At 38.7% G+C, this 144179-nt stretch overlaps 1 protein-coding gene, 1 long non-coding RNA gene and 1 other non-coding gene across 5 annotated transcripts; all 3 read left to right on the top strand.

The window, feature by feature from the left end:
• The first annotated feature begins 53134 nt into the window (after positions 1-53134).
• On the top strand, positions 53135-105333 carry Neil3 (nei like 3 (E. coli)). Of its 2 annotated transcripts, none has more exons than NM_146208.2 (10): positions 53135-53444; positions 68458-68582; positions 82662-82796; positions 83272-83485; positions 84798-84872; positions 86401-86567; positions 91080-91249; positions 92681-93101; positions 103101-103275; positions 104873-105333. In NM_146208.2, the coding sequence occupies exons 1-10, from the start codon at positions 53289-53291 to the stop codon at positions 105053-105055; spliced, it is 1821 nt and encodes a 606-aa protein (NP_666320.1). In that variant the 5' UTR covers positions 53135-53288; the 3' UTR covers positions 105056-105333. The 2 variants fall into 2 exon arrangements, 1 of the variants encoding a protein (NP_666320.1); XR_870387.1 differs by lacking the exon at positions 104873-105333 and adding an exon at positions 96787-96892 and having other exon boundaries at positions 53140-53444; positions 103101-103190.
• Positions 65230-65288, top strand: LOC115487036. Its single transcript, XR_003947671.1, has one exon. It is a non-coding gene; the product is annotated as a U7 small nuclear RNA (small nuclear RNA).
• Positions 105334-107825: 2492 nt separating the features above from the next.
• Gm39181 lies at positions 107826-126605 on the top strand. Of its 2 annotated transcripts, XR_870434.2 has the most exons (4): positions 107826-115409; positions 120524-120753; positions 123651-123804; positions 126435-126605. It is a non-coding gene; the product is annotated as a predicted gene, 39181 (long non-coding RNA). The 2 variants fall into 2 exon arrangements; XR_001778556.2 differs by lacking the exons at positions 123651-123804; positions 126435-126605 and having other exon boundaries at positions 120524-121273.
• The last annotated feature ends 17574 nt before the right edge of the window (positions 126606-144179 follow it).

Raw genomic sequence — 144179 nt, 5'->3', positions numbered from 1 at the left:
CATCATAGAGATTAATCAGGAGATTTGACATACAGTATGAAATCCAGAGATGTTTGTATATTGTTATAAGTCACTTAACCAAGACAGATAGAAAATATCACATGAAAATAATTAAATTTAGAAATCCTGACTTAACCTTTTAGTGTGTTTCATGGTCTACCAAATGACCAAATTAGATTATTTGATACAAAAATATTCTCTTTTTTATGAATTCATGAGAAGGATAATTGATGAATGATATCCAATGCAAGTTATACTTTTAGAGTAAGTTATCAAATAAGAGGAGATAGATGACTCCTAGGCCGAGAGTACAGCTTAGCTATGACTAGCTCACCTCTTTGCTGCTGTTAAAAATTTGTTGGTTTTACGGGTTCACTGTGTGCACAGTAGGTAGACAGCATCACCTATAAAATAAATAAAGCTATGGATTTTTATAATTATAGCTCAATCAGGGATACATTACAGACAATCAGGGGATTAAATATGTCCATTTCACACCCCATGCTCTGACCTTCTGCTGCCCAGCCTAGAAGCATCCATGAAGCAATAAGAAGCAAATTTGCCAGTCAGATCATGTGAGCACAATCAGGATAGATAGGATATGGAAGAACAATCAATCAGGAGATAGCCATCAAAGAATGTAACAGAAACAACAAATTAAATTTGTTTGATTAAGATGCCCAAATCAATGACAACATTATATTAAAAGTAAAAAAAAAAAAATTGTTTTTAAAAAATGTGAATCTTTTAAAATTGATAAAAATGAAATGTCTGATTAAGGAAACTAGCCATCAAATGCAAGTACAACTAAAATAAATATGAGGGAGGGGTGCTGAAGAGATGGCTCACAAATTAAGAGCACTGACTAGTCTTCCTAGAGGTCCTGAGTTCAATTCCCAGCAACTAGATGATGGCTCATAGCCATCTGTAATGAGATCCATTAACCTCTTCTGGTGTGCCTGAAGATAGCTCATATAAATAAAATAAATAAATCTTTAAAACAAATAAAACAGAAAAGCTTATATTTGAAAATTAAAAATAAAACAATAATATAAAAATGCTGAAAATAGAAAAATTCATAAGAAAATCCTTACATCTGAAGATATTAGACAACTACCATTTTTATTAATTGAAGCATCATAAATTCACATAGATTAAAACCCAGAAAGAAAAAGATTAAAAATGTTAGCCCAAATAAGAGATGCAAAAGATGGATTACAAAGAACTAACATGTATATAATTAGATTTTCAGAAAAATATTAGCTATGATGGCAAAGGACTCAACAATAATTCAAAATGTTGTGAGAAAAAAAAACATGAGATTAATAACAGTAATGACAAAACTAAAGCACAATAATAAAATATATTCTAAAATAGGGACAAAAATTTGATTCTTAAATACTACTTAAATATTAATTAAAATCAAGCTCTTGAGAATAACAAATAAAGCATGCATGAGGCTCTTCTATAACTGAGAACAACATTATTGGGAAAAATTAGGGAAATCCAAATAAAGGAAGAGCCCAGAATTGTGTTCCATGTGTTGTTGCAATTGTATGCAAAAGACATCACCAGTGCTCAGGAATCAGAGGGACCAGCAGGCATCTAATGACGTTTGCTCAGAGGACACTGAGTGAGATGTGTTCTGGCCTGGACTGGCATGTGTAGGCTGGCTGTTACAAGCTGGAATTTGCTCCTCTGGATGTGAATAGGCTGTCAGCTGGGATGGGCCTTCTCTGCCCTAGCAATTCTTTGATCCCTTCTCTGAATTGTCTTGCATGAGTTTTCATGGCAACAGAGTAAGAGTAAAGAGAAGATGTGATGCTTTCCAATCTGCTGCAAGCTGTCAGTCAAGAAGGCAATGTCCATAGGCATTAATCACCCTGTGATGCCCAAGGACTACAGTCATATGATAATGTATGGCTATGGGGACAGGTGAGGAGTTGGAGCCAGGAATATAATTATAGTGGGACAGCTGTGTTTGTGAAGCAGAGTAGTCAACCTGTAAACCACATCAATTCTCCATTGCTCGTTTGGCTCCAGGATCCACTTATTTTCCATGTTCCACTCTAGAATCCGTCATGCCTCTAAGAAAACCTGACAGGTTGTGAACATTCTTTTAAAATTTGCATTACGTGTATAGTTATACCTGTAATATTGAACAAGTTTCAAAACATAACCGGTGCTAATCTATCCAATAGAATGACTACAAAATATTTTCTACTATACACACATTTGAATGTGAATTTTCAGATATACATAATAAATGCCAATAATGTCTTTTTACACTACACTACTGTGATTTTCATTATCTATAAAATAAAACTTTGAAGTTGCAGATTTATTGAACATATTTGATTTCAAGGATGCCAAGAACTTTAATGAAATTGGTTTTAAACTATATTTTGTTCTAAAATCCAAGTCTGGGTTCATGCAGAGATGGGTCAGTAGCTAAAAGTGAGTACTGCTATTTCACATAACATGAATTTGCTTCCCAGTACCTACTTAGAGTGGCTTACAATTGACTGTATGTAACAAGAGCCTCAGGGGGAACTGATGTCTCTGGCCTCTGTGGCACCTGCCCTCATATGCTACTCTCAATGTACACACATACTGTCTTGGTCACTGTTCTATTGCTGTGAAGAGACACCATGACCATGGCAACTCTTATAAAAACAACAACAACAAACATTTAATTGGGTCTTGATTACATTTTCAGAGGTTTAGTCCATTGCCATCATGATGGGGAACATGGTAGAATGCAGGTGTGCAGGTGAACATGGCCTGGGAGAGTAGGCTAGAGTTCTACATCCAGATAGGCAGCATAAAGGGTGACGCTGAGCCTGGCTTGGAGTTTTGATATCTTAAAGCACACCTCCAGTGACACACTCCAAAAAGCCACATCCTAATCTGTCTCAAGAAGTGCCACTTCCTAATGACCAAGCATGAAAATATGCATGCCTATTGAAGCCATTCTGACACAAACCACCACACATACACACAAAATTTAAAATAATAAATGTAAATGCTTAAAATACAAGCTTGAGAGTAGACCAGACATATGTTTTAACAAATGTCAAATCAGTTCCATTTATTTGCCTGCGAAATTCATGACGCCCTTCTTTTTTTCATAGCTGAATAGTATTCTATTGTGTAAATACTATTACCTTTCCTGCATCCATCTTTAGTTGAGGGACATCTGGGTTGCTTCCAGTTTCTGGCTATCACAGATAAAGCTGCTATAAACACAGTAGAACATGCATCCTTGTGGTGTAGTGGAGCATCTTTTGGGTATATGCCCAAAAGCATTTTATTTGAGTCTTCAGGTATTTCCAATTTTCTGAGAAACCACTAGATTGATTTTCAAAGTAATTTTACACATTTGCAATCCCACCAGCAATGGAGGAGTATTCCCCTTTCTCCTCATCTTTGCATGTACTGTCACTTGGGTTTTTTATCTTAACTACTCTGATGTAAAGTGGCGTAGGGTGGAATCTCAGGGACATCATGAACATTTTAAGCAAATGGATGGAACTAGAAAATATCATCCTCAGTGAAGTAACCCAGACCCCAAAGGACATGCATGGTATGCTGATTTGGTATTATCCCAAAAGCTCAGAATACCCATGATACATCCCACAGACCCAAATAAGTTAAACAAGAAGAAAGAGGACCCAAATGAGGATGCTTGAATCCCACTTAGAAGTGGGAAGGAATAAAATACTCATGATCAGAGGCAGAGGGGAGGAGAGCCCTAGGTGAGAAAGGCAGACTGGGGAATGGTGGGGTATGGTCAGACATGCAGAGAAACAGAATGAATTGAAATAGTCAGCTGGGGCAGGGGTTCTAGGAAGTCCCAGAGACCTGGGATGAAAGAGGCCCACAGGAGTCAATGCAGATAACCTTAGCAGAAATGCCCAACAGTGGGGATGTGGAACCTGAAGAGACCACCTCCAGTCGCCAGTCAGGACCCCAACTGGAGAGATGGAGACACCAACAAATGTCAAATTAAAGAAAATTTTATCTAACTCTCCTAATAAATAACAAATGTAATAGATATCACAATGAGATGATTAATAATAAAAACACAGATCTGAATATGTACCAGAAAACTATGATTGTTGATGAAACATAGCTACAAGATTATTAAAATATAATTATTTCCAAAATGATTCATAATTGTATTTTGATTCCAGTCAGAATTTTAATAAATGCTTTCAAAGAACTTACGAGCGTATCCTGACTATAAGAGAGGTAAACAATGCCACACAATGAGATTTTATAAATAAGAAAGAACAGGCTAAGTAAAAGACAGCTCCATGTATCTTCTGTGAAGTGGGTGCCACATGAGCTTGTCCTGGCTCTGTATGTCTTGTCCTAACAGATGCCAGGCTTTCTTACACAAGAGGAAACTGCACCATTGCAGAAGAATCAAGAAGAAAAAAACACATGTGTGGCTGACTATTTGAAACCCTCACACATAACAAAGATGTCATAAAAAATAAGCAAACAACATATGCATGTACGAACAGGTTTTACTTTACCAATAAAGGTAAATTTAGAAATATACCTTATGATCCACTTTAAGTGGTTGAAAGATCTAATCTCTACATATCTGAACAGAAAGTACAGAATGTCTTTTTTTTTTTAAATCTCCTTACTGGTTCTTTCAAATCACTGGGCTCTTCACATCATGCCCCGCAATCCCATTCATCTCCCTCTTCTCTCTACCCACCCTCAACCCTAGAAGCCTCCCCACTCCCAACAGAGAAAAATATCTTGTAGAAGGTATAATGTGCCACAGTGTGTCCCACAGTCTACCCTTTTGTCCACAACCCTTTGCATACAAATATTCACTACAATTGGTCTGGTACAAGGCCTTTGGCTTCTCCTACTCTAAAAATACTGGATCCTCATTAAGACTCCTCTTGGATATCCTGCTGTTGCCCTGAGTCATAGAGATCCTGTAGCACCAGCCCCTTCAAGTATTCCAGCATTTCATTGATGAGGTAAATGCTGGGGTCGGCCAAATCAAAGACCTGGATCTTGTCTGAGATACGTATCTGAGCTGGTCAGCACCTGGGCTCTTCTACTCTCATGCCCTCAGCGCATACTCACCCAAAGCCCCCACATCCAGGACCAACATTTCTGCGCTGCCCAGGCAAAGTTCAGGTTCCTGAGTGCTGCTGGTGGTGAGACACAGGGCCAGTTCTGCTCTCATGACCTTAGGGCCAGCTCTTCCACCTGCTGCAGGGAATTAGGGGTGAAGCAGGGAGGAGGGTATCACTTCCGCATCCATTTCACCTAGAGACAAGTGGTAGGGCTAGCTCGCCCCTACTCCATCTTCTGGCCGGCTCACCGGCAGCTCCTGCAACATGTGGACCTACTTTCTCCTGAGTATAGCAGCTGGCTAGGGACATGGTCAGCTTTCTTGTTCTCATGCCTTCAGGGCCAACTCTCCCATGATGCCCAGGTGTACTAGCGGCTCCAGGGACAAGCAAGCCAGTTGCTGCGGGAGCTAGCTGGAGAGAGTTGCTCGTGGCAGAGGGAGCATGGGCCCATAGTCTGGCTCTGCAGAGAGTTGGTGGGTTCATTTTTTAATATTTCTTGCAGCAAGAAATAAAGCAAGTTATATAGTGGTATTATTACACATGCATATATTTATAAGCATTAAGATATAAAAAATACAACATATTTAAGGATAAAATATGCACCAATATGAATATAAACATGAAGTGAAATTAATAAGTAGTCTAATAACAATAGTGAATGAAGCAAGATCAGACAGGTGAAGAAAGACAAGATTCTGTAGTTTCTTCTGTCATGTTTCCTGTCTTTGAAATATATGAATGTATCAAATTCTTAAGGATTTGGCAACATTTTCTGGTATGGTAATGATATTGTTTCTACAGACTTCTGAAGTTTTAAAAAAAAAAGTTCTCGAAAGAGAGAGGTTTTAAAACCATATTTATTATACAAATATTTAAAAAATGTTTCTGGGATAGAGAAAAACAGATTCAAGGAAGAATAGTGAAAGCTGTATCAAGAGTGACGGCAAGCAGACAACTTTCTTCCTCCATAAGTGCAAAATGTCATCTTCGATTATTTTTAATGATGCATGAATATAGCATACATTTGCCTTTTAATAATTGGCAAAGGAGTAAATCAAGGCATTTTCATTGAGTGTTTATCTTTCCTAGAAATGAAAAGATTATTGTTTGCAACAACAACAACCTGGGTATTAAATAGCTGATGGCCTGTGAGTCAAACACAAAGGTTTGAAAGAGACTCGTGTGGAATCTGTAAATTCAGATATATGTATAATGTTGTAAATTCTTGTCTAAGTAAAACCCTAAAAGCCATTTTGAAATGAGAATAGAACTTTTAAAATGAGGTATTTGTCCTCTGGTGTCGCTCATTGCAGGACACATATTGAGTAGGCATGAAGCACTGGTTTTGATTTGCCACAAAGGAAAAATATCAATTTACATATGTAAAGCATGTTAGTGTTTGGCAAGCTATTTAAGATAATATTTTTAATCATTTAAATGTCGAGACCACAGGGATTTCAATTTACTAAAAATCATTCATTTTACAAGTGATTGTGGCCATTTCCCCTAGTCTTTTGATTAGACTGTTTGTTCTCATACTAGCTAGTACCTACATTCCCTGTTAGCCAGATCTCGGGCACCCCATTGCCATTTCACAGAATGGATACCCATTTGTAAACAAAATGGTGATACATTATGATAGCCAAAGGCCAAAGCTTTACCTGGAAAGAGATTCATCACTTCTTAATGCAACACAGCTTGATGCTTGCAATATCATCAAGCATTCTGAAAGCTCCTTGCCAGAGATTGATGACCTAAACAATCACACAGACCTAATAATAGCATCAACAACTGCTGGTTAATATTTTACATAGATAGAATACGACTTTTTTTTCCCTGTGGTAAAGTTCCATCCCACAGTTTGGTTTTGGGTGTGTGAGGCAAGCCCTATATAGCCAGCTACATGCCTAAGATACTATGTTTGTCCTTGTTTAAATGGTGAATTGAATTATAGCAAGAGTTTGACTACATAAAATGTTAAAGAAAGATATAATACCATTATTCCACATTACTAAGCCATGAGTCTCAGAGACTGTTTAGCAAATTCATTAGAAATAATTTTCTTGCAAAGCTCCAATATATTTCATACCACGGTCATTGATAGGGGTTTCGATACAGCATTGTGTTGGCTAAGTGACTCATGGAAAGCATAAAATGGAGTCCTAGGTGAAAAATAATGGGATGCAAATTAACGGGTTTTAATATTGAATACATCCAAAAAGTGTGTGACATTTCATGCACACCACTTGTGATGTATCTTTTATACAACTCTGTTAGAGAGGATAGTTTTTGTGCTTTTCTTCTCCTTGGCTTTTCCAGAAAACACTTTAATTCCTGCTTACATTTCTTACTGTAGCAATATTATACACACACACACACACACACACACACACACACACACACACACACACATTCTCAACAGTAGTGTCAGTGTGGTTCTGTTACCCACTTCAACATTCTAGGTTCCGGAATGAAAGAAACACACATCGCCTTATCTTTTGATACGCCTTGAACAGTGCAAGAGGTGGACCACGTTTTAACTTCCATGTGGTTAATCTGCCTCCTGCCAATAATCCTGAGTCATTACTAAATTCTATATTCTACCTTGGCTGCCCTGGACCCAGCGGGCTGCCCAACTGAGCCACATTCTCCTGGCTCCTTCATATGCCACTGTGCCTCCCTGCCTTCCACTCTTCTCAGGCATGGCATCTGTCCTTCTCCTCCCACTTCCCCCTACTCTTCCCCCTCCCCCTCTTCCTCCAGCAATGGTGGATCTCCTCCTCTCCCTTTTCTCCATCCCACACCCATGAATCCTACAAGTCCCACCTCTGTCTCCCCTGCCCAGCCATTGGCTGCTGGTATCTTTATTAACCAATCAGAACCAAAAGGGCAGGATCACTCAGTGTCTTCCATGGGGACATTGTGTAACCAATTTGGGGAACCCAAATTAACATTGTAATACAAGCAGCATTAGGCCAGGCCACTACATCTTACATTGCTTACATTTTCTTTACTGTGACAAAACGCCTGGCAGAAACAACTTAAAAGGGGGAAGGGTTTATTTTAGCTCATGTTCTCAGAGGGATCTGCTAGCATTTTTGCAAAGGTGAGGTAGTTTATATTGATTTTCAACTTGACAGGATCAAGAATGTCCTTAAATGCCTCTACGCTCATAAGTGATAACGTTTCCAGATTAGGTTAAATGAGGATGGAAGACCTACATTAAATCTGAGTGGCACTTTCCCATGACTCGAAGCTCTAAACAGAAGAAAAGGCAGAGCAAGTGAGACCCCGGGTATAATCTGGCCTTGTAATTAACATAATCAATTAAAATAGAAAGACGCTGAAGAATGGAGGTAGTGCAGATCATGATGGCAAGAGCAGGAATAGGTGGTCATATGATGGTAGACAGGAAGCATAGAGCTAGGGCAGGAACCACGGGCAGGGTAGATGCAGCCTTCAAAGGACAATTGTTAGTAAACTCCCCCCCCCCACTGTCTACTTCAAGCTTCCCAAACAATAGCCTATGGGGGACACTTCAGGTTCAAAATCACAATAACTGATTGTCAGTTTGATAGTTCCATAAAGTATGTGCTTCTCTGGAGGTCATCTTTACTGGGATTTAAAATAATTGTCAATAGGAGTGAAATGTTAAATATGATTTTGTGATTACTGTGAACCAAGCATTGAAAGGTAAGCAAGCATACAGCTCTTGGAATTTCCAAAGGTGTCATGGGTAGGTTCACACTCGTTTCCCCTCTTACTATGTCTCTCCTTTCCAGAAATCTCTGTAAGCACGTAGAACCCAAGAAAACAACTGAATAAAATATGAGCTAGCAAGTCACTTGCTTATTTGAATTTCATAGGGGGCATTATTAACAAAGGCAGCCCATTGGAAGGCTTGTTTCTTTACTGGTGAATTAACGATAGGAAGACACCTAATGTAAACTAGTCTGCAGACAAGCCAATAATGAAAGCATAGCTAAAGCTGTAAAGCTTGCCAACTCCTGATGAGACTCCGGAGAAATTCCTTAACAGATGTTTCCCCGAGCAAATATATACTTTTCCTACTTTGATTACGACGGCCTTGAGAATTCGTGATTTGATTCAACACTCGGCTACTCTTCAGCAGCCTCATAAAAATATGATTCGTACAAAGAGTATATTCTACATTTACACTTGCCTTTCTTTAAAAACCAATACCTAGCATATTTATCATTCTCGGTCCCATATGGTGAAGCAATGGTCCAACTTCACTGTTTATAAAACTATAATTAAAGCGGTATCAGCGTTTTATTGTGAACAAAAGGAGACAAAGCCTTTCCTGCCCCCGTGTCCGAAGCATCCTTCAGCTGAGTACCCACTGACTGCAGGAATGTGTTCTGACCACCCATTTGCCTCCTGCTAAGAATCTCTGGTGTCTTGCTGTTGTCTGAATAGAATACAAACAGCTTATAACACACACACACAACTTTTTAAAGACTGCATATAAGTTTGTCTCTGAAACAACTTAGCCTTTCAGGTTCAAGTGTAATCAGTGAAAAATTGGGAGGAGACAAAGGCTGCTGATTCACAATAGTAAAGCAAAGAGAGGCAAGGACCACAACTACTGTGTTCTATCACAATGCTTATCACTCCCATCTCTGGAAGTCCCTATTGCCTATTTTTATGTGTCAAAGTCTTAATACTTTTAGCTATTTCTTTCTAAATCTCTTCCAGTGTCTACTTTTTAAAGTGAGTGAGATATACCAAAACACATAGTCTTACGTGAGTGACCTGGGCAATTGCACCTTGGCCTCGGGTCTCCTGAGATCAAATGTGAATAATACCTGCTCCCTGTGACATGAGGTTGCATTGGAATCCTGTGTAATGGAAGATGAGTGTCACCTAACAATGGTCCACATCACTGTTCTTATTCACCACTGCTCCATCAGATCCCTTTATTCTGCAGCTGTCTGACTCAATATGCACACACTTAATTTTCTATCCAAACGTTTAAACAACCTAGACCACTTTTCTCCTTATTCTAAAGCTAGCTGAAAACTAACCACAACCAGTTACTGCTGTGAAATTAAAAATTTATCCTCCAAGCTCTATGAAGGGAAAAGACCTGGTCTCTTTTATCAAAGTAGAGCCTTTTACTTGGCATTAAGGCATGTGCTTCATAAAACATTAGTCTTCGGGGCTACTAGCTACTTACAATATGTGAAAATAACTCATCTTCAGGGCTATGAATTCAAATGCTCATGTGGCTTGTAAGTCAAAAAAGACAACCTTCTGAAACTATATCGGATTTGTCATTAATCACAACTTGATTAATATCAACTCACACTTCAACGACTGGCTTTGGGCTAACACTGTCAAACATGCTCTGTGACTACAATGGTGCACCAATTAAGTGGCCTAAAAACCTCGAAGGGCAGGAAATCAGAACCCTCAGAGAAGGAAGAATTCAGGAGTCCTCTTTGCATCCCCATGACTGAGAATCTGATCATACCTACTATCTTATGTTGCTAAAGCAATATCGTCCCTGATGCTTCCTTGACTCTGAATTAACAATCTGTACATTTTATTGACACCCCTGGGATAATTTTGGCTGTACCCCGAATTTATCAGAGAAAATTTCATCATCACAGTGTCTTTTCGTTCTCAATCATAAACCAGACATGTGGCAGTTTCAGTAGCATGGCTTTATAAAACCGGCATTACAGAACAGTTACCATGGAATCTAAATATTTAGGTGTGTGTCCTGGATACTCAAATCTGAAATTTTTTTTCCTATTAGGAAGAGATAAATCACACTTGCTTCCTTTTGCTTTCTTCTCTAGTTTTATGTGACATTCTTAGTGGTCAAAACTATTTGGGGCCACTAGAAGCCTCCAAATTATACATCTCTTACCGGCCAGCCGGCCTGCCTGTATCCTGCACACTTGCCTTGCCTCACCCACTCTTTCCTGAACAGTCTCTGGGTTTGCGACTCCTCTCCTCGCATTGCTGCAGCAGCCTGTGAGCCTGCTATTTCTGCCATCGCCCTCCTGGGAGCGCTGCTGGACCGTGAGCCGCCTCTCGCTGTTTCGAGCTGCACTCTACCAAGCTCCAGCTGGCCTGAAAAATGAAAAATTCTTTGTTATAGCAAAGATGCATGCTCTTTAAGCGGAGCTACAGGCCAACGGCTTTTTTTTACTTCTGATTCCAAAAGACAACTTGTTTATATCAATGAGGTAGGAACAATGGCCACCCACTTTAAGGTAGCCAAATTGTTTTTCTAGCATCAAAGAATCTTTTATTTTTAGTGTTTGATCATACAAGATCATCTAAGGCTTTTCCTTTCTGATTTCGTTAAAATAATTTTTTTTGCATCTTGGCTTACAATATTTAAAATATGGTTGAAATAATTAAAAAATCAGGTTATTAATCATACCACAGTTTTATGTACTAGTAAACCTCCTTGTGTTTTGCTGTAGCTATGCAAGTTACAGTAAATATACCTTAAACACTTCAACGTGTTAATATTATTCAATAGTTACACACCAAATAGTTTTAGAAATCTCTAAAAGTAACTTACAGTCATTTTGTAAACTGAACTTTTAGGAACTTAACAGTGTCTCAGTAACATATCCTTAGATGTAAAATTCAGTATAAAATGTAAAGATTTCATAAACTTAATTTTTATAGGTATCACATTTATTTGTTAAGATATGCATTTAATGTATGTGGGTTCTGTATTCCTAACTTCCGTGGGCTATTTCTGATACAAATGAACTAGCTAAAGAAGTGAAGAAAACACCCAATAAAAACAAATGGGTTTTTGTTGTTGTTGTGATGGTGATTTTAGAAATGTTCTGTTTAGCATCATGATTCTTACCATGAAAGTACAAACTCAAACTTGAGTTCATAAACCATGGGACCACATCACATCCCTCCTAAAGTCTTACACTGAGATAAGAGTGAACTACCCAATTTGTACAGTGCACATAGTCAATACCCTGTGCCTCTCCTCTCTAACCTCTGCTTCCAGTGTCTGACATCCCTCTGCTCTGGCCTACTGATACAGGTTGGTCTCCATGAAATACTAGCTCTTAACATGCCAGCCAGTATCAACCCTTGCATACAATTTCTGGTTTCTAGAAGTGTCTTCCCTCCTCTGATCTGCTTTAAGATATTACCTTCAAGGTCATTGTCTCAGACATCTAACTAACCCAGACACTCTCCCATAACTTCTATGTTGCTTCCATGAGACTTGCAATATTTGCAACTTTTAGCAGGCAATTGTGTGAACAAGTGTCCTTCATTGCTATTGTAGTGAGACTATGAGCCATGGTTTAGTGAATAAAACTGGCTACTAAATGATGGCTAATTATCACCATAATTCCCAACTTTGACAACTGTTAGCTTTATGTTCTCTCTCATATATTAAATGTGATAAGTGCTCACTGGGCATAAATGTGTATCTCAGATATAGTCATATATATATTATATATAGTACAGCTTTGAAATAGTTACTTTTATTAATGTAAAATGTTTAAAGATGTCTATCACAAGTGTTTTTACAGGAAACATATATTATATATAACTTATGAATGATTTAAAGTAATTAATATGTGGGAGCTTTGTGGGATTTTATTTACTAAAGTATTCTGCCACGTATCGGTGTATCAGTCAATAGCAGATTAGATATATGACTATGGTTCCATAAAGTTATAACAAAGGTTAAAAATACCTATTGCTTACTGACATTATAGCCACTGGAGCAACACAGCACAGGGCATTACTTATATGTTGTGATGATCCCACTGAACAGAGAGTCCTGTGTAAGTATTGAACATACAGTTCTACTGAGTATACAATATTGATAATATATAATAAAACACTTCATAAATTATATACCTACCATGTTAACTTTTCTTGTATCCTAGAATATGTTCCCTATGAAATGTATGCTATAACACACAATGTTATGTTACGTTATTAGAATCTTTGTACATCCCATATTCAATTTCTTTCTCTTTTTCTCCCTCTCTCTCTTTCTTTCATTTGACAAGACATTTCCCTAGGTTTCTTTGGTTGCCCTCCTGGACCAAAGTGTTCTTGTGGATACAGGCATGTACTATCATGTCTACCATCATACCTGATTTATCATATTTCTCTCTATTTTTAAAATATTTTGTCTTAAGTATATATGTATATAGATTACTATATATCTAAGAAATAAAGTATATTTGCTTTGTTCTTAATCTTTAAATATATATATATACATATATATATAGAACATACAATTCTATCAAGTATACAATATTTGATAATAAAATAATTCCTAAAGTGTAGCCTATGTTAATTTTTCTTGTTTTCTAGAATATATCCCCTAGAAAATATTTGCTATAAGGTACAATGTTATATTATGCTATTAGAATCTTATCGAATATTTACAAGATTCCTTGTAGCTCCATGGAATCTAATGTATATTTTAGGAATATATAAATGTGTGTGTGTAGATATAGATATAGATATAGATATAGATATAGATATATACATATGTGTGTGTGTGTGTGTGTGCATCTGTTCAGTGGAATCGTCACAACACATAAGTAATGCCCTGTGCTGTGTTACTCCAATGGCTATAATATCAGTATATCAATATATCAATATGTCAATATATATATATATATATATATATATATATATATATATATATGATTCCTTGGAATTACCGTTACAGAAGTTCGTGAACTGTCCAGCATTAATGTGGGCAACCAAGCCTGGATTCACTGCAAAAACAGTAGGCTTTCTTGACTACTATGCCATGTCCCCATTCCCTTACCATGTCTCTTAATTGCATCAAGAGATGATGTGGAGCCATGTGGATTTACATATGTATACTCTATGATTCTGACACACAACGAAAGAAAATTTATTTAAGAACATATTTATCAAAATACTTCTACTATAGAAGTATTTTAAAAGTATTCATTATCTCAATGCATGAATTAAAATGTTTTCCATATCTGCATAGAAAACATGTTAATGAAGGGATTGTTTTAGTCCTGGTGGACTTGTATCTTACCTTTCTTAAGAATTCAGGCATAAGAATGATGGTGAGAAAAAAGAGGGAAAGGTAATTTAAATGACAGAAGTTTGAAATCACTTTTCATTCTACTTTGCCATTCCAATAACCTATACTTTAACATTTAAAACAAATCAAGTATAGTACATTTCTTAATGATGGTTAAAAGAGAGGTATTGAATTCCATTATTTGCTTATTTTTTCGTACATCCACTATCTTCTAGACATTGTTCTAATGGTCAAGGATATAGATGGAAGAAAGCAAATCAATATCTTTGGACTCACATTCAGTAATAGTGGGAATCAAATGGGGTACATTTGTCTTGTTCACAGTTCTGGAGATTTTCTGAGTAAATGTCGGATGGTATCTTGAAAATCCCATCTGTAAAAATTCCGGACTTATTTTTTAAAGATCGCTAAGGGATTCTGGACCTTCACAGGTGATTGGTCATCTAGAAGTATAATCATGTAGAAGCTACCTAAATCAAGGAAGCATCCCCTGTGTATGCCGTTGTAATGTGAGTTACTCAAAATGCACATTTTATGAACAAATGTGCATGCACAAAGGACAATGGTTATAAAAGCATTTTTTGTTACTGGTATAGTGGCTTTTGTTCTTTCCTATGTTTCATTTTTAGTTTAATCCAATACCCCCTCATTAGCATAGTTGTTTAAATAGCAAATTAGTCTTTTCCTACTGAGTGTACTTGCTCAAGTTACTAAACCTTTTTCTGTTTTTGTTTCCATACCTGCAAAATGGGGATAATAACAGCCTTTTACTCAGGAAATCATTGAGAACTAAGTAAATCAATACCTGCAAATTGTTGGCTATAGAATTTGGCACACAGCAAGCACTTAATAAAGGCTAATTGTGTTCTTAAGTTTATTATATGTGTCCTGATTACACCAAGAAAGACTTTATTCCAGAAATTGATTTCTATCAGATGTACTTGGGAAATTAACACATTAAAAATGCTGAGAAAGCCAATGAAGTTCATGCTGGGAATGGCAGTGATGGAGCTTCAGGTCAGCAGCCTGGTTCACACAGCCCTTCTGAAAGAGAAACAATAGTGGAGAAGCAGCCATCCTTATGCCAGGGGACTGTGGAGGCCGTTTCAGTGACTTTATAATCCTGTGATAACATGGGCATCCTTGACATCATGATAAAGTGCTTTTCCACACTACCATGGCAAGTGATGGAACACACCACATTTAGGAAGACCTCTCCCAACACCAACGAGACCTGCTCCATTTTCTCTAAAAAGTTTATGAAAATAAAACTGAAAAGTATAGATAGAATTTTCATAGAGAATGCCACTAATTCCTAAGCTGGCACTGCATCTAAATGTCATTTACAACAATTGTCCTCTTATCCACTTCCCAAGACATTTTAAATATCTTATACCCTAATTTTCACTGTCAGTTGACTCATCTTTTACTTGTGCTTGAGAAATATTATTAAGCAATAATTAATAAAGTTAATATAAATGCCTAAAAGATGTTAAAATAATTTTCTTTAAAAGTAATGTCTTTTCCCCCCTTTTGTTGAATTTTTTTTTCAATTGAAGATATGGGTATTGTTAGAAGAGGTGAACAAATATCATAAAACACAAAGGATGTTAGCTTCTGTGTTTTCAGCTTTAGATCAGACAACATTGAAGACAATGGAACTTCCTCCCATGGCTGTGTGGGGCTGATACTTCTCAGGTTGTTTATGCACAGTGAACTTTCAGATGACTCTCAATTTGATTGACATCGGAAAGCAATTGTTGCACAAGACTATTGACAACATTTCTCATGGTCCAACAGTGGGCTCAAAATAAGATGAATGCCCATAAACTTCAAAGCAAATTAACCTACAGTAACAGTTTCCATCTGGTTATCACTAATTTCTTCTTAGATGAGATCCAATATTTTAAAATATATCAATTTAGATATCCTTTTAATTAGTAGTCAAAATACTATATCACATTAATATATGTGGTATATATAGTATTTGATCCAGTTTCAAAGGAAATAAAATTTTCTTGGCTTAGGTGGATAGGATGTTTAATAGCATACTGTTAAAGATTAGGTTCTTCGGAGTGTACCTCGACCTCCTTCATAGTCTCAGTCATTTAACTCATTTCTCTTCTCTTCTCTTCTCTTCTCTTCTCTTCTCTTCTCTTCTCTTCTCTTCTCTTCTCTCTCTTCTTTCTCTCTTCTCTTTGTCTGTGTCTCTCTTTCTCTCCTCTCTCTCAACTGAGGATGAATCACAGAACTTTGTATACTTTACCACCTTACTTCTTCCCACTCCCTGTCCCCTCCTGCCTAAAATGCAAATATATAAATGAGTAATATGTAATTACTAAGTCACAACTTCATATAACAAGTGCTCATTAGAAAACAAAATTGCATCACCATTAAATATAAGACTGAATGTCAAGTATCACTTTAGTTACAAGCTAGATACTGTATAGTCTCATGGTAAGGGGATAACATTTGAAATGTAAATAGAGAAAATTCCTAATAAAAAAGACTATTAATAAAGTGAGAATAAATGTCATAAATAGTTCTGAGGTAGTCAGCATTGGGTATTTAAGAGTTGTCTGGGATAGGATTTCTAAGTAACACAATATGAAAATTGAGTCAAATATTCACTGCTTACAGACATCATTTAAAAGACATTGGGTTAGAGTGTGACTGAATCTGTCTGTGTGGCACTGCTTACTGTTGGTCCATGGGAAACCTTGTCAACTATTTTACTCAAGCTGTATTGCTGACAGCTTTGTCCTCTCAGGCTTGGGATTCAGGATGCAATTGAGATTCTTCATATTAATTGTACTTGGGTGAAATTTAGAAGGTCAGCATAAAACCCAGACTATTTTCTTGTCTCTTTTCTGGTGGTTCTTCTAATGGTCACATAGAAATGTGTTGTTTAATTGCTTCATCTGTGAGCTTTCATCTTCACCGTTTCATTAATTTTCATAAGGAACTGTCAGCAACAGTGGGGGAATGACTCCTTTATCCTGGAGGCTTAGGCAGGAAATAGGAGATCAGATGTCCAGGAGGAGAAAGAATTCTGCGATAGAGCCTAGTGGGAGATCAGCCTGGAAAGATGTGAGGAGACTGATGCATGGTGCCTGAGCACAGGTAATCAGCTACATAGTAGAATTTAGATTTAAAAAATTGGTTATCTTAAGTTATGATTCTAGGCATCAAAGAGCCTAGCTTTATGGCCAAGGTATATACAAATATATTTTGAGTCTGAGTCTTATTTCTGGAAGCAAGGGGCTAAGAGGAAGAGTCAGTCCCCAACTTCAACACATCCCCAGTGGTTCAACTAATCATTATCTCCTAATAGAAGGGATATTTTCTATTTTTCTATTTAATCTCTTTCTTCAAGAATATTTATACTAAACTTTATTTTTACATTGAGTTCTGACCTATATTAAGACTAGCAGTAGTTAATAAACAAACAAACAAAAAAAACATCTTCACAGATGGGAACTAGAGAATGATTGCAAAATCCATTTTTTTTAAAACAAGGATGATCCCAATGCCATTAAAAAATGGAAAACACGTAGCCCATAGCACACAGTTACTCATATTATCACCTTCAGTCACTTGAAATAAACTGCCTGTCCAAGGAAAGGTTTTGACAGATGAAATGACTCCTGTGATAGACCATTATGGAGGGAATGAAGAATACAGAACTCTGGCTATTTCTCATTATACGAGAAGTTTAAAAAGAAAGAAGAACGGCAGGGGGAGGGCAGGAAAGGACCAGTTTGGAGTTTTAAATTCTCAGCTCAAGGCATGAGTAGAAGATTACAGAACATCTATTATGATCTCTCGCAGCCACAAACTGACAGCCAGATATCAGATACAGAGTCTGTTCCTAGATTTGTTAAATGACAACATAAATTGAATGCAAACCTTGCCATGCCTCACATGTCATGGAATATGTCCCAGAAGAAAGTGGAAACCTGACTGAAGACGTTTTGGTGGAATTCAGATGAGTCTGAGCATTTCACAACCCTTGAGCCCAGAGTAAACATTTCACCATATAAAATAAACTCTAATTTATTTAGAATGCTACCTTCCAAAGAAAAGACAGCATTACTACTCTATCTCCTGGGCTCTCTATCTGTGAAAAATCCAAGGTTGCTCTAAGGGAAGAGATCCTGGGTCTAACGTGGGTTATATTTCATAGCCAATAAATTCACAACTTGGCTGATCTAGATATTGACAGAAGGCTGGAATTTTGGGGCAATAATAGGTTTTAATATAGTAAGATAAAGTTGAAATTAATGTATGTATCAGGCCAAATATATCAATGTATGTATATCCACCAGAAATGATATACTCAAGGTGCTGGCTTGGTGAACTGATTGCATTATGGAATTCTGCAAGAAATGAAGGCTAGACTCCTAGTATTAGTTATAGGAAAACAGGAGAGAGAACTTGAATTTCAGACAGACAAAAATGAAAAGGGTTTATTTGATGTCCCCTCTATGCTCAATCTAAAAGTAGGCTTCCTACAGAGAGTCAGAGTGCTATCGAAGCAGAGCAGGGCCCATCTGCTAATATTTGCAGGTTCTTATGCCCCGGTACAATAACTTACTCTGAGGTAGATAACTATATATTTAAAGTTAGCTTACTATGAGAGACAAAATGCCATTCCTGAGGGTGTGAGGGAGCTAGAGACATCAGAACACAGATGCTCAAAAGACCCCTCACTATCTGATTTTTGATCCTTTGTAGGTCATTGACATATTTGCCTTCTCCAGAAGCCTTCTGCTTGCTCTAACATGAAGCTCTAATGGGGGGAAGTTTTCAGTCTTTCTACCAGCTGGCTTCTTTTATGTCAATCTTCATGCCTGTACTGTTTTGACACAAGATGTTCCTCTATTTCATGGGCAATTTGGAAATCAACTGATAAAGGTAGGAGAGGGTAGGCAGATGATTCAGCAGCTAAGAGCACATACAATTCTTTCAGAAAACCAGAGTTCAATCCCCAGCACCTACATACATATGTATAAAATAATAAAATGAAATAATAAAAAACAAAATTAACAAACAGGGGTGTGGGGCTGCCTGTTTTAGATGTCAAAGTTGACTAGAGAAAGTGGAGCGTCTGCAGAAGTTGGAAGGAATCCATCAAACTGCAGTCACTGTGATACAGATTAGTCTGGAGAGAAACTATCAACACATGATGATATTCAGATAACAAGCCTGAGAAAGATCACAGCATCGTGATCTTAGGAACCATCAACTGATGCTGATATTTAGATGATACATCTGAGAAGGAGCAAGCATCATGATCTTAGAAACCATCAACTGATGCTGATATTTAGATGATACGTCTGAGAAAGAACCCGGCAGCATTATCTCAATCTGTTCCTCTACAGATGGCTTATTAATTGAAATGTCCAAAAACAAGTATTAGCCCTTGGGTTTATATTTGCACTTATACCTTCCAAGGTGCTGCCCTCAGTGACACCTTTAAATGCAAGAAGACAGCCTCAACTTGGTTGCAATGAAAATTGAGATGTGGTCTAATGAAGGTGAGCAAGTAAGTCATCTCTTGATAGTGCCTTGGTTATGCAAGCCTCACTGCAAGGTTTCAGAGCCTATTCTCTTCCTGGGCAGAGATTGAGCTGCTGGAGTGGACACCTAAGTCCATGTAAAATGTGATAGTCTTAGAGCCCCAATTTATGGTATGTAACAGTCCATCTCCAACACTTTGGTGGCTTATTAACATAAATACTTGGATGAAGCTTCAAGGGAGAAATCAAAGATACTCTCATCCAATATGACTGGGACTCTGTTGAAAGCCAACCTTGTCACTATAAATCCAAAAGTTTTGAGGTCCTGGTGCTCTCTACCAGAAATTAAAGCAATAAACTCATCATGGTATCAAGGTTTGTCTTTAAAATAAAAAAATCATAAGATTTTAATATAAGTGAAAACATGTAGCGAATTAATACCAAAAACACCCTGACTGGTTCCTAATAACAAATACAGGCACTGCAGAAATGGCTCAGTTGGTAAGTATCTGACATAAAAATAAGCAATAATCCAATGTAGCTTTTTAAATCATGCATTCTTGGATGAGAGCCTATCACTGGAATGTGGGAAACTTCACAGGACTTACACTCTCAAAAAAAAAAAAAAAACAAACAAACAAACAAACAACAACAACAGCAACAAAATCAGTCTTCTCCATGCAGCTAACAATTGTCATTGGCTCTTAGGCTAGGGGTGGAACCTTATACCATCCTGCCTTCTCATTCTGGGAGTTAGCCTGACCTGAGCTTTTATTAGTATTTTGCATGCTGTCACAACTGTTGTAGTTAATATGTGTGTTGATCGTGTTGTGTTTAGATGACTGTTCAGTTTGCCTCACCTATGTCTAAAAAACACTGTTTTCTTATAGCCATCCATCATCTTTGGCTCTCATACTCTTTCCACTTCCTCTTCCACAATTGTTCCTGAGCCCTGAGAGCAAAGAATATGACATAGATGGCCCATTTATGGAGAGTATTGCATATTCTCTTATTATCTACCCATTGATCAGCTGTGGGTCTCTATATTCATTGCCATTTCCTACAAATAGAAACTTCTCTAATGAGGGCTGAGAGATCCACTGACCTGTGAGTCAAATGAAGAGTGACTGGAACTCAGGTTAATTCTATAACTGTTTAGCAGAATAATAAATGTAGGTTTTCTGTCAGGAACTACAATCTACCTAAGGCAATGATGCCAGTGATGAGTCTCACTTTGTGAACTGGGACTTAAATCCAATCAGAAAATGGTTGGTTACTCCTGCAATGTTTTATACCACTGTTCTACCAGTGAGCATGGTAGGTCACTACCTTTGCTTGTAGGGTTCACAGCTAGATAAGGTGGATGACTACGTTTCTTCTCCAGCAGTGTGCACAGCACTTTCCATCGATGTGAAAATAATCCTGTAGGGATGAAGTTTATAGGTCAGTACCAGTTTGTGATCTCCATGTTCTATAACTCAAATATGCAGAGCCTTCAGCAATAGGGTCTTAACCATCAAGTTCTGGAAGATAACCAACAGCACTCGCATTAGTCTATAATATCTGTGGATCTATAGGAGCTCATTGGCCAACAACTCCATAACTACTGAGCCATCGATCCAGTCTTCAGATTTACTTCCTAACAAGTTATTCTATATGCTTTGTCATTTGAGTGGTTCCAACAGCTGATAATAAGTTATATAACATTCTGGTCCTTTGCCAGCAAATAACAAGCCTGTGGGCCTGAGTTTGGCTCCCTACACCCTATGCAAAAGGTGAGTGTTGTAGTATAGATCTGTAACCCCAGCATTAAGGACAGAGAGACAATCCCTGGAGGCCATTGGCCAAGCAGTCTAGCCAATTTCTTGAGCTTCAGAGCTTCCATCTGTACATGTAGACACCCATGCATAGCCATATACATAATTAATTTAAAATAAACAGATATGGGTACCATGGGGCTTTTGATTTGATACCTGTAGAGCAATACTCAGTCATACCATCCCTTATGTAATATCCTGGGAAGGACAACATCTATACCCAGTCATGAATAAACAAACTTAAAATAAGAAACAATCTATTCTGATTCTTATTCTGTTTCTTAAATGATAGGGGTTATAACTGGCATAAGTATTAATATAATAGCAGTGCAATTTAAGTGAACAAACAATTGAGACCACTAAGTGTTAGACTTGCCAAAGGACAATCAAACTCAGTAAAGGGCAACACTGGATGAAATGATGAAACATGGTGTGGACTAGAGATTACATACATAATGAATTCATGTTAAATTTACAGGAGATGCTAACTCAACAGAAGAGGACATATGAATTTCTTAGGAAATAGTTATTTAGTGGTGCAAGACCAGGTGGTTATACAACTTATTATTAAATGCTCAGTGAGGTAAGATGAAAAAGTCTATGAATATTTAGAAAAAGTCTGAATCAAGGCATTGCAATGTTATATTTTTTATTTTTGTGTCTGTCCTATAAGTTTTAAGTTATTTCTAACCAAAAACTTTAAAATGTTTATAAAATGGTTTAGAAAATGTTCATATGGAATCTTGCAAGGTGCTGCTTTTATACCAGGTAGGAAGCTAAAATAGGCCATCTCTGTATAGTCATAGGAGTTTAGTGAAGATAATGGAGCCCAGTGTGGGAAAGGCTAAATGGCAACACTGCACCACAAAAACAAGGTGTTGATCATCACAAAGACCGGCAGCTGGAACACTGAGATAATCAGAATGATGTGTCCCATCGGGATCTTTTCAAATGGCTAATTAATGGCAATGTCTCTGATTAGGCTGCAAGTAGGGTCCTACTTGATCTGAATAAACAAAGATCCTTGTGCTGTGTGCAAGACAGATTTGTATAGCACAGGGAAGGACAAGACAGCTTGTCTAATTCTTAGTCATAAACCATGTCTGGGAAAGTGAGATACCTTCACTAATGAGTAAAATAGCTTTCCCAAGGGAAGGACCTTATGAATTGCCCACTATTTCTTGATTGTCTCCAAACGAGATAGAAAAATGTTCCATGGGACTAAAGAGAACACCCTCAGACCTTTAGGGAATAATTGAGAATCTTCCAATCCATAGAGTGTTAAAAATTCCCAAAGAGTATATGTCCATCTCACCATCTGGAATTCAGGGTCAACTGCTATTTAGACACATCTCAAAAGCAGATTAAAAATACATTTTAAATCCAATAAATACTAGAAAAAAATTGTCAGGTATGGTCAAGTAGGTTAGTAACATGCCACTCATCTCTAATCACTATAGAAATATTTGAGATAAATCATAACCTCCACTCCAGTATGTATAATATATGAGAATGCCTTAATCCACATCTTGGTTTGAAGCTATTACTTCAGTTGTATAAAATTCTGAAAGTAAATTGGACATTTTATGCCTTGCCTGGCCATTTGAACCTTTATTTATGAACCATTGAATAGACAAATGACCAGGACACAGCACTGCAGCCATGTGAATCAGCCCTTCCATGAAAAAGGAACTTGAAGTCTTGAGGCGAAAGCCACCCCGAGAAGAACTATTTACTTCGAAAGGTTTAAAATTCTGTCACTTTCAGACTGCAGCCATGAATCATGTTAACGATATAAAGGGATTACTGATAATGAAAGATTTTCGTCAACCTGATAGCTATGCAGAAAAATTTTCTTAATAATGATTACATTTAATTGCCTAAAGAGTGGTAAAGTCTCTTTTATTTTATCTCCATAATGAAGCTTTGATTCCGAGGCTAATCCCGGGTCTTCTCGCCAAGGCCAGCATGTGAGTAACACTGAATTCAATTCCAAGTCTTAGCTGTCCTTAGAGGATAGAACAAGAATAACTTTTCACATACATTACAGAGATGAAAAAACGTTACCTTGGGGCATGATTTCTTTAATGTACTCTAAGGAACATATTGGTAGATTAATAGCAGCACAGAAAGAAAAACAAATTAGCCCCTGAGTAGTTTCTAGAGTTAACTGCAACACCATTCAATAAAATTAAAGAATATAAAAGAAAGTCCTCATTAAAAAAAAAAATACTACTTCGTTAAATATCCTACTGTATACACTTATTCGAGACTTAGCCATGGCTCCCGACAGCTTACAAGATCACTGGTTTTATGAAAATAATTAGGGAGCCCACTCTGCTTTGTAAACCAGAGCCCTGAGGTTAATTAAAATGGAATGAAGGCTATGCATATGTGTACCACCAAGAAAGCATGACAGTCAGGTGTGCAGAATCCTGCCATCTGCAGAGAATACAGGTGAAGAAAGACAGCCCTGCTATGTCAATAGACTTCGGACTTGTCTACACACTGAAAAATCACAGCATTCATACACCTCCCAAATGACTTCTATGAAGTTTATAATATTTGATAAATGTTTTTCTACGTGTTTTAAGGCGAGAACTTGATGCAGACACTTTTGAAATTGGTCAGAGACTTTGGTGAAGACAAACATCAGCTGGAATAACTGGCTCTTCAGGTTCACAGACTTCCATGAGATGTCAGATATAAGTCAGATTATCTGGCTAGACCTGACAAATTCTATTTAGAAAAATTGCTTATCTCTAAAGTCATTATTAATAACAATACCAAAAAAGTCAAATGTCCTACATCTGGGAAGGATTTATTGTCAAGAAACCTGAGTTTAGACCTAGAATCTGCATTCTCAAAGGAAAGTGACATGGCTTGCCTCTGAACTTTCAAAGCTCTCATTTTCAAGTATAAAATGGATATTCAAAGCAATAATTTATAAATGACATGGAGAAAACAGGCAACCAAACTAAATGAATGTGCACCTGTGGCAGACTTTTAATAGCTATCATATCCAAACTAATACTAACAGCAGCATAAGGAGGATTAATTTCAAATTAAGAGCGCTGGGGAGTTTCCAATAGAGAAGAGGAAAACATAGTTTATCAGTAACTAAAAGAAGTAGGTAAAACAATATTACAATAACTTAGCATCCCTTTCCGTTCTGAAACACACACCATGGGTTAAAAGAGAAGATTCCTAGTAAAATTCAAGGGTATAAGTTTTAGAGTTGAGATGAAAAATATCATTACCGAGAGGCTAAAGAAATCCTCTCCCTAGTGTAACATATTCTGAACAACATCTAGTTAAATGCATGAAATCCACATTTGTACAAAATATAGACCCAAACGCATAAACATGTGCACATCTTTCATGAGAAAATTATTTTTTCATTGTTGAAACCACCCTGCTTTCCTTTCTTATACAAAATAAAACTCAATTGGCTGTTCCCAAGATTATGCTGGGCTAAGTCACATTAATCCCCATCTGGATGACACTACAACTTCACTCACAATTTCTGTTGTTTGAGAGAACTCCTTTCTCCAAACAAAACTTCAGAATCTTAATTGGGCTCATTGTTAGGGCCGACTTAAAATAATGAATTGATCAATTTGAATTTTTGGCAGCAAATGTCAGACTACAGAATTAACAGTGGCCCAAATGGGAAAAGGATGCTGCCTTACTGCATAGAAGCAGGCTAAAGGCACAGAGTGGTTCTGGGGTCAGTCCGATTGTGCCACAGTGATCGATGCTGGGTCAGCCACACGCTGATCTTATCCCTTCTTATATACTCATAAGATGACTGCAAAGACACAGACCATGTCCACACATAAAAGTCCCAATCAGGAAGCAATGGAGTGGGGAAAAAAAGGTCCAAATTTCTTTCTGTTTGTATTTAAAAGAATACAACGTGTCTTGCCCATTTCTCTTATTTCTCTTTTGTTGCATCTTCTAGGAGTGAGTCTCATGCTTTTCCCCATTATAACACTAGAGAAGAAGCAAGCAAATAACAAAACTGGCCTTGATCTACCATGCTTCACCCCACCACAGTGTCAACTAAACATGTCAGAATTTCTTAGCCGGGCAGTGGTGGCGCAGGCCATTAATCCCATCACTTGGTAGGCAGAGGCAGGCAGATTTCTGAGTTCAAGTCCAGCCTGGTCTACAGAGTGAGTTCCAGGACAGCCAGGGCTACACAGAGCAACCCTGTCTCGAAAAACAAAAAACAAAACAAAACAAAACCAAAAAAAAAAAAAATTCTCTTGATAGGAGAGGAAGGGTAGGCAAGTTACAGGATTAACAACCTAGATAACATCAGATGAAAGAATTTATATTTCAAAATAGAAATAGATTGGAAAAATTTTTCTATAAAGAGTCATATTATAAATATATAAATATTTCCTAAATATAAATAGGACCATATTATAAATATTTAGCCATATTATAAATTATGAATAATCCTTGTAATCTTCTCATAGATTTTTCTCAGTTAAATTTTCTAACCATTAAAATGTAAATTATTGTTCATTTACAGGGTATACAAAAGCTGGATATAGATTAGACCTAACTTTTGTATGAGTGGACAAGAGATTTAATAGTGTTTGGTGTCTTTGCTTTGACTTGGTTAGTATTCAAGTGGATGTCAGAGTGGAGGCCTCAGAAAAACTCACAGTAAAGGGGGTACCCATCAAAAGCTAACTCTAAACATGTGTGTCTTCATTTTCATACAGTGAACATTCTAAAATCTTTTAATTTTGAAGCTTTAGTATATAAATTGGTGATAGTATTGATTATCAACAAAATCTGCAGTTGTCTACAAGACCAACCTCAAGGCCCAACTGTAGGAGAATTTTGGATTACTTTAACTGAGATGGGAGGACGAACCAGTCCCTGAGTTTGGATCCAAGACTCCATAAAAGTAGAAACTAAACTACACAGCAGCATTCATTTCTGTCTGCTCCTTGAGAGTGGACACAAATTTACCAGACATCACAAGTCCCTGCTGCTTCGATTTCCCTGCCATGGTGAATTATCCCTTAGAACAATGAGCCAAGAAAAACCCTGGGAACTTGAGGAGGGAAGGGTTTATTTGGCTTACACTTCCACATCCCTGTTCATTATCAAAATAAGTCAGTACAGGAACCCAAACAGGGCAGGGACCTAGAGGCAGAGGCTGATGCAGAAACAATGGAAGGGTGCTGCTTATGTCTTGCTCATCCTCCTTTCCTATAGAACCCAGGACCAGCCCAGAAGTGGCCTCACTCACAATGGGCTGGACCCTCCCCCATCAATCATTAATTAAGAAAATGCCCTACAGGTTTGCCGGCTTACCCCATCTTCTAGAGGCGTTTTCTGAATTGATGTTCCCTCCTCTCAGATGAGTCTAACTTGTTTCGTGTTGACAGAAAACTAACCACACCTCTCTGTGGTATTATCTGCCAATAAAGTCAAAGCAAGCTGAATATATTATAAAATAGCCAGCCATAGTGGCACTCACCTTTAATCTCAGCACTGAGGAAACGAGGAAGGTGGGTCTTTCTGAGTCTGAGGTCAGCCTATTTCACATAGTGAGTTCCAGGCCAGCCAGGGCTACATAGTGAGACCTTGTCTCAAAATTATAAAATGAACTTAATACATCTAAAGTATGGAGCATCAGAACTCAGGAGCACATTTGCCATCCTAACAATGTAGCCAACAAAGAATTTCTTGTGGCTTGTCTCTGCTCACCAACAGACTGCGATATGCAGTAGCTAGTCCAGGAAACGCTCCAAATGCAACATTTAAAGCATCAAGAGCTTTAAATGTCTTCCCATCCCCATGAAACGGGAGAATTTTATGTAGACTCAGGGCCAGCTTAGGAAACATCTGTACTAATGTCCTAAGATACCAAAGCACTTGCTGCTCTGAGTAATAGATTCCTAATATTTGTGAAGATTCTTCATCGAGAACTAAGCTAACTAAAAATCCTCCTAAAAGTCAGGTTCAGTAGCAAGGTTTACCTGTAGGTTCAGCTTCTCAGGAGACCAAGTAAAGAGAATTTGCTTGTACTTTAGAGTTCAAGATCAGCCTAGGCAACATGGCAAGCAAGATTCCCCATCTCAAAGGAACAGATACTTCAACATGCCCATCAAATAGCATGAGCTCGGGAGACATAGTTAACAATTTCAGAAGCAGTAGCTATCTAAGAGAAGACACACATATGCTAAATAATAGAAGTCAAAGCTCCTTCTTATAAAGAGATTAAATCTCATTCTTAATACCAGAGACTATCATTTCATCATTTCATCATTTCATCATTTCATCAATGACATTTCGGGACTTCCCAAGGAAATTTTAAAAATCAGTATGGAAAATAAATATTCTCCAGGCCAAAATAAAAAATAATTCATCAGTCTGTCTGACTGAGGTCAGTGCTTAATTTTATGAAACGGACTCTTAAAATTCTTTCTCAATGTTAATTAACCACTCCCTGCTTGTTCACCAGAAGTGTCTCCAGTCTGTTGCCCAGGGCCACCAGAGGGCGCTTCAGTTTCCTGTTCTTTTCTTTTGCATGCCCACTGAAAAAAGCACACCAGAAAGCTCTCCTAAACAAAACAGAGCCAAGAAAACATAATCACCAAGGCATTTTCGCAAAAGAATAAAACTGTCCCTCAGAAAACTGAAATCACGTTTGGGAACTGTGTCTTTCTGTCTTTAAATGCAGTCAACAAAATTGTTCCTTTCTTGGAAATGGTTTGTTTGTGATAAGTGAGCCTTCATTCTGCAGACAAAGGTCTCAGAGAGTTTCTATCATTGGTGTTTCCTTTCGCTGGACTCTAGAAATTCATTTATAAACTCATTTATAGCCAACACACTTGCTCAGCAGCACAGAAATGGGCTAACTCCATGGAACTTCTGTTAAACTTTAGGAAACAGCATCTCCTCGCGCTTCTCGTGGAGTATCGGGGATTGTTTAGTGGGGTGGTGATACTGTACAGAGGCCCAGTCATTTTGATGTGGTAGATTTCTCAATGGGATTTCTGCAGCTTTTGTGCTAAGTTTAAGTCTCTTTGGAGGTCCTAAACATTACACTAGTGCCAGAGATAAGTATAAAGAAAAGGCTTTCATCGGACATGTCTAAACACTGGCATAGATTTTAATAACAGCCAGAGCATGGAAGTATTGGAAAGACAAAGGCTCTCAACTCAGGAAACCTAGTTTGGCTCGAGGTTATTTCTTATAAACTCTATTGCTTCTTAAAGATTCTTTAATTAATTTGTCTGGATCTTTTCTTGTCTGAAGAGAAGAAAACTTAGGAACACCGAATATGAAATCGCTTGTAGTCATTTTTGGATTTAGTGACTATTTATTGAATCAGACTACAAATTAAACAAGAACACAATTGTAAGAAGACATCAAAACATTGTTTTGTAAGTAGACATATGTGAGAAACCTATGAAGCAAAAGTCTCATATTTGCAAAAGAAAGGTTTTTTTTTGTTCATCTTCATCTGTTTGTTTTGAGAGCCGGGGGCGGCACAGAGGGATGGAGACAGACAGGAAGAACATGAAGTTGAGTAGGATGGAGACAGACAGGAAGAACATGAAGTTGAGTAGGTATGGAGGTGGGGAGGCTGTGAGGGGAGTTGGAGGAAGGAAAGGAATGTGATCAAAACACACTGCATGAAAAAAATTAATAAATATAATTAAAAGGAGAAAACGGTATTAATGTGTTTGAGGTACACAGCAAAGATATACATCAGGGTTTCTGTTAGCAGTTAACAAATAAGAACTGTGATTCAGCATCAGTACATTAGAGGAAAATGCATATACATATCAATTTCGAGGTTTTCCTTAATATACATGATTGCACATATAAAGCAGAATCGCATCCAGCAACAGAAAACCTGATGGAAACAGGATACAGAAAGTGCAGGTGGGGCACAATCTCAATGCTTAATAGTTCTGAGGATGTCCCTGCAGGAGGCAGGAGGCAGGAGGCAGGAGGCAGGAGGCAGGAGGCAGGAGGCAGGAGGCAGGAGGCAGGAGGCAGGAGGCAGGAGGCAGGAGGCAGGAGGCAGGAGGCAGGAGGCAGGAGGCAGGAGGCAGGAGGCAGGAGGCAGGAGGCAGGAGGTAGGAGGCAGAATTCCATTTCATTTCCTTGGTACAGCTCCTAAATGAGCACCTACCTCTGCCTGGCCTCATGTTTCCGAAGACCCGACTAAAACTGAGAGGAGAAACCTGGACCCCTTGTAGTGAGATTTGCTTGACTATTCAGTTCATTCTTTTCCTTATGCCTCACCCGTGTCTGCCACTTGGGTGTTTAACATTCCCACAATGGTTGTGCTGTATTTTGGGGGACCCTTACTACTACCTAAAAGCCTCTCTCAATCTCTCTCTCTCTCTCTCTCTCTCTCTCTCTCTCTCTCTCTCTCTCTCTCTCTCTCCCTCTCTCTCTCTTTCATACCTATGTATCTTTTATAAACTTCCTTTAACACTCACCCTCTGTGGTCCATAGATTCTATGCATCGAATTTGTAAGACAAGAACCTGAAAATCAGCTTAGGGATAGGGTGGCTTTGGAGGCCATCTAGTTGTCTGGGAACATAGATTCCCACGCCAGGTTCCCCAAGATCCAAGAAAACCTTCATCACTCTCAAAAACACCCTAATAGAGCCTGGAGAGATGGCTCAGTGGTTAAGAGCACTTGCTTTTCTTGCAGACAGAAAACCCAGGTGTAGTTCTGAGTGTCTACAAGATGGCTCATGGCCCTCTGTGGCCCCATTTCTGGGGTTTATTTGCAGTCTTCTCACTTAGCACCAGGCATGCATGTTGTGCATATACATACATGCAGCCAAACCCTCTTACAGATAAGATTATATAAACAAACCTGTTTATAAAACCTCAATATTTCTATATCAGAACTGATTCCTCTCCCCACACACCAATCAGTTCTATCCTGTTTCAGTTACTGTCTAAGCCACTGCATAAACACAGTTGAGACACTGTTCTTGCTGGCAGTGCAATCTGGATATGGTTTACAAAGCTGGCTACAGCAGTTCAGCCATGCGTAAAATTAGATTACTGATAAGCCATATCAAAAAACATTCAAGGAAACAGTTCAGTCAAATGTATTAATCAAACACCAAATACGTTTAAAGTTATTCCTATCAAAAATAAAGGAACATTCATGTGCTAATGAAAGAGTTGAGCTATCCTCAAAATGTAAGTTAAATATTACCAATTAGTATTCGGTCTCATTGAATAACTAAAAATACATAACTCAAAATAATTCAGTGTTGCTATTTTACACTCTCTGTTTTCTACTTCAAGGCAAATCCATTAGTGCATTCATAGATTACAGTAAATGTGGCTTTGTGATGAGACTGAGATCAATAAAGACAGCTGGCTCTGTGTGGCCATCTGATGCCCTCTGCCATATTTCCCCATGGTATGATGCAGCAGGAAACCCTAACCATCTGCTTTTGAGTCCCTCAGCACTATGAGCTAAATAAACCTACAGTCTCTGTAAACACAGCCCAGGACATTCAGTTACAGCTTTTATGGCCCGGTCCTTATCTTACTTATTAGAAGGTTGGCAGGACTGAACATCTGGTTCAGCATCTTCTCAGTGCTCTGTTGCCAGTGGTTCCAGTGGTCTCTGTTAGGGGAGGTGGGTATATTTATTTATGTATGTAAATGTTGGACCTGTATATATGTATGCATGTCCGGTACCCACAGAGACCCAAAGAGAGCATCCCATCCCCTATAACTGGGGTTCCCAATAGTTTTCAGTCACTATGTGGGTGTTGGGAATCAAACCCAGGTTCTCTGCAAGAAAAACAGACACTGAATCATCTCTCTCTCTCTGATCTTAGTTTTTGTGGAAATTTGGGAAAAGCTATAGCATGATTATGAGATGTAAAAAATATACGAAGGTAGGATGGTGTTTGTGGATTAGCACACATGAAGACAGAAGTTCAATTCCCAGTAATCCCAGTAATACACCAACTCTCACACATACATACATATACATACACACATACACACAAATATACACATGCATATACATGCCACATACACACATACTTACATGCAAACACATACACAAAAACATATACACACATACATATACACATTCATACATATACATCACTCAAACATATACATACATATACACATACACATATATACACACCACACACAAGCATACACACAAATACACATACACACACATACACGCATACACACAAAACATACATATATACACATATACACATGTATACTCACCATTTACATCCTTACACACATATTGCAAACAAATGTTGCTATTAAAAACATGGGTTTCTATTTCAAAGCAAGCCCACTTTCCTTGCTGATCTATTTATTTATAAAGCACTTTTAGACCTGCTTTTATTTTGTTTCAGCCTTTAAGAGATTATGCTATACAGCTGGTACTTTTCCTCCTAACTATATAATCATAGAAAAGTCCATGTGCCAGAAACAAACACTTGCTCTTGCAAAAGTCAATGTCTAGGTGTCAAGAAAGTACATAGCTAATGAATAAAGCCATGAATATCTATAAACACAGAGTGCACCTCATGCCACCAGGTGGGAAATGGGGGTTAAAGGTTAGAGAATGTGCGATAAAAAACAGCTGAGATTAATGAAGCAGATTGTGCTTTAGTTTTTAGCATAAATACTTATAATTCCTGAGAACAGTCAGAGGAGAAAGGACCCAAGTCCTTCACATAAAATTCTGTGAAGAAAGACAACAAACAGAAATGATATCCTGATTCCTGTTTAATATTATATTTTCAAATCATTATAAATGGAATTATAAGGTATAATGAAAATTACATCCCCTATGAAATAGAAGCAACGCATACCCCATAATGATGACAGTGTCTGGGGTGAGTTATCATTTACCAGAGCAGGAACAGAAGCAGAAGCAGCAAGTTCTAACAAGCATGTGTCAGAAAGGCTAGACTCCAAAACATATTCACCAAAAAAAAAAAAAAGAAAAGAAAAAAAATGAGCAGTTATTAGTACTTAGACACAATGCAGGCAAACAGTGAATTGGAGTGCATTAGTACAAAATCGTGAAAGCACTTGAGTAAGACAAAGAAAACATGTGTCAAATACAGCCATGTATTACCACCTACCACTGAAACAAGTGTTAAGAGCAAGAGAATGCTATTAGCAAAACTCTCCTTCTGAGGGAGGATTCACTTATAATGTAAGCAAGCCAAACAAAGATGTAGACATTTCACCATATTGACCATAAATATAATATGATTTTACTTTCACTATATTATTGATAATATGGTTAAACTTTTGCTACACTAAAAGAACATTGAGCACAATGTACTTTGAAGTAAACAAGTTTGTGATTTTTCTAAGTACCTACATTAACCTGAGAAAGCATCTTAGCTTTCTTGAACAATGGCCATTGTCTATAGAAGCTATGAATCCATTTAGAATGCTTCAGATTCACAAGTTACGTTTGTGATCTCATCGGGAAATTAACATTATTTGAGTCATAATTAAGTTAGGACCCAGATTTCTTTACAGTTTTAAATTTTACTACTTGTGTGACTTTCTCTTTCCCTCCTCCTCCCCCTCCCCCTCCCCCTCCTCCTCCTCCCCCTCCTCTTCCTCCTCCTCTTACTCCTTTGCTCCCTCCCTGTTTTCATCTGCTCTTTCATAGCTTTGTCTAGAGGATGTTTGCACTGATTATTCCTTCAGAGGGATAGCCAAAAAGTTAGATAGAAAACATTTAGTAGTATTCTCAGATCAGATAATCATCGGTGCCTGCTTTTTCTTTCAAATCCTGAAGGTTCTGGCAAACTTTTACTTCAGCAATGTCACCATTGAACTACACAATGGGAAAAAAATAGTACTTAGTATGAGTGGGGTAAATGTATTAATGATGAAAAAACATGTTAAAAGGGGTAGCATCAGGTTCCTTCAGGGAATGCCCACAGTATGAAATGCTTTAACTCGAGTTGGCTGACTGCAGCGGACAGTGTTGCTTGCAATCAGAGATAAACGCAGTGGGAACAAAACATCTAATGATTGGGAACAGAAATAGGACAGTAAACATTATGCAGAATACAGTGCTGGGCCCCCTGTGGGCACGCAAAAATATAATTCATGGTGATTATGACAATGATGAACAGGACCAGGCCCTGCAATCAGTGTCTAGTGCCATTAAGGAAAAGCCATACCCTTGGGAAGAGGAGGATCTCGCCTCCCTGACACTAGCTGAGGACGGTCTTCCACAAGGGGTTACAGGGCAGTGATTTGAAGAGAACAGGGCTTTGAGAAGACAGGAAATAGCCTGTTTTATGACCCAGATACAATTCTGACAGTTTGTCATGAAGCCATTTTCAATGCTGCCCTAAAACCTTATTTACATTTTTTTTTCTTAAAAGCTCCATTTTAGGGATACTAAATTCTCCAAAGTGATGGGGTGTTTTCTGCAAGTTGTTCATATCAGTTAGCTTGAAAGAATTTGTACTGGCTATCTATTTTCAAATATGAACCAGAAGAAACGAGAAGACATGATACATTAAAGAATGAAGTGAAAAGAATCGAAGGACATTTCCTTTCTTTCCTGCCTTTTTTCTACAGTAAGCCTACAGCAGAAACCACTTGCCACTAAATGAGTTTCTATTTTATTGGGGGGTGAGTATCCATGTTCCTAGCCTAATGCATAAATATATTCACGTCCTCCTGTAAAGAGTTGTTGAAGAGTGATACCAGGGACTCAAATAGTATGTAAAAGCAAAGAGTGTTTTATTCTGCAGAAGTCCAGCATGCTGGGTTCTTCCCATTTCCAAGATAAAGAGACACCCAAGTGAGCTTGCAGGCCTGATTTAAAGCACATTAGGGAATTTGGGGAGTAGGTGACCTCTATGTTAATCTGTTGGGTCCATCTCTACTGACATTCCATTCCTGGGGTGTAGGGCTGGAGACTTGCTGGGGAGGTCTGGGAACTGTTACTGAGGAAGTCTGAAAACTGCTGCTGACCCATTGTCCTTGCTTCAGGCCAGGTGGCTGGGACATTCCATTACCTGGGGGTGAAGGCTGGAGCCTGGGGTTTTTAACTGACCTTCCTGGGTTTGCTTGGACATGCTCAGTTTTGAGGTCTAGTCTCCTTCCTTAACTGCCAATTTGAAGTCTGTCATGGACTCAGCCTAGCCTCTCCAATTCCCTTACCCAGTCTAGCCAATACCATATAACCAGACATGCCAGGGGCCAGCCTCCCTTCCCAGAAAAGTCAAAAAGACTCAATTTCTCTCTTCCTTCCTGACCAGTATGGGAATGGAATACCTGTCAGGAAACATATATAGGGCCCTAGTGTGTGGTTTAGACCCAAGAGAAGCACAAGTTCGGGGAGAGACTACGGAGTCTCAGCATCAGTGTTAGGAAATATAATGTGGCGAGGAGATACCTGTTAGGGCCATGCCAAGGTGTCCTCCTAAGAAATCACGCCACGCCGTGCAACAAATCTGATATAAAGGAGCTTTATTTGGGGGAAGAGAGGGGAGTGAGAACCTGGAGAAGGAGTAGAGGCAGACGAAAGGACATGTAGACACGCCGACAGAAGGGAGCCGAGGATGAGGACAGAGAAGAGTATGGGACACAGAAAAGCAAACAGAGAGAGAGACAGCCATCAGCTGGGAATACGTAAGAACACACAGAGAGAACTGGGGTGGCAAACAATCCTTTTATATGTGGCCCACACCTGGCCGTTGTGAGATCCCTGGGAGGAGCCTAGTGGAATCGCCAGTAAGCTAACAATACCGAGACAGGAAGCATCCATCCTATAAATATAGGCATCATCTTCAACTCTTTGGGTTGCTGTAGCAAATACCTTCTTCTGGATAATGTATAAGCAAGAGGAATTCATTGCACAGGGATCTGGAGGCTGAAAATGGAAGGTTCAGGATCAATCAGACATTATATTTCCTAAGAGTTGGTTTTTCAGAGATGAAATCTCCTGTGTGGTCCTCTTACAGCAGAGGAAGCAAGCTCTTTGGAATCTTATTTATAGGCATAATAGTCCCAGCCAGGCCACAATCACTTCCAAAGGTTTCGTCTGTTAAAAACAACATATAGATCATGATGCACTGGCAACGAAGTTTCTGCATGTGACTTTGTAGGAGGAGATATTCCAACTAGCAAACACAAGGACTACATGGTATGATTGCAGGGAAGGGGCACAGGAGTTTTTCCTGACTTCATGTCCTGGACTGTACTCTCTACAAGTGGTTGTTAGCATTTCTTCTAGGCCCCACCCAACAGTTACTTAGCAACAGCCAGGTATTAGCCTGGCTTGCTATAAAAGGATCTCTGTCTGTCTGTCTGTCTGTCTGTCTGTCTGTCTGTCTCTGTCTCTGTCTCCCTCTCTCTCTCTCTCCCTCTTCCTCCCTCCGCCCTTCTTCTCTCTCACCTCTTTCTCACCTTGGCCTCTTTCCTTCTTTCTCTCTCCTCTTTCTTTCTGTCCCCTTCCTTTCCCACACTGCTGTTCTTATGCCTGAAATATACTTCATTTTATATCAGACCCTTCATACGGCTGGGACCTCGGCAGGAGTGGAGGTGTCTCCGCATAGGCCCACGAAGGCACCCTCTCCTGGTGCATCATGCCTCCACATTGCATAACATATCAATGGTATTTTTATTAAAAAAAAAACCTAATCGCTATTTTTGTTTAAGCCACTCCCCGTGGCTGGGACATAAACATGATTCCGTATACCTAGAGAAAATGCTATCGGTATGATGTTTAAGTCGAAAAACCAAGAGACTTGAAAACGAGATTGGACAGACAGGCACAGAGTTGTCGTTTTTACTTTGTCAAAATTCAGGGAGAAGGAGACTGTCCACGAAAAAACAGACGGGGAGATGTCTGAGAACTTCAAAAACACATCTTTAATTATTAAACCTTCAACCCCAAATCCTCCTACTGCTATACAACCATACAGATGGGCTTGCAAATGTATGTTTCTTCATTTGTTTGTTCATTTCTCTGGCTGAGAACAATGTCTGGTTTGTTAGTCCCAAGCTAGCCTGAAACTGATTATGCAGCCCAGGGTCACCTCATACCCATGGAGATCTTACCTGTTCTCTGCCTCTCAAGTGGTCGTCTTGTTTTCTAAAGGAAAATAAATAAATAAAATTCTGCTTGGACCTACCAGAGAGAACCAGAGGAGCACTTACTTGCTTTATATCCTAGCAGAGTGAGACTCAGATCATCCTTATGGAGGGATACTGAGTCCCCAGTTTGCTAGCAGGACATACTGTTTGGAGTCTAGACTCATTTGAATGAACTTAAACCCTACCTTATGTACTCAACTTGTCTGCACTTAGCCTACACTTTTAGGAAACATAATTTCATTAGAATCTTTTTCAGGTTGTCTTCATTTGTTGGTTTGTTTGTTTTCCCAGTAACCCACTAGATATTTAGAAGGGAACTCTTTAATTTTCTAATGTTTGGGCATTTCTAGATGTTATAGATTTCTAATTTATTTCTGTTGCTACCAGTTAGCAATTTACAACATAAAGCAAAGTAAATGTATTGAACATTTCGCGACAGATGATTAATCTTGGAGAGTGTGCCATACATATGCACTTGATGAAAAAGTTTAAATCACCATTGCATTATTTGCTTCTTTTCCATTATAGCTACTAGTTTTGCTCTGGATATTTTCAGGACCAGTATATTTAGAATGCAACTCTCAAAGACATAGGAAGACTACCATAGGATTTGGTCTTGATTCCTTATCCAGTAATACTAATACAACGTTACTAATTTTTAGCCTTTCTGTATGTGTGAGCAACTGGGCTTTTGTTGTTGTTTCCGGGGACTTTGAAGGAATAACCTATTCAGCACAAGCTTTTAGGATATGATTATTCTCTGAGGACTTGAACTTTGTGCATTAAAGCTACTTTTCAGTCTATTTTTACTCAAGTAAAATTTGAATACGAGTGTGTAACTTACTAGATACCTACCAATCAAATGTCACTGGAAGATGCCAAAAATTCAGAATAGACACTGGTAAACCTTTTGAAGGTCATATAGCTGTCTGCCCAATGTCTACTCTCTTGTTTTCTTTATTTAAAGAGCTCCCATTTATTTGTAGTAGCAAAGCAACTGAAAATGAACATCCACACCTCAGGATTTCTTAAAGCAATGATAATCTACAAGCCTTGTTTTGGTCAGGGAGATTAGCTGGGGATTCTTCTGTAGTTCTGCATTCCTGACCCAGGCACCTGACATTTCTTGGAACTGAGAAGGGAGACAGGCAGAGAAGAGTAAGTATTTCACAACTCTGCGGAATCATGAGGATGAAGGAGAGAATGCAGAAAGCAACTTCAGCCCATGATGCCTACAACAGAAAGCCACTATAGCACCCTTGCCTATCCATGCCTATATAAGAAAAGACCATCACTGTTGTGTTTCTAATACATTCAGGTGAATATAATCCTATCTGATACAAAAAGAGAAAGTCCAAGGAAATTTCTGAGTCCCTTAGAAGCCAGATCCATACTTCTGCCTGACAGCTATGCATGCACATTTTCAACTCTACAATAGTTTCCATAAAGAACAAACTTTCAAAGTTTCTGTGTAATCATGCTGAGAACTCAGTGTGAACTTTTCTCTATTATGCGTCATCTTGGTAATCAGAAATCCTTCCAAGTGGTGTTTTTTTTCCTCTCTCTCTCTCTCTCTCTCTCTCTCTCTTTGAAATATCACTATATTTTTTTTTCTAAAATGAAACATTAACTCTGGCCTATATTGAGAAAGATTGTTGACTGCCCTTCTGTAAAACAATTCAGCTTCCTACAGAATTTGAAAGGCATTTCCAAGGTGAAATTTGTATGAAATTATTTTCATATCTAGAATCCTCCCAAACGTGTTTCTGTAACTGCTTGGCCTTTCTGAGTTGGTGTTATACGAAACCCTTTTCTCAGAGGGAGCTTTGAATTCCCAGCATACAGTGCTAATCCTTTTCACCTCAGGACCCACTCGGAAGCAAAATCTAACATTCATCTGCTGAGACATTAATCATCTATTTATAATCAAGCTGTCAGATAAATGCCTACTAAGGAAAAACTTCCCCATCTAAGGTAGACTACAAATCCACGCAGCATTCTAGGCTATGGCTCTGGGTGCCCTCGTTGAAAGCACAGGAAGTGGACACAGTGTTTCTCAGTTTGAACAACATAAATTAGAATGTGTGCTTGTTCCAGAAGGAGCCTAAGTTGCATGCATATTTACATGCATACCTGTGCACAATTGGGTGCATATGTGAACACACAAATGTGTATACACACACACACACACACACACACACACACACACACACGAATGCACACACCCCTTAGTAGCTTCTAATGAAATCATTAGAACACAAAAGCAAAAAAAGAAGCAAATGTTAGTGTTAAATAAGTAAGGAAAATGTTTGGAATTTTAAAATGCTGGAGGGGTTTGATCCTGATAAACCTTTCAATTCCAAGATGTTAATAATGGAAAATACAGCCTACTCTGTGTTGGTCACTTGTTCAATTAGTGTCAAAGCCAATAACAATTTGATCAGAAATGTCACGGAACCCTTGTTGAAGATGTGAACAAGAGCCTGTGAACTCAGCCCACCCTACATAAGATGAAACTTTTTTTTTTTTTTTAGGTTTTTTTGAGACAGGGTTTCAAAACCTTGGAACTCAATTTGTAGACCAGGCTGGCCTTGAACTCAGAAATCTGCCTGCCTCTGCCTCCTAAGTGCTAGGATTAAAGGTGTGCACCACCACTGCCCAGCCACTTCTTCCTTTGTAATGGATGTTAAGAGATCTACAAATCACATGACTGACTTGTTCTGTTGACTTTGGCAGTTGATTAAAATTGCAGGTCTGGTACATGAGCAGTGAGTGATCTTTTATTTGGGTGCTGAAACTGACTGCTCTGTTTTAGTAAGATTATCAGCCCATTTTACTGCATTATAGTAATTGAGTTCACTTTAAGACATTATAAACAAGAGATTGGGCAAAATTGCCTCTGAAGATTTCTATGGCTGCCACTGCATAAGTAGAGAAGGCTATATGTATAGCTGATAAGTTATCCCTCAGGTTTATACATGTGATTGAGAAAACTATCAAATGCCCAGCTATTAAACTGCTCACTACATTTGAATATGACCTTTAGTTAATGATATAAACTGTTTCTATATGGTCTGTCAAGCTCAGGATGGAGCATTTCTGCCTAAACTTCACCCCTCTTTGAGTGCTTCATGCTAGCAAGAGCCATCTGTTGCTGTCATTTCACAGCTATCAATTTCATTGTTATCTTGCTCCAAATCACACATCAATATGATCAAGCTGAGCTTGAAATGTCCACAGGCTGGATAATGTGGCATAATGACACAGCTCAGGCCTTCTGTTTTTAAAACTCCAGATCCATTCTTAGACCTGTGCTCCCTTGGCCTCTCTCTCTCTCTCTCTCTCTCTCTCTCTGCCTCTTTCTCTCTCCTTTCTAGCATCCAGGACTTCAACTTAACTTTAGTTTCTGTGAGGCATCATCTCCTATCCTACCCTTCACTTCTAAGTCTCCAATGACCTCCTGCTTCTAAAAACAGGCACTAAGTTTGCTTGTATCTTCATAGTTTTCAAGCTATTCATTACTGGATATCATAAATCTTCAAAAATAGTTATGGTTCTGTCTGAAAAAAACTCTCAAACTTCATATACTCTGGTCCTTGGTTTAAGTGACTTAAATTTCTGCCTCAAATACTGGAACAAAGTCTTTCAGCTTTTACTCAGGGAGAAGCCCCTCATTTGTCTCTCCCCTTCATAGTTAACTCAATTAGGACAGATAAGAGTTGTTCCTTCATCTCCTATGGGATTCTGGTTTCAAAGAGCAATTACTCTTGTATCTTCTGACTGGAACAAGAGGAGTCCCCATCAGGAATCTAATTCCTATGGTGATTCCTGCCTTCTGAGACTTGACGCTTTTTGTCTTACAACTCTCAACTCCATCCAACATAGCTTATAGTGACACAGCTGTTCTAATTGCTTGCCTTAGAAATCTGGGAGGATTGTGGAGGGAAAGAATAGTTTGGAAAATGATTGGCAAGAGTTATGAGAACTGCAAAGGAGGCATTTGCACAAAAGCACCAGTGTCCCCAACCTTTTCCAAATTTGCCACGTACTGTGGATTTTTAAGTTCGGTTGGTGAAATTTTAAAACTCAATTAAAACTCATCTTTCAACCAACTGTACAAAATTGTTAAATGATTTAGGCAACTTTCTCTTGAAAAATGACTTTTATTAATTTAATACCCAACCCTGACCTGGAATAAAATCCTTGAAAGGTTGACAAGTGAAACTTTAAGAGGTATAAAATTTTAACTGGTTGGAAGCTCTTCAAAAGACAAAGGAAGGAATAAAGAAAGGAACAAAAGAATGAACAAAAAAGAAAGGAAGAAAAAAGTGAGGAAAAAGAAAGGAAAAGGAAGAAAAGGAGAAGAAAGAGAGTGAGGGAGAGAAGAAGGGAGGGGGAGGGAGGAGGGGGAAGGGGAAAGGAATAAAGGAAGAAAAAAGAAAGGGGAAGAAGGATGGAAAAAGGAAGGAAGAAAAAGGGAGGAATAGAAAAAGGAAGGGATGAAAGAAGGAAAAAGGAAAGAAGGGGGAGGGTGAAAAGAAAGAAAAGAGACAAGACTACACAAATCATTTTATAAGCCTAGTACCTTGCAATTAAATTTGGATAAGAACACTATAAAAAAAAGAGAGAGGGAAGAAAGGAAAATGTAGTCTTAGGCTGTTTTTAAAATTCAGATGGAAAAATACTAAAGAAATTATTAGCCAAATAAATCTTAATCCGTTAAGACTAGTATAATGTGAATATGTAAAGATTATTTTAAAAAATGATTTATTGACCAAAACACAATCAATGTAATTCATATGAGCTACCTGAGGAAAAAAATAACTTCAATAGATGTAAAACTAAATGCTTTTAATAAGAGTTTTCACTCAATGACAAAACAGAAGAAATGTGACAAAATATGGAAGTAAATGAGACATCTTTGTCTTATGATCTGTTTCTGTCATAGTGTGGCACAAGACATTTGGTTTTGTTGATGTTGTTCATTTGTTTGCTAGTTTGTTTATTTTTCTTTTCTTTTTCCCCTTTCACCTATTGTCTAAGTCTCTGGATGCCAACTGGATGCTCAAAAATTCAGTTCAGTTCTTACCATAACTATAAGTTAGTGCAGTGAACACGGCTTAGAGGCTTCATCCTAAAAGACTGCCATCCGGACTGATCCTGCAAGTCCCTGATTACCTCTAATTTTGACAGTTCTCATGTGGAACTTCCATGACCTGGTGTTTGATATTAGCTAGGAAGACTCACAGAACTCAACAAGACAGTCTCTTCACACATTTTGGCTTACTACAAAAGGAACACATTAGGAACAGCTGAGGAGGTGATTTAGGACAAGGCCCAAGAAAGAAGACAGTCAGGTTCTGTGCCTTTCTTAGAATCAAACAAGATGTCCTCCAAACATCGGCTCAAAGGTTTTGGTGAGTCAAATATTCAGTCTCATTTAGTTCCATTCCCCTAAGGTTCATGAGTAGAGTCAAATGCTCCCATCTTCTAATGATTTGCTCGTAATAGTGGCCAGCTCCATAAGAATCTATCTGAAGAGTCCCTATTCTAACCTGCCCTATTAATATAAACTTAGGCATGTATGGAAGGAGCTTACTATGAATAACAACTAGTATCCCATTGCTCAGGAAATAACAGTTTTTATAAGATGCAAAATCATACTTTGTTTTACTATAGTACAGAAAATATGTCCTTTAGGAGTTAGTGAGATTGTCCCTATTGAAAAAAAAATTAAACTCAACAAGATAAAGATACTCTTTACCAATATTGCTGTTCAATATAGTGCTGAAGTAGTAGCCAATAAAACATGACAAGGAAAATTATTATCAATGACAGTAACTGGGAAGGAAAAGATAAAAGTATTGTAGTCCATAGATAATAAAATGATCTTCAAAGAATAACCAGGAGAATGACCAAATCAGTGCATTGCAAAAGCAGGGTAAATGAAATCAATAGACATAAGATAAAGTTTAAAAATATCATGGGACCAGAAGATACCATGTTCACTTATAAAGCGGTTCAGCAATCAACAGTCCTACCAGCTTTGACATCTGTGAACCACATCAGTGACCAGCATAGCACAACAGATAACCTTGTGGGTGTAGTAGTCACATGCATACTTTGGCGGTAATCAACAGCTTTCTAGTTGGACTTAAAAACCTACTCAACAAGAGGGATACCACGCATGGTATTGGAAACATAGCTAACTACTTAGTCCTAGTGAAATCATGGTTATTGGAGGAGAATAGAACTCCTTACAGCACTGGCCTTAAAATAATAGTTTCTCTAAAAGTTGGCAAATTTTATATATATATATATATATATATATATATATATATATATATATATCCAATTAATAAAATGGAACTATTTTATTTACTTATTTATAAATTACAGCTATGTGCTTTGTAAGCCTCACAATATAGAGGCTAAGAAGAGAAATGCCTAAGCTCAAGTTGTCATAGTACCACTCACTATCTATGTGAATTTATATACCAGTTACACTCAACATATATTTAAACCACCACTGTATGTTCGTTTATAATTATTTAACCCTACTACACTAGTTTGAACTAATATGCCTCCACCAAAGGGCATATTAAAGGCCTAATCCTAAATTTGATAAAATTGGATGATAATGGTAATTTGAAGAAAAAGGACCTAAAGGTTTTTGTTTGTTTGTTTGTTTGTTTGTTTGTTTGTTTTTAAACTACTAGGGTGTATGACCTTGAATGAGTTATGTCCCTCTAGTCCCTCTTTTTGATGGCAATTCCCTTAAGGAATAAAAAATAAGTATTTAGACAGAGAACGGAACGTTGGTGGTTAAGAGCACTGACTTCTTTCAAAGGACCAGGGTTCAATTCCAGCAGCCTGCAGAGGGTGGTTTTGATGCATCTTTGTTTACGGACACTGAAGGTCCTTGCCCCCAATAGGATTGTGATCTATCGATAAAGATGCCAATAGCCAATGGGTGAGCATGGGGTGGGACATACATTGCAGGGGTAAGATGCAGGGAGAGAATCAGAAGACTGGGGAAGAGAAGAGGGACGAAGTAGTGGAGGAGATAAAGCCAATCAGCCTTGTGATTGTCTGGGTGAGTCACCTCTGGCCACTTCCCCAACTGGGCCTAGGGTAGCAAGGGAAGAGTTAGGAGTGCCCAGTCATTGAGCCAGCCAGGGCATTTCAAGATTAACTGTTTTGTGTGTGTGTTTTCTATTCACCGATCCGAGAGCTCCTGGGTGGTGTGATCCTGCAACACATTGGGAAGACAAAGCAGTAGACAAAACTACATGCTACAACAGCCCCCATGGTGCGAACAACTATCTGTAACTCCGGTTCTAGAGAGTCCAGTTCCCTCTTCCCGGCCTCTGTGGGTACTGCACACACGTGGTGTCCTGACATATATGCAACACCCATACATGTAAATTAAAAACAAATGCATTTTAAAAGATAAGTCCATATAGAAGTGCTAATATTTTCTTATTTTCCTCAATTATATGTATGCATTTCACCATGCAGTTCAGTGCCTAGTTAAAAAATTGCTAAAATTCTAATAGAAAATAATATGCTACTCAAAATGTCAGTCGAAACCACAGAATAAGAACGAACTAAGCCAGTAAAAAAAGCACACTGTATTCACAGAGAAACATAAATTTTTGAAGTTAATCAAATGAAACTTAATAAAAGGAGACACATTAATGTGGAAAAGCTATTAATTTTTTCCAAATTTATCTAGAAATTTAATGTATTTATAATTAAAGTCGCATCAGAATTCAGTAGGAACTTGAAGTGATTCTAAATATAACTTGAAAGTTTAAATAGTCATGGAAAGCTAAGCAATTTCAAGAAGAAAGACTTAAAGTGGAAACTCACTTTAAAAGATATCAAGACATACTCTAAAGCTTCAGTAAGACAAAAAAATAAATAAATAAAAGCATAGATTAAGCTGGATATGGTAGACCAGGCCTGGAGTCCAAACTTCTAAGGAGGCTGAGGTCACAGCCTCACTTGTACCCACAAGCTCCAGATAGCTTGCTTAAGATAACCAGACTCCCTGCCTGCTCCCAGATGAAATGAACTAAATGAATAAATATCACGAAGTTGGGTCCGGGGTAGATAAAGCTAATGAAACAAAAGAAAGCACCTGAATATATCACACATATATATTTTCTATCTATGATGCTGTTGTCTATCTATGTGTACCATAGAACTGGGAAAGGGGCAGGTAAATCTAATGAAATAAAATAAAGCAACTCAATGCCAGGCAGTAGTGGTGTACACCTTTAATCCCAGCACTTTGGAGGCAGACGCAGGTGGATTTCTGAGTTTGAGGCCAGCCTGGTCTACAGAGTGAGTTCCAGGACAGCTGGGACTACACAGAGAAACCCTATCATGAAACAAACAAACAAACAAACAAAAAAGCAACTCAATATATCATATATACTTTTTATCTATGATTCTCTCTCTCTCTCTTTCTCGTGTGTGTGTATGTGTGTGTGATCATAGATAAAAAGTCTAAACGTAGACATAAGTATGTTGATTATATCTTCTTAGATTATGTTATATTAATGACCCATCTTAAAGTCTCAGTGGCTTTTGACAATAAACATGATTTCTCAATCACAAATCAATGCTCTGTTCTGACAACTCACAAGTTCTGTCCCACTTGATGAAGAGATGATGACAACAAAGTTACCACTTCTGAGAAAAAGCTACCTTTACTTAAAGTGTTTAAAATTGAGTTGGAAAGATAGAAAACAATCCTTCTTAGAAGACTTTGGCAGCCCCAGCTAGACTGAAAGTACCAAGTACCACTAACAAAGACAACACAATTTGATGGAAAAACTAGACATTTCAAAAGAGTTTTATGTATTTGGGGGGGGGGGAAGACGATAAAGTTGAATTAGCAATTTTGATGTTGACTTTGCAAATTGATAACCACCACCTAAGCACCTATTGTCTCTTTGGGATACCAAAATCAACTCATCTGCTTTTTCACAATATTGGGAGTTTGTGTTAAACAAGGAAAGTATCCAAATGTTTTTGTTTGTTTGTTACTATTCATTTTTCTGCTTTTCTTTTAGTCTAATGTTAAAAGTTTCTCTTAATGTTTAGAAGTTGGAGTCTTTCCAGTAAATATCCCTGCATATAATGCTCACTGATGACAATGTTCTTGTTTTAGGCATGAAACTAAGAGGGTTTGAGAAGGAATGGATATTATGCACTTGGAAATATATTCAAGTGAATTATGTAAAAGGCATTTCCCCCATGCTATTCTGTAGTTATTCTGGTTAGAAGTTTCCTCAAAGACCTTGAAAAGTTTCATAATCTGAAATATGTCAGAACATACGTTGAAGGTGGGATGGTTTAGATGAAAATGCCCTCCATAGGCTCCTATGTTTAAATGCTTGGCCCCTAGTTGATGGAACTGTTTTGGGAACGATTAGGAGGTGTGGTCTTGTTAGAGGAGATGTGTCATTGGGGATGGACTTTCCGGTTTCATAAGCCCACCGGGCCCAGGCTATTCTCTCTATCTCCAACTTAGAGAGAGGATGTAAGCTATTCACTGCCATGTCCTGCTGTCTGCTCCCATACTACCTGCCATGATGATCATTGACTTATGCTATGAAACAGTAAGAAAGCCAGCAATTAGATGCTAATCAAAGTCACAGTCTACCATGACAGGATAGCTCCTTTGAGCTTGGTGCAAAATGGAAAACTCGTTTTACCAGAAGGGCTTGCTTCTCTCTAACCATGCCTGGGGAGTCAGATCTCTGACACCCACCACCCGTGGAAGATCAAGTAGTCCTTGACAGATCTACAAGTCCAACTTTCTCTTCCCTCAACCCCACTTTAAAAAACCGGCTATTGGATGGATCACATGGCCCCCAATGAAGGAGCTAGAGAAAGTACCAAAGAAGCTAAAGGGATCTGCAACCCTATAGGTGGAACAACATTATGAACTAACCAGTACCCCGGAGCTCTTGACTCTAGCTGCATATGCATCAAAAGATGGCCTAGTCGGCCATCACTGGAAAGAGAGGCCCATTGGACACGCAAACTTTATATGCCCCAGTACAGGGGAACGCCAGGGCCATAAAAGGGGAGTGGGTGGGTAGGGGAGAGGGGGTGGGTGGCTATGGGGGACTTTTGGTATAGCATTGCAAATGTAAATGAGCGAAATACCTAATAAAAAATGGAAAAAAAAAAAAGAAGAAACAAGAATAAGAAAAAAAAAAAAAAAAAAAACCTGTCTAGCAAGCACCCAGCATTCCTGGAGTTCCTCTTCAACCAAATGTGTCATTCCTAGTTCTTTAAACTCTAGCCAATGATTTTTCATTTACCCTGAAAACGCTTTCACACTTTCCAAGGTCCATATATACCCCTGATTCACCCCAAGTAAAGTGTTTGTGTACAAGCCTACCCTGAATAAAGCTATGCACACGAGCTAAGATTATCTACTATTATCTAAGAGAGCTGTTTTATTGAAGACCACTGGAGAAGGCCTTTTTCCAGACTCTGATTCACTCTTCCAGCCTGGTGTGCCATGGTGTTTGGACATCCTGAAAGGGAAGAGGTGGAGTCTGCAGAACCACAGCTGTACCTCAAAACGCATAGCACATTCCTCGTGGTGTTAAGGGCAATTAAGGGCAGTAGAAAAGTCATGAAGACAGAATTTTTTAGGTTGCCCTTAATTTCCATGAGAGGCTGACTAAAGATTTTCTTCTTTCCCAACAGACAAATTGAGTTTTTGATAAAAACATTTGTTTTTGAACCAGTATAGTATAATTGATATTGCTGAGACTACCTGGTTGACTACAGCTTGCCTGATCCATCCCAACTCTATAACCTCGAATGACTTAGGTGGCCTTTGTGCCTCCCATTCCCATTTCCTTCACTTGTAAATGACACTAACAGTTTAGACTATGGGAATTACACGTATGTTGAATGGAAAGTAGGTGTGGAACTATTGCCTGGCTCTAGGATCAATAAGCATATTGATAATATTAGGAGATATGTATTAAGGTCATTATTAGGAGAAAATGGTGACATTTTGTATTATAAATTCTTCAAACCACTATGTATCCAGCATCACGTGTCACTCAGAACTATCCTTAAGACAGAATAAGAATATTCATATCCACACTGTAGGTTCAGTTCACCTCACAGCAGAGCGTTGTTCTGGATTTAAATTTTGTAAATTTAATAAGTCAGTATTTCAGTAAAATTCTGAGAATTCGTGAGTTAAGGACTACTGGACCTGCTCAAAAGCTTCATGGATTGTCTATTACCCCGAGAAAAATGAGTATCAACTTTCTTTTTAATTTTTAAAAAATTTTTTATTAGATATTTTCTTTATTTACATTTCAAATGCTATCCTGAAAGTTCCCCATCTTATCCTATATACTCTATAATAAACTTGCTAGTAATCTTTCCAATGTGATCCATCTTTCCCCTGCTTGACATTATTGTTTTAATCACCGTGGCTCAAACACAGCACATCATTTCCCACTTTAGCCTTGTTATGAATTCCCTTATCTGACCTTTCTACTTGCCTGGGGCTCCCATTTCTTAAGGCCACAGAATTCCCAGATCTTTTAGAGTATTTCCTTTTAATGGATGCTCATTGATTGTCTATTACCCAGAGAAAATGAAAATAACTTTTCTTATCCTTTTTCTACATCCATTTTTGTACATAAACTGACATGGGATCTCTTCTTCCTTTCATTGCATTTTCAAAATGTCACTATCTCTAACCAGAATATAATATTTTTACATGCAAGGATTCAACTATGGAGTTGTTTACCTTGGGAGTATGGTTTCATTCCTCGGAGAGAACACATTTATTTGCCCGGTTTTTGATTGTTTGTTTGGGGGTTGTTGTTTGTTTATTGATTGTTGTTTTTTATGTTGTTGTTTGAGATAAGGAGTTTCTATGTAATCCAGACCTGCTTCAAACTTATTGTGTAGCTCAGACTAGCCTTTGGCCTTGAATTCACAATCCTCCTACCTTGGTTCCTCTAGTCCTCGGATTATAGCCACGTGTCACCACCTCCAGGGTCAAACACACATGCATTTTTTTTATGAATAGAGGAAGTAATTAAACACTCCAAATAAATTTGTTATTTGTGTTTGGCTTTCATCTATCTCATTTTAGCAAATTCTTATGCTATTTAAGAATGATTTAAACCAGTACTGCACAGCTAATGTATACTGACCTGGGGCCATAAAACAAGCTATCTTTCCTCATATGTTAGATATTGTTATTTGACCAATGAATATTCTTTAAGTGAAATAATTCTGGTTTAAAAAATAATCAGAAAGTTCAATTTCTGTTTCTGTATTTGTCCCTGTATGCATTAGTTACATTTTGTGTAGGCAGGATACATACCTGACAAAACACTTGGGAGATGGTGAATTTGTTTTGGCTCATAGTTTAAAGTTATTAAATAAGTTTATTCATTTTATCATATGTGTATGAGTGTTTTACCTGCATGTATGCATGTACAAGGTATGAATGCCTGCTGCCCAAGGAGGTCGGAAAGGAGGATCATATCTGGAAGTAGGGTTATGTGAGCTTCCATGTGGGTGCTGGGAAACAGAGCTGGGTCTTCCACAAGAGCAACAATTTCTCTTAAGCACTGAACCGTTTCTCAAGCCTTCCATTCTCTTTGCTTTAAAGTGTCCAAATCCATGGTTGCTTGACCTCGTGCTTGAACAGAAAGAACATCATGGTAGCAATAGTGTGTGGAAGAGGCATGTTAGATGATATCACAAGAAGCGGTATGGAGCCAAGAGCTGACCAGAGCAAGACATACCTTGGAAGACAAACTCTCTGTGACTTACTACCTACTACTCTTTAATCAGACCCTACTTTATATAGCTCCATCACTTCCTGATAGTCTATTAAATTTTGAATGTAATAATGAATTAAGCTATTGATTATATCAGTGTCCCAGGATCAGGAAGTAGCCCTCACAGACATATTTAGACATGAATGTTCCTAATCTCTTAGGCAATTCTTAATCCAATGAAATGAACAATCAAAATTAATCATCATAATCAATTTCCTAATGTGTAAAATACTAATGATACCTATTCTGATTATGTTACAAGGTTATTGTGAAGATGGAATAAGCCAACATTACTAGTTTGCTACCTTAATAAGGCAAGTATATTAAAGAATAATTTTATGTATTATCTAATTCCAATAACAGTTATATTAGAAATAGCTTCTGAAAATATTAAAATTCCCTTCAAACAAATAATATTAAATACATTAAAATATATGTAGCTAACAGAAAAGGTACTTAGGGAAATAAATCCAAATGGTTTTAAATTTCATATTAGTTGAATGTCTATTTTGTGCCAAAGAGTATCCTAGGGCTATGACAAACAAAAGTATGAACAGGATATTCACTTGTCAATCAAGGGATGAGAATCTATTCTTATGAACGTCCACTGTATATACAAATATATATAAAGATGTTTTGGTGAATCCTTGGAAGGACCAACTACATAACACAAGAGACATTCTAACTATATCTGGAAAGATTTCAAGAAGAGAGCATTTAACTATTTTTTAAAATTCAAGGGGGGTTTCATTGAACTATGATGGAAAGGAAGGTTTTAAAACAGTAAAAAGGAAACCATTAGAGTATTCCCAGGCATTTATGGTGAATGAATGTAACACTAAAGAGGACTTAAGGCAGCATCATTAACAGACTGGGGCCAATCTGGGCGATATATTACAGTCCCATTTCAGAAAAATAGATGGTTACTATTGTCAGCTTGACAAGATTTAGAGTGGCCCATGAGATAAGCCTTTTGAAATACCTGGTGATTTTTTTTTCTTTCAATTAGGTTTTTTGACCATACATGTACACAATATCTTCCAGTGGCCCAGATATAGGAAAGTCCAAGAGACAAGCTTTTGCTTGTTTACAGCTTGCTTTTAGGTCTTGTTCATCTACTAAAACACTGTCATTGCCACTGCTGCTGCTGAAGTGACATTATCTTCATTGACATCAGAACCCAGCTTCTTTGGGCTCTGAATTCAGACTCTAAACCAGTGACTCTCTCCAGGTCTTCAGTGTCAGATTAGGACTGCTGAAATATCTGGCCTCATGTGGTCTGAGAAACTAAAGGGCTCTTGGTCTCTCCAGTGTGAAGGCAGCTATTGCTGGATTACAATAGGGGGAGGGGGGTGTTTCATTCTGAATTGTGTAAGCCAATTTAATCAATTCGCTTTTGATATAGGTGCACTATTGGTTCTAGTCCTCTGACTAGATAGATAGGTAGGTAGGTAGATAGATAGATAGATAGATAGATAGATAGTTGATAGATAGACATATAGGTGGATAAAACTTTGGAATTACTACAAAAAAGAAGACACAGGAAGCAAAAAGTCTATTCTAGGAAAAGAAAATGGAACTAAATTCCTGGAATTTACAGAGTTTTTCCAAAATTCAGAATAATAAGCAATATTTATACAAAAGCATCTCCATCAATTTTTTTGGAAGCAAAATACAAAATATGTAGGACTAGATATTTATAAAGAATCTTAAACTTACCTGACACTTCTGGGGGTATAGACCAGATGACTATATCAAGTGAGGGATTCCTTCTATATCGTAACACAAATGATGAGATTACATATTTGACACATATAAAGGTAGGAAGAAAAATTTAGTAAAGATATCAGGCTCAATGATAATAATTAGTATTCTAATATCTTCTAAACCTACTTTGTGTGTGTGTGTGTGTGTGTGTGTGTGTGTATGTGTGTATCTGAGGACTAGTTTGTTCCACAGTGCAACAGTCACATGTGCAGATCAGAGGACACCTTATAGGAGTTGATTTTCCTAGGTAGGTTTGAGGCATGGAATTGAGGTCAGCAGGCTTGGTGGCAAGTGCCTTTACTCTCTGAGACATCATGTTGAGCCAATGTCTTAGGGTTTTATTGCTGTGAAAATGCACGACAGAGGCAACTCTTACAAGGGAAAATGTTTAATTGGAGCAGGCTTACAGTTTCAGAGGTTCAGTCCATGATGATTCATATCGGGAAGCATGGCAGGTGTGCAAGCATATATAGTGTCGGAGGAGCCAAGAGTTCTAAATCTTGATCTGAAGGCAGTCAAGTAGGAGACTGGATGTGTTTCACACCGGGCGTAGGTTGAGCATTTGAAACCTCTAAACGCCTACTCCACAGTGACAGACTTTCTCCAGTAAGACTACATCTCCTCCATCAAGGCCATACCTCCTAATAATGCTACTCCATCCAGGACTATGGGAGATGTTTTTATCGAAAACATCACAAAATCCCAGTCATTTAAATGTTGCAAGTAGATTTTAGAGCGGGCAGTGGTGGCACATGCCTTTAATCCCAGCACTTGGGAGACAGAGGCAGGCAGATTTCTGAGTTCAAGGCCAGTCTGGTCTACAGAGTGAGTTCCAGGACAGTCAGGTCTATACAGAGAAACCGTCTCCAAAAAAAAAAAAAAAAAAAAAAAAGCCAAACAAACAAACAAAGAATTACTGCAAGAATTACTGTTCACACGGAAGTTGTTACTACTTAACAGTAATTACTGTTATGAATTATAATGTAAATATTTGTGTTTTCCAATGATCTTAAGTGACCCCTGTGAAAGCATCATTTGACTCCCGCAAAGGGATTGTAACTCACAGGTTACAACAGCTGCTAGGTAATAAGTTGTATTGCAATTGTGTTCTTCCTCTGGTGTGATCTGCAATCACACCTAGAGCACAGCTAAGCAGGTCTATGGCCAGAACTATAAGACCTCTTGCTACCAGCCCATGTAAATGAACCTCTTGAAAGAGGATCCCCTAGCTACAACCAAACCTACCTTGTAACTTTTAGAGAACTGGGGAGCCAGAACCACCCAGCTGGACTTTGCCAACTTCTAACTCACAGAAATTTCTAAATAATAAATGATGTCATTCTTTAGATAGCAATAAACAATACAGAGGTGAAAGGGAAAGGGCTATTTCAGACTTTTCTCCATCAAAGGACAGAGATCAGAAATGAATTTTAGTTAACAGAATATAGAGTCCAGACAGTCCCGAGTCTGATGTAGACAAATGTAACCATTCATCATCCTACACTGGAAAGCCAACTAGACAAATCTCCACATTTAGTTTTCCACTTTTACTTCAGTACAGTGCTGGGCTTTTATGAAACCGCAAACTTGACGTTGTTTTAATGTGATCGATTTCAGCTCAAAAAGTATGGGCTGAGTAGTTCGAACGTAGTTTTTAGTCTTCAACTCCCAGTTTCCTGAGTTTTTACACTGAGCCGGGTTCTGTGACTCCTTTCACTGTGCACTGGCTCAGGAAATACCGATGACACAAGTGTGAGACCTGCAGAGCCCTGAGTTCTGTGGGCTGCCTGGATCCCAGAGCAGAGTCCGCACCACCTAGGCGTGGCCTGGCCGCAGATGGGCGGGGTTTGCTGGTGGGCAAGCCTAGGCTGGGCGGGGCGGGGCGCGCGGGAGATTTGAACTTCCCGCCCAGTGTGGGTCAGCAGGAAAGTGAAGTTGCCTGGTTGTTTTCCAGTCAGGCCTTGCAACTAGCAGGGGTTCCGGGCGGGCTACAGAGATGGTGGAAGGGCCAGGGTGTACACTGAATGGAGAGAAGATCCGGGCACGAGTGCTACCGGGGCAGGCGGTGACTGGTGTGCGGGGCACAGCTCTGCAGAGCCTCCTGGGCCCTGCCATGTCCCCTGCCGCCTCCCTGGCTGATGTCGCTACCTCGGTAAGTCAGTCCTGTGTCCTGCTTGGAAGCTGCAGCGGGAAGTGGAGTAAAAACACCACCCAGGTTCTGGGATCCCCAATCTACTCTGGTTCCCAAGACCTAGAGCCTGTGTTTCCCGACATTTATTTAACCTGAGAAGTGAGTCTTAGCTCTAGCAGCTGTCTAACAGTGCCAGTGCTAGATCCACCGAAGGCGTTTTGTTCCAACCCTGTTAACAGGCAGTCAGCAAAAGATGCTTTCTGCTGTTTACCGTCTACATTCACTGACGTTATCATCGGATTTGTGCGAAGTCTGGTATGTTTTTCTTTCCACGTTGTAAGACTGAACTCGTAACATAGACTTTTAGCCCTTTTCCAGCCCCAAATTCTGCAGTTGATCAGTAGTATATAATTCTAACGTTGCACATGGAAAATTTAGCACGAACATCTCACTCAGCTGAATATTGCCATCTAATGAAGGGGCAGTAAAAGCTAGTTCTGGTTTCCTTAAGTGAATTTATTTCTTTTGAAAGCAAATCGTAGCACAGTTTGCCACTCAGGCATACATTGCTGATGGCTGGATAGTCATTTGGTAAGAACTTAGAACTATACTAAAAATATTCTGATTAAACGACCAGGCTTTTAAGGCCCTTTAGATGTGTGGTTAATTGTATTTCATGGATACATGCAATATTGTGCTGTTCTTCAATTTCTCCTGCAAAGCTCCCTCATAGCCTTTGGTCTAGGAAAGAAGTTGTCTGTTATGCAATTAGCATATGCTCCCAACTTGAAAGAAACAAGGAAGATGTATTTTCAAGCTGAGGGAGGAAAAAAAAAAAGGTTTGGATCTTTTAACAGTTATGCTTTTATTTATTTTGACTTGGTGTGTCAACAAGTGCTCTGTACTTTTTAAAAAATTATGTTTCTCGAAATTATTTCAGAGTACTATAGAGATCTATGCTAATGGTTTCTCTAAAGTATTAGTTTTGACGAAGATCACTCATTCAGCAAAATTTTGCATACTCTCAAAGTACAGGAGGGTGAAAATACATTTGTCTTTATGTTGTAGCTGGGAAAATACATGGCCATTCAGTAAAGGGTAACACAGTGAAGTACAAAGTGGTAAGTTCTCAGAAGTGTGTGGTTCTCTCTTAGGACATACAGAGAGGCCAGGGAAGTCTCCCTATGGTGGTAACAGAGCTGATGTGTAAAGGGGGCATAAGAGATTCAGAGTTCCTGAGATGAAAGTGGCCCATATAGGCAGAAGAATGGTGTTCAAGGGCCTGAAAAATAAACCAGTGTGTATGTAAAGGAAGGAGATCCGAAGATGGCCTGATATTAAAGCTGATGGGAAGATTGTAAAGAACTCCATATACCACAATTGGGACTTTTCAGAGCTGGGTTTTATTTTTGTGCGTATTGTTGTGTGACTGAATGTTGTTGTGTGTGTTACAGCACATGTGAAAGTCAGGACAACTTTTTCTTCTACTCTGTGTGGGTTCCAGGGACCCATATCTTCCGCCTTAGTGTCAAGTGCCTTTGCCTGCTGAGTCGTCTCCAATGGGTCACCTTCCAGGCTTTATCTTGGGCATCATTAGAAACCTTGAATGGTAGTCAAGATTTATTTACAGTTTGGCTAGAACACTGCATATCAAAGAAGAAAACATGAGAGGAAATCTCAAGAAGGTATTGCAGTGACCCAGGTGAGGAGCTTAGGCTCAGCTGCTGGTGGTAGAAATCAGGTGAAGTCAGCCTGCCACTATTTTAGAAATAAATGCTATTGTACTGAGCACTGCGTAAGATCTGAACATCCTCATTGATGCCATGATTTATGTCATTCAACAGTAATGTTGTGTGATAAACACTTTGCTGGTTACTGGTAAAATAAAACCTGTTTTATCTATAAAAGTTTATTCATGGAAAGTTACTATTTATAAAAATAAGATTCCCGTTGCAAGAAACCAAGATTATGTTTTACATAGTCACCTTATTGGCATTTAGAGAAAATAGTATTAATCATTCATTTTAAATTTATTTTAATTATTTTGTGACAAAACGTGAAGTACAGTTAGTCATGAGAAAGAATAATTCCACAATAAAGATCAACCTAATGCTACCAGAAAAGGAGCGTTGGGCTCAAGGTGAATTTAAATCAGTTGAGCACTGTCGCTTGTAGTAAGGTGTTGGGCCAAGGTTTGATCTCCCTTCAGACTTTTATGTATCTGATAGCTACTCTAAAAGTAATAAAAGATTCAGTAATGGAGTGGTTACTGCTTTGTATACCATAAGCCCTATATGTGATAGCGATCCTTATTAACTAAAGAAGTATGACCTTGGGTTTTGGCGGTGTCCTCCACCATTTAAATTTTGTTCACTACAGTCAATTATCTGCTCTGATAATTCTCTTCATTTCTGTGTTCAGATGGCACCAAAGAGTGCATCTAGATAGCCTCATGTAAGTGCTTTATTAATGGTTGAGCAATGATTAGATTCACTTGGCAACACTATACTCACTAAGCTATATTCCACAAATAAATAGCCCTGCATCTAAAGCTATTATGGATAATGCCTTAATAGAAGGAGGAACTAATTATTGGAATAGAGCTGTGTGATTAGAAGGAAGGATCTGCTTCCATTGACATTGGATTGAAAATCAATATGGCATTAATAATGTGGCTTTCAGTAGAATTCTAAATACTCTGTTGTGGCTTGATTTTCTGGGCCTTTGATCTAAAAAGCATAATAATAACCCTTATAAATACCAACAGCCTTTTGCCTTTGAGAGCAATGTTGGATCCATATTAAATTTCATTAAAATATGGACCATTGTCACAAACTTCTGGCAAGATCATTATTGTAACAGATGATCCCTGGTTTCTTAGGCATATTTGCCAAAGAACTAAAGCTATTTAATGTTTCTACTACTGGCTTGAAATGATTAGTTTTCTCAAAGCAGCATTTAAAAATAATTGCATACTGTATTCTTTACAGTGTAATAAATATGAAAAATAACAAAGGAGAGCTAAAGAAATATTAAGTGGCCACTTAAAATAAAAGATTCAAACTTCAGATAATCATTATTCCAAAAACCAACATAAAATATCTTACCTCGGGAGCTACTGGCAGAGTGAACTACTTAGTCTGTTTATCATATGGCATTTCTCTTTGTTCTAGTTTAGAGCCCATAGAAAAGTCACTAATTTCCCCCTCCCTTTTGTGACAACTGATTCTTATTTGGAAGACTGCTCTCTGTAGAAGAATTTGGCATCTGCCAGTCACCTGCACACTTCTCTAAGTTGTGGCCCACTGTCTTGTCGGCTTAAAACCAAACAACTGTGTAAGCACACTGCATCAAACTCTGCTGGAGCTTATGGGACCGTATGATAAGAAACAATATCAGAATGCAAATGAACGTGTCTGCCTAATGAGCTTTGAGGAGTCAATCTACCAATTGTAATTGTTGGGTGCTTATGATGTTTTAGTGAAATCAGTGTGTAATCTGGACGTATTTTTTAATCCCCTCCCACAAAAATGAAACAGTCTATTTATAAGCATTGATCAATTTGAAACATGCACTAATTATTCTGATGATTCTATAAGATTTCATGCATGTATGTAATATGTTACCTACACTTAATCATCTATATTATCCTTTAGAGTATCAGGAACAAACTAGGCATTTAAATATAAATTGAATGGATGGAGAAAAGCAAACTTTGGATAATGTAAAATGGCTCAGAATTTTTTTAAGAGTCTAACTGGCATGTCTTATTAGGACTATATGAACCTTTAGTTGTACGTATCATTTGAAGATATCTACTATGCTATGTCAAAGTACAGATGACCCACATTAAAAGTTTCCCCTCATAAAAATTTAAATAAAAATTCCCACACATATCTTTCTTGCCTTTTATTTGAATGAATGAGTTAATTAACTATCTAAATGGGTTTCCTATATGTTTTATAGAGCATGCATCATCTCCTTTGCCTTTTAAGTGGATACTGATAATGACTTTCGTGGAGATGCAAGGTCATTACTAGCACCCACTGGACTCAGGAAATGAAGGGTAATGAAGTAATTCTATTTTTTTTTTCTTCAGATGAGAGTCATCAGTGTCTGTGACTGTTGTAACTTTGATCCAACACTACTCCAGATGCTGTAAAGAACATCTGCTCATCTTTACTTTTGCTCCATCCTCATCTGGAGATGCTTATACTCACATCTTACTTTATTTGATCCAGGTTAAGTTAGAGGACCTGAAAGCTCCTAGCTTAGTAGTTAGCAAAATAAACATTCTTGTGATTGCACCCCACCCCATTTCTTTTTCCTGGAGCAGAGCTTTCTCAGCAGACCCAGTTTTGTTAGAGTATGTTAGAATGCCCTCTTTTATGAGGTGTGTTTGCTCCTTTCTATCATCAGGTGAAGCACAGCGGATTTAGACTTCACAAAAGTCCCCAAGGGTATAGAACACATTTTCATGCATGGTCCTAAAGACACTATTATGGATCCTAGGAACTATTTTTGAAATTAGGGGTTTGGAGGATTTAGATTGATAGACAAGTGACCTATAATTTAAAAACATATATTACTGAGACGATGAAAGTGAATAGGCCATTCTCTGTGGCAACAATATGCAACTAAATGAGCGTCGAGACATTTGTCTAGGAAAAAGTCTTATTCTGCTCTGAAAAGTTCATCTTCCCAGTTCACCCATGGATAGGCAAGATAAATGGTAATCAGCGCGATAAATCATGTGCTGTCTCTGAAAATATATGTTGTTTTAAAGATTTCATATTATTAAGCCACTTGAAAATGGGAAGGTGAACCCTACTCAATCATACTTAAAATTGCGGCAACGGAGATTTTCATCTCTATTTCAGACAAAGAAAGAAAAGGTTCAAATGTTCAAATAACACAGTAACAGGATTATAAGGGGTCAACATGAGAAAGTCAAGTACGTATTGGACAATTGCGTATAGTTATAGCAAAGATAATAGCCTTCTGGAAATTAATCTTTGAATTTGTCTGGGCAGTAGAAGCTTATAGGAAGAGGTGATAACCTTAGATTCCACAGCAGGACAAGAGAATATCTTGTAAATGTCTTAGGTTTATTGCAAAAGTCTTGCCCAGTCTGTACGCAGAAGCTCATAAAATGAGATGGTGCCGAAGAAGCCGTAAAACTGCTTGTGATACATACTCAAGCATAAGTGACATTTTATCCTGTCCTGAGTGTTGATTCCTTAAAAATGACAGTGTCTTGAGAAAAGCACCTGTATAACAGATAACCCAAATTTAAAAAACGATCTTTACATATAATTTTCCTTCAAAAATGGAATACCTCAGTCCTTTTAAAAGTCATTATACAATTTGTACAAGCCATCGAATGCCAAATGGACTTGTCAGAAGCTAAAGGCCCAGTGCGATGGGGTTCTTTGGGATTGGTTGCTAACCATGAGCCAATCTGATTGGGAAAGAACCTATGGAGTATAAAATTCTCTCCTTTATGGGGAACGTGAGGGAGTGGGCATAGATGTTAGCTTCCATATAGCATTTGATATTAGTGAGAATTGTGTTGTCTACTGCACATAATTAGAAAATAAAAGATTTCCTCCTCTTCCTCCTCCTCCTCCTCCTCCTCCTTCTTCTTCTACTTCTTTTTGGCAAGAAATTTTGGTTATGGTAATTGTAGAAAGGGCATGGTGGTGGAGACAGAAGTCCTATATTTTCAATCCAGTCCTGGTTTTAGGAGGAAAGTGACAATGGGCCTATTTAATTCCACAAATGTTACAAATATCCCCAGACATTGTGGAAAGCCCTTGGGGATATTAGCTAAACAGAGTCACTGTCCCCAGGGAACTTGTATAGATAGGGGAGAAATCAAGTCACAGATACATAATAATTCAGCATAATAAGTGCATGGCAGTGGCTAAGAAAACCTCTGTTAAGTGTGGCCAGCAGAAAGCCTCAAGATGGTTCAGATCCCCAGGTAGGCAAAAAGGAGAATGTGAGAGCCAGAAAAGTTTACAGGCTGTGTACACACACACACACACACACACACACACACACACACACACACACACACTCACACACAGGGAAGGGAGGTTTACAGACTATGTATATATGGAAGGACCCATATCTACATTTTACTTTAATTCCCAAATACCTCATCAGGTTAAAAAGAAAAAGCCAATTCTTTAAAACATATTCAAGCTAAGGTCACAGCATTGATGACTGGGTGACTTTTTGCTGTGCTGAAGTCATTTGATAGATTCAGGTCAATGCTTTTCCATAAATAAATATTTCCCCATCTCTGTCATCCCTTGGCCTGCCCTTCTGCTACCACCTACATTATCCTGTTGATGTTCATTGGGCTGTAAACTTTTTTTTTAACCTGGTAGAACCTTTAATTTCATAACTGTGTTCAATTTTTCTTTGATGTCATAATGTATATTGTTTTGGGCTATGGAGAATGGGATAAAATACCAGTAGAGCAAGCAAGACATGTATTATACCTTTAAGGATTTTCTTTGAGGCTTTCTGAGGCTCTCTCAGCCACAACAACATATTTCACTTCACACTGACAGCTGTGTGAAGATATATAATGGTCTCATGCATTTTAAGCATATTGGCCTTTATATTTTTGGATTCCTCCTCCTAGGCACAACAGAATTGATTTGCAAGGGCATATGGTCCGAGTCGTTAATAAGGATGTAGTCCAGTGTTCATAAAGGTTTGAAGGACAATCCAGCAAGCCTTGGCTTTATAATACTAAATGGTCAAAATTTTCATGTTCAGATCTTTCTACAATTTCTAATAGTTAAAAGTAGATGCACTGATTGAAGCTCTAGGACAACCTTTGCTGCCTTGAGTTGTTATTATACTGTGTGTGTGTGTGTGTGTATGCTGGTGTGTGTGTATGTGTGTGTGTTTAGGAGTACAAGGCGTAAGAATTTGTTGAAATAACCCCCCAAGAGTGATATTTTAGGTGCTCTTTATAGAGTATACATATTGTCCACTTTGTATGTTCTGTATAGCTACCCAGCACATGGTTAGAAGTTATCTGGAAAAAATCATCAGTGTGCAGACAGTTGGATCTGTCCCTAACAGGGTAGTATTGGAGCCCTGGGTATTGGGGTAAAATGTTTAGACTTCTGTTAAAACTCATACTTGCCCTTTTATTTTCTATAGGTTCCTTTTGAAATATGTATATCATATCGTGGTTTAGCATTAAAAGATACCAAAATTAGATGTGCATTTTACTAATAAATATTTTGGTTCTTCAATTAAAACAATAAACAGTGGCACATTAAAGAGCTGAATTAAAGAGTTCTGACAGTGGGACAGTTGTCCTCATAAGCTGTAAAACCTCTGTCAGAGACTAGCCAAGTTTTCAGAATCTACATGATCAAAAAAAAAAAATGGGGAGAGTTTAATTCGGGTAAGCACAAGTTGCTAGATAAGTGACTTACCTAGTTAAATCAGAGCATTTTCTTTCAGTGCCATTAGGACTATTAAGTAATGAGATTTAGTTAGGATAAGGAGGAGTGCCTTATGTGCTATCCAGTGGGATTTCCATGCCATGTCTTTTTATAGATGCCTTTTGGCAGATTTCAGATGATAGGATGGAGTGGGGTGGCACACTGTTTGTACGAGGACAGTGGCTTCAACATGAGAACGATGAGTTGCAGTAACATTTTCACATCCTTCATGTAATTGGTGAGGGTCCACATCCCTGGGGCCCGCATTTCCCTTAGTGGATGATCTTATTTCCTAGTTTACTCAGAGAATGTAGTCAATCAGTCGATAAACAGCAATGTATGACTTCATACTGACTCCCATTTATACCTGTATCCTCTGCCCTCCATCCTGATATTAAACTGCGTGTGACCTTGAACCTTCTTACTTGCTTTCTTAAAAAAATAGTGCTGCAGCTGCTCTGCGATCACTTTCCATTACAGTCTTTGCCAGCCATAGACAGACATGAGTCATCTCAAAACAAGCACAAAGGTGTCTGTCTCCCTTTCCTCTCATGTTCCCCATGTCTGTATTTTATACGCTTTGTGAATTTGCTCTGCCTTCTGCAGCCAGTGCTGTTCTCTAGGATCCCTCAGTCCTCCTACTCTAATCAGGCTTTTGCCATCCTTCCATCCCTAAAACTCTTGCTTGGATTTCTCTTGCGTGACTGAGTCCAGGGTCGAAGCTCAGACTCTGTCTTACTGGATTTCTCGACAGCCTTTGGCATGTCCTCTTCCTTGAAATGCATTTGCGAGGTGCTCCTGGGATGCCTCACTTGCTGTGTTTTGCTCTTGCCTTGCTAGCTGCCCACTTGCTCCTATATTGTTTTCTGGTACTCTTTTCCTGACATCAGAAGCCATGGCCAGTTCTGCCTCCTCCCAACCGCTGGACTCTGGAGGCCCCTAGACCTCGTGCTTGCGCTGTTTATCTGTACAGAGTCCCTTCTATCTCATCTAACATCACTGGTTTAGACAGTTTCTCTGCAGAACACTAAACGAAATTTATATCTTCAAGCTCAGTTATCTCCCAAACCCCAGAATCCCATATTTATCTTCTTGATGTTTTCCTAAGAGATACCTCAACTTTAACATGCCTTAAAACCAAACCTGCTTTTCCTTTCGTCTCTGCTTCCCTCAGGTTTCTCTGTAACTTTTCTTCCTTATTATTCAGGCCCCAAACTCATCATCTTGGATCTCTGACTCTCTCCTGTTCCTCCTTCAGTTTGTCTGCAAATACTTGTCTGACTTTCAAAAAATCTGTTTTAAAATGTGTCCATTTTCAGTACTGCTACATCTTATTGGTCCAGATCCTTGTGTTTCTCAGCTAGATCTTTGCAGATGTCTCATAAGTAATATTCAGGCTTTTACCTTGAACTCCTTCAGCCAAGATTCTATCTAGCAGCTACTGAGTGCATTTAAAATACTAATGTAGCTCATATTATTGTTCTACTCCATTACGGAGAAAAAGCCACTCTTTAAATTGGTCCTCGGGCCACACAATCTGATTGCTTTTATATGTCAAATCTCACTTATCTCATCTCATCCCACTGGTCCTTGTGCTGTGGCCACCCCAGCCTGTGACACAAGAAAGGCATTGCGTTGTCACTGCATTTTCTAAAGTCATGGATCACTCTCTTATGTTGTTTAAAACTTGTTCCAATGCCAATTCCCCAGTGAGATTATGGTACCTCCCCCCTTAAAAGTGCTATCTGCTGCACCCTCTGCCCCCAAAATTGTTCTTCCACTCCTTCCATTGTCTTTTCCTCTGCTAGAGTATAAACTCTACAGTGTGGAGTAATCTAATTTGTTTTACATAACATATATTTGCCCAGCCTCTAGAACACAGCCTGAAGTATACAAGGAAGTCAATAAACTTTTCTGAAATGAACTATTCCAATTAAACAGCCATGAATCGGCGATTTATAATAGAAAGGGTTGTCTTTCTAGATGTCATGTACCACTTTGGTTGTCAGAGGATGTCAGTTGTAGACAGAGCAAAGAGAATAACATGAACTGTCATAGCCGTTGGCTTGTACAGTTTTTATGTAAATGATGTAAGTTCTTGTCAAAGCTGTTAATTTAGCAATTTGAGGAGACTTCACATGAGACAATTAGGACTCATTGACTATTTTATTTGGCATTGTGACAGCATTTGAGCCTTTGCCAAGAGCCATTATAAACCTTGGTGAAGTCAGAACTGGGTGAAGGAAAGAAGGAAAGAAGTCTGGGCAGAGAGTAGATGGGTAGTGGGAACCATCCTGTTATGTGTGTTCCCAGGTAGGGATGGGAACACGGGCAATGTGCTGTAGTACACTAAGGTAAAAAGCAGCAATGTGATAGCTTATGAAAGGATTTGTAATTGGTCAGATATTGGTTAGATGGTAAGTATGATATTTAGCTTGTAAAAACATTGGGCCAGATGAGCTCAAAGCACAAGTAGCTATTTTTCTTTGAATCAAGTACAGGGGAAATCTGACAGACTTAAGTGTGGGTAGTATGTGTGCATTCATGTGTATATATTTGTATATGTGTATGTGTGTGCGCATATGTGTGTATTAAATGGGATATTATTCACCATTGACACTTTGCTGGAAGCTCTAAGAGAATATTTCAGAGGGTATCTATGGTTAAAACCAGATACTAATAAAGAAGTTATAAGACTGGATAAGAGGTAATTGACATTGGAATGGTGGAAAAACAAGGTTCTGACCCATTAATTTATAAGTGAAAATTATAAGTGAAAAATTAAAACTAAAGTTAGACCTTTAATTTGGGATCCTGAAAATATGGCCTAGTCTATACTTATATAGAAGTTACTCATAATAGATCTATGTCTGCTCTGTATTTCATCATCTTAAAAGGGTCCTGGCTAGCTTAAAAAACTTTGTACCTACTAGTTGGTTGCTATAGGAACCTACCTTGAAATCTGCTACTGTAGTCTATTCTTGGCTTGAAGTCTATGTAAGTGGCTATGAGACTCCAGGACACAAAAGTAAGACTCTTCTTGTTTATCAATTTAGCACACTTACATAGTCATTTATAAAAACAAAGCTGATGTGAATGAATATTTTCCCTTCACTTAGTACTCTAGTCTGCCTTGCTAGTACTTGAAAATCAATCATTCATAAGTCCTTGAGTTCATTTTTTTGTGCAGAGTCTGGCATGGCTTTAGTGGGGGTGGAATGAAATGGCTCCCGTCCCTGGGACAGGGCCAACAGGGGAACATGGGCCTCCACAAGTACTGATGGCTGCTAAGGGTGTAACACTTATTTGCATAATAATGTATATATTTCACATTCCTCTGAGGAGCGTCCTCCCTGTTAATGTTAACGACTCCATTAAAATAGAGAGAGCACTGTCCAGGAGTCTAGTATGTGTCTATGTCTCAGCAAAATAGGAAGCCCTGGGACCTTCAGTACCCTTAAGGCTGTAGGAAAGAACTCAAAAAACATGAGTTAGGAAATATGTAATTTCTCAATTATGCAAAAACCTAAGGATGCAGTATAAATTGTATAAGGAGTTTCACAGACCTAAAAAGAACAAAGGCAGTCATACTATGAGCCAGCTTGTCAGAAAGATACAGAAACAGGCAGATATAAATGCAGGCAGATTCCTGAGTTCCAGGTCAGCCTAGGATAGAACAATTTAGGTCCAGACAAGGTTGGAATGGTAATTCCAGGATGGAGTTCCCCCTTGACCCCCCAGCTAGCTTATTGTCTGTGTTTAACCGAGGAAGGCAGATCTCTGAATTCTTTTGCATTTTTTTTTTATTTTTTTTAAGAGCTGGGCAGTGGTGGCATGTGCCTTTAATCCCAGCACTTTGGAGGCAGAGGCAGGTGGATTTCTGAGTTCAAGGCCAGCCTGGGCTACACAGAGAAACCCTGTCTTGAAAAACAAAAACAAAAACAAAACCCAAAAAACAAAACAAAACAAGAAGAAAGAGCTTGCTGTCTCCTAAGAATCAAGCAGCTGAGGTCACAGGATGCTCATCCATAGGATAATCAAAAGGGAACCTGGAATGAATAATGACTGAGTTGAGTTGATATGTAATTAAAATCTGTGCTCTTGGTCTACATGCGATGAGCTAACAGAAAGTGATAGCAGTTTTTCTCTAGAACGTTCTCAAGCAGAAGCTGAGCTATCTGGAGATCTCTAGAGAGGGAACCAAGTTTTAAGTGCTCCTGTGCTTCGAGATTTTTTTTTTTCCTAACAGGATTTCTGAGGTCAGAAATCTCAAGAATTACTTAGAGAGCTGAAACAGGTCTTTTAGAGTGTTTTCCAGCAGCTATCAAGAATGGACACAGCTCTTTTAGAATTTTTCTGGCTTTCTGATTTTGATTAGAAAACTCAAGAACTAATTTTAGAAATTTTCTAAAAGAATTTCTGACTTGGTCAGAAAATCCAACAATTTTTTTTTTTAATAGCAGCTTTTCTAACTTTGGTTAGAAAAGGTTTTTCTAAAAGCAGAGAGCTTTTTGAATTTTTACTAACATTGAGAGCTGTCTAAACCAGAGTGTTTTTTAGAATAGGAAGAAAATAAAATTGTCTAGAGCAGAACAGAACACACACACACACACACACACACACACACAGAGAGAGAGAGAGAGAGAGAGAGAGAGAGAGAGAGAGAGAGAGAGAGAGAGAGAGAGAGAAAGAGCAGTCCACAAAGCTGCGTCTAGCAGACTGCAGAGCAATGAGCTAGCTATCTACAGAGATACAAAGAACAACCTGGAAAGCCATCTCAGCAGGCCATAGACCGCCACATTGGATCCACGACTTGATTTCAAGTCATTTTTTTTCTCTGCTCTCAAACACCCCTTCTCTCAGAACCCCTCTCCAAGCTGAGACTGGTCCTTGGCATTTCTGAAACAGAACAGACTTCGGAAGCAGAAGTTCTAAGAACATGGTAACAACCGGACCAGTGATTCCCGATGAGGAACCTCCAAGGTTCTTTCCCTGCTTTATGAAGAATTTGAGTGCTTTTGCTTTTATTATTGTTTGTATGTGCTTCTCAGTCATTTTGAGCCTGAAACCAATTCCCCGGTACTTACCACAAATGATAGGAAACCTGTTGTAGTGGCACAGACCTTTAATAACCAGCTCTTGGAAGGATGAGACAGGAGGATTTTTGTGAAATTGACAGCAGACTGGTCTTCATAGTATATTCCAGATAGCCAAGGCTACATAATGAGACCCTATCTCATAAAACAAACAAGCAAACAAAACAACAACAACAACAAAACAAAAGGCCAAAAGGAAAAGAATAGGTAAAGACAAAAGACAGGCTTAAAATCCTTCTAAAGTTCCTTGGACTGTAGGCAGTGGAAAATTCTGCCCCATTCATGTCTACTGCAACCTCGAATAGTGGTAGAATGGCTACACAGCTCCTTACACATCTGCTTACTATTTTCAAATAGAAATACTAGAGTTTCTTTCCTTTAAAAAAAAAAGGTCAACTTCATAAAATAAAGAGTAGAAACATTACAACTAAGCAGTTAGAATAACACGTAATCATAAGCTAGAAGTTTGAAAATTGTGGGATAATATTCCTTCACCTGAAACTGAAGACAAGAGATGTTTTTCCCTGCTATTCAAAGTCTTCTGAACAACCATTAGCCCTTTGAGAAGAAAGAAAAGGAAATTAGAAGGGAATGAGAGATTATCCAAGATTAAAAGTTAAGGTATACTAATGTGTAGTGTGTATGTGTATATGTGTGTGTGTGTGTGTGTGTGTGTGTAGTTGTGGTTCAGAAAGACGGAGCTAGAGCTGTTTAGAGCATTTGGTGCAAAACGAGGAGGACCGAAACTGAGATCTCAGCACCCACCTGGTTGAGCGTCCCTTCAAGTGCCTGCAGGCCAGCCATGAGGAGGCAAAGACAGGGACATCTTTGGGGTTTGCTGGTTCCCAACCTAGCTGAACAAACTCAAGCCTTGGGTTCAGGGAAAGACTCTTGACTCAGAGGAAAAGCAGACAGAATGAGGGAAAGGATACCAGAGGCCCTCTTCTGACCTCAGTGCATTTGTATGCAATAGTGAATCTGCACGTGTCTAAACTCATATAGATGGGCATAAATACAATTTCAAAAATTCAAAACCTATAGATTAGGGCTTGGAGAGAAGCCCTCACAATGAAGAACACTTTACTGCTCTTACAGGGACCTGAGTATGATTTCAGTACCCACACCGGGTGCCTAATCAATGTGTAAACGTGTATAATTCTAGCTCCAAAGGATCAATAATCTCTTTGGCCTTGACCACCACCCCACCCCACCACCACTCCACCCACACTAAAAAGAACATTAAAAGTCTTTAAAATGTGTGGTTTTCATCTGTGCCTGTTTTATCGTTTGTAAAAATGCATTTATTTTTATTTTCTATGTATGAGTGTCTTACCTATGTTATGAATATGCACCTTGTGTGTGTCATATGCTCACACAGAACAGAAAAAAAGTATAGGATCCTCTAGAATTGATTAGTTATGAGTTCGTTTTTAGGTGCTGGGAGCCTATCTCAATGTGTGTGTGTGTGTGTGTGTGTGTGTGTGTGTGTGTGTGTGTGTGTGTGTGTGTTTAATATTTTTATTTTATTTTGAGTTCATTAAATGATGCCTATGAATCATTTCTAAACAATAAAGCATGATATAAGGAACTCTATACATACTGCCAAGTTTAAGAAAACAAACATTATCAGTGTCTAAAGCAAACCCCCTTCCTTACCTTCCCCCACAAAGAATCTGTATTTTGTATTTATGTTTCACTTTATGATTACGGGAGTTGCGATTCTAACTATATTGTTTGGTTTGGGAAGGCTGAGGAGAAAGTGAATTTCCTTTTTTTTTGTGTTAACATTGTGTTCATAATATTAACATTATGGGACAGATCTTGAATTAGACTCCCTACTCTGGATGCCAGACTAATTCTCATCTTCCACAAACCATTGGAAGAGGAGGTATTACTCATTAGCTTTCCTAAATGTTCATGTGCCGCAAGCTGGCTTTGCCGTCTCTCTCTCTCTTTTATTGTGGGTTTTGGACTTATCTATTCTTTACTTGCCTAAACCTTCACCAGTAGTGTTAAAGTTTCTGTTTTCATAATTTAGCCATCAGTTTTAGCATTCCAATCTGAACACCCTTTCAAGGAACTTGATTCTCTATAGTTTCACAAGTAGAAGGCTTTATAGTCTTAGCTGTTAGCTTTACAATTCTCATGGCTTTCCTGTACTTTCATGCGTGCACACATACATAATATAGTCTTGGAAAGGGTCATCTCAATTATTTACAGTGACTTTTATTTTTCAATTAAAAAATGGCCATGCTCCTTTCCGGTGACTGCATAGCAGTCGGACAAAATATATGTAAATAGATGATTGTATTATTTGACTTGTTAGAGGTCATTTTTCTTTTGCGAATGAACCTGGTCGAGGAGTCATAGAACTGGATTTAAGAATTGCATTGTAATTGAGTTTAGAGTTTGTATATGTGAGTTTGTATGTGTGTTAAATATGTATCTATTTTCTACTAGGCTGCTCCAATGAATGCTAAGGATTCTGGCTGGAAACTCTTGAGACTGTTTAATGGATATGTTTACAGTGGCGTGGAAACCTTAGGGAAGGAGCTGTTTATGTACTTTGGCCCCAGAGCTTTACGGTAAGATAAAACTGTCCAGTGCACCATGCTGCTCCATGTGTTGATGTGGGTGGAAGGGTTTGCTAACAGTTTTCCAGGTTTCACATCTAATCATGTAAAAAGTGTTCCAGAGTTAAGAGCGCTCCAATATGAAAGACTTGGGATTCTATTATGGAAAGAAATAAGCACCAGAAGAATGCACTGTAATGTGTGTACCGTGCCTATGACTTGTAGGCCTTTCTATTTATGTCTCTTAAAGAACACCATGAGTAAGTAGGCCAGCGGGCCTCCTCTGGTCCCCCAGTGTCACGTCTGTTGTTGATTTTCAGCAAAGGTTAACTACTTTCGTTAACTAAGTTATTTTGCATTTGTGACAGACTCTAGTTTATTTTTAGTTCATCTCTAGATTTTTGTATTTTTCTGTCTTCTTTCTTTGTCTGAAGCTCTGCATGGAATTTGGGAACTTAAAGAATTCACAAACTTCCGACAGATACACTAAGTCATCCATATCTTAGGGTTCTTATGGGAATATGTAGATACTATATTGGCAAAGACAAACTCTCTCTCCATGTGTGTGTGTGTGTGTGTGTGTGTGTGTGTGTGTGTGTGTGTGTGTGTATGGCCTTGATTGCTTTGATAACATTAGACTTATATGACACCTATTTAACTTTTTCAAGTAAATGAAATAGGTCTGTGGTTTCCTATGTCTGTCAAATCACTGTGTGGTTTTAGAGTTAGCATCACATTTTGCAAGCAGTGAATGTGAGTTTGCTTCCTGGAATCTTGTTTGGTGTTCCTTTATGACTGTGACCACTTATCACCTGAAAAGGAAAGAGTTGTTCCTGGACCCTGCACTTCTAACTGAGGGAAGGTGAGAAACACTCACAGAGGGGACATGGCTCTCTGGTTGTTATTTATTGCATCTCATCGACTGCATCTTTGGAGTACTGCAGGTTTCTGTAATTGCTTCTCCTTTGAGGTGTTCTTTTACTTGTCAGCAGCTTCTTCTGTCCTTGGGCCACGTTGTCACTTCATGGTTTTCTTTAGTGTGGAATTGATAACATCAGCATATGTCCGCTGGTTCATGCAGTAATGATGAATTGCCAGGTACATTATTACCTCGGCAGATTGATGTGGTTGAAAACACTTAGCACTGGAGAGAGTTGTACACAGTGGAATCCATGGATGATAGTTGAAAACATTGATATGTTATTGATTCTTGGTGTTAAGTGTAGATTTATTTTGGTAGGATGAGAGGGAGGCTTTTTATCAAATGTTCCCTCCACCACACTGATAAGGAGGGAGTCATTTTTCAGTGAAGGGCTGTCAGTAAGTGTTCCATGAAGTTCTAAACAAGGGCAATCAGATCTTCAAGCTACGTGAACTAGTGGCATCCCTAGAGAGTACCTATCTCAATATATGGGTAGGAAAAAAAATTCACTGGCTTGCTTACTTTGAATTTCCTGCAGCCCTAATGACTCTTCTGTGTAACAATTCAAGGTCACTAGCAGACAGCTGTTGGAATCTGTATTTACTGACACAACCTCAGCAGAGCCCCATATTACAATATGATTTTAATTTTAAAAAGTGCACTCCTAACATAGTTCTGTGTCTTGACTCTTTTTTTTTATTGTTTCTTTTGAAGATCAACTATTTTTAGTACTAATGACTTCTAAATTAATTTGTTTTCTTCTTTGGATCAAAAGTTTTATAAACACTTTAAAATGTTCCCTACTACAAAGTCACTTGTTACATTCTATTGGTGTGTGCTTACTATCTTAGTATGTGTAGGCTACTGATCCACTCTGAGTTAAGTCTGAGTAGAGTGCCGCACAAGAGGTTTAGAGCTTTCTGTTTGTATGGGATTTCCTCCCTGTTTATAGCCGATTGTCCTGACACCTCTTATGCTGATTACCGTTTCTCTCGTGCATTTCTTTTCAATGTTACTGAGAAAAGTTTACCTCATATGTATATTTCTGAGCTCACCATATTCTTTAATGGATCCAGATATCCATTTTCATCAATAATACAAGTTTCTTAAAGTAGTTTTAAAGTAAGTTACAGATATGGTAGATGAGTCATCCTGCTTTATTCATTTTATCTATTTTATTATCCTTTGAGAATGTCTTACAGTATATTTTGATTGTATTCTTTTCCTTCCTCCAAGTGCTTCTAGACCCTCCCACCCTCTCTACCTAGTAAATTTCATGTTCTTTTTCTACAAACAAACAAACAAACAAACCAAAAATAGAGTTGAATTTGTATTGCCCAGCGATGCCTAAGCATGGGGTCTGCCTGAAGTCTGCTTGCTGTGTCCATTCATAGCTCATTGAAGATCTTCCCCGGAAGTCATCAGTGGGGAACAGCTGCTTTGCTAAGGGTAGGACTTTCTCCTCTGACCATTCATATGTGGATCTGTCCTGCCGTGTGCAGAACTCACTGCATCCTTGACGTCATCTACCAGCTCTGGTTCTTACAGTTGTTCTGTCCTCCACCTCCCCATAGACCCCTGAGCCTTGAGCTGAAGGATAGGATGAAGGCATCCCTTCTAGAGCTGGGCACTCTACCGTCTCTCACTCTCTGTTTGTGTCTAGTTGTAGGCCTCTGTGTTACCATCTCTAAGAAGGAAGCTCTGATTAGTGTTGAGTGACACATTCCTCTATAGGTACTGCAGCATATCACCAAGAGACATTTTATTTCTATCTTCATTGAACAAAATAGTAGTAGTAGGTTTCCTCTAAGGCCCATTACCTATTTTGTCTCTAGTCTTAGGTGTTTGTCTTCATTCACAATGTCAGGGATGGGTTCTGTCTCGTAGAGTAGGTCTTAAATAAAATATATATTCTCCTGAAACATTTCTGCCACTCTTGCTCCGGTGGACGTATCTTACAGGCTGATCATTTTTGCAGTTCACAGGGATCATAGCTGGGTAAGATTCACAGTTACTTTCCCCCTCCCATTATGTGCATAACAGCTTCCAGTACTCTGGCCAGTAGGGGTGAAGCTTCCAGTTGAGTACCAGCTGGGATTTCATATTCTGTGCCCTAAGTACGTGGTGCTATCTCCAGTAACAGGTTCTTACTCTCAAGTTTGCTGATAGCCTGTAATGTCTGAGGGAGGGACCTATGGGATGAGTTTTCCCAATGACTCAAAGGATGTAGTCAATTCCTGGCACTAGGGAAGTTTATTTGGTAGCACATGATGTGTATTTGGGTATGGTCTCCTCCATAATATGGTAGCTCTGTCTTGAATTTATATATGCATATTGTAGGAAGCTTGAATGTGTATGTTATAGGAAGCTTCGAGATTATTTTTGTTCTTTTATTTTTTTTTATGGTTTTCCAAATTTTAGGCTCAGCTTTCTGACTGCTACAAAATTCTGACTAAGGATACTTGAGGGTTTGATAGAGCTTACAATGAATCTGTATATCATTAGGGTTGTTTTTCCAAAATTTGTAAAGGGTTGTTTTTCCAAAATTTGAATTTTCAGTTCATCTCTAGTAAAGTGTATGACTGTGTCTTGGCCTTGTGTCCTGCAACTTTGCTGACCTCAATTATTATAGCTCTCTTATTTGCATATTTTGGTGTGTATATAGGGTGTGTTGTTTTGAGATAGACAATCTATGTAAACAGGTATAGCATCTATGAACTTCGGCACTTTCATTTCTTCCTTCCTAAACATATTTTCTTTTTTCTACCTAGGAAACCAGTGTGATATTGAGTAGACTGTGAGATAACGTGCCCTTACTCTCTTTGCTGTTTGTTTTATTTTTATCTTTTTCCTTGTACCAAGTACTCCCTTTCTTGTTTGTATGGCATACAACATCTACAATATAGTTGTACTTGTGCAGTGGGGCTAGTTTGCTGGCAGACAGGATCAAGCAAAGCAAGGTGGCTTGGGAGCTAAAAAAAAAAAAGTTTATTGAAGGCTACTAACAAGGAAGGGAACAGGTAGAAGGTTGAGCATGGCTACTCTACAGCACTGCACATGCCCATTGCTGACCTGATGGACGAGAAGCACATGTGTCACTCGAGGGACCTCCCCAGAATTCCTGGTCCTCTCTTCAGCATCCCGCTGCAGTGATGCTGCAGTAACAGTAATGTCGTCAGCTGTGGGCTGGACCAAAAGTACTTGCTCCTTCCATAATGCTCCCTTACGCTCCTCAGTTAATGCCAGGAGAAGAGGGACTTTGGCTCACCTTCCCTTGCACTTCTACACCCAGTGGTCCAAAAACTAGCTGACTCAGCACAAATTCTGAACCAGGTCTTTTCTAAGTAATAGAATTTGTTCTAGATGACACTACTTTACTGTGGCCCTCCAGAGAGCCCTTATCTGTATGTTCAGGTCTTTCATTGCCCCCTTGAGATGGGAATAGAAAAGAATGTTTTGGGGAACACTTAGGGCTGATACTCTTTTTTTTTCTTTTTCTTTTTTCTTTCTTCTCCTTTTTTTTTTGCATTTCATATACATGGTGAATTATAATTATAGGGACCAATTCTTGTCATAATCTTATCAAACGCCCTACTTCATTGTGATAGTTTATCTTTTCTGCATATTGCTACATTTCTTTTATTGAGAATGTTTTTATTTGTTTTCATGAGAGATGCTGGCCTAAAGTTTTATATTCATATATACTTCTGTTTAATTCTGGTATTAGGATAATACTGCCTTCCAATGAATTGCTAATTTTTCTGTCCTGTCTGATTTTTATATAGATTTGTATTGATACACTATTAACTCACTTACTGTGTTTGGAGGCCTTCAAAGAAAGGAAAAGGCAAAACAGATAACATAAAAAAAATAAAAATCAATAGGACTATCAATTGACTATCAATTTACAGGATCAGGAATCATCTAGAAGATAAGCCTCTGGGCATCCCTGGGAATGTTGTCTAGATTAGATTAGCCTCTAGGTGTGCCTGTAAGTGATTATCTTGATGAAGTTATTGGAAGTATGAAAACTCAGCCCAAAGAAGAGCAACTTGTGTCCTGGGCTGCATAAAAGGGGGAATGTAGTTGAACAGAATACAAATGGCTTTCTTCTTCCTTATAGAAGAGGCAATATGGCGAGACTCTTCAAGCCCTGACTGCCTCTATAGGGATATATATATATATATATATATATATATATATCCCTAGATCCTCTATAAAAGTATATACTGCCTATATATGAATATTTAGTACCTTGGTAGGGATATATACTGCCTTGAAAGGGATATATACTACACCAGTAGGGATATATATAGATATAGATATAGATATAGATATATAAATCCATGTTAGGAATATATATGTATACTGCCTTGACCTTTGATTTAAGACAAACCCTTTTTCTTTCTTGGATTGTTTTGTCAGGGTTTCTAATCACAACGACACAGAAATTAGCCAAGTCAGAGAAGAGTTATACAGATTGAATAAAGGTTTGGGATAAGTCAGATGGTCTAAAGCAAATATTTGTAACTGCAACCCAAAGAAAAACAGACATTTTTTTTTTATAGAGTTAAATGGCTGAGAATTTTCCTTAGCAAACCTGATATGGTAGAAGTTCAAAGAACCTCAAATGAAAACAAATAAATATCCCTTACCCATGCCTAGTCATTGTGCTAAGAAGCACAGATGAAGACAAATCCTGGAAACAACTAGATTGAAAGAGACGTATATAGAAACAAAGTTGAAAAGTACGTTGGGCTTTTCATCAGAAACTCTGCAAGACAGAGACAGCAGGGAAGCCGCTAAATTGCCAGGACAATAAACCTCTCAACTGAGATTTCTAAACTTACCAAAAGTATGTATTGAAAATCAATAGGATAATAAAGGAAACAAATAAAGAAAGCCATGAGAATCCAACCCAGCAGTCGCACAGTGTAAAGAGAGGTCTGTCTCTCTGTCTGTCTGTCTCACATATGGAATAAATGGCCAGTAATATTTGTCTTTGCTGGAAGAAAGTACAGTAGCCATGGAAAACAACAGCAGATAGATTTTTTTAAATGTGTTTAAATCAATATCTTTCACTTTATTTCATTTCTGACAGTCTATGTTTAAGTTCATTTACTAGTGCATTTGTTAATCTGTTCCTTGAAGAACATATCTCTCATATTTTTAGTTATATCAGTTAAAAAGTTTTCATCTCTTCATGAGTCTTAGTACTACATCTCTTAATATATCAATCATCAATATCAATTGTACAATGTAAAATTACTATGATTAGCATTTTAAGTATCATATTTTTATTAAAATTAGTTTTCTATCACCTGTTTCAGTTGATGTTCTATTATTTGTTTATCTTATATATATATATCTTTATCATTCTCATATATATATATATATATATATATATATATATATATATGTGTGTGTGTGTGTGTGTGTGTGTGTGTGTGTGTGTGTGTCTTAGTCAGGGTTTCTATTCCTGCACAAACATCATGACCAAGAAGCAAGTTGGGGAGGAAAGGGTTTATTCGGCTTACACTTCCATATTGCTGTTCATCACCAAGGAAGTCAGGACTGGAACTCAAGCAGGTCAGGAAGCAGGAGCTGATGCAGAGGCCATGGAGGGATGTTTTTTACTGGCTTGCCTAGCCTGCTCTCTTATAGAACCCAAGACTACCAGCCCAGAGATGGTCCCACCCACAAGGGGCCTTTCTCCCTTGATCACTAATTGAGAAAATGCCTTACAGTTAGATCTCATGGAGGCATTTCCCCAACTGAAGCTCCTTTCTCTGTGATAACTCCAGCTGTGTCAAGTTGACACAAAACTAGCCAGTACAATTGACCCCTTGTCAACTTGACACACAAAACCATCACTAGTAAGCCTTAACCCTTACAATCTTATTCATCCCCAAGATCTAAATAACTTTAAAAGTCCCACAGTCTTTACATATTCTTAAAAATATCCATCTCTTTTAAAATCCAAAGTCTTTTTACAATTAAAAGTCTCTTAACTGTGGGCTCCACTAAAACAGTTTCTTCCTTCAAGAGGGAAAATATCAGGGCACAGTCACAATCAAAAGCAAAAGTCAATCTCCAACCATCCAATGTCTGGGATCCAACTCACGATCTTCTGGGCTCCTCCAAGGGCTTGGGTCACTTCTCCAGCCATGCCCTTTGTAGCACATGCTTCATCCTCTAGGCTCCAGCTGCCTGTACTCCACTGCTGCTGCTGCTGCTGCTCTTGGTGGTCATCTCATGGTACTGGCATCTCCAAAACACTGCATGACCCCTTCAGTCCTGGGCCATCAATTGCAACTGAGGCTGCACTTTCACCAATGGCCTTCCACGGCCTCTCACAGTGCCAAGCCTCAGCTGCTCTGCTCAACTCCTGCATGCCTTCAAAACCAGGTCCACCTGGGTGACCCTTACACATTACCAAGTCCAGCCACAGCACAAGGTACAACTTTGGCTATATCTGGAACACAGCCACTGTGCTCTCAGAAAACACTTCCCAGAAGATGTCACCTCAATGATGCTGGTCTCTTCTTAATCACCGCTAATTTCTTAGCTCCAGCTAACCAGCATCAATAGTCCCAATAATGCCAAGTTTTTGCTTTAGTAGTTCTGGTATCTTGTTAATCACAGCTGATTCTTCAGCCCCAGCTAACCAGAACCACAGAATCTTCATAATCAAAACAACAATGGCCCAGAAAAGAGTCTTTAATTTTCCCTCTGAAATTTCACAAACCAGACCTCCATCTTCTGCACTGTTCTCAACATTATCTTCCAAGCTCCTACACAACATCTGATAGAGCTCTTAACAATGAATGGATCTTCAAGCCCAAAGTTCCAAAGTCCTTCCACAGTCCTCCTCAAAACATGGTCAGGTTGTCACAGGAATACCCCACTATGCTGGTACCAATTTGTCTTAGTCAGGGTTTCTATTCCTGCACAAACATCATGACCAAGAAGCAAGTTGGGGAGGAGAGGATTTATTTGGCTTACACTTCCATACTGCTGTTCATCATCAAGGAAGTCAGGACTGGAACTCAAGCAGGTCAGGAAGCAGGAGCTGATGCAGAGGCCATGGAGGGATGTTTTTTACTGGCTTGCCTAGCCTGCTCTCTTATAGAACCCAAGACTACCAGCCCAGAGATGGTCCCACCCACAAGGGGCCTTTCCCCCTTGATCACTAATTGAGAAAATGCCTTACAGTTAGATCTCATGGAGGCATTTCCCCAACTGAAGCTCCTTTCTCTGTGATAACTCCAGCTGTGTCAAGTTGACACAAAACTAGCCAGTACAATATGTATATATATATATAATCTTACTTGTCATTTTGTTATTCCTGGAATAGCCTTACATAAGTACTTAAACTTAGCAATGGTCACAGCTTTTCTGTAGAGTCTGTAGAGTTGTGGAACTGAGTGAATCTGCTAGTAGTTGTTTGTTGGGTGTGGCTTCTTATTGTTTTAAAAACTTCAGAACTCCAGCTCCTTGAAGATATGCTGTAAGGACAACATGAGGGAGGTACAGGGTCCCCTGAGAGGCCATCGAGCAAGGAGCCATCCTTTTGGTGCTTACGGCTGAGGAGGCCCCTCCATTCCAGGTCCTTTCCTAGAGGACTGAAGGCTGCCTTGAGATTCAGTGGGATGGTCCTTGGCAGTCAGTAAGCGTGTCTGCAACCTCCCACTCCATTCCTGGACTCCTCATATTGTGCTCAAAAAGCTAGGGAAACTAAGTCTAATGGTAAAAAGGGGGTAGGTAGCTCAATTATTGGTAGAACGAGAATGGCTGGGGTGGGGTTTCTTGGTGGTGAGAGTAGAAGCCTCTGCGCAGCTGCTAACCCTGGGACTCCCCAGGGGATCCTGGGGTGATGCAGCTCTCCTCTCTCCCTACCTCCTATCAACATGGGGATGCTACTCAGGGCTAAGCAGTAGCTGCAGGCTGTGAAATAGGCTGTAACTATGAAAGAGTCCTTTGTGTTATCAGTGTAGGCTCCATCAGTGGAGACCCTGGGGACCTCTGTCTGTCAGTAACACCGAGCTCCACATTCCTGCCTCAGTCCAGGAGTCTCCTACGCCACAATGGCAAACTATTACCATTGTGAGGTCAAATGCTTCCTTCAAAGAAATTAATGAAGTGTATCGCAGGCTGGCTTTGCACTTGCACCCCAACAAGAACCTGCCAAACAGAAGGGACACTGGAAAATTCAAGCTGCTATCTGAGGTCTACAAGGCCCTGTCATGCGCTAAAACGAGATCTGTGTATGACCCTGAGGTCTATGTCAGTCTTTCACGTTTGCTCTGTAAACAACAAAAAGAATAAATGGTCGGTCGCAAGAATACAGAAACGAAACCAAACAAAATCAAAGAAAAAAGGGAAACAAAAATAAAAAAATTAAAAGAATTCTTTGTGGAAAATAGTCAGGAGAGGTATGGAAGAACTGGACAGAGAGCTCTGGCCATGAGTTAATAGTGGTAAATGAAGAGGGGCTCCTGAATCGAAGTAAACAGAAGAGAGCCACCTAGCCTGGGCTGGGCCAGCCATGAGGGACCACAGTTAATGATTAAAGGTAATAAATGTGGCAGTTGAGTTCATGTAGACAATTCTCCCTTCCTTAGGGGTGGAGTGTGTTACTGCAGGCCCACTGTGGCCGCCACGACTCAGTCTACCCAGTTCCCTTCAGCACAGTGGTGGCCAAGTACTACCAATTGGTGTAGGTGCAGTCAAATGCTTCCCAGGGAATTAATGAAGTCTATTTTGAGTTGCATTGTGCTGGCACCACAAGGAGACACCCCCCCCCCCCAAAAAAAAAAAAACCAAAAACCCAAGGAGGCTAAGACGTTCAGGCAGGTGTCAGAGGCTGATGCTAAAAAGTGATCGGTGTTATGGCTGAGGTCTATGAGAGGGCTGGAAGTAGCCATGCCCTGTCCCCTGGTGGCCATGGGGCCTTTTCAGTCTTCGGTAAGATCTAAGCATTTGTGAAGGCCTTCTCGTCCTCCAATAACCTGGGTGGGTGTGTGAGGGGCAAGCCTCACTGCCCTCTCCTCCACTTCCTCTTATATGTTGAACCAGTCTTCATTCAAACTAGAGGGGCAAGCCTCACTGTCCTGAAAGACAGCTGCATCACCAAAGTCCACCCCAGCCTGGATGACACCTCACCAAAGCTGGGTACCTGGAGCTCACTGCACAGCCTGCAGACAGCTCAGCAGGTTGAAGAGTGTCCTTTCCAAGTACCTCAGTTGGTGGAAACCTTTTCCAGGGCAGCTCCGCTGCTCTCTGCTTCTTGCAGGCAGCTGGTCTTGTCTCTGAGTCTTCTCTTCAGCCTGGCTTTGCCTCTCCAAGAGAGATTCTCAGCTTTTACTGTTCACTCTGGCAGGGAGGAGCCTAGTTCATCTGGTCAGTGTCAGGGACTTCAGGAATCTATTTTGAATTATTTACCTTAAGGAGCTTCCCTGAAGGATGCAATATTTCAGTCTCAGGGTTGGACTGGGGACTTCCATGTGGTAGGAAAGCCCTCCGTCTTTTACATCCCGAGCCTGACACAAACATTTTCACTGTTTTTTTTTTTTTTCCAAATCTAAGTTATATTTTGGATCATTTAATAAATACATAAAAGTGCACATTTAATTAACAATGTATCTATGGGTGTTTTTTTTTGTTTGTTTGTTTGGTTTTTTTTTTTTTTTTTTTTTTTTTGGTTTTGGATATCAAAAATCACTGGCTGGCTTCAAGTATAGGATGCTTTGTAGTATAGGATGGCCTTGAATGTCTGACCCTCCTGCCTCCATCCCCCTACTCACTAGGCTTTGATTGCACCGCCTCGACTGGCTTATTGTACATGATTTAGAAATAGAAACATTGTCATAACTGGGCCTGGTGGTGGATATACATGATCCTAATAACTCAAGAGGCAGAGCCAGGGGGAATCAAAAGTCCCAGGAGAAGCCGGAACAATTCAGTGGGATCTTTGTCTAAAAAATAAGAAAAGATTGAGATATAGCTCAGAGATAAAGGCAGAATTCCTTCCCCAGAATATGCCACAGTTTGGGGTTCAACTCCATAATGAACTAGAACATCACCACGGCCTGCAGTATACACAGTAATTGGCTTATTTCATGCAGACCAGCACATCCGCACGTGCCAGCAGGATCAGCAAACATTCTGATTCTGGTCACTTCCAGGGATGGTCGGCTGCTTCACGGCCCATCACAGCGCCCCCTCTGGCAGCAGTGCTGAGGTTGGGCGGGTCAGTGGGCTTGCACTTAGTTTCCCTCCATATCTGCAAGACTTGCTTCCTGGCTGCTCTTGCCTGTCTGTGGGGTGACTTTTATGCACCCTTCTTCCTGTTCTTTTGAGGGTGGGTGAGTTGTTTTATTCTTTGGTCTAGCTGTTGCTGTATGCTTTGTTTTGTTTTGTTTTGTTTTGTTTTGTTTTGTTTTCTTGCGACCAGTCTCACATCTTAGCCCTGGGTGGTCTGGAACTCACTGTGGCTTTGAACTCACAGAGATCTCCCTCTCTCTGCCTCCAGAGTGCTAGGATTAAAAGCGTGCACTACCACACCTGGCCCTATCATTCTCTATTCTAGTATTGTGTTCTGGGTTTTAAAATGTCTCGCAAACTTGTCTACCATTATGCAAATATTTTAAGCATTAATATTAACTTTGAACGTTAAGGAAAGAGAACTCCATCTCTTACTGCCGCTGCATGGGTGATAGTTTTTCCTTTTTCGGCTCCTTTGTCAGGTTCCCACCGCAAGTCCACATCACAGAGGGAGTCTTCACACTTCCTCCGACAAATGTTTCTTGTTACCCATGACTTCTGACAGAACAATGGAGGCAAGTTTCTAGTGCCTTTTGAACAGGCCTTTGAGTAGACCACAGGGTTGCAACGTTTCAGGGTCACAGTCTCTCCCCATGGCTTCTGTAGGATTTTTTTGTGTTCCAGATGTTCCTCTTCTTCCTGAAGGAACAGGTTCTTTGAAGCATTGCAGGATCCTATGCCAGTCTTGCCTCCCTGGTTTATCTCCAAGGAAAGATAACTTTGGTTTGGCCTCACTCTCAACAGCTGGTGCGCTTTAGTCAGCACCTGGTGGCAAGAGGAAGCTTTCCTATCCGGTCTCAGGCTTTTACACTTTGTAAGTCAGAGCTAAACGTATTGCTTGGGCAGAGGTCTCCTGATGCCCCTTCCCCTCAGCCACACCTGCCAATACTTCTGCTTCGTGTTAAAAAAGCATTCCCGAAGCAGGCAGCCATTCATAAGGATTCTGCTGTGATTGGAAAGGCAGCATGTTTCAGTCTCCTGGCATGAACATCCCTTTTCATACCCGATTCCTCCGTGTGTTTGTCCTCCATGCGTACCTAAGCCCACTCTCAAAACTTCAGGGATTACAAGCAGTCGCACTACCCAACACTTGGTATTTAAAACTTTCCTCAAAAAATTAGCTCTTTTCTCCTCATCTATTTTGTTTGTTTGTTTGTTTGTTTGTTTTTGTGGTGTCTTTCTCTTGAAATCTGTTTTCTTGTGGTAGTATAGGCTCATGAGCTTGATATATAGAGCCTAAAACATCAGAGTCAATTGTTAGAATGCCCTGGATGCCTCTGTGCCTCAAAGAGTTTCATGATGCCAATATATTCTTACTCTAAAAGGTAATAATAATACACATGGCACTTATTTGGAGTTCAGTCACAATTAGCCATTTAATATTATAAATACAAATCAAGATGAGATAAAGTCGTTGGGTTTTTTTGGTTTTTTTTTTTTGTTTGTTTGTTTGGTTTGGTTTGGTTTTTTATGCATTTTGCCCCTAAATTGAATGTATTTCCAAGACAAAGTTGTGCTTGCTTTGTTTGTAGTTCTTACTGGGGCTGCTCCTTCGTTTTACTTGGGTCGTGACCTTTGAGGTTTTGGATGTGGATGTGGTTTCGTTATAGAGAGTGATTTAGAATCCACTTTATGAGCCATACAGCTGCAAAGATTTTAGCTATGATGGCTTCTGGGCATGACAGTTGTACACCTTTCACTGGGGCTGAACCTCCATAAGCTAAATTATGAAGTACTTACAGGCACACATTTTTCCCGTCAAGAACTACAGGGCATGTAAAATTCGTTTATGATTGATAGTGGGGCTCACAGAGTTTAAAACCCACATTTAAAAGTTAGACTTGTTAACCTTGTGTAGAACTGTGACACAGTTCTTTGGAAGTAGGAGCACACAGCAGGAACGTTTGCTGCCAGACGAGCCATATATATTAACTCAGCAAAGCCAAGAGGAAACAGACTGGAATGGCAGAACACAGTATTTCATTTTGAGAATAATTTTTGATTGTCATCAGGGGTCTTGCAAAAATCATATCTTTTTAACTGGACAGGCTAATCAATTCTACAAAATATGGAAGCTTATGAATTTTTCATCACTTTATTGTAGCTTTGGAGTTAACTGTAAATATTTATAAATACCTTCTTCCCAATATGTATAAAAGTAGCTGAAAATGAAAAGAATTCTACAAGATTTGTTTACTTACTCTCTTTCCATTTGTCTGTTTCTGTCTCTGTCTCTCTGTCTCTATCTGTCTCTCTCTGTGTGCATATGTGTGTCTGCGTGCGTGTATGTTTGTGTGCTTATGTATGCATGCATTCATGTTTATGCATGTCTGCATGTATGTGTGTATGTGCATGAGTGTGTACATGTGTATGAGTGTGTGTGTGTGAGTCTGTGAAAAAATGTCTCAATACTTAGCTCAAACAGTGGGCAAGAGATGCATATATTAGCCTGTAAACCTTAGGTTACAATAGGTAAATCTTCCAGTTCACTGTAGCTAAAATAAGGAATCTGAATGTCAGTGGCTTTGTAGACTATATAAACTAACCATAAACAAACCATAATTTTTAGGTTTATGCTTTAGAATAAATAAATATGGAAGGATGCTAAACTGTTCTGTGACCAAAGATATTTTGTCCAACTTCAGACAAAACAGGTAGGTCTTCTGGGCGAAGTGTTGGAAACTTAGTATTTCTCTAGCCAGTGTTTTTAGCTACCTTTATTTTTCCTCTTTAAATGTAACTGTTCTGAGTAACACCGGTTTGTTTACCATTTTTAAAAAGAAAATAAAATGATGACACATGATCTGCTTCTGTTACTCAAAAATGGGCTGGCTCTGTTTCAGGATTCATTTCGGAATGAAAGGCTCCATCTTGATTAACCCACGGGAGGGTGAGAACAGAGCTGGGGCTTCTCCAGCCTTGGCGGTGCAGCTCACCAGAGACTTGATCTGCTTCTATGACTCTTCAGTAGAACTCAGGTAATAAATAAATAAATAAATAAATAAATAAATATGAGATACCAGGAAAAGGAGTGGGGGTGGCTTTGGTTTTGGTTTTTGTGTCTTGTTCTTCAACTGGTATTGAATTATTTTGTTTGATTTTTGTTTTTGTTTGTTTGTTTGTTTGTTTTTCGTTAGTTGACAGAAGAACTAATGGATGTGGGAATTGTAGCAATGAGCATAAAGATTAATAGAGCAAGAGTCTGGTAGGAGCACTAAGTACTTTAGGTGCTAAACAGTAAAACCTGGATCCATAGTTTGGTTACAACATCACACATGTTGCTTAATAAAATCTGTATAATCAGTAAAATGTCACTGTTACTAGGATTGTAATTGTTCACCCAAATAAGCTCATACTGTATAATATAGATAAGTCTTTACACTTAGATCAAAGCCCATTTAATGGTTCCAAAATTATAATGCCGACTTACGATTGAGATACTTCCTTCTATAGAAATTCGGTGGAAAGCCAACAGAGAGTCAGAGTGATGGAAGAGTTGGATATATGTTCACCAAAGTTCAGTTTCTCAAGAGCAGAGAGTGAAGTGAAAAAGCAGGGAGATCGGATGCTGTGTGATGTGTTGCTGGATCAGAGGGTGTTGCCTGGCGTGGGCAACATCATCAAAAATGAAGCACTCTTTGACAGTGGTCTTCATCCGGCTGTTAAGGTATGAATCCTTTAAAATTTGTTTCTAACTTGTTTTTAAGAACTGTAAGGATCCATGCTGAAATGGGAATCTGTGCTGGAGCAACATAGTCTCTATAGAAAGTGGTTTCAACCTCTGTGTTGTGAGCCCTTTAGGGCTCAAATGACTCACAGGGTTACCTAAGGCCATCTTTAAATACAGATATTTATATTATGATTCATAACTAGCAAAATTACAGTTATGAACTATAAATGAAATAAAGTTGTGCTGGGGGTCTCAACAGAACGTGGGGACTTGGTCTTGTTTTTACCATTCCAACTGGGGAGACTTGTGCTCTTAGTTTTCCAGGAGGGAGAATTGGTAGAGGAATGTTAAGAGAATAGTGATGGACTGAGGAAGGTCCTAAGGCAGGAGACACTGGAAAGGCAGCATCCGTACATTTGTTTCTATGGGAGGAAATCTGCATTGAAGACTCTTATCCAGATTTCATACTGCTAACTCAATTCTAATGATACCAACTATTTCTACAAAATAAAGTATACTAAGGAAATTATTTTTACATAAGTCCACATATACCTCTTTGTCTTTTGCGAATAGTTTCTTCCTGGTTTTGATACAATCCAAATCACTAGTAGTTAAGTGGTAGAAGAAATCAGTTAATGACAATTTTAGGATAGTGTACTGGCTGGTTTTGTGTGTCAACTTGACACAGCTGGAGTTATCACAGAGAAAGGAGCTTCAGTTGGGGAAGCGCCTCCATGGGATCCAGCTGTGGGGCATTTTCTCAATTAGTGATCAAGGGGGAGGTCCCCTTGTGGGTGGTGCCATCTCTGGGCTGGTAGTCTTGGGTTCTATAAGGGAGCAGGCTGAGCAAGCCAGGGGAAGCAAGCCAGTAAGAAACATCCCTCCATGGCCTCTGCATCAGCTCCTGCTTCCAGACCTGCTTGAGTTCCAGTCCTGACTTCCTTTGGTGATGAACAGCAATGTGGGAAGTGTAAGCTGAATAAACCCTTTCCTCCCCAACTTGCTTCTTGGTCATGATGTTTGTGCAGGAATAGAAACCCTGAGTAAGACAGGTTCTGCTTTTTGACACTTTGAACAACTAAAATGAGCTTCTTAAAATGGAGTATGTTTTTTAGAACTGATCCAAGGCATGGGTGATGGCTTGCTTAGCATGTATGAGGCCCTAGTTTTGATGCCCAACATCAGAGCTAGAGAGTGGAAAGCAAAAAAATATTCAGGAGTTTTAAGTCTCTTGTTAATTCTCTTTAAGAGAACTAGCAGGTGAGGTTATAGTCGTGAATAAATTAGGAAACTATGCTTTCCCACTAAGGTGTGTCAACTATCAGACAAACAGGCCTGTCACCTTGTGAAGATGACTCGGGATTTCAGCATTCTCTTCTACAGGGTAAGAGCAAATATTTACAACCTTGTGCAATACCAGTGGTTTCCTTGTGTGCCTTTACCAGGGTGCTGAAGCTGTGTGTAGCCCTCTAGTGGTCAGAGTGCAGAGATTCACGGAGCAAGACTGACATCTGAATGGCAGGCACAATTAGTGTCTTAAAATTTGGAGTCAACTTGCCTCACTCTGAATGTATTTTGCTACAGTTACACCAAGTTGAATAACAGTTGTGTTGGTATTTTGCTTTGATTCTTGTTGTATTTGGATATATAAAACAAAGCATTTAGACAGACTTAAAACAGTTTAAATAGATGGGTTCATTTACATTTTGCCATTAGTTATGTGAACTTTAGGCTTTTTATATGTTTTTTTTTAATCTGTAATATGAAGTTATGTTTCTATATGTCCAACAAAAGCTGTTCTGAGGATGGCACAAGTTCTCATTAACATGTTAGTTAGCAAACAGTATAATATTCTTATAGACCTCCGTAAAAGTGCTTCATCTTTTAATCGATGGATGATAACTAATCTTGTTTTCCCACCACAATCTGTTTTCTATGTTCAGAATTTTTACTATGCTCAGAAATGAAGGTATTAAAATTGTTTTCCCTAATTGACCTAAAGTGTTAATGATCCTCTTACAGGATAGAACTGCCTTCAGTAATAATGGCCATTTTATAATGACCTGTGCCCATTTGTCCATCCAGAGAAAAATGACTATAGAAAACAGTGCATTCTGCCTACATCAAATTGGGCATTTCACTACCTTGCTTACATTAATATATATTGTTTGTGTAATTTCAGCCCACATATAGTCCTATTTCTGAGCTTTTAAATTTTCACACTGTTGGTGGAAACCAAAAATACTGTCTTTGTCGGTGCTTTAAAAAGTGTGTGTATAGAATAAAACTATAGCAGAAAAATGAAAGTGTCTCTTAAAATGAAGCTGATACCAAACAGAACATTTCTTTGTTAGGATGTATTTGAGTTTTTATTTTCTTTCTAGCAAATCTCTAGAGTTAAGAAAAAAAAAAAAAAAAAGGCCCTTTATCAGGCCAACAAAGAAAATGCTCTCGTTAAATTTTATCCCCTAAAAATAAGTTTTTTGGCCGTTGAATCTGAGAGAGCAGCTTCCTCGTTCTAAAAGCAATCAGATTTGAAGCTAATCTAGCCCTTTTCTTGCAACCATGTAATTATGTTTAATTAAGGAAGCCTTAAAAGCATAAAAGACATTTTAAAATATAGAACTTTTATATATCATTTAGATAAGAGGATACAGCAGGGAACAGTTTGGAATACTAATAAGTTAAAACATAATGACTCTATTATTTCATACAAACCTTATTTGATAGACATTACTGGATTTTGTCAATACTTTTTACTATATTATATGGAAAGTTATATGGAACAATGTGCAAATTCTTGACATTTTTGGAGATGACTTGATATCCTCATATGCCTTTGTCTCTTATAACAACAGTTTTGAGCATAACATCATAATTCTATTTATTTGTTTATTTATTTATTTTTTCAGTGCTGTAAAGCAGGATCTGCCATTTCTAAACACTGTAAGGTTTACAAGCGTCCTAACTGTGATCAGTGCCACAGCAAAATTACTGTGTGTCGCTTTGGGGAGAACAGCAGGATGACATATTTCTGTCCTCACTGTCAGAAAGAAAACCCTCAATGTGTTCAAGTATGGTAAGATGTCTGACTGAGACTCTCTTTCTTAGCAGCTAATAGGCAGAGCATGTATCTGAAGGACTGACTACCGGCTAGCGGTTGCACATAGCACAGAACCCTGAAACTGAAATCACCCATAAGAACCAGTGCAGATGAATGAGTGAATATAGTTATCAGCTCAAGAGTCAGGCATTAGAACGAGAAGCAGAATCATTAGCTTTTAAAGTTGATAGGAATTGTCACAGATCTAATTTGTAGGATGCTGCAAAACCCCAAAACCCAAATATTAGAAATACCGACTTTGGGAAAGCTGAGATAGAAGGGGGAAGATTTTTGCGTGATGTGGTAGGAGACTGTTCAGGAAGGACCAAGGTGGGTAATGGCCGAGAGTTACCAGCAAGGTAGTTGTAGGTGAAGCCTAAAATGCTCAGCTCGCTGAGAATAGGTGAAGCAGACCAGAGGTGACCGATTGCTTTTGAGTAGGAGGAAACAAAATGGTGTGGTTGAGAAGAGGAAGGAAGTAGGCCTTGCTGAGCTGCGCAAGACCAGAGGAGGAGGGTAGGCCATTGTATCTGTGGAGAAACAGAGGCATGACTTGCATTTTCATAAATGTGTCCGCATCCACTCACTTTTCTCCCAGTGTTCTGTTTCTGTGAAACTCTCACTCTGGCTCACAACTTTAAATAGTTTTATATCCTCCTCCCATCAGCTGTTAGTATCACATAATAGGAAATAGTAGACAATTAACTATTTTTTGTTTTATGGGTTTCTGGTTTTATTTTTCATAACAAGACTACTTTTCTAACTACTTTATTTGACTCTGTGCACGTAACACAGTACCAAGCACACTGAAGATCTTCCGTCTATTTGCCTATTAAATACGTGATTAATGCTCTGTGTTTTCCAGCATCTGTATTATTTTTGCAGCATTGGAGATTAAAGTTTTCCATTTTCTTCCAAGTAGTCAAGTAAATGGCATTTAATCATAGAAACAGAATTCCAAGGGGTTTTAGAAATGAGGTTTTAAAGACTCACAGAGTTCTGAAAGAGATTTCGATTTAACTGTGAGCTGGGATGCACTAGAAGTGTTGGGGAGCTTGTAATCCCTCTCCTCTAACCCACCCCGATTCTGTTTTATATGCTGGCTTTCAGTTTAAGGTGTTGCAGAACCGTTCAAACATTGAAAAACAAGGCAGATATAATTTCTAAAATTTTAAAACTAACACTACTTCCCCTATTTTAGACATGTCTGTGAATAAATATATTCTCTATTTCTGTTCAATATCTGAGCACTTTTTATATTAACTATTTTTTTTGTTGTTTTGTTTTAATTTACAGTTATTTCAAGGGTTAGGGTTAGATCTTCATGGTAGCATACTTACCTAGCAAGGCTTCAGTCTAGTTTTCAATGAGAGAGAGAGAGAGAGAGAGAGAGAGAGAGAGAGAGAGAGAGAGAGAGAGAGAGAGAGAGAAAGCTTAAAAGCCTCAGAAGCCCCCAAAACACTGATCTAAATCTACACACAAAAATCTCCCAACTCCCTTAACTGTCATGAATCCTTCCAAAATGTTTAAATATTTGGTGATCACATCCCCTTTCTAAGTGCCTATATAATTGATTGTTAGCTCTTAATACATAGCAAGCATAAGCTACATATGAGAATACTACTGCTGTGTTTGGTGACGCTGCCTCTTTTATAGTCTTACACAGTCTTTAAAGATAATTTTTATGATGTATTATTATTTGCCCAGCTGGGAAGTAGGAACATACATGGTTAAGCAGAGTGGTAGAGGTGTGGTAAAGGGCAGGATTCAATGATAAGGGAGCTATGGAGACGGAAGAAGAGCTGTCTAGGATGGACAAGATCATCTTTCTAAGCTTAGTGTGGATGATTGCAGGCTAATGAGAACTTAGTGCTGTTTAGAAGGCAGTTCTTACTGTGGGCTTCACGTGCACGGATATTTGAAGTGCTGGACTTGAAGGTATTTGGAAGACTTAAAGAAACACTTAGTAAGTACTAAGTCTTAGAGAAAACGTAGTATTGATAAAATAAGCTTCTTTGGGGAAGAGCCATTGATCTCAGTTGTCATCTATGAAACACAGACTAAAGGGATCATATAGTCAAATACGTATTGAGGTAGTTTGTAGACTTTATAGAAAAGCTAGAGAAACTGGAGCCTCAGGAACTGAACTGGAAGCTGTGCGGGTAAACCAGATTACCAGCACTGCTGTTGTGGCCCCAGCAGGCAGTTGGTCTGATTGCTTCCACATCCGGCCTTTTTCACCTCACAGTCAGAAGCAGGAAATTCTCTAGAAGCAGCTTAGAATTTGTTGATGGACTGGATGTAAGATGTCAGGACATGCTATGATCAAGTCTAGAGCTTTGTCCTGTTAAGCTGAGAAAATGGTGATACCCTTTGCTGAAACCAAGTGGCAGAGTTACAGACGAGGGGACCATGGATTTTGTTTGTATTATTGTCATCTGGGTTCTATGGCAATCTGGCTTATACCACCCTTTAGGATAAAGCAGAAGAAAGATCTTTACTCAAGTTGGGATGCTGGAAGCTTGAGTAATATCTTCAAACCAACACAACGTGCTCACATGTCTGTCTTCCTTCTGAAGGTCCTAGGGCATGATCCATCCCTTGCTTCTTTGGACCTCTGGTGGCTGCCAGCTTTCTCTGACATGTGGTAACATCACTGCAGTTTCTGCCCCTTTTAATAGCACCTTCTCCTTTTTTATGCATATCAAGTCTGCCTTCTTTTCCCCTTACAAGGACAGTTCTCCCCAGGTCCATATACACAATCTCACCTGCAAAAACTTTATAAAGCAACACTTTCAGGTCTCTCATATTGTGACCTAGCGTCTTTGGAAGGTGACTCTTCAGTCTACTACAGCATGTTAAATGTGAATTCTTGCAGAGACCGGGGAGAATCAATTACTGGTGTGATTAAGAAATGGAACAACAACATCAAAAGACATCCAGAGGCCTACACATGAAATGATTTACATCCTCTTATGTTCAGGATAGTAGAAAATGACAATAAAAAGGCTGCCATGCCCATGGCGAATCTGAAGGTCATTTAAGTTGTGTTCAGCTGAACCAGTGCAGCCTGATGCCTTTCAGAGCAGGTGGTGGTGGCCAGGAGTTAGGTCAAATGAACAAATTCTTTAGGTTTAGAGTTCCATACAGATATGAGATACCATGTTAGAAGTCAAGGTAAAGATCAGAGAATCATAATGAGATGTATCTTATTGTCAGATTTCCTTGTGCTATTCATCATTTTACTAAACAAACCAGGGCGTAAGGGCCACTGTGTTTGTGTACAAGGTGCAAGGTCTTACAGAAAGCAAGGCTATCTTTGAGAGTCAGAGAACCTGTGCTCTGAAGATAAATAAGCTGTGTAGGCTTCCTGCAAGAGCTCTCTCCCTCCATGTTAACACTTTGGAATCTGGGGCACCACCATGGCGCTGTTTAACTTCTTGTGACCCGAGACGCTAAAGCATTATAGTGTTAGAGCACACTCTCTTGTCAGTCAGTAGTGGCCAGTGGCTTCTAGGTGGAGAATAATGATTTACATCCATCACTAACAATCAGGCTTATTGTTTTTTAACCTAATAACTACATGTCTAATAGTGATAAAAAGAGGGTTTATGAGAATTAACACATAGATATCTTTTTTCATCATTATGGATTATCAGTATTTTGCTTAGCAAATACAATTGAAAAATCTAGAATTTCTAGCATTTTCTTTTCTGGGAACATGGAGTTAGGAAAAGCTTTTCTCATTTCCTTTTCTTTTACCCCCGCATTTTTTTTTTTTTTGCAGTTATAGTATAGTTACCCCATGCTCCTTTCCCTTTCCTCCTTCTCCTCCCCATGCACTCCGACCCTCTCTCAGGGCGTCCCATCTTCTTTCTCCTCCCCATGCACTCCGACCCTCTCTCAGGGCGTCCCATCTTCTTTCTCCTCCCCATGCACTCCGACCCTCTCTCAGGGCGTCCCATCTTCTTTCTCCTCCCCATGCACTCCGACCCTCTCTCAGGGCGTCCCATCTTCTTTCTCCTCCCCATGCACTCCGACCCTCTCTCAGGGCGTCCCATCTTCTTCGCTTTAGTCCCAGTGCTTTGTCTCAAGCATCACCTTCTCTTTTCTGATTTAATGGAAAAAAATCAATATTTCACCTTTGCTTTGGAAAATACTATTTAAACTATTTACAAAATACTTCCTGCTGGTTATAGCTAATGCTGATGCTCTTGGTTGTGTGTGTGTGTGTGTGTGTGTGTGTGTGTGTGTGTGTGTGTTTAAGCATGTACTTAAAAAAATAACACAGTAAAACGTTCATTTCTGAGTTTGACAGCACCGAGTAGGATGTGTGATATAGTCCTCATATGTGTCAATAATGACTTTTAAACAATAACACATGAAATTGGGGTATCAACATTTCTAGAATAGTTCCTAAAATGTCCAGAACTTGTAAAAATAGAGTATTAAGAATATAAATGATGGATTTAGAAGATTATTTTGCAGCCAGCTGCCAACAAGAAACACTGAAATCAGCTGGACTCCTAGGGGAGAGGATTGCTTTACGGACTCAGTGGCTCGGAAGTCTGAAGAGCAGTGGTCCTGTGTGGTTTGTACTCTCATAAACAGACCCTCGGCTAAGGCCTGTGATGCTTGCTTGACCACAAGGCCTCTGGGTAAGAGTGACATTTTATTTTGAGTTCATAGAATTTGTAAGAGGATTTACTGTACAGTCAGGTATATGTTTTGTTCCACCTTGATATTCTGTAGCCAACTAAAATGCTGTCTTTCTCTGGTTTAGAGAAATTGCCAGCCTTTTCATGTAAACTAGGCTGATAGTCTGTTGAAAGTAGAAAGAAAGAAAGAAAGAAAGAAAGAAAGAAAGAAAGAAAGAAAGAAAGAAAGAAAGAAAGAAAGAGAAAAGAACGGACCGGGAGGAGAAAACATGCTTGTCCTGACACAGTGTGTGCCTTTGTATCTCAAACAGAGATGATCACATCTGTTCTCTACTGTTTCTAATGAATTATTCAATAAAGCTTTGTTTTATGCAGATTTCAGCATCTATCCGGTTTGTTATTCAGTCCAAGTGTTTCATAAATTGAAAGGGAGGAATTCTGTAAGAATATCTTTGCAGGTGGAATTGAAAAATGCTGAATTTTTTCTCTTCTTTCTCCTTCCTACCCCTTGTTATTAAAATCTTTACCCAGACAATTGTACTGATTTCATTGAAATCCTTCAAAATAACTCTTTAGAGCTCACAATCTCGTGCGTTCAGAGAATGTAAAACCTCGGAGGAAACCTGTGATTAAGAGCCATCTCACTGATGTGGCGCCCATTGTGTGCCCAAAGTGTTATTTCTTTCCCCAATTAGGGATGGGAAAGTTCATTCTTGACTTAGGGACCCCTGCATTGTGTTAGTGGCTGTATTGTGTTGTGTTCCCTGGGCCGGGGAGGCAGGCAGCACCCATTCAGCAGCTTTGCAGGAGGGACTGTGTCTCCTTCAGCGTCACCCAAGGGAGAAGCTGCTGGAAAAACAGCCTTAGCGATCTACATCTATTGCAGCATTCGGAAATACCTTTGTGTGTCTCAACCCCTACTGTTGTTATTTATGTATATGAAGATAATATGTCTTACCTGTAATATAGAACATACTGTGGTGCTGATTCCTAAACTCTAGCATAATTTTTTGTGAAACTTCGATTCTCATCAACGTCAAGTGTCTAAAATTCTTAGGTAAACTTCACATTTGGTTTTGTCCATAGAAATATTCCTCTCCATGCATTAGTCTCTACCTGAGACTTTATGGAATATCACTTTTTAATGCTTCACCTAACATTATCAGAACTGCTAGTTGAGTAATTCTTAAAAAAGCAAATATAAATCTTTGTTAACACAATCTTTTGGTTTCTATAGGTTGTTGATATTTTATTTCCTAAGCTGAAGATAACTTACTATAATATTTCCTGGTGAGCTTCACAGTGTACTTGTACATATTTGTGTACTATAGTGAACTAAAATTTTAAATCAAATCTATTTCAAGTAGTCAGCATACTATATTTTTAAGAATATGTAAAATTACTTATCTCTCTCTCTCTTTTTTTTTCCAGATTCAGTGCTCAAGAATAGAGAAAATTCCATTGCCTTCAACAACTTAGTGAAGTACCCTTGTAATAACTTTGAGAACACACACACTGAAGTAAAGATCAACAGGAAAACTGCGTTTGGAAATACGACCCTTGTTTTGACTGATTTAAGCAATAAATCCAGTGCTTTGGCCAGAAAGAAAAGAGCAAACCACACAATAGATGGGGAATCTCAAATGTTTCTCCCTACAGACATAGGTTTTAGTGATTCACAGCACCCCTCCAAAGAAGGAATAAACTATATAACTCAACCATCCAATAAGGTAAACATATCACCTACAGTTTGTGCCCAGTCTAAATTATTTAGTTCAGCACATAAAAAATTCAAACCAGCTCACACTTCTGCAACAGAACTTAAAAGTTACAACTCTGGACTTTCTAACAGGTAAGTTGTTTCTAACTTTGGTCTTTACCGTATTTGCATTGTTTTTGTTTGGTTTTTCAAGCCATGGTTACTCTATATAGCCCTGGCTGCCCTGGCTCTAACACTGTTCACCAGACTGGCCTCGAACTCCCAGAGATCTGCCTGTCTCTGCCTTCTAGTATTAGAGGCTTTCATCATTACCATCCAATTTAGTACTTTTACTATCTGTAAGGCAATTATTTCAGTAGCTTCTAAGGAAACAGAAAATTGATCTGTTGCTAAGGAAGCTAAATTATTTTAAAAACATTAGCACTGAAAAATTATTATAAAAGTTTGCTGGCTTTTCTTTCTCTAGCTAATTGATGTTTGAACAGAAAAGAAATGGAACGGATTTTCCTTCATCTCCAAAAGGAGGTTTTTTTTTTTCTTCTTTTCCTAAATGTTGTAACCATTTGTTCAATATGTCATATTTGGAAAATATCTGAAAATATATAGGAAACTGTTTAAAACACCCACAGTCAGCAGTTATCTGTTGATAACTTATATAAAGATATCCCTTGATTTCCAAGGTAGTCATAGCCCATAAACCTGTCATCAGTTGAAGCTGTGTTCCCTTCATCCAGCCTTTCTAGCATCAGTCTACCAGCACAGGACACTGGAGGGTCCCAGTTCTCTCCTGCATGTCATATGCCCGCTTGGGATTTCTAGCTTGTCAATAATTGTGGGAAATTCTTAGCCTGCATGCCACCAGCTTGAGTCAAGACCAGAGTTGGAGCTCTGGCTTCCATCTGTATCCCTGCTGCTTTTTCACCACAAATAAGCCAAAGCCTTGTGAGTAGCACTGTCAGCTGCTGAGGCCATCTGCATTGCCACCTACCAAAGAGCATACAATGGCTAGATCCAGCCCCACACCCCCAGCACATATGTAGCAGATCTGAAACAAGCTCATTCTCTATATGGGTCCCCCAACAACTGGAGCAGGGGCTGTCTCTAAAGCTGTTGCTTGTTTGTAGAATCTGTTCCTCAACAGAGCCGCCTTGTCTGGCCTCAGCAGGAGAGGGTACACCTAATGCTTCAGAGATTTGATTTGCCAGGGTTAGTGGTGGGATACCCAGGGGGACTCACCCTCTCAGAGGAGAAGAGGAGGGGAGGGAGAGGAATTCTGTGAGGGAAGAGTGGACAGCATTTGGAAAATAAATTAAATAAATAAAAAGAAAGCAAAGTTCTGATGGGGAACCACATCAATAAAAGTTTAGGATGTGCCTTCTACTTTAAAAAAGAAAAACAGAAGACCCGTTGTTGCTTTTCTGTTAAAGAAAGTAGCTGTTTTTGGCCTTGTGGGATGTTTTGTTATTGTTGTTGTTGGGGGGGGGGTGTTGTTGCTGTTGTTGCTGTTGTTGTTGCCATCAAACTTGGCAACAAGCACCTTCATCCGCTGAGCCATCCCACTGCCCTCTTTGTAGCATTTTAAATGAAGAGTAAACAAAGCAAATAATGACTTTTATTACCAATGGGAGACAGTTGCCATGGAACCTGAAGTCCTCTCAGGGAAATGTGGATTAATAGATGCTCCTTCTCTGTTCCTTTGTTGATAGAGAGATTCCTTCTCTGGACCATGTGATGAGGTGTAATTTACCTGGTGTAAATTTCTAATCTAAACACTGGGAATCCTTAAAGCTTGTTTCATAACATTTCTCAGACAGGTTTTGCCCAGTATATGCCTTTATCTCAAACATCTTATCTGACCTCTAAATCTTCTGTCATACATTAATCCTGATGATTGACCCCCTAGCTGATTCTTTTCAAAATATTTTATTCATAATCATTTAACATGACTGATAGAACCGCTGTTTGTGATATATTTGAATTAAGCTGTGGGGGTCTGCACTTTTACCTGACTAGATAATTCATCTTTTCACCCTAATTAATGCTTCATGATAAAATCAGGAAGAACTACAGTCTGAATTGGGAGGTTGTCTGTAGAAGAAAAATCACTTTTAATCAGTTTCTTTCTTCAGTGGTGTAACTGGAAGGACGTGGCAGTGATTGCTTTAAAATATTGTACTCTTTATTGTACCCAGATGAAATATCCCCGCCTATTCTTTCTTCATTCATGCTAAGCAAAACAAAAACACAAGCAAAAAAGCAGACAATTTAACTAATGAATTAAGAAGTACAGAAACATTAATATAACCTTAAATTTGAATCATTTCTCCACAAGTCATTAGCAGTCATAGGATTAATCACAGTGTGCAGCTTACACATGCTACAGCCTGTGTGTGTGTGTGTGTGTGTGTGTGTGTGTGTGTGTAGTGTGTGTGTGTGTGTAGTGTGTGTGTGTAGTGTGTGTGTGTATGTGTGTGTGTGTATGTGTGTGGGTGTAGTGTGTGTGTGTGTGTGTGTGTATGTGTGTGTGTGTGTGTATGTGTGTGGGTGTAGTGTGTGTGTGTGTGTGTGTGTGTGTGTGTGTGTGAGTGTGTGTGTGTAGTGTGTGTGTGTAGTGTGTGTGTGTGTGTGTGTAGTGTGTGTGTGTGTGTGTAGTGTGTGTGTGTGTGTGTGTGTGTGTGTGTTGAATAGAAGGATGAAACCCCATAATCCATCAAGATGAACTAGCAGAATAAATGTCAAGTGGTGAAATGAATTCACCCAGAAGCCCTTCTGCACCCAGCTACTTTACAAGGAATAAATTGCAAATTACTGTCATTTATTTCATTGTTCTCCTTCTCTGGCAACTAGAGTGTTCATCTTGTAGACAAGATGTGTAGCAGAGACTCACCACTAAACATTGTGAAAACAGGTGGTCCACTCGGAATTTATAGCCACTTTATTTTCTTTAATAACCATAGGGCAATTAATTTGACTTTTGTTCCCTTAATTAGTGATCTCTTTGTCATGCTATTGCATGCTATGCTGATAAGGCTTATTTTTGGATTGGTTTCTAAATATACTTGAATGTTATCCAATTACCAGATGATCAATTAGATAATTGAACCAGTTTTTAAGCATTTAACAATAGCTTCTAAAACCAGTTAAAAATCTTTGATCCAATTACTGTAAACACGGAAAAAAAACATGGTGGTCCATTTTTAAAGAAAGCATGAGTTCTAGCTGAAATACCATACAAAGGGTTGCATGGAGGAGTTCTTACATCTTCAAAATCCTTCCCATTCCCCATGTCAGCTCCCATCAGCCATTGGCAGGTCTGTGTGTAATGCCTTACACTTGTTCTGCTTCACCTCTTATTCTGCTTCACCTCTGGGAGTTTTCTGAAGTGGAAATTTCTGGTTTCCTTAGAGATGCAGTTGTGTTGTATGATGTTTTTCTGGGAACTGTCTTATGAGAGTCAACACGTCGTGGTGCTTTTCAGAAAGCTGCCCGGTGAAAGGGTGTGTGATGTTTGGCTGGAGCCAATGCTTGGGAGGACACGTGATGTTTGGATAAAGAATAACCCATCAGACAGTGGATGATGCCCTGGCATTGGTTTACCTTGCTGGGTGTTGCTGATGCTAGCTTTCCTTGAGGATGTTCTTGAAATGGTTCAACTTGCTTTCTTTGATCTCTGATTGCCATGACTTCTTAGAGAGAAACACACCAAAGAACTTCTGATGGTGTTCTGACTGCTTGTTTTTGCTTAAGCAGACTGGTGCTGGTCAGGAGAGCCTTGAGGTTTCTTCTGGATCCTGATTCATATTTGATGTTTTTCTAGTGGACTGGACTGCTGACAATGAAGATTGAAATCAGCCCCCAAAAAACTATTTCTGAACAGGCCCACATCTCCCTTGTCCTATTAGCCATCTTCCTCCCTACCTTGAGTAAGTGGGCTATAATGGAGGTTGGAGTGTTTAAGAACCCTTAGTAAAGTAGGTTTTGAAAAATATAAGCTTACAGTTCTCAGTGCTTCACTTATTTAGTTTTTGTTTACTTTAAACTTAGAGATAATATTGAATTGTCAGATCTACAGTCAGTTGGACCAATTAATTTAAATATTATTTCCAAGCAGTAGTTTAATTTTACTAAGTCATTCTGTATGTATTGATTTAATATAATCAATAACTTATAAATTAGTTAATTATGGATAATAAAATAGTTTTCCATCACAAGGATAGTTTTTACCTACTGATTTCTTTATTGTTAATCTATTGCTTTTTAAGATACTAAGAATGGAACCCATGTGTTTTGCACATGCCAGACAGTGATTTTATCTTTTATCATTTATTAAGAATGTGTTATGCCTCAAAGCATTGTCCTTGATTCTAATGATGTCTACTCCAGCAAACTACAGCCAGGAAGGCCGGATCCAGCCTGACACCTGTTATGTAATGTTTCATTTCCATTTGTTTAGCTATATTTGTATTAAAAACAACAGAATTGAGTAGTTGCCACAGAGACACAAAGCTTAAAATATGTGTTGTCTGAAACAGTTTTGCCAAATCCTGGTTTACTATATAACTCTGCTGTTTGTAAATCAATATGCAAATGATGAACCTAATCACCAAAATAAATTCATCTGTTCTCTGGGCTAAATTTGCACAGCAAATGCTCTGCTACATTTTAGTAAGTTTTTAAATAATGATGGAAACAAAGAGGAACCAAGATATCCTCTATTAAGCAGAACATTCAATTAACCTGGATAATGTTATCTACCATAAAATTGAGGTGCATATTTAGAGTCCATATGATCGAAGGTGGCACTAGTAGCTTGGTTACATTAACTCAGCACTTCCCAACTTAATGTGTATATGTATCACTTGGGAATCTTGTTAGCAAGCAGATGAGGATTCTAAAGGGATTTGGAGAGGAAATGGGTAGATCAGTGTCTGAGGAGCCAGTCCCTGGGTGATATGAATGTTTCTAGTTAGTAGAGCACATTATGGGTACCAAGGATAGGACAATGTGCAACCAGCTTTGTCTTCAGCTTCCACAGAATAGAAGACAAAATGAAGAAGTAGCAAGGTACGAGAGCCTCTTTTCTCGAGTCCTGTCCCTTACCTTTGTACCTCAGAAAAGCATCAGTAGTAAAAATCATAAATATCTCCTCAGGTCTCTGAAGTTTTCAACTAAAATTTAAGTCAGATAAATAAATTAGGAAATGTTGAACTAAACGCTATTCAAGGCAGCACTTTAAAAATCATATAAAATTGTTTTGGTGATTGTTTTCTTGTTCTTCTGTTTGGAGTGTTGTATCTAGGGCTCCTCTCATAGTGGGGATATGCAATTTCTAAGCTTCATTCCTAGCCCTTATTTATGTAATTAAAACATGCTCTTGCTAAGCTGGCCAGGCTGCCCTTGAACAAATAAACCTCTTGTCTCATTCTCCAGGGAAGCTGGGAATATAGGCCTGGTCTACCAGGGCCATCAAAAGTACATATAAAACTGTATTTATATGTGTCCATTTTAATAAGCAACTTTCTGTTTATTTCTTCTAATACACTTAACTTCATTTTCTTTCTTCCTTAAATGTTATTTAATACTGTTTATGACGTCACTTCTATTTTGCACTCTGTTGACTTCTGCAGCTATGCAGATACTTCTCTTAAAGTTGTAGCTTTGAATAACCTCTGAAGGTCATTGGGGCAAGAGATGGAGATATGTTTTGTAATGTGGTAGCATGATACAGCGGAAAGTGGTGCCTCAGTGGACCCATGCTGAGGCATCGCCCCACAACTTCTGAGGTACTAGCTATAGGGTGGGTCTAGTTTAAAATGAAGTTTATTTGGGGGCATGGGAAGGGGAGTGAAAAGGAGTAGAGGCAGAGAAAGAAAAGGGACAGAGAAGGACAGAAGGAAAGGAGAGAGAAAGAAGGTAAGAGGTTGGCCAGGAACATGGGGATGGGAGAGAGAGAGAGAGAGAGAGAGAGAGAGAGAGAGAGCACAAACAGTCCTTTTATAGCAAGCCAGTCTCAAACCTGGCTATTGCCAGGTAATTGTTGTGAGGAGCCTAGAAGAAATGCTATCATTCCTCCATTTGTTTTAATTAAGACATGAGAAAATAGAAAGAAGTGATGATGGAGCAGGAATAGGGTCATTGTGATCTTTTCCTACTTCTTGCTGACTTTGGGGCAATAGTTTTTGTCCCAAACTATTTTGGAACACCTAAGAAAATGGGGATGGGGATGTTGGTCAACTCTTAGGAGAGTTGTCTGTTTCCTTGCTGCCCAGGGTCTGTGAGATTATCTATCTAGGGGTAGGAAAGCACAGGCCTAGTAGAAGTGTCTGAGAATAGACTGGATCATCTGTGGGTTGCTTCTCTGGAGCTGTCCTGGATGTAGATTTTGAGAAAACACCATATGTATGTGTGTGTGTGTATGCATACATACATATGGTGTTTACTCAAATATATATGGTGTTTCCATTTATACACACACACACACACACACACATATATAAACTCAAAATCTTGATGTTGTGAATATGATAGTTAATCATATAGATTTAGCATGAAGAACACCTTTAGTCTACCTACTATCTAAATAGTTTCCCAGTTCCCTGTGGTCTTCATCTAAACTTGGGCAGAGGCAGTCTCTTTATCAGGCCCAGAAGATGAGAGGCTTTTTTTAGTGTGAAGGAGGATCATAGGAGAAATGCCTCACTTTGTCTTAGGCAATATGAGACATTTAATTCTCTGGGTGACCTCTGTTTGTCCACAGTTTAGGCTGAGCCCTGGCAGTGGGCAAGGCAATGGAACTGTCTTTCTCAGTGGTTATAGTACCACAGTCCAGATCGAGTCTTTTGTAGCTGTGCTCAGATTTTCTTGGAGACCTTGGGGTTACTCTTAGGATTTGGGAGTCTCTGTCAGAGTAAGCTTAAACATTTAACAGTATATTTAGCAGATCTCTCACAAGATTAAGAGCTAGTGTTCAGTTTGAGTCTGTTTTTAATTATTTGTTCTGGACTGTATCTAGCAAGCAAAAAGATTATAACTTAATGATAGCAAAAACAAGGCAGTGATCTTAAACTTTTTAATGTTGTCAACCTTTAAACTAATATTAAGATTACAATTTACGGAGACAGGATAGAAACCATAGGAAAACGTTATTTTAATTAAAAAGTCTTTGGAGACCTGTTTTTAAGTTAGGTTGTCCTCAAACAAGATGGCAGTGAAGTGGGGACTTCCCACTACAAAAATGGTGACTGCCCTCTTCTAAGATGGCTCTGAAGCCATGTAACTGCCCATAAGTAAGATGGTGCTGAAACTATAGCTCTGCCTCTCTTCCCCCCACCTTTAGCAAAGGAGGTGGAAAGCCATATGTTTGTTATACCTCAGAATGGAGCTGCATTTATTTATAGTAGTGTGGCTACATGTTAGCAAAGAGACAAAGAGTTAGACATTCAGAGAGACAAATAGACACATTTTGTCTGACTGCCATGGCGTTATGGGCATGTGATGAGATCTCTCCCTGCCGCTATAGGCAGCCTCTGTCTTTGCGCAGGTCTAAGCAGGTCTGAGCAGCTTTGGCAGGTCTGGGTCTGGCGCGAGGCACAGGGCTGCTTGGTTCTGAGTGTGGGCAGGGATTCAGTAACCGCCTAGCCCTTTACCCGCCACAGCTGGCTTGGACCTGGTATGGACCAGAATGGAAAGAAATCAGATATAAACAATTTCTCAGGAAGTAGAAGTTTAAGACGGGCAAAGCGAGCTAAGTCTGAACAAAGTCTGGAGAGTGCTTCTAGAGCAGCAGGAGTAGGGAGAGAGAACCAGTAGTCAGGGCTGTTAGCTGGATCAAGGATAGGAACTGAGTTGGAGAACAGGAGGATTCAAAAGAAGGTTTGGAGCAAAGGTAGGGAAAACCTGAACATAGGAAAGCGTCCATTTTCTGGATCTCCTTAAAATACTGGGATCAAAAAGTGCCAGTAAGCGACCGTTTAGAGTTATTATCGAGTGGGGTTTGGGGCCAGATGTGATTGTTGATAGTGTGTGAATTTGTAAACCTTCAAGTGAGGAAGACATCCCAGGTACTGGGAGCCTGGTGGTACTAGCAAAGAATGACAGCACCCATGGGTGAAGATAAAGGTTATTATTTTCTACCACTTGCAATATCCCAAGGATAGACAAATAATAACAGAACGTGCTGGCATAAGCTGGATTACCAAATTTTCACGTGGTAACCAGGGTCCAATTGACAGGAGAGAGAGAGAGACAGACAGAGTGGGGGGTGGGGGGACAGTCCTTTTATAGCAAGTCAGTCTCATACCTGGTTGTCACTAGGTAACTGTTGGGTAGAGCCTAGAAGAAATGTTAACTTAGGGTGTGGATCATAAATGCCCAGCCATTGCCTTCCAGCTTTCCTGTTGCTGGTTTGGTGTGACCCATCACTCTAAGACATTAATGTCAACTACAGGCCATTCTGAAGACAGCAACAACCAAAACAGTTACAGGCGAAATATTTAATGAAAATACTGTCCATAGCAATGGTACTAGCCGCTCATGTGTTACAAATGGCAGATCCCTAAACTGCGCTTAAGGAATACTGCAAAGTTATTTTTAAAGTACTATAATCATATATTTTATAAAGCATAAATCAGTTTCACCAGAAGTGAATGATCATATCCTCTGAAATTTTCAGATATACTGCCAGATGCATCATTATTGAAACAAATGTTGCAAAATTTAGTCTCAGAAGCCAGGAGAGAAGGAAAATGTATCTGACTTTGAGATATTTAAGAAAATTGTTACAGTTGTTACTTTTAGAAATTTCCCCCAACGTGCAAATCGGACTTTTTTTTTTTTTTTTTTACTATTAAGAGAGTTAAAAATGGTGACGTCTGGACTTGCTTGTTGTTACAATTATTTTGTTTTGGTGCTGGGGAATAAAAGCCACTTTGCACATGCTAAGTACAACATCTACAACTGAGATAAATTCTTATCCCTTTCTTTCATGGCTGTGAACACTTTTATTTTGAACCGGTTGGTCAGTATACATGTATTTCTTAAAACATACAAGGTGTAGAAAATGAAAAATTATAATGAAACTCCCTTATTGTTTCCCAAAGACAAAACTACATATCCAGCTGAAGGACAGGACTCCCTCCTGGGCTCCGTTCACTGTGTGCAGGGGTTCTCTTCAAAGTCTCTGGGTTGTAATTGTACAAAGATGAAACTCACCTGCTAATACCAAATGCACATTTCTTCTCTACCCAGCAGCAGCCTTTTTCTTACTAAAATGTTATTGTGACTAAAATAGTAACTTTGATCAAAGAAAGACAGAAAATTATTCTGCGTGCGAGTAGGTAGTCACCAGATGGGCTCCTCAGAGCACTGATGGGAGTTCCTTCAGACGAGAAAACAATTAGAGATGATTGTGACCCTGTTTGCTTTGGGAGATGGGGTCCAGGTAGATGTGACAATATTTTAGGGGAAATAAAAGGGAACATGCTGTAATATATGGTAAGGGAAGAACTGAATAACTGAAATGAAAAACGTAAGGAAACCCGACACACCACTTACAAATCCAGCTGCTTTTATTCAGACCTTTAAAGTTTATGTCTTTGACACATAGTGAGTTCAGGAATCAGTTAGAATTACCAGAAGGATCAAAGAATTAAGAGTATAATAACCAGGTCCCCGCACATAGGTAGGAAATATACAATGTGGTCTTCATGCAGATATCCCAACAACTGGAGTGGAGGCTGTCCCTGACTCTGTTGCCTGCCTGTGGATCTCATTCCCCTGAGCCTCTTTGTCAGAGCTCAGTGGGAGATGGTGCCCCCAGTTCTGCAGTGATTTAATGTGTGGGGAGGGAGGTGGGTGGTGGAGTGTGATACCCTAGGGGAGACCTCTCCCTTCTCAGAGAAGAAGCAGGGGGGGAAATGGTGGGGAGGAACTCTAGGGGGGGAATGGGGGAGGGGGGCTGCGATCAGGTTGTAAAGTAAATAAATAAATAAAAACAAACCAAAAAGGAAAGAAAAAAGAATATAATAACCTCAAACTGCTTTCTTTACGGGTAACACTAATTGGATGGGCAGAGTGGTAAGAGCCCATCTTAGTGCTGCTGTGCCGCCATTATTGTGTTGCCTGTCATTACAGTGAACTCCAAACCAATAGGACACGTGGCCATCATTCCAAAAGTGATGGCAGCCCTCTGTGCAAGATGCACCACCGCCGTTGTGTTCTCCGAGTTGTGAGGAAAGATGGAGAAAACAAGGGGAGGCAGTTTTATGCCTGTTCTCTGCCGAGAGGAGCACAGTGCGGATTTTTTGAAGTATGTGTAAAATTTCCCATGCTTACTGTGGTTTTAAAGTGAGTTTTGTTTATTGCAATGCAACAGATCTCACTGATTGCAGATTTATTTATTTACTTATTTATTTATTTAATTTATTATTTGAGGCAGGATCCTCCCAAGTTACAGGATCCCAGTTATACACCACGATACCTGGCTTTATCTTTGCATTTTAAAGGGCCGTATTAGCAGTTGGTGTAAAGCATGGGTGTTAAATAACTTAACAGTGTGAACAAGTGCGGCCAATAATACTAATGATAGAATAGCTGTTGAATCAGCAAAGAAAGTTTCATGTTTGTAATCACAAGTATAGCCATGTTGTTCTTGGTTCATAATGCTAGACAGGAAGTGTTGAGGCTAGATGTAGTGATTCACATCTCATTCCAAGTACTGGGCAAGTCGGAGGAAGAGCTTCTTGAGTTTGAGGCCAGACTAGTATAATGGATTCCAGAGCAGCTCTCACCAGAGCCTGTAGCAAAGGAAGGAAGAAAAAGAAAAAAGGGGGAAGAGAAAGGAATTAAGGATTAAGAAATACAAAATAAGAGTTCTTGAAGTTTCATGACTTATGCATTGAGTACATGAGAACAATCAACACTTGGGCTGGTAATCTCCTGGGATTGACTATAACCTTAGTGAATGTTACTATGAGTGTAACCTGGTGGGGTCAGAGGGTTGGGAAGGACAGCCTGTGACAATCTAGTCACAGGTGATCCTTTATATCTGGTTAGGAGGCAGGAGCGTAGGTCCTTCGGTCAGTCCATCTGTCTGCTTTCCTTGAGTATAACATTCTCACCATGCTGAGTGTTATTCCAGTGTTTAAGGACACACATTTCCCCCACTTACACGTCTTATATCATCTAAGAGAAAAAGGAAAATATCAATCTGTTTCAGTGCTGAACCCCAAGATTGCTGGTTTGTCTTACAGAGTAAGAAAATGTTTTTCTGCCCATGTACAAACCTTTTAAAGGTCACTCTCAGGTGAAATTAGACAACTCGAGTTCCTACACTTGATGCATGTACTTCATACTAGATTCACAGGTTTTCTTAAGAACCAATTCAAATATGATGGAAAAATAGTCTTAGTAATTTTATATTACTAATACTGTCTCAGCTGCCTTCATTCCTCTCGTGAGCCCTAACACTAAGAGTAGGGTGGCTCTTTCCTAATTTAGTCTGTGCAAGGATCTGCCGGGATCTTCCTTTGCCTAGGAAACTAATGAATTTAGTATTTCAGTTCTAACAAATATTTGGTAATATTTTAATTAAAACAGACATATAGCTGAGATCCTGGTGGTAGCTTAATATCAAGATTTGATAGTTTTCATTTACTCTGGGTGAAGGGAGGGACTGTATGTCTTTAGATAAAGTGGTTTGAAATTTGGTCAGTTTATTGCATGATTTCAATAATAAATGAATGTAAATAAATTTTTTTTCATTTTTTTAAACTGTGGCAACTAATAGTTTCCATCTGTTGTGCAATGCCAAATTACTAGTGTGAGAGGTGGCTGTCATATCAACTAAGACTAGTCTCCTCTGCTCAGCACTGTTCTCTTTATAGCCTTTCTTCTTCCTCCCTCAGTGGGCAGACCTGTCCTTCCCGTTCTGCAGACATGGCAAGCGCTCCATTATGAAAACTGTGCTGAAGATTGGACCTAATAATGGGAAGAATTTTTTTGTATGTCCTTTGGAGAAAAAAAAGCAGTGTAATTTTTTCCAGTGGGCCGAAAATGGACCAGGAATGGAAATTGTTCCAGGATGCTAATAGTTTTCTCTTTTTAAAGAATGCCCGTCTCATAAACTCATCAAACTCATAGCATTCAGTCCCCTTTGTTTAATAGAAAACTTATAGAACACCTGTTGTACATACACATTAAGAACCTGTAGTATTTGAGACATATTTTTTTTCACTTAACTATGTGATCTTCACAGTTTTTGTTGTAATAATGAACACACTATTTCACCAGAGGCACAGTCCATTCTCTTTGAAATGCATATTCAATATAGTTAATAATGATGTCAATAAAGTACTCTTAGAATGTTTTTGGTCTTTTGTAAGTTTGTTGGTGAGCAGTAACTTGTTTGATTTTCAGGAGATTATGTTTACATCGCATTATAATATCCTCATTCTGTTATGAATACATTTCTCAGGGTACCACCACTGTATACAGCATCTCATTAAACGTATTCCTCATTTTCTTAAACTCAATTTAAGATATAAGAGCTCCTTTATGAAAGATAATACAGTATTCTGTTTAGCGAATATTAAGTTCTTGTTAGAGCTACACTGAAACCCTCAGAGACTTTCAGTGTTTTTATAGAAAATTTGGGGGATTCAAACTAACATAATACCTAGGATAGAAGTCACACGCATAAAGAGACATTTTGATGTTTTTCTAATCGTCTTTCTAATGTCTGTTGCTAACTTAAATAAGTCAGTTATTTTCCAAATCTTAATATATCACTAATATCTAATGATAAGCTGAAGTGTTATCATTAATGGTGTGTGTATGTGTGTTTGTGTACATGTGAGTGTGTGTGCGGGGGGGGGGTGTGATGTTGGTGATGAAACTGAGAACCTTGCTCATGCATTCTACCATAGATCCTCATTCCTAGGGTATCATTTCATTTCTCTAGTTTTGTTTTAGCACTTCTTTTTTTTCTTCTCTAAAGTTAGACCAAATAACTGTGTTTCTTGAAGACAAGGTGAGAAACCTATCAATCTTAAGGTATTTTTGCATGTTTGTAGAAAAATCCTTTCAGGGAAGGGTCAATGTATTTTCTAAACGGGCAGCAAACCCTTTTCTATTCTCCCATTAAATTGTCCATGCAGAACTATAGAAGTTAATAGCACATGAAATGATGACCGACAACACTTCCTATTCATAGTCCTTTATGTGTTAACTCTGTACTGAAAAGGCAAAGTTAGGAACAACCTAAGATCAATGATCATTACCCCGAGAGCTCAATGAGGCAACAAATCTATGTGACAAACCAGGAACTGAACTGGACAACTGATATTCTCAGCTGACTTGACATTAAGTAGAGAGTATGTGCTGGTAATGGAGGAAAAAGCAAGCACTGGGCAGCAGAGGATAAAAAAGACCACTGCCAAAGACTTCCATCACCTCCTGGTTCTACAGTGAGCCGCCGAAAGTGAGGAAGGGCGATGGAAATATAACCACAATTGCTTTAGCATAACAAACATAGATCAACATAACAAACAAGAGGATTTTAATGAGGAACACCAAAGATTCAAATGGATAGGCAAAACCAACTCTATAGCAAGGTGGAATGTTTAAAATATACCATTCTTCCTATCTTAATTTTGAATGTTAACAAAACGCCCCCATCAAGAAAGATTTTCCATTTTAACAGTAACTTCAACCTTTCTAACCCCCTCATAGATAGCCCAATTCCTGGATAAATTCACAGTTCCCCATGGTGTTATACAGATGGACTTTTAAGGAATCCTTTGGAAGAAAAAACCACTGAAGGTGATCTCCCATATCTTTGAGCCATTTCCTTGAGGGTAGAACAGAATTATAAGATGGCTGTAGGAATTCCCATTTCATTCAGGTATGTCTGCCAGTCACCAGAGGGTGAGGGAAGTTTCAGGAAAGACATATTTAAGGAGGGGGAACCACCTGCCCCAACTCTTTTTTATTAGATATTTTCTTTCTTTACATTTCAAGTGTTAACCCCTTTCATGGTTTCCCCTCCAAAAACTCCCTGTCCTATCCCTCCTCCCCCTGCTTCTATGACGGTGTACCCCCATCCACCTACCCACTCCAGCTTCACCAGCCTGGCATTCCCCTACACTGGGGCATTGAGCCTTCAAAGGACCAATGGCCTCTCCTCTCATTGATGTCTGACAAGGCCATCCTCTGCTACATATGCAACTTGAGCCATGGGTTCCTCCTGTGTACTCTTTGGTTGGTGGTTTAGTGCCTGGGAGGAATGGATACAAAAAATGTGGTTTATTTACACAATGGAGTACTACTCAGCTATTAAAAACAACGACTTCAGAAAATTCTTATGTAAATGGATGGAATTAGAAGATATCCTCCTGAGTGAGGTAACCCTGTCACAAGAGAACACACATGATATGACTCACTGATAAGTGGATATTAGCCCAAAAGCTCAGAATACCCAAGATACAATTCATAGACTACGTGAAGCTTAAGATGAGAAAAGATCTTTGGTCCTTAGAAGGGGGAACAAAATACCTCCAGGAGGAAACACAGAGACAAAGTGTGAAGCAGAGCCTGAAGGAAAGGCCATCCAGAGACTGCTCCACCTGGGGATCCATCCTATATACAGTTACCAAACCCAGACACTGTTGTGGATGCCAAGAAGTGCTTGCTGACAGGAGCCTGATATAGCTGTCTCCTGAGAGGCTCTGCCAGAGCCTGACAAATACAGATGCAGATGCTCCCAGCCAACCATTGGACTGAGCATGGGGTCCCCAGTGGAGGAGTTAGAGAAAAGTCTGAAGGAGCTGAAGGGGTTTGCAACCCCATAGGAGTAACAACAATATCAACCAACCAAAACTCCCTGAGCTCCCAGGGACTAAACCCTGCTCTGATTTTAAATCCTACCTAAATCACTGAGTCATCACTGTCCAGTCCTTTGGGGCACAAACTAAATGTAGGTTCATTCTGCTGAAAGAGATGAAACAAAAGCTGATTGGTGTTCAGTGGCAAAGGTTTGTGGGGATGGAGGAATGGTTGGATAAAAAAAACTAAGGCTGTATGAAAAGGCCCTATGGGAGCCCAACACTTTGCATGCTAGTTATACATACATACATACATACATACATACATACATACATACATACAGTCTATGTACAGAGCTACTCTCAAGGGACATTGCCCTTTAAATGTAAATTTCTTTACAAGGCATAGGTCGCCTCTCTTTTGATGTATTGCTCAAGGAGGTCCCCAAAACATTCCAGGTTATTCGCACTGCTCTTGGTTGCCTGCCACAACTAGATAGTGGTTGTGGGACTTTGAGAAATCAGTTGGAACTGATCAGGACATTCCCTCCTGACTGGCTGGTTTGCACAGTGATGGGAGGTTCTATGCAAGCTTTTGCAGTGGAGAAGAAGTGTCATCAATGGTCTTACCTACTTCTGTGACTGGTCAAGTAAGATTTATCCCACATGCAATTTTGGCACGAGGGTTATGAGACTAACCAACCACTTTCTCATATGATTTAAGGTGTGCTCCTCTGAAGATAAGGATGGGATATGGTGGGGTTTCTTTTATAAAATTTATTGTAATATGCATTACTTTTTCATATTTTTTAAAACTTTGTTACTTTAATTTCTATTTTCTTTGGAAAACGCTATTTTCGTATATGTTTCTAAACTTCTTTTTATAATTTATAACTATAAATATTAAAAGTATTCAGTAACCCTTGCTAAGGCATGCTTGGCTTACTCAAGACCTTCAAAATAACCAAAAGAAGCAAGGCATGGCAGTACATGCATTTCACTCCAGTAGAGGCAGATGGGTCTCTATTAGTCTGAGGCCAGCCTTATCTACACACCACATCCAGGTCAGTCAAGCTGCGTGATGAGAGTCTGTCTCAACAACAAAAACAGCAATGACAGTGACAATGGAGACATTAGGCTCTGACCTCAGCAGCAACTGTGAATTAAAGCTTCAAAGATGTGTGGGGCCCAATGGATAGAGAATTACTAAGAAGAAACTTATGGGATAAAGAGAATTCCATGGGATTATTATTATTATTTATTATTATTAATTATTGGGGACTCTCAGATATAACTTAATCATGCTTTCCTCTCAGTCTTGTCCTCTTCTATGCCCTTTAATCCCCACCATTCCCGCCACAAAAAATAAAAATCCAAGTCCGTTTTGTATTGTCCAGATACTCACTGGAGCTTGGTCAAATTCCTAGTAGCCACCCCATTTTCTCTACCTGAAGCTAGACAGAAGCCATCAACTGAGGAGAACCCCCCATGCCAAACCCCACCCACCCCCGTTAGTTAGGTTTGACAGGGGCGGGCCAGCTCACCCGCATCTCACAGGATTCTTACTGAGAACATGGCAGGATAGTCAAGCAACACTTGGGATTTGGGAGATGATGGAGATCCTGTGTAAATATGGAGCATGATCCAGTTCTGGCTCATCTGGCAGAATTCTGCTAAAACAGAATTTTACAAGGATATGCATAGATAGGGACATGAGATTCAGAATCCTGGCTGATTTTGACCCAATAAAGTGTCATTGAGTATCTTAGCAATATTAGCCAAATTGGGATGGAAAATCAAAACGTAAGTGTTCTAATACATTTTACAAAACATAAATCTTTTTTCTATCTATCTTTGTGGCACTGTCTATCTTTTGGAAGATAATGACACAGCAGACTTATCATTCTTTTAGCTATAATGCTGTAGGACTATAATGAGAGTTAAAGCTTTCACATTTCTTTTTATTACTAACTAATTGATTAATTAATTTTACATTCTGACCATGATTTCCCCCCTTCTCCTCCCAGTCCCTCCTCTTAGCCTCTTCCTTCTCCTCCATTTGTCTTAAGAGAAGATCAGGCCTCCTTTGGATATCAACGAGCCATGACATATCAAACTAGTCACCACATCTCCTGTTGATGCTAATGAAGCAACCCAATAGGAGGGAATGGTCTCAAATGCAGGCCACACAGAAACAGCCCCTGTACCCACTTTTAGGAGTCCCATAATAAGACCAAGCTACACAACTATAACATGTATTAATATAGCAGAATATCATTAATAACCATTTCACTGACATTTTTTCTTCTACTGTTTGTTTTTAGTTCTATCCTAAGTCTGGGCTATAAAACCTTTGGTTTCTGGTCCTCCAAGCAGTTTTAGTAATGGGGTCTCTTTCATGACATAGGTCTCAAGCTGGACAAGTCACTGGTTGGCTACCCCTACAATTTCTGCAACATCCTCACCCCAACATATCTTGTAGGGAGGACAAATTGTAGGTCAAAGGTTTGGTGACTGGATTGTTGTTGTCCCCATTGCTCTACTTGAAGTTCTGCTTGCTTACAGGAGAAGGATGGTTCAAGCTCCATATCCCTCCTTGTCAAGATTCTTAGCTTGGGTCACCATCATAGATTCCTGGGAGTTTCCATTGCACTAGGTTCTAGCTCCTCCCAGAGATGCTCCATGGTTCCAATATTCAAGCTGTCTATCCTAGTATTCTCCCCTTTTGTCCTTTCTGCACCTGATCCCTCCTGTTCCCATCCAGACCCCATTCCCCATTCACTGGCCGTGTCTATTCTATTTCCCCTTCACAGTGAGATTCATGTGTCCCTTCTTGAGCCTTGTTACCTAGCTTCTGTTAGTCTGTGGATTATAGCATGGTTGTCTTTTACTTTATGGCTAAAATCAACTTGTGTGTTGTCTTTCTGGGTCTGAATTTCCTCAGGATGATCTTTTCTCATTCCATCCCTTTGCTAGCAAATCTCACGATGTCATTGTTTTTAACAGCTGAATAATACTTTATTGTGTAAATGTACCATTTTTTCTTTATCCATTTTTCAGTTTAGAGATATCTAGGCTTTTTTCTAGTTTCTGATCATTACTAATAAAGCTCCTCTGAATATAGTTGAGCAAGTGTCCTTTATGGTGAAGTGTCCTTTAACCCTTCACATTTCTTGACATTACATTCCTTTAGAAATTGTAGACATTAATATAAAACTCAGGTCCAGCTTCAAAAAGGATAAAGATAGTTTATTCTAAGCCACATACAAGTGACCATGGCCCCAGGACAGCCTGAGTTATTTCAAATGACATATTCTGCTATCAATGTGATTATCAACTTATATAACAAACAACAGTCATAAATCAATGTATCTACCGGACACGTTGGCGAAGGCTACCCATACATAGGTGGCTACAACAATGTGGGAAAATCTCTACTGTAGTTCTCAGGTCCCTTCTAATAACTTTTAGCTTTCAGGATTGTGGAAGCTAGTTGGTTAGCTAACATATTAATGTAGCCAAAAGGCGTGCAAATAAAAGGGATCTTAGATTAGAAGCAAAGTTTGATGATAAATGGGTATTAAAGGTGCTAAAGAAAACACAAGATAAAACATTTCTGTTTCCCACAATCAGGAACTTCTAATCAGTTTGTGGAATATTCTAGGTGGCTGCTGCATTTTTTTTTTCAGGAGACTTAAGGTCAGACTTAAAATTCTTACTTTCTCTTTATAAAATTGAACTAAATATTTTTCCTTACAGTAAAAAATAATAGGCATCCATTGAATTTAGAAGTAGATTAGCTTTAATATATTTTCCAGCTATTAAACATTTTAGACCTTGTTGCTATTCTTCAAACATGAATATATTTAAATGTCATTGAGAAAGAGATTTACTGGTTTGTTATAAAAGAAAGAAATTTCTCAATATCTAAAGACTATTAAGCTTTTGTAATAAAATAAATGAAAGAAACTCTTTTTGACATTTTTATGTTAGAAGTCTACTTATGAGTTAATCAGAATTAATTGGATTAAAAGGTCTACATTTGCTGTAAAGAAAATAAAAAAGATGAAACAATGTTAGTTTACATCTATACCATTGTAATAGAGCTGAACAAACACTACAGTTTCTTACATTACCACGAATTTGACCTCACTTTGTCTAAAAACAAGACAAGTATTTTTAAAAACTTGGTTTCAAATTCATGTAATTGCTGTTGAGCATTTTTTTTTTTTGCGTGTGAAAAATTCGGCAGTACAGAACTTGTAGATAAAGACCCCATAAATATATAAATAAAGTGGGTATTATGAGGGATAGTATTGCTCAATAAACATAGCGTTAATGGTTTTAGGAGGGAAAGATCACATCTCATTTGTCAATCAAAAGAGCTTCAGGAAAGAGAACAGGTGGGATTTCAGCCTGGTAAAGATTAGCCTCTGTGCAAGGCCACCCCAGGCAGTTGGTACTAGGAGCTGTGGTCCAGGCACAAAAGGGTTATGTGGACAAAAAAGCCTGTCAACGAGTCCTTCTGCTTACCTGGATCTTCACAGCACACCTGAAGGAAAAACCAAGTGAGATAAGCAGAAACACTGAAACAACGGAAACCATAGAGGGTATTTCTCATCACTATCAGATGACATACTTAACATACAGAAGGTCTCGTGGCTAAATGGGGTCTGTTTCCATACTGTCCCTGTACAGCTGAGGCAGGAAACAAGCTTGTCCTAACCACAGTCCAAGGCATTACTTCCCAGGGGAGTAAATTAAGTTCTCTGAGAACAGAATTCACAGAGCAGAATTGTGTATGTTATATGCAGCTTACTTCTTATTTTGACCCTGATCACTGGACTTTAAGCTCAGTGTTTTACAAAGTTTGGGCTCTGTGGCTGAATCTTAGTTGCTTCATCAACTAGATGGTCATAATGGTAGGATTTTTACAGGACTGTTGTGAGAATATAATGCAAATATCAATGAGAGGGGTTCCACATAGACTCTGACAGTTTAGTGTCCTGATTAAATTTTATTATCTTCTTTATTAGTAGGACCACTGCTACTATCAGCCCAACCTATTCTCAACTAATGTTTCAGAGGAAAAGTAGCAATAGCAAGAATGTTAAAGGATTTAATTGAACCAGAGAAGAAATGAATGATGTGCAGGAACAGAAAGGAAATACATTGAATCATGCTGAATCATGAAAATCTGCATCTTATTCTTCATCATATTTAGTATTCTTAATAGAAATCCAGGTAGATGGCTCATCTAGTAAAAGTGCCAGCCACACAACTTCACCAACTTGGGTCAGAGCACTAGAAACCCTGGAAAAAGCTCAAAGCAAGATGTGAAGCAAAGACAGAAACCTCACATAGAGCTTACAATGAAGTACACAGTAAACAAATGAAATAGGAGAGATCCAACCTCAATAAATTGATGGCAAAAATCAATGGCCAAGTCTGATCTCCACAGGCACCAGTACTCAGAAGCACACTATGTACTCTCACCATACTCACCATGCACCCCGAGTATTTAAGAGAAACTATGTAGCATAATAATGAGTCTGTCTCATTATCCAAATTATTCTAACCCTATTGTTTTTCCATTTCTTTCCTGCTGTGGCCTTAAAACTCAAGAAATACAGTATATAACGGTTGTGAAAGAGTAAGTTTGTAGGATTAGAATACATCATCTCTCAGAGTCAGTGATGGCATAAATTAAATACCAGAAGCCTGTTCACTGAAACCTGTTAAATGGTATGAGTCCAATGCTACAGAAGACAGAGCAGGCCCTGGCCTAGGAATGGCAGAAAATGGAAGAGTTGGTTTTTCTTAGAAGTTTCAGAGACCAAAGTAAGGGTATTTGGATTGAAATATCTGTTTATTGACATAAACTGGCTTAGCTAATAAAAGGACACTGGAGAAGAACATACACAACCCTTAAAATAGATGTAGCAATGAAAAATGATAACAGGACACAGAATGGAGCTTAGAGCTAGTAAGGATGAAGGGAAACCCCTAAAACATCTATATGTCTTATGGCCATGTTAACAACAGAGATCAGATATGTAACGTCAACAACCACAAAACCTGCCTTCTAAATATTTCCACCATGTGCAAGCCTTTCACACTAAATGCTATCAGAAAAGGCAACACTGCAAAACAAATCAATAGTCTCATGACAACAACTCCATGTCTACTTTCCATATTAACAGGTCTGTATTGCTGCCAAATGGTAACACAGGCATGTTGACTGCATATTAATAAATGCTTGTCAGCTTTTATGTCCCTTTAATTTTCTCACCATTATGTTATCTTTGTTAGCTTGTTTGGTGTCATTTAAAAGAATGTATTTTGCTATCAATGGCAGAAAAAGTTTAGAAAACTGATCAGGGCAAGAAATGTGTTAAATCTATGGATTTGCGTAGGTTATTGACTCAGGTTAGTTTAATAACTTGGTTTTGCAAACTTGAATAATTCAAATGCGTTAGAAATGATACAGCATTTAGAAAGTTCATTCTTAAAATGGTAAACACTGGATCCAGGGCCCGAGTTTGTAGTTATTACTTATTTAAAATAAACAAGCAAATTCCATTGAGATATGGTCTCATTTTCAGGAATGGTCTATTAGCAGGCAGCAGTGAGCACAACCATTAACCATATCAGCACATTAAAGCCTAATGTGTAAACTCAACATAGCAGCAAACACACATCCTACCATGGCCTATTAAGTAATCAGAAATGATTGCAGATAATTAGCTCGTGAACAGCTGCATGAACCCAACTATTCCATTTTTTATCAGACATGGAGCCTTCAAGTGGGAAGGAGAGTTATTAGCCGTGTCTTGAACTTGGTGGGAGTGTCATTATGAGACAATATTGTGGACAGAGTCTAGTGTTTGATTTCACATTGCCAATTAAGACTTCCTTGAGATTATCTGTAACTATAGATTTTCAATTGAAATTATTGAAATAAACGTATTTTCTATGACTAAAAAACATCATAAAATTAAAAATTAAAACCAGAACAATGAGCAGGGATGAAATAGTAATGTTTCTTTCCTATGATATGTGTGTTTCAGTCATACTTTTTATTTTAAATTTATTTAAATTTAAATGGTTTGTACATTCTCTGGCTATCTCCCTTAATGACCTTATTAATGCTCCAAGGGTGTGTGTGTATGTAGTGTGTGTGTGTAACATATTTTTACTTAAAATTTCTCTTTTCTACCTTATTTTCACTTATGAAAATATTCTAATAAAAGCAATACAACTATATTGAAACAGTTGAAATGCATATATAGAAAAAGAAAGTATTGTAGTTATTCAGAAAAACAGAAGTGAAAGACACAAATGTATTTCTTCTATTATTTTAGATTGAACTTAGACAAGGCCTCATGCATGCTTGGCAAATACTATGCCACTTAGCTAACCTCCCTCTATATTTTATTTGAGACAAATATATCATTTAGTTGTCCATATTGACCTTCAATTTATGATCCTATTTCTTTCCTTTCTTAATAGGTTGGATAGCTGGGATGGTGTCACCTGGCTCAACCAAGTTATCACTCTTAAAACTGAAATGGGTACACTGTGATATCATCAAAGATTCCACATTAATCCTATGGCTATGGTGGGTATGGTTAGAAGGGACCTTGGTTTCTATCAAACTTTCTTTCCATTTTATGAACTTATGAAATAAAACTCTCATAAAGGAATGTAATTACTTTTATGGGGTGTTGAAGTTTTGAAGGTAAGTTAACAAAGCTTGCATGAAAAATTTTCAATAAAGAACTTTTATTTAATTTGTGTTTTCATTTTCTTCACATAATATTAGTTTTCATTTTCATATAGTTTTATTAAAAATGAGATGGATAGATGATTATATATCTATATATAATAGACACATGATAGATATGATAGGATAATAAATCTATATCATAATATGTGGACCAGGTAGATAAAAATGCTTGTTTTCTCTTCAGGTATCTTCATCTTACCTATCATCTATCTATCTATCTATCTATCTATCTATCTATCTATCTATCTATCTATCTACCTACCTACCTACCTACCTACCTACCTATCATTTATTTTAGTTTTTTGATACAGGTTTTTGTTTGTAGCCCTGACTATTCTGGAATTCATTCTGCAGACCAGGTTGGCCTCAAACTCAGAGATCTGTCTACTTCTGCAAATCAAATGCTGTAATCAAAGGCATGTACCACATTGGCCTAGGCCAATTATCTTAATTTTTATGAAATCAAAAGAATACATTTTAATGTAACTGGGGATGTGCTAGGTTCTAAGGCAGCTTAAGTATAGGGCCATAAAGTCTAATGTTTTGAAGCAAATGAACATGCAAAGCAGCCATCATAGTTCAGAATGGCCAGAACTGTAGAAAATCTTCTTCCACTGAGATACAGTGGAAGAAGATTATATTAGTCCGGGTTCTCTAGAGTCACAGAACTTATGGGTAGTCTCTATATAGTAAAAAAATTTATTGATGGCTTACAGTCTGCAGTTCAACTCCCAACAATGGTCAGTAGCAGCTGTGAATGGAAGTCTAAGGATCTAGCAGTTGCTCAGTCCCACATGGCAAGCAAGCAAAGGAGAGAGAGAGAGAGAGACTTCCAATGTCCTTATATAGGTCTCCAGCAAAAGGTGTAGCCCAGATTAAAGGTGTGTACCACCACGACTTTAATCCCAGATGACCTTGAACCTGGAAATCTCCATGTTTAATCTTCTGGAATTCATAGCCACTATGCCTCAAGATCTCCATACCATATCCAGGTCAGAAACTTGTATCTCCCAGCCTCCAGATTAGGATCACTGGTGAACCTTCCAATTCTGGATTGTAGTTTATTCCAGATATAGTCAAGTTGTCAACTAGGAATAGCCACTACAAAGATCAAATGCAAAAAGAAATTCATTGCAACCTGCAGGATGCTGGGCACCCTTAGACAAGTGATAATATTGGGCAGTTGGGGAGTTTGCCAGCTGCAAGCAGAATTTAGAAGGAGACTATAGGAAAGGGAAAGAATTTCTAAAAGACAACTGAAGCATAAGTCAGCAAGCCCTGAAGGTCATAAATTTATATATGTTACATTCTTTGCAAATCAATTGATCTCTGCCAATGTACCAGAAGAACTGTTTGGGCTTACAATAACTTTTATTTGTTTTCTAGAGTCATGCTATATTATATTAGGAGTATTAACAGTGTGGACCAACAAAATCAGCATTTAGAAAACACTAGAGACTCTATCATTAAGGACAAGGAATATTTACTTCACTGAGCTCCTAGCTAATCCTTGCAGAAACTTAGGACTCTGTGTAAGGTGACTACCACTCTTCTACAGCAAAATACTTGTGATTTCTTTGGACAGCCTTTTAATACATCGTAGGAGAGTACCTATCTAACACTTTCAGGAATGGTGAAATAATTAGGTGAATTCTTGCTCTAATGCTTAGGCTGATATAGGAATTTTTGATTGAGTAGCAACAGTGAGTGATTCCAATCAGGTGATCCAATGTCTGACTCCCGCTCTTTTATCAAGTATCAGTAAAATTAGTAATAGCTGCCATAACTAACTCTGTCAAGACACTGGACTTCTACAACTCCAGAGCCCTTAAACCTAGGAGATTGGATGAGAATAACTGTAATACCTCTCCCCAGATAGGTATATTGTGTTCTCAGTAGATTTTTTTAAAAATAATTATTTGCAGAATTAAGTAATGTGTGGTTCACAGTCTCAATTTGGATTACCTTTGACTGTCAGCCTTTTGTGTCTAACTCTTCAGAATGGTTTGTTCTATATATTGTGTTTCTTATCCATGGAAGTTAAAACAAGTTTTCCCTCTTCCTTCCCACCCTGGGGTCAAATGTTCATAAGCACAGTTGTTTAGCATGAGATATTCTCTCGCTATGAATAGTAACTCCCAGGAAGACCTCATGATGAAATCCTTCCCAGAGAGTTTTCGAAGAAAACAGAATGGAATAGCATTCATCTCAGTGTAGGAAGCACCCTGTCTTGAATGCTGATTGAACAATTCACAGAGCCAGAGAAGCAATAAAAAGGGAAATGTTTCACTGAAGTGAAGCTGAGGAGGGAAGATTAGAGAAGCTACGGGTATGGGGAAAAATCTTTCTATTTGTACACAGGGCATTAGATTTTTCTTTTTTCCTCCTCTCTTCTCATTCCTGTCCTTTTTACCATTTGCTTTTACACAGTTTCTGTTGAATTGATGTCTCACCAGATCTTGCATATGAAAACTACAAATAAGACACAAATTATTCACCCCATTACATTTACTATAATACTCAAAACAATTTCTTAATAGGAGCCTAAGAAATATATGTAGAGAAATAAAACATGATATTGTATAATCTTGGATATTGTCAATTAGTGGAAGCTCACTGCAATACTGGAGCTGGTTTTTGGGTGGGGATTTTTGCCAGGAGGTATGTATGCTCTCACAATGGACCTCTTGGCTGTTTCATTAGACCCTGCTCTTTGCTGTTATGATCTGTGACTAGGGAGCTAACATATGCCCGTACTTTCCTTGTATCTTACACTGCTTAGTGTTTTAGCACTCCATATTTAATGTCCTGGCACGCCAACTTCTAACATTCTTGGGCAATGCAGTTTCTGCCTGAGTGCCCTTGAGACCCACTTAGAGTATGTGCCTGGTTGCTCTAAAACTTTTCAATAACACTTCTCTCTGCCTTGGATAGGAAATTATAGGAGAATGCTCTATTTCAGCATCACTTTGTAATCTCTGTACCTTTATGCCTTACTATCTTGCATGCTCAAATTGGTGTCATCTGCTGTAGCTGATTGGCCAGTGCTTTACAATGGGGTTGGAACTGTAACATATTTCCAGCATCCTCATTTTGTTTGAGAAGCACCCATAGGTAATTTTGGTCCCTGGTCAACTCCAAAGGTGTAAAATCTTCAAATCTGTTATCTGAGAAGCATCAGAAGCAGTTCGTCTCTAAATAGTTCCTGTATGGAATGTGGACTAACACATAAACCTCTCTCAGTGCTATTCTTAAGGGGACATTAGCAACTGCATTTCCAAATAGTCTCTATGCAAATTATTGTGTTTGTCACAGATCATTTTGAGGAACTTATTGTCACTTACTTTATTCACAGTATTAGCCTAATTTTAGTTCGACTTATATTTATTCCTGTTCTCAGTCTCTTTGTTTTAATAAGTGTAAGTAGGTCAACTAAAATGAACTTTCTCTTAAGTCTCCAATCGGTTTAGGGTTCCTGTGATTTTTATTTCAGTTTTCATATATTTTTCCTAGAAATAATCACGATGGTAATAAAATAACATAACATATAAGGCTTAGCATCTATCTTCCTTTTCAGAAAGAACATTCTTCAAGAACTTATATAGATGTCTTATTCAATACTGAGTCTCTGGCTCCTAGGCCAGTGGCTAAAGTATTGCTGAAGCCATTGCATGAATGGTTGTTGAAGGAATATGTCTCCTATTCACTAATTACTTTTACTAGCTATACTTTGGCTGTTTCTGTAATTCTGGAAATGCATCCCTTTGGACTTGATGTTGCTAAGGACCTGCTGCTTTGTTGATAAGCCATGGAAATCCAAATTACTATGAAAAAGTTCTTGGTTCTACCTGCCTGTTTAAACAGTGTGGTGGCCATACACCTTACACTGGAGGGAGCTGCAGTCACAGACAAAGGGTGGCTTTTTGGTGTCCCCACTTCCTTGTAGTCACCCTCTTCTGATAGCACGTTCTTTCTTCTGTTGGGTTACATTGCAACTGATTGTGATTAGAGCACTTAATCTATTCACTATAACTGATTAAGTAACTGCCTGATTGTGTTACAGCTTCATCCATTTACTGTGATTAGATTGTTGCTGGAAATATATTGGACACAATCAAGCTTCTGCTGTTGTCAGATTCCTCGGGGGTCTTCCTAAATTTCTCCACATAATCCTTTTGGCTATTCCTTAGGGAAAGGCGTTTCTACAGATAGCTAATCTCACCCATTACATTTGAATTTTTCTGACTTTATTTTGGGAGGTGACTTTATCTCAACCTTCTGGGGTGACATTTCTTCCCTCCGCTATACTAATGAGGCCTGGCAGGTAACTAGTGAGTTTTATAGGAAGAGCAAATTATATCCACTCTTTTCCTTTCCTACTGTCTGTTCCTCATCTCAAGATTGGTGGTAGAAAGTGATTCACGTGGAACTCTAACAAAGACTAAGAAGCTTTTCGTAAATTTTTCATCAGAGGCCTGGAATGTAAGCTCATGTCAATGTCTGCAATGTATCAGAAAAGCAGAGTAGGCAGAAACACAGTAAAAAAATAATGACAAAAATTGGCTGCTCAATATCACACATTAAAAGCAAACACAACTTAGTTTCTGAGCAGCTTTTTCCCAAGTGAATTGGAGTCGGTTGGTAGCTCTACATCCTACTCCCTCTACCCTTCCTGAACCCAGCTCCAAAGTTGCAGAGAGAGAGATGCTGAGAAACACTAAAGTTGTGTGTGTGTGTGGGGGGGGGGTGGACTCATTACATTTATTGTTTCTGGTCAGCAGAAAAGTGAGAAGGGTTGAGGGCATGTGTTTGTGTCATTTCACTCTGGATAAACAGTGAAAGGTTTCTTCTTGGTAATTATTGCAACCAACTATCTTATGTCTGTCTGCTCCAGCGTACTCCAGCTAGCATCATCTAAAATACTTATTTGGTTTTGTTTTCCCCAGAGACTCAAGTGTGTGACGACTCCACCTAATTGAAGCACTCTGGAGATAATCAGCATGCCAGCATCACACCACTACATGCTCTGAAATTATGCAAAAGCATTAGAGTCCTCATCACCCAGAGTTCCTATCTTTCCCATTTCTAAAGACAGGTTCATCATTTGCTCTGTTGCTAGAACTACATCTAATTGCTTTCAAGATGAAAACTACAAGGCACGTGCCATTTTACAAAGGTAAATATATACTAAACACATCTCCATTTTAATTATGCACCTATAGGAAATATAATCTATCGATATACAAAGTAAACTATTCTAAAAGGAATAGATTGAAACTTTTTTGTTTAATTTCAAAAATAGCTTTTCTGATGTATTGTTTAATCATTCCTAAAAGGCTTCAAGTTTTATTCATCTAAGTGAATGGCCTTGGTGCTTATACCTTAGAGATTGAATGAAATTTTCTTATACCTCAAGAGACTTCAGTAATCGATTCAATAACATCTGTGTTTGACACCATGGATCAAACAGTGTAATATAAACAGAAGACTATAACACAAACATAATACGCACCCGATGAGATCACATACAGGTCTTTTGCACTTTTTTGACTTATTTTTCAAAGAGTGCCAGTGAACCTAAAGATGAATAGCTGATACAAAGCTTAGTTTTTGCAGTCTGTTTTAAAGACACCAGTATTCTCAAATTTATTAGACTTCAGAAGATTAAAAAAAAAAAAAAGAAAGAAAGAAAGAAAGAAAGGGGAGACTGGAGAGATGGCTCAGCTGGCGAAAGTGTTTGTTTTGTAGGGATGAGGATTTGAGTTTGTATCCACAGAACCCAAGTAAAACTTCCTAAGTGTAGGGCACACACCTGTATTCCTAGGGCTAGGGGCGGGGACAGGAGTATTTTTGAGCTTGCTAGTCAGACAGCCTAGATGAATAAGAATCAACAAGAGAACATGTCCTGGAAACTAAGATGGACAGTGGTAGAGGAAGACGCCCAGACTCATCTCTGGCCAGCACACAGATGCAAGCATGTACTTACACACTCACTGTATGCCCTTGCACACAAAGAAAGGAAAAACAAAGAAGCAGAGAGTTTGCTCACTGGTACCCATAGTGATAGAAAAAAAAATTACAAAATAAAACAGACATACAGTAAATAAAATCAGTGTGATCAAGAATCAAAAATGTGTGGATTTTGTTCTTTTTTAAAAATCTCACAGAGTTTCAAATTTATTCCTTTGTTATAGCACAGAGCCGTCAGAAACATTAATAAGCCAGTAAACCTAAGGACCTCGGTACAGCCTATGCTTTTCCATTTAGCCTCAAACACGTTTCTCTACGTGTTCTCCATGATCTACAATTCAGTTGGTATCTATTGGATGATATTCATGATGATAAACTTCACAAAAAAAAAAAAAAAAACCACACACACACTGGAAATTAAGGACTTTATTGTGATTGATTTTTCAAGATGAGATGATTTCAAGGTAACAGCTTAAAGAGCATAAAGAGTGAACTCAGAGAGTTGTGGACAAAGAGTTAGAAGGTAGTGTGGGGGTAGGGGCAGCGATGCATCCATCAATCACCACAGAAAACCCAGAAATATAATAATAAAGCTTTGAAAACCGGAAAGACAACACTAAGGGGTCAGAATTCATGGTTTCAAGAAACTCTAAAATTAAATATTTAAGAAAGGCATAAATGAGAGGGAAGTAGCAATTGATATCGACATTGAAATGATTAAGATAAAAATAAGAATCTAGGTGCAGTAAGATTTAGGTAAGAGCATTTGTTAGAAAGGGCAGAGAGGGGGTTGCAGAAGAAAAGGGAGAGGAGGAAATGCCAAACTCAAGTCAAGAGTAGTTGTTTGGGGCCTTGGAAATAGCAGAAAATTTATAAATAAATAAATACAAAGAAGAAGGGAAAATAAGCAAACCACATTGGTATCTAATATGACTGGAAAATAGACGACTGCCTCCAGAGGATGCACAAGGAACTGATGATATAAAGCTCAAGGAGAAAGCAAATGTAAACAAAAGGATGGAAAGCGGCTACTTAGCATAGGTTTGCTAGTATTATAATTTTTAAATGATGATAATCAGAATTCCAAACGAATGCTCAAAGTCGTGCTAGGCTTCACTTGTGAAAGAACCAAAGTATGGAATCTAAAAAATATTTAAGAAATTATACAACAAAAACGCATGCAGAGGTGCTGGAGAGGTGGCTCAGTGGTTAAGAGCACTGACTGCTTCCCAGGAGTCCTGAGTTCAATTCCCAGCAACCACATGGTGGCTCACAACCATCTGTAAGGGGATCCAATGTCCTCTTCTGGTGTGTCTGAAGAAAGCAACAGAGTACTCATATGTAAAATAAATAAATCTTTCTTTTAAAAATGCAGAAGTAAACTTGCGCTTGGGAAAGCACACATACGGTACGGCCTGAGAATCACTTTATTACTGGTAGCTCGCCCAACTATTTAAATGTATCTGACTCAGCCTTTAATCAGTATACTGTATCTAACTTTTCTAATTAAAGTATGTTCATAAGAACAGGAATTATATTTAAGGACTGAGATGGAAATTTAAGAACGTGTTGCCCACACTTGCTGTACCAGCTAGAATTACTTTTCCAGATCTTCTCATTAATTATAAAACTGGAAATTATTGCACTTGCTGTCTTATGATAAATAGTCAAGCAGTTGGAACTTAAGAATATTAACCTTGCAGTTTAAGTAACTGAATGATACTATTGAATGAATTTCATAGAAACACAATGGAAATTAAGTACCTTTTTATTTGTTAGATCTACAAAATGTTGCGGATATTCCTGAAAAAGAGAAATATTTCATGGGAAATACTTAAGGAAAATGGGTATCTGAAGATTAAATAAAACCAGAGTACTTGAAATTGAAAAAGGCAACTTCGTCTCATGGAAATATCCCTCCCTATAAGCAGTGATGCAGGTTTAGTCTGCCCATAATAACTTGTATGGATTGCAAGGGGGTGTTGACTTTACATTGAAAAAATTGAGCACATACTTTCTGTCAGGCAGTCATGGTCAACACTGGGAGTGGATTATGTGACTTCAGGCAGGCGACTGTTGTGACCCTCTTTCCCCAACATACAGAATTCCTTTCTCCGCGTAAGAAAAACATTACTGAGATCTCAGCTGAGGAACATTCATCAAAAGCACTGACCAGTGAATCTCAGAAGTATGACGGTTATAGAACTTCTTAAGAAGTGAGAGAATCTGTTATCACATCCCAGAGGCACCTCAGGAGGTATGACAACTAAGAGTGTGTTGGTGAGCAGAAGGCACACTGGACCACTTAAGACATCTAAGGAAAAAAAAAAAAAAACCTGAGAAACTTTTTGATAAAATCTGCATTCAATAGTAGTGTGTTGATATTGGTTCATGCCATACAAGTGTGGAAGTTATTACTAGTAGGGAAGATTGGGTACAGGGCAAACAACAACTCTTTATACTGCTTGTCCCCAAATGCTGTTTATTTTTATGTATTTTGTGTGTTTAAAATTCAATTATTTATGACGGTTGCAAAGATGGCTCAATAGTTAAGAATACTAGCTATTCTTCCAGAGGACTTGAGTTTGCATCCACATGACGGCTGACAAATGTTTGTAACTCCAGTTAGAGAGGACCTGACACCCTCTTCTGACCTCCATGGGCACCAGGCACCCATGTGCTACACAGACTTGCATGCAGGCAAAATGCTCATACGCTGAAAAGTAAATTTTTAAAAAAGGCATATTTATTTATGGAGAGAGACACAGAAAGAGAGAGAGAGAGAGAGAGAGAGAGAGAGAGAGAGAGACGTTTGCAGGTCAGAGGACTCCTTGATCTAGCTGGCTTCCTCAAGCTTGGTGGCAAGTGTCTTTACCCACTGAGACATCTCATTACTGCATGGCTTGTTTTTGCTCAGACTATTCCAGTTTTGGCTGCTGGGACATCATTTACATAAATTTTTGGATAGCTCTTACTATGTAATCCTGGAACTGGCCTGAAACTATGTAAGTCAGGGTGGCCTCAAACCCACGGAGATCTGTCTGCCTCTGCCTCCTGAGTGCTAAGATTAAAGTTGTGTGTCACTATGCCCAGTTGCTGGAACATTTTCAATTGGTCACTTATCCTTCTTTTTGCCACTTGTCAGCCTGCTTATGTTCCCTCTCCCGTGTGTGTGTGTGTGTGTGTGAGTATTTGATAGTGTTTTACTATAAGATGCTCCGAGCTTGTACTTTATGCTTCCTGTTCAGTCCTAGAATTTTTGTTTCTCCCAAGAATTCTGGCTTTGTCTACTGGACTGTGATCTTAAAAAATAAGATCTTCAGCCTTAGCGTTTATGGGTTATTACTGAACCTTATCTCTCTCAACAGAGAGAGGAAGAAAATATAAATGCAAACACTAATGTACACCCAACTATTTATAAATGTCTATCTATCAATATTAAAGTAAACATGAATTCACACTAATGTCTAAATCTAGAATCTATAAGTACATGAATCCTTCTAGGCTCTTATATAAATCTTTATGCTAACATTCAGAAATATGGTTATCTGCCTCCATTTTAATTGATTGTTAAATTGAGATGGAGTGGATATCTGTAGAAATATCAAAATCTCTATAAACATTTACCCCCATAGAGAACAATTTAATCAACTTGAATTATACTACTGAGCTAAAGTTTCTTTTGTTTTTAGTCTTTCATACCCCACATATTGTCTAGTTACATAATTTTAAAAATTGCATTCTGCAACATGAAGTTTTTCAAATTTTTATTGGTTATTTTATTTATTTACATATCAAATGTTATCCCCCTTACCAGCTTCCCCTCAACAAACTCCCTGCCTTTATGAGGGTGCTCCTCCACCTGCCCACCCACTCCTGCCTCTGTGCCCTAGCACTCCCCTACTCTGGGTCATTGAGCCTCCACAGGACCAAGGAGCTCCCCTCCCATTGATTCCAGACAAGGCTATCCTCTGCTACAGATCAAGCTAGATTCATGGGTCCCTCCATGTGTACTCTTGCAGCACGGATTTTTGTTTCTTTTATAAACAAGGTCTTTACTTATATTTTCATTGAGTCAATATATAAATAAAAATATGAACTTATAACTGCATGTATACATGAATGAGAGTCTTTGGGGGACGGCAATAGACCGGTTACATGTGAAAGAAAATATTTCAGTGGAACATATCTAGTGTGTGTACACTGCTCAGTGTAATTAAACTTGGAACTTATGAATGTGTGGAATGCAGCTGGCTGCAGAAGGATGTTGTTCTTACATTCCTTGAAATTATGTGAAATTATGAAGCGGGGAGACTCCCAGCCCAGGTGCTCTTCGCTGTATTGTGCTGGCTTCTCCATGCTACTTATGCTCGCATCCAGTTGAGTCAGACGCTGGGGGGGGGTGGGGGGTGGGGGCTGAAGATTTACCTCCGTAGCAGAAGATCTCATAACAAGCATTAGGTAGGCTTTGGACAAAATTCCCAGTGCCCAGACAGGAGGGAGGAAAGGACGGCTCTTTATTGTTAGGAAACAAAAAATAACAGTTGAGTTCTGAGTTTACTATAGGCTGCTTAAAGTGTTGCTCTGGGAGATCTAGAGAATGAATAAAGAGGATAAGAGGATGTGGTGATGGTTAACTAACCCTGAAGGGATCTGGAATCAAGTTAGAGACACACATCTGGAAAGTTTTGTGCGGTTATGAGAGGAAGCGTTAACTAATATGGGAGCCCCCCCCCCCCCCCCCCCCCGCAGAGCAGGCAGCACCTTTCGATGGAAACCTAGACACAAAAGTTCAAGGAAAGGCAGTGGGTCTTATCGCGGCTCCTTCCTGAGAACTATGTCTAGCCAGTTGCTGTCCTGTACTGATTGAGAGCCTTGATTCTTTAGCTTCTCCATGTGGACTGATGACCAGCAGCGCTCCAGAAATCTTCCCGGCGTGGAGCATCAATCAGTCAGGCATGGACTTTTTACTTTTTGCAAAGAGAATCTCCAGATTATAAATGTGTCCGAGCTGGGCGGTGGTGGTGCACGCCTTTAATCCCAGCACTCGGGACGCAGAGGCAGGCGGATTTCTGAGTTCGAGGCCAGCCTGGTCTACAAAGTGAGTTCCAGGACAACCAGGACTACACAGAGAAACCCTGTCTCAAAAAACAAAAAACAAAACAAAACAAAAAAAAAAACAAACAAAAAATAAATAAATAAATAAATAAATAAATAAATAAATGTGTCAGTTCTTTCTCAATAAACATATTGCAAGATGTCCATTAATACAAAAAATTCATAAAAAATTTCTGGAGAGTGAAAACTTTTAATAACCTAAGTGAATGCAAGACTCATAACATACAGGGCATCTTAGAATTGAAAAGAGGAAACTTGAGGAGAAATTATTCATTTGCATAAGAAAGTACAGCACCTGTTCTTCATACTAAAATAACCTTCAGATGAATTTAAGTTTTAAAATATTACAAACTAAGTATGTTAAACCAATGTGTCCAATCACTTTATACATCTAGAATTAAAATAAACTTTTTCATCGCAATGAATATTCAAGGAAAGAAAGGGATTAATGGACATAATGTATAGCAACTCTTCTACTCAGTATGACTTGAATGGGAAATGTCTTTTACAGGTTCAGATACTCTACCTTTGGTCTTTTGTTGGTCATGCTATTTTAAGAGATGGTAGAAACTTTAAAAGGAGAGGAGGGGACTAAGTAGGTATGTAGGTCACTGGGCCAAAGCCTTGGGCTTGTTTCTGGTCACTACTCAGCTCGTCTTTCTTTACTTCATGTCTATCATGAGATAGTAAAATCTACTACATGCTCCAGGCTTCAGAGTATGACCTGGGAACAGGTCAAAGGCTACTGGAGTCAGGGTTGATGATAGAAACCAACCTCTGCAATCATGAATGAAACTACAATCCCTCCCCTTCAGCTGTTTATGGCAGGTACTTTATCACAGGGACAGGAAAAGAGACAGTGTAGGTCTTAAGAAAAGCTAAGGGCGAGTGGCATGGTAAGAAAATTCTGATTTTCTCACTATCCAGATTCCTCTATCAGATTCTTCCACATGGACAAGATTTCTAATCATCCGAGGCCTAAAACTAACCTAATTTACTATGTTTTCCTCTCCTGCTAATCTGCTCATTGTTAGCTTCTCATGCTGACCTTTCTCATTCGCCATTCTTTCTTAACCCCATCCCAAAATGATTAAATCACTCTGCTGTGAATCTAAATCGATCAGAGAAGAACTCAGAATAGTGCAGTAGGTATCAAATCTCAACTTTTATAATTGGCCATCAAGTGGGTTCTTAATGTCCTATAGTAATGACAAACTATTTCTTTAGTCCATCAGCTTCTAAAATATTTAATTTTTTAAAAGAGATTTTTGTTTTATAAGTATGTATTGTCTGAATGCCTGTGAATCACATTCATGCGGAACCTGCACAAGCCAGAAGAGGACATCAGAGCTTCTGGAACTAGAGCTAGAGTTGTAATCCACTGGATGTGGAAAACACTAACACAGCTCCCCCCCAAGAGCAGCAAGCACTCTTAACTACCGACTCATCCCTTCAGCTTCACATTTAATTTTTATTTTTTACGAAATACAAAGTAGCAAGTTTCCTTTTGACATCTTCCTCTAGCCTTTGTTTTGATGGATTCTCCTCTCTCATTTTGTTTACATTCCTCACCCCTCCCTACTCTTGCCCTTCTTCCTCAGGGATTTTTCTGTTCATGGTCATGTCAAATATCTTGTGATAAACTCTAAAATATATATTTTATTTACATTTTCCTATTATTCAATTTAAAAAATATTTACTTTATTTCATAGGCATGAGTATTTTGCTTACCTGAATGTGTGTGTGTGTCAGATACCCTAGAATTGGAGTTACAGGTTACAATCTGTTACATTACAGTTGTGATCTGTCATGCGAATGTATTATTATATAGACTTTAGGTGTAAGGTCCAGATGCTGTACACAGTGGTGGTACCCTGAGAAATGTATTCATAACAGAATGAGGATATTATAATGTGATGTAAACATAATCTCCTGAAAATCAAACAAGTTACTACTCACCAACAAACTTACAAAAGACCAAAAACATTCTAAGAGTACTTTATTGACATCATTATTAAATATATTGAATATGCATTTCAAAGAGAATGGACTGTGCCTCTGGTGAAATAGTGTGCTCATTATTACAACAAAAACTGTGAATATCACATAGTTCTGATCTCTTATAATGTAAGTGATACTTTCAGAATATTGCATCACCTCATTATATATATATATATTAGCACCATTATATAGTATTAAAATATTAATTAGGTAAACATCATGTCATATTCAAGTTAAGGTTTTAGTGGCTTCTAGGTTTATACTGGGCTTCACCCTGGCCTTTCTTTGAAAAGTACGTAATGATTACAGGACCTAGATGATTCTGATATATTTCCAACATGACATTAGGGATGCAGGTATCTAAAGGATGCTTCAAACTTTTTTTCTCCCAAGCATTGTTTGGAATTAATCTTATATTGAGAATGCAGTATCATAAATAAATTGCTTAAAAACTGGCCTTTTATATTCACCCCTGATGAATATGTAGCTTCCCCATAGAGCTGTTAGTGAAAATCTACATGCATTCACTGACCTGTGACTGCACATATGGCCATGATGGAGAAATGTGATGGACAAAGGGGTTTGAAGTGAAGTTAAAGTTAAAGTGAAGTTAAAGTGTGTCGTTAGGGGGAGGCTGAGGGAGGGGCTGACTGACACACAACCTTACAACAGTGCCCGGCTTTGGAAAACACTGTCGTTGAATGAAGACGCGCTTGGTTACAGAAACACTCTTTTTCTTTTTTCCCCCTTTCATACTCTGCTTGGTCTAAAGGGGCTCTTTATTTTTCAAGTGTAGGACGTGATAACTTACTTTGGCATTCTCTCCACGAGAGCAAAGATTCAGTGGCAATATCAAGCTGGTAGCTTATTGCTCTTCTGTGAATAGCGTACCCTGACCAATCTATTTCAAAGGACAATACTCCAGGCATAAGATGTGATGTAAATGCAATGTGGCAATTTGATTTTCAAGTAGCACTTCATAGGAAGCGTGGCTAAGCAAGAGCAGCATGCCACAGTCAGCGCTTGTAAATGTATTATATCAAACCTACTTAAGGATCACAGACTAAAATAACAGTCCTAACTCTTTCAGAAACAGATTGTATCCCAAAAGATTGGAAACTTCTTCTCCAGCCTGGCGAGATGGCTCAGTGGCTTGGACTTGCCACTGAGCCTATAGATTGGAGTTTGAACCCTGAGAACCACATGGTAGAAGAAGAGAGCTGATTCTCACAGATTGTTCCCTTATTTCCATGTGTATATGTGTATACCATGACTATTGTGTACACATACACATAAAGGGATAAATGCAACTAAAACAAAAAAATCTTTTCAATACTATTTATCCTTTATATTCAAAACTCCTGTTTCCTTGAGCTTTAGATGACCTTACAGCATGCTGAGGAGAGACTCCTTATTCCAAGGTTTCAAGCTCCACTGTAGAGACTCATGGTCAGCATCTGTGGCAAAAAAAAAAAAAAAAAAAAAAAAAAAAAAAAAAAAAAAAAAAACCATGAGAAGATGCAACATACTGGAAGACTGGGCATGCTTCAGCATCTAGGTTACATACACTGCATCTCTAAAGGATGTTGGAGCAGGAATTCCAAGAAGATACACTGGGGGAGTTCAGCTTGCGGGTTCACTCCTGGCTGCCTCTTTAGCTCATATTTGTAAGCTCTTTTGTGTGCTAAGACCACCTGCCTTAGGAATGGTACATCCCATACTGGGTATAGTCCTCCTACATCAGTTAATAATGTTTATGGTCCCTCAGAGACATGCTCACAGATCGACCTGATCTATGTAGTTCCCCAACTTAGGGTTTTTTTTTTTCCCCTCAGATGAATCAAGGCCTTGTCAAATTGAGAATTAAGGCTAATAAAGACAGTATCTCAGGATACTTCTGCTTCTCTGACAAAACATGTCTTAGAGTAATTTATGAAAATTGGAAACACACACACACTGATTATAGTTCTGCATGTTGCGAAGTTAGAGGTCAAGTCAGCCAGTAGGATTAGTGTCTGCTAAGAGCCGGAACTCAGCATACAAGGCAGCATGTGTTAGCCCGTCCTAACAAAGAGGAATGGCATTGAACTCTCTTCAGCTTCCTTTAAATGACAGTGATCACACAGGGACCTCTAAGACACCATCACTTCTCAGAAGGTACCACTTCGTTGTTCTTCTGAATTCTGACTTCGCATTGGATACTTGTCAAGTTTACCCTTCTGTTTTAGTGGTCAGTTAGGGAAATCCATATTTTGAGATGTATCCAAGGTCATAAGGATAAACAGAAGTCAAGCAGTTTATCAGAGACTCTCAGTCACCCTCTCAGATACTTCACTGACAATAATCAGCTAAACTACTGACAGGAATTTGGGGGAAGGTAAGCACTACATAGAACAAAGCAAGGTTTAATTTTCCCATCTCCACCTCACCATTTAGCATTCTCCAAAACTCTTTTAAACACCGTTTTATGTTTTCAGAGGTAGTCAGTCAAGGACAAAAATCTCAGAGCAAATTCTGACTCAACTTCAAAATCAGAATAATTTACAACAGCTGTCATTTTTGCATCTTCTTTCAACAGAGGAGTCTCAAACGTCTAGTTAGACCACTGTAGTTTCAGGTCTGCGACATTACAGCTCTCTCCACTGTGCAGACAATCAATATTTATTCTCAGTTCTTTTTGCCTTTACCCTGTAAATGTGAGGGTTGGAGTTCAATCTCCATTCATGTATGAAGTGGTGGTACTTGCCTATAACCTCAGAGCTGGAAAAGCAGAGATAGAAGAATATTTCGTGCTCACTGGCTAGTAATTCTAACCTAACTGATAAGCTTTAGATCAATGAGGGGCCCAATCTCAAATGGGTGAATGGTATGTATTCTCAAGGTTATTACCTGAGATTGTTCTATAGGCTACACACACACACACACACACACACACACACACACACAGACAGAGACAGAGAGAAACAGAGAGAGAGACACACAGAGAGAGACAGAGAGTCAGAGACAGAGACAGAGAAACAGAGAGAGAGAGAGAGAGAGAGAGAGAGAGAGAGAGAGAGAGACCCCACACACAAGCAACACAAATAAAGGAAAGTGACAATTGCTTGGTACATTATAAAAATTATATTTATTATTATAAATAATGATCTTATAACAAAAGCCTTTGAGTCACAGGAAACTGGTAAATCTCACGGTTATGGATGCTAAGTTTTCAAAAAATTTAATTATCACATGAAAATTCAAATCATACTATTTAGAATACAGATGACACCTTCCTCGATGTATCAGGTTCACTTCAATCATTTTCAATAAAATATCTGCCAAACGCACAAATCTATATAACAACAGTTTGTACTGTTTGAAATTAGATTGTTGCTTTGTGAAAACACAGGCTAATTTTAGCTTGCAATCACCACAAATGTTTTTCCTCAAGACATTATACATTGGGAGACAGCAGATGTACTTTGTGGATAATTCCAGTTTTTTTCAATAGGATATTAATAAGATAGACAGTCAAGAGTTGATATTTAAAATGAATCCTGTTCATCTCTTTACACACTGACTTTTTGAGAGAAGCACACTTTCTTTTTGTTCTATCATCAAGTTATGTTCTTATGAAAAGTACATGCTGGCAAGTCCCATTTGGTGCCACCGTCGTGATTTTGTTAAGGCACTACAATCTAGTTTTTTTTTTTTTCTTTTTTTTTCCACCATTATTGCAAATATCAACACAGGGAAGAATCAAATGAACCTCACTTTCATTGTGTACTGAATTTTGAATTCAGGAACAATATGACACTCTTTCTGGATTCCCCAACCCCACCCAAAGCCCTGAAAATCACACTTGAATTGTTGGCCTGGCACTGGGGATACCTAACCCTGTATTATAATCAAACCGTATTGAGATCATTTGTAAATGATAACTAAAGCCAAATCAATTAAATCAGACCCATTGAAAGTAAGATGCAAGTAAGACTTCTACTGATGGCAGTTACCGTTTAAGACACTATTCTTGTATAGGGATGGCTGGCCTCCAACTTCCTATCCTCCGTCCTTACTGTCCTGAGAGCTGGGATTACAGATGTGGACCACCAGCATCCACCCTAGGCATCAGTGTTTTGTGAAAAGCTCTATTGGCATTTCTAGCATTATTAGAAAAGTCGATAGGCATTGGTAAGGTCTCTCTATGTTCGGTCTGTTTCTAGGCTTCTGTCCTCCTCTCTTTTTGTTTTGTCCTTCTAACATTTCTGAGGTTCTTGGATATGGGAAGAACACTTACCTGTTATCCTTTCAGCAATTGGAATATTTTTTTCCTTTAAGTGAAGACGGAACAGAAGTAAAAGGTCAATAAACTTCAGCTAAATGGTGCAATTCAATTGGGGAGCTCAGAAAGAGAATTTCATTGTTTTCTATGAAAAAAAAAACAATACAAAAATAAAAATCTTCAGTCCATTGGTGGGGTGTAAGTATCTGCATCTGTCTGTAAGCACACCATAGCATCAATCATAGTATCAGGCCTTAGAGCCTTCCCTTAGGATGGATCCTAAGTTAGGTTGGTCACCCACCACACCACTTTTTTTTTCAGGTTCTTCTCCATTTTTCTCCCTGCAGGTCTTTTAGACAGGAACAATTCTGGGTCAGAGTTTTTGACTGTGAGATGACAACCCCATCCATCCATTTGATGCCCTGTCTTTTACTGGAGGTGGGCTCTACAAGTTCCTTCTCCCCACTGTGGGGCATTTCATCTAAGGTCCCTCCCTTTGAGTCCTGTGAGTCTCTCACATCCCAGGTCTTTGGTATTTTTCTAGAAGGAACCCCACCTCCCTCCTCCCAAGGTTGCATATTTCCACTCATTTTTCTGGCCCTCAAGATTACTTTTGTTTTCCTCCCAAGTAGGAAACATCCTTACTTGGTCCCTTCTGCTTGTTAACATTCTTGAGTTCTGTAGATTGTATCTTAGGTATTCTGTACTTTTTTTTTTTTTTTTTTTGCTAATATCCACTTATTAGTGAGTACATACCATGCATGTCCTTTTGGGTCTGAGTTACCTCACTCAGGATGATATTTTCTAGTTCTATCCATTTTTGCCTGCATGGTGTCCTAATTCTTAATAGCTGAATAGTATTCTATTGTGCAAATGGAATACATTTTCTGTATCCATTCTTCTGTCATGGAACATCTGGGTTGTTTCCAGTTTCTGACTATCACAGATAAGGCCTCTATGTACATAGCAGAGCACATGCCCCTGTGATATGGTGGGCCATCTTTTGCTTATATGCCCAAGAGTGGTATAGCTGGCTCTTCAGGTAGATCTGACATTGGGGACCCCTATGACTGAATTAGGGAAAGGCTGAAAGAAGCTGAGGAAGAAGAGCAGCAGTCTTAACTAACCCAGATCCCTGAGATCTCTCAGACACTGAGCCACCAGCCAGGCAGCATCCACTAGCTGGTCTGAGGCCTGTCACATATACAGCAGAAGACTGCCTGGTTTGACATCAGTGGATGAAGATGCCTAACCCTCAAGAGTCTTGAGGCCCCAGGGAACTGGAAGGCCAGCCCGAGGTGGAGTGGGGTGGAAGGTGGGGGCATCCTCTTGGAGACAAGGGAGCATGGAGGAATGGTATGAGGTACTGTGGGAGGGCAGACAAGGAAGGGGATAACAACTGGACTAAAAAAATAAAAGTAAAAAAAAAAGGTACAACATTGGTTAAAAAATGTATATGATTACTACTTGAAATTATAAATAAATTAGTAGGTAGAATAAAATACATTTGCACACTTTCTAGCTGTAAATTAAGTGCTTACTATGTACATGTAAGAGAGAGGATGTAATAGTGCAAATACAAATATGATACTGAAAAATTAAAAAACAAAAACAAATCTTTCCAATAAAAGGTAGACATGGTGGCACATGACTGTGGTACTTGTAACCTCAGCATTTGGAAGGTGAGGCAGGAAGACCAGAAAATTAAAGGTGTGCTGTACATAATGAGTTTAAGGCTCCTTCAGACACTGTTTCAAGCACTGCCCTGCCCCCATAAAAAGAAAGAAGGAAGGAATGAAGGAAAGGAAAAGGGGTATGTAAAAAGAAAGAAAAACAATCAAGAGATTGTAAATACTGAATTACATAATTGTCTCTTACTTGTAACAATGGCTGCATTTAAAAATGTTTCTTGAACTTATCAGCATTTTTCCTCGAAGCCATTTGGTTTATTGAGGACACATTCTATTTAGTCTTTACAATTATTATTGATTAGTACAAAAACATGTTATACAGGAAGAAAAAATATTTATTTGCTAATGAGCATAAAAAAAGAGATGAGAGTTTGCAGTTTATTAAATTTCATCTAAATACACAACACTTTGCTAAGCTCTGAATTTACAAAGTGGGCTACCATAGCATCATCAGGACAAAGTTAAACTTCTTGCTTCACGTTATATCACTGTTCTTTGTAAATAACAAGTTGCCAGTAAAAACTAGGTCATAAACAGAGGTTAACACTATTATAAAAACAAAGCTTCTGTTTATGATTTCTTAGCCTGTGAAAAATCATTAAACACCTTTAAGGGTAACCTATTTTTTATGATAAAAATTTCACATGTGAGCATCATTTATTCTCTAAAATAACACAACGCTAAGAATATCAGATGACTATTAACACTAGGAGAACTGACGTGGAAAAGCCATGTATCCTATTATGGGTCACAATGCATTAGTCACTAACTTGTTTGAAAAAAAATGTTTCAGTGATAAAACTATACCAAAAACATCAGTTGAACGGTGGAACTTAAGGTAGGAGTCAGGGGTATTAGTCTTCTTTCATATCCATTGTCTTTTCGAGCTACTGTCAAGGCTGATATTACATCAAAGAGTGACTGCTGCTTCGGGTTTGAAAGAGGAGAGACTTCCTCCAGGTGAGAAGAGGAGGATAATGATTTTCTAAGAGTATATCAAGAGATTGATGACATGAGGAGGAGTTTCAGGCAGGCAAAAGAAATGCCTGGAAATAAATGTCTCAAGCTTTACTGGTCTTCCATCCATAGCTGTCTTTCAAGTTGCCACAGGGAACAGCTTTGTAGCCTTATTGACCATGAAGCACTGAGAGCTTCCCTTTAAAGTGAGCCAAATTAACTCTCAGGACGCTTTTGGACACGGAGTGAAAGGTCAGATTTAGCTGACTTGATAATATCTGGGTTTGTGTATTTAAAATATCACTATGTTCTTGTTTCTCATTGTTGCTGTTAGTTATTAATAATTCAAACACATTTTTTTCAATTATCAGTATGTCATATTTTCTCCCCATGTTGTGAAGGACCATGAAGGGTTTTTATATATACTTGAATTTTTATATCTTTGAAATAGATATACTTATATATATGTGTGTGTGCATATATATATATATATATATAATTCTAGATAATTCAGTATGTTTTTCTCTCTTAGAGAGAAAAGGAGAAGGAGAGGGAGAGGGAGAGGGAGAGGGAGAGGGAGAGGGAGAGGGAGAGGGAGAGAGAGAGAGAGAGAGAGAGAGAGAGAGAGAGAGAGAGAGAGAGAGAATTATCTAGAAAATTAATTTGCAAATAGAAAAAGCAGGGTGAACACCAGGCTCAGAGATCAGTCGAACTCTGTCTCAGACTACGATTGTGGTTTTTTTGTTTTGTTTTGTTTTGTTTTTTATTATCTGTTCTTAAACCCATGCACAGCCTCTATAACTCATTTACATTTCTCTTAAAGAGCGTTGACTTTAACAATCACTTGTGTGAAAAGAATATGTAAGATACAATGAATTTGACCCTTTCTTGAGGTTTCACTTTGTATAACACTACATGCTTTAATATTAGTGAATGTGTGTGCCCTCTTTTTCTTAATTTTTCTTTTTTTAATTACATATTTTCCTCAATTACATTTCCAATGCTATCCCAAAAATCCCCCACACCCTCCCTCCCCCACTCCCCTACCCACCCATTCCCATTTTTTGGCCCTAGTGTTCCCCTGTACTGGGGCATATAAAGTTTGCCTGTCCAATGGGCCTCTCTTTCCAGTGATGACCGACTAGGCCATCTTTTGATACATATGCAGCTAGAGTCAAGAGCTCCGGGGTACTGGTTAGTTCATAATGTTGTTGCACCTACAGGGTTGCAGATCTCTTTAGCTCATTGGATACATTCTCTAGCTCCTCCATTGGGGGTCCTGTGATCCATCCAATAGTTGACTGTGAGCATCCACTTCTGTGTTTGCTAGGCCCCGGCCTAGTCTCACAAGAGACAGCTATATCACGGTCCTTGCAACAAACGCTTGCTAGTGTATGCAATGGTGTCATCGTTTGGAGGCTAATTATGGGATGGATCCCTGGATATGGCAGTCTCTAGATGGTCCATCCTTTTGTCTCAACTCCAAACTTTGTCTCTGTATCTCCTTCCATGGGTGATTGTTTCCAATTCTAAGAAGGGGCAAAGTGTCCATACTTTGGTCTTCCTTCTTCTTCAGTTTCATGCCCACTTTCTCCCTACCTATTCAACATAGTACTTGATGTCCTAGCCAGAGCAATTTGACAACAAAAGGAGATCAAGGGGATACAAATTGGAAAAGATGAAGTCAAAATATCACTTTTTGCAGATGACACAATAGTATATATAAGTGACTCTAAAAATTCCACCAGGGAACTCCTAAACCTGATAAACAGCTTTGTTGAAGTAGCTGGATATAAAATTAACTCAAACAAGTCAATGGCCTTTCTCTACACAAAGAATAAACAGGCTGAGAAAGAAATTAGGGAAACAACACCCTTCTCAATAGTCACAAATAACATAAAATATCTTGGTGTGACTCTAACTAAGGAAGTGAAAGATCTGTATGATAAAAACTTCAAGTTTCTTAATTTTTCTACTGTCAGTTGTTCCAGGTGCAAATCCTCAAATCTCCAGGACTTAACAAGAGGGTTTCTATTGCCCTGATGTTTTTATTAACTTCCCTTACCCAGCTCCTGCTCCCTTGCATGGCTTCCTTATTTAAAATAATGGGGAAGGCTCATGTATTTGTAACATTTTTCCAAGTACCATGTCTCAACACAGCTGTATACAAACATATCTTTCTCAATTTCACATCCCAGATGTGAGTTATCATGTCTCCCATTTTAGAGACATCAACTTTGGGCTTAGAAAGAACATGTGCTTTGGGCAAGCTAATAAGTGGGAGATTCATAGAATAAGCGTCATCATTTCACTTGGAGTGAGATTCTTAATCATCCTATGATTGATTGTCTATGACCCCCTCTCTGAGTCTACTTTCACAGAAGAAAGAATAGCTGTGTTCAACATATTACTCTCAAAAGAATTATGGTGTCTTTCAAATACTAGAGAACTATCCCACATAGTATTATATAAGACTATTATCTACAAGTACATCCATGTCCATTCTGAAGTAATTTATAGTTTTTATACTCATCAGTTCAGAGAGTGGGGTTTTCTAGTTTTATATCCACCCCATTAAACTGTTGCTCCTTTTAGACCTTAAAAATTTCCCATGAATCACCCTTTCAAGTCCATACCATTTTCCTCACTCATTTCCTTTCCTTCCATCATTACTGGCTCTGTCATATCTCTTCATAGCCTGCCCTTTTCCAGAGTCCTATTTCAGTGAGTCTCATGCTACACTCTTAATGCTCCTTTCTTGTACTTGTCCTCCCTTTGAAATGCTTCCAATCTGCCATGCTGTATAGGAACTGTAGGCAATGGAGATCTCACAATTGTTTCATATCAGAAAGCTCTGCTTGGGAAAATTATCTCAGACCTTCTGAAAGGATGATGTGAAAGCTAAAGATGAAACTGGAAACAGCAGAACTCTTGTAAAATGTAGATGAAAGACAGTGAGAGTTGCTGGTCAGAAAAGTAGGCTATAAAGAAGGAAATGCAGACAAATGTGGGCTAGGACCCAATTCTTAGCTCTTGCTACCTCTAAGAGCTTTGAAGGTTTTAGATTTTTTTCCCATGGTGAAAATTGTTCTTAATTGAAATGGACACTTCTCTATATCTCCCTCATAATGCTGTGCTACACTTGTACCATATAGAAATCATGACATTCATAGTTCTGTTATTACAGGTCCAAACATTTGTAAGTCTGCCATTCGTCCCATTATATATAGCTCCTTTGTATATAGAGCTATATTAATAACTCTTTTGTTATTAATGTGAATTCACTAGCTGCAAGTTCAGGTATATTAAAAATGCCTCTCTTCCTCTCCATCTGGAGCCTTTATTATCTTCTACCTGAAACCTAGGCTTAATATTATATTTTCTCTGTCACAGATTCTAAAAAAGCAGGCCATGTCATTATAAATATTACATTACAAATATTTAAAATCAGAAATTGGGCATATGCTTCTTAGTTTGAGATCATTTATCATAACATATATAAAACTTACCTTTAGAACAATATACTATAGTAACCTTTGTCACAATAAAGGTGCCTTCCATGAACACTCACGGCTGTTGAGAATGAGGACAAGAGAAGAGACGCAGTAGTTGAAGATGTCTAGGACACCAGACCTTTATCTACAAAGTGCTGCCTGTGGACATGGAGTGAAGCACAAAGAAGGAGATGCAGTTTTAGTTTATTTTCCCTCTGCTCTCTGGCCACTCCTGTGATCTGTTTGAATAACTTGATGGACAACATCTAGAGTTGTATCGAAAGTGTATTGAAATGCATTACCTATCTGTAGTAAACATTTTTTTCTCTTTGTCTAAATACAACCTTGGAGGGGTTATGAAAATTTTCAATATAGACTCTTTTAATGAAACTTCACTAAAGCATAGAAAATTATCAAAAACATATTACCAGAGATATTATAGGGATTCATAAAAAGAAGGCATTGGGAAGTGCTAGTGTCACCTGACCATTTTCATACAACACTAAGGATATTAGTGAGACCTGAAGGTAGTATAAGGTCTGCAGTGGCACAGAAGCCAATATACATAGAAGAAGTTTCTCTGGGGATATATGCAGAAGACTGGAAATAAGCCTGCTGAGTAGATAGACATTATAACTTAAGGTCAGCAAGACCCTCAGCAGTACAATGAAGGCTCAGTGGATAATGGATCATGAATATGAAACCAAGGGACTGGAGTTAGGTCTAGTCACAGATTAGAAGATCCAGAACACACAGAAATACTCCAGGAGCCCCTGTTATAGGAAAACTGTGGAGAAACACAAACCTAGAACATGACAGTCTAAACAGGAGAGGCTGTGGATCAGAAAAAGAGAAGGTACAAGGCCTTTTTATTGGTTGCTCTTTGTAGCCTTCCCAATTGTCCACTACTAGTTCATCTGTCTGTACATGCATTCATAACTTTTCTCACTACAGCAATAATGTGCTTACTAAAAGCAAGTTAAGGAAGGAACAGCCTAGTTTGGCTCATAGTTCAAAAATACAGTCTATCATGGTGAGGACGACAGCGCCATAGAAGCTTAAGGAAGCAGGTCACATTGCTTCCATACTTACAAAGCAGAAAGAGAAGTATGCAGGTGTTTAGATGGTTCTTCCATATTAGTCCAGCACGTGGAACAATGTTGCTAACTCTTGGGATGGAGTTCCTTCCTCAGTTAACCCAACCTTGAAAATCCCTTGTAGATATTCCTGTATATTTACTTCCTAACTGATAATAGACTCTTTCAAGTTGACAGTATTAACTCTATAGTAGCCTCTCTATCTTTGTTTCTGTATGTGCAAGGTATATCTGTGACCCACTTATTTATTTTCCTGAAATACTTTCAGCAATGATAGAAACCATTAATCTGATTAGAATATTTATCTACCCACGGGAATGCAAGTAGATTGCTTCATAGATAATTTCCATCCGAAATCAGTTAGAAATGAACCCAGAGAGTATTTACCATTCTTTTTGTGGGGGTTTCATACTTGAGTTTTGGGAGAGCTGAGACATGAAACACATTCTTGCCACATAACGTGTTGATACAGATTTTACTTCTTTTTGTTCCTTTATAGTGGATTTAAATCTTGTCCAGATAGCCAAGCCTTTGCAACCCCTTGTGAAGGTGAGAGAGCAAGCCAAATCAGTTCTAAACCACTCCTCGTGAACGTTGTTTTCAAATCCTGGGCATCTTGCAAGATAAATGCCACAGCAAAAGGAAGAGAGACAAGTGTCTGCCCAGTGTCTGAGAACATGATGCCCTAGAAGGATAGGTTGCACAAGGACGGACAGAGACAGGACTCTACTGATGGAGCCGCACAAGGACGGACAGAGACAGGACTCTACTGATGGAGCCGCACAAGGACGGACAGAGACAGGACTCTACTGATGGAGCCGTCCGCGCTGTTAGAAGCTCTGAGTGGCACAGAGGAACAGAGTTAAATACCAGGAAAGAAAGTAGATCTGGGACCGAAATACCTTTGAGGGATATAGGTAAACTGGTGAGTGTAGTGACTATTCCCTCATGTTCAGCTCTGGAAGGTTCTGTTAAAGCACATGGAACTTTAAGGGCTCTGAAATGTTAGACCCTCAATAGACTAAGATGAAATTTCCCACTGAACAGTTAGAATGGGTCTTGAAGCATAGCATGGCTTTTATTTTAAGTAAATAGGATCCCTTAGTACATCAGAGTTATGGGCTCTGACTTAATGCAGATCTAATTTAGAGCAATACAAAGTGTGTTTTCTCATCACCTGCTTGTAAATGGGTACATAGTGACACTCACAATGAAGTATAGTAAAACTGAAAAGTAGTCATGTAAGGGGGAGCATAAGTTAGTCTAACATCATTGCCCCATGGCAAATATATCTTCATGTTATTCAAAATTAATTTGTTTAATTAATTAATTAAGATAATTCAAGTTTATTTTAAAACTGAAAATATGCAAACCCCTTCAGCTACTTCAGTCCTTTCTCTAACCAAAGAGAATACATGGTAGGACCCATGCCTCCAGCCATATATGTAGCAGACGATGACATTGTCTGACATCAATAGGAGGAGAAGCCCTTGGTCCTGTGAAGGCTTGATTCTCCATTGTAGGGGAATGCCAGTGTGAGGAGCGGGTGTGGCGGCAGTCCCAAAGGTGCCAGGGACTGCAGCTAACTCGTATGACTTGCACCTGACTTCCTCATATAAGCCACAAACATCTTGAGAGCTGCGCAGGTGTACCAGGATACTGGTGAATCCATTTTGATGGAGATATGCCCCTGCTGCCCTGATTAGCTGAAGCTGCGTGCCTGGTGAGGTGGTGTGGCCTGCTGTGCATGGATGGGAACTGAGAGCATAAAAGAGTGAGAGGCCCAGGGTTTGAGGGAGATATAAACAAGGGAGATATAAACAAGAAGAAACAGGACTGAATAAACGTGTGCAGAAGGATCCTGTTGCAGCATCATTCTTCCTGGCCAGTTGGGCATGCGCAAGATACCAGTGTGGCGATGTAGAGGTGGGTAGGCAGGAGGGGGAGCACCCTCATAGAAGCAGGGGGAGGGAGAATGGGATCAGGGAGTTCCAGAGGGGAAACTGGAAAAGGGGATAACATATAAAATGTAAATACATAAAATATTCAATAAAAAATGGAAAATATGCTATGTTAACAACATTATAAACACAACAAAATCCCTTCCAAGGGCTATGCCTGTCACATCCCTTTCTTTACATGTTATCTTTCACTGTAGACTTTTCACACAATCACAACTATACTTGAGGATCAACTGATTTCTTTCTCAAAACCTTGGTATAGCAAATAGCATGAACAGGTAGAGAACATTTATTAATTAAGTAGATTCACAGAAAAGCAGGGCAAAGTGTAAAGAGAGCTCTGGCTGTGGTATGTTATAAGTGCTTCTGAGGCAGTAAAAGCATCCTCTGGCCAGTTTATGTGCTCCCTCAATCTATGTGCTCTTGTTAAAGAACACCTTTGATTCTTCAAATCACCTGGATTTTTAAGAGATCAAACCTACTCCTGCCAAACAACCAAACCTAATTCTTGTTTGTATTGTTTTATTGGTCTTTCCTTGGTTTGAACATGATGTGTGATCATTGTGTGATTAAGGCCCTGATTCTAACCTCTCTGCCCACTTTGTAGTGATGCCATGCAGCCTTTTTGAACATCATTGCATTATCATAAAATACAAGGTACAAATACTGAGTATGTCCACTTCATAGAGTTGATGTGAAGATCAAAAGAACCTAACGTAGGAAACATTCCAAAAACTTTTATACAGAAAATGCCAACTATCATAAAGAACCAAATTGTATATCTTAAATTTAATTGCATTTAGGCTTTCACATCTATTGTGTCTAAGTAGCCAGAGATAATTAAGGGACCAGAAAGATTGTTCACTGGTTAAGGGCATCTATTGCCTTCTAGAAAATCCAAAATTTGTTCCCAGTTCTCATGTCAGGCATTTTATAACAACCTATAATTCTAGCTCCAAGAGATTCAGTGACCTCTTCTGGTCTCTGTGGACCTTTGAATTCAAGTACATACAGCCACACAGAGACAGACAGACAGACAGAAAGACAGACAGACAGACAGACAGACAGACAGACACACACACACACACACACACACACAGCAAGTGGAATTAAGGAAATAGAATAAATGGATGGTTAATATATGAAATACCATACTGTATACACATGCCTTTCTGCTTGTAGAACATAGGACATATAGGGCAACTAATACTGCACTTGACTCTGTAGTACATTTAAAGTCATTTTAAATTCCAGTGCATCATGCTTTCTCTACTCACTTTGAGAAAGAGCTACTGAAATGCCAGAAAGACAAAATTGGTAGGCTTTTCAGAAGTTTATCCTATTATTTTTGTGACTTATACAGGAAGAAACAGATTCCTCTTACAGAAAGTATTGGGGTGATTCTCTTCAGCAAACAATGGGATCATATCTTCACCTCTGTTTAGAATCATTCTTTTCCTCTATTGTTATGTAGTGTGAACACAGCTGATACTAGGATGTCATTTCTTTAGTCAAAATTATTTTATTTGAACAGAGAAGAAAATTAATTGCACTTCTTATCTCCTGATTACTTGATGGAATCACATAGAATTTATGTTGCCTCTAGCAGAATCAAATGGTTTAGCGTTCTTTTGACTTTTGTTACAAAAACTCAACTTGGGTTCAATATCAATAAATGTTATATTAGGTTGAAATGAAATAAAAGAGGACAAGTGTCCTTTATATGCAGTGTGCTTAAAAATGAAGAGGCACACTTATTTGACAATTGCAACATCACAATGAGCTTGGGGGTGACTTATCTGAGTATAAAGAATGAAACAATACACAATTCTACAAACTAGACCATTCCAGGTTGTGCCTTCCTGAGACATTCTTTGAAGCAATCTTATTTAAACAAAGAAATCAAAAATCCACAAAATGTGACATTTAAAATTATTTCATTATTAGTAGATTGTTTGACTAGGACACACATCTGCTCCTGGCAGTGCATCCTTCATAGTTGAAAGAAGATATTGAACATCATAACCTCCATTTAGAGTTGCTTCAAGT

This window comes from Mus musculus, chromosome 8, assembly GCF_000001635.26.
Source record: "Mus musculus strain C57BL/6J chromosome 8, GRCm38.p6 C57BL/6J".
NCBI classification, from domain to species: domain Eukaryota; kingdom Metazoa; phylum Chordata; class Mammalia; order Rodentia; family Muridae; genus Mus; species Mus musculus.
The sequence above is the reverse complement of the archived record's forward strand: the minus strand, read 5'-3'. Positions and strand labels throughout refer to the sequence as shown.

Bases quoted from the DNA above. Each gene is read 5' to 3' on its own strand.
- Neil3 (NM_146208.2), top strand. From the start codon at position 53,289: ATGGTGGAAGGGCCAGGGTGTACACTGAATGGAGAGAAGATCCGGGCA. The intron at 91,250-92,680 runs GTAAGAGTGACA...TTTTTTTTCCAG, and splicing joins CTTGACCACAAGGCCTCTGG to ATTCAGTGCTCAAGAATAGA. The intron at 103,276-104,872 runs GTATGTGTAAAA...TTCCTCCCTCAG, and splicing joins CACAGTGCGGATTTTTTGAA to TGGGCAGACCTGTCCTTCCC.